This window comes from Ruditapes philippinarum, unplaced genomic scaffold (assembly GCF_026571515.1).
Source record: "Ruditapes philippinarum isolate M1 unplaced genomic scaffold, ASM2657151v2 ctg4004_1_1_1_1, whole genome shotgun sequence".
Taxonomy (NCBI): domain Eukaryota; kingdom Metazoa; phylum Mollusca; class Bivalvia; order Venerida; family Veneridae; genus Ruditapes; species Ruditapes philippinarum.
Window position 1 is genome coordinate 1,294 of NW_026859327.1, and position 144,179 is coordinate 145,472.

General features: G+C 32.9%; 4 protein-coding genes and 3 non-coding genes across 8 annotated transcripts in view; 5 read left to right on the top strand and 2 right to left on the bottom strand.

Annotated features, from left to right (window-relative positions):
* Nucleotides 1-703: 703 nt before the first annotated feature.
* Nucleotides 704-3,117, bottom strand: LOC132756092 (uncharacterized). The gene has a single exon (XM_060747083.1). The coding sequence runs from the start codon at nt 3,115-3,117 to the stop codon at nt 1,531-1,533; it is 1,587 nt and encodes a 528-aa protein (XP_060603066.1). The 3' UTR covers nt 704-1,530.
* Nucleotides 3,118-14,850: 11,733 nt separating this feature from the next.
* On the bottom strand, nt 14,851-87,650 carry LOC132756093 (ankyrin repeat domain-containing protein 11-like). The gene is made up of 14 exons (XM_060747084.1): nt 87,414-87,650; nt 74,126-74,300; nt 60,849-60,942; nt 59,701-59,859; nt 53,492-53,680; nt 49,005-49,147; nt 44,294-44,516; nt 41,818-43,463; nt 36,949-36,999; nt 28,663-28,800; nt 22,388-22,486; nt 21,559-21,708; nt 19,306-19,398; nt 14,851-17,026 (listed from the first exon to the last, which is right to left on the bottom strand). Exons 2-14 carry the CDS (start codon nt 74,192-74,194, stop codon nt 16,847-16,849), a joined length of 3,234 nt encoding a protein of 1,077 aa, XP_060603067.1. The 5' UTR covers nt 74,195-74,300; nt 87,414-87,650; the 3' UTR covers nt 14,851-16,846.
* A 4,274-nt stretch (nt 87,651-91,924) lies between these two features.
* Nucleotides 91,925-118,401, top strand: LOC132756094 (uncharacterized). Its single transcript, XM_060747085.1, has 15 exons — nt 91,925-92,054; nt 99,760-99,923; nt 100,326-100,418; nt 100,817-100,949; nt 102,315-102,423; nt 104,538-104,592; nt 105,149-105,246; nt 106,255-106,315; nt 107,205-107,292; nt 107,747-107,874; nt 108,661-108,675; nt 115,888-115,940; nt 116,225-117,086; nt 117,369-117,477; nt 118,244-118,401. Exons 2-15 carry the CDS (start codon nt 99,846-99,848, stop codon nt 118,399-118,401), a joined length of 2,040 nt encoding a protein of 679 aa, XP_060603068.1. The 5' UTR covers nt 91,925-92,054; nt 99,760-99,845.
* Nucleotides 110,209-110,325, top strand: LOC132756098 (U5 spliceosomal RNA). The gene has a single exon (XR_009629281.1). It is a non-coding gene; the product is annotated as a U5 spliceosomal RNA (small nuclear RNA).
* Nucleotides 112,537-112,654, top strand: LOC132756100 (U5 spliceosomal RNA). The gene has a single exon (XR_009629283.1). It is a non-coding gene; the product is annotated as a U5 spliceosomal RNA (small nuclear RNA).
* LOC132756099 (U5 spliceosomal RNA) lies at nt 114,677-114,793 on the top strand. Its single transcript, XR_009629282.1, has one exon. It is a non-coding gene; the product is annotated as a U5 spliceosomal RNA (small nuclear RNA).
* Nucleotides 118,402-127,428: 9,027 nt separating the features above from the next.
* LOC132756087 (regulator of microtubule dynamics protein 1-like) overlaps nt 127,429-144,179 on the top strand; it is a 23,634-nt gene continuing 6,883 nt past the window's right edge. For both annotated transcript variants that reach the window (XM_060747076.1, XM_060747075.1), the window contains exons 1-8: nt 127,429-127,582; nt 130,547-130,694; nt 132,931-133,025; nt 135,539-135,700; nt 135,993-136,082; nt 137,389-137,444; nt 138,016-138,103; nt 138,811-138,841. In XM_060747076.1, coding sequence (XP_060603059.1) covers nt 127,496-127,582; nt 130,547-130,694; nt 132,931-133,025; nt 135,539-135,700; nt 135,993-136,082; nt 137,389-137,444; nt 138,016-138,103; nt 138,811-138,841 — 757 coding nt within the window. In that variant the 5' untranslated portion in view covers nt 127,429-127,495. The remainder of the gene's footprint in view (nt 127,583-130,546; nt 130,695-132,930; nt 133,026-135,538; nt 135,701-135,992; nt 136,083-137,388; nt 137,445-138,015; nt 138,104-138,810; nt 138,842-144,179) is intronic.

A 144,179-nucleotide genomic window follows, 5' to 3' on the forward strand; every position in this document is an offset into this window, starting at 1 on the left:
ATATACGGTATTACAGATCTTTACATTATAGACCAAATTAACTTTAATGTGATTGTCGTAAAGGTTTAAAATACAACAAACACCGTAAAGGCCATATGTGGACCTTCTATCAAAACTGAGGAACAAAGTTCTTAGATGCCCCTCTGTGCATTATTTCAAACGCACCTTTGAGAGCTAGAATTGAGAACTTCGCTCGTCGTGTGAAAGTAAATCCTAAAGGTTCCATGTGGAAATCTAGTGGTGACAAGCCAGTTGAATTGAAGTCTTGGTGAACAACAGTAGATTGTAACTGATTGACCGTACAAAATTGATGGCTCCTTTCAGAAGCAGATTTATTTTGTCCCTTTTTTTACTAGCATAGGTAACGTGGGAGGAAGACCTCAGGTGTCATTCCCCTTGCATTAATTAAGGCGGCCATGGCACCCGAGTAGATCCACTGAAATTTTATATGCAATTGGATAGCTTCCTCAAATAAAGGAATCAAAAGTCCCTGGCAGGACTGAAACTTCAACAAGGGGGGGGTGCATGGGCAAGTGGTTTTGAAGTCACGATCTCAACCTCTCGGACAATGAAGTGCAGTAATTACAGATTCAACTCTTTCTGGATAAAACCTAATAAAGGTAAAAGACTATGTAAGTATAAACTCTGTGTGGTGTGGATTTCTGAAGACATTAACAACACTATTTTGGTTATTTTCATTTATTTGAACACGTTCATGTTTTGTCATCAATATTAAAACTAAGATTGAAAAATGTGAGAACATACATGTAGTCATTCAAAAATAACAGACATACACAGCACATATTGTTGATAAAAACTTTATGTTAGCAGAGATAGGGGAACAGAAATGTGACTATATCCATGTTACATATATTTTTTTTAAATCTTTGCATTTAGTTAATAGTGAAATATCTACTACAATTAAAGGAAATGAAGAAATTAATTTTTTAATACAGATCTTTTTCTTTTCCAAACAATCTATGTTGTTTGTTACTTAAAAAATTTGATCTTTTTTTAAAATAAAATTTCATTAATAAGTTTCTAATATTCTAAATAATAATTTCAAGTAAAAATTATATATATAAAAATTAGAGTATTTTTTTATTTATCTAAAATCTTTTAATTATTGATTTAAAACAGTTTTTGTTGGTTTGTCATACTTTTTGACCCTTTCATTTTCTGGGTTATTGACTTTGGTGTATTTCTCCGCATTACTTTATTCAGTGGTTTTCGCGCTTTTTCACAATTCTTAGTCGATTTGAACCCTCCCCGCCATCCCAAATATTTCTTTTGTTATAATTATTTTCTTTATTTTTAACTTAATTTACTTTGTAAGGGCGTTTTTTTTATCTCTGTTTGTATACTGTTACACAGATTTGTCAATAAACTTTGTCATAATTTGTAACTAGTCGCACTTGTTATTGAAATGTTTCGATAAATAAATGACAAAGTTAGAAAATATAAGCACAATTCAATCATCTGACCTTGACGGTCAACGTTATTTAAATGTCAAGGTCATATCTACTTTATTCAGCATGTTTGTTTGGTCACAATTGGTGTTTTATCCACGTACGAATCAAATCCAAACATAAGAAGCAAAATTATGACAATGCAACCCAAATTCAATAACATAGTCTTGACGATCAAGATCGAAGGCAGACTAAAAGTCGAACGTGGATCACTGTTCATAATCACTTCATGTTTTACGTTTATTGTACGAACAAACTTTGCAAATAAGCTTCCCATCAATGTTGACCCCTCTTCGAATTTTACATATTCTTTAGCAAGATACAAGTGCGCACCTAATGCAGTTGTACATTTGTTGTAACCAATCGCCATCGAGCTCAATACCTCTATAGATGCCATTAAGTAGCGAGAAAATTCGGAATTTGTCAGATATTCAGAGTTTAGAAGTTCAAAGTGCCTATCCCAAACAAAGTGTTTACATGCTTCCAATACTTCATTTTTTAATATTGACTCTAGTTTCCATGCAAGTAACATCTGTGTCTCATCATCCAAACAGACAAGAAGATTTCTTTCGGGAAGCATATAGCAAGGCAGATGACGTTTTTTTACAAACTTGAGCAGCATAGCAAGAGAAGTTTTCAGATGATCCAAAATACTTCCCTTTTTAAGTTTGGTCGTTTCTGACAACCAAAACACAATATTTTTCATAACATATGAAGACATTTCTTCGTAAATAGGCTTCAAAACGTTTTGAGCAATCCACCTCAAGACAACAAGAACTTTAATCTGCATATCACTAAATTGATGAACCAAATATATCTCAATCAGGATAAAACTTATACGCCATTGTAAATCTGAATCGGATGATCCTTTCTCGCCGACTGGAACGAGGAACAATTGGATAGATTTCGCATGTTTGATCATTTTTGTGGTAGGCCAGTTGTAAAATCTTTTCCTATTTGCCCATTCTTTAACAGCAGATGCGGATTTAAACTTCAAAGCTGGAGTGCAATCTTTTTTGCTGATAAATGCCTCTCCACTAAATAATTTCAAAATATGATCATACCAGTGGGCATTTTTCAGCGTTTCTGGTAAAGATGGACCACGTCTTGGAAGCCTTATAGATGAGCTTTCGATCCAACCTGTACTAGTGCGTAGATTCTTTCCATTTTGTTCAAGAAATAAGGTACTAGATAGATACAGTTTCTCGTTCTTCCTTACTACCGATTCCGTAACAAACTTTTGATTGGTAGTAATATCTTCATGGAGACATAGTAATGTATATCCAGGCGGCGTTTCTCGATTATCAGTGTAAACTAACAACTCATCCGTTCCGTTCTGAGGATGATATCTTTTCGTCTCAATACACACAATATTCTCAAATACAAACATTAAATCTGTATCACTTTCTCTAAGAAGAGAAATCCCTTCACGTTTGCTGCCAACCAGAATTTTCTTTATAAGCGTGTAACCAGAGAGTGCAATAAAAGTCCGTCTCATTGCTTCCGATATTTTGTTAAAAACTCTCACCCTGTCTGTTGATTCCTTCTTCGAATATCCCAGGAAATTAAGAAGATCGTAGGTTTTTTCGGAAATTTTCGCCTTGTCTGGATTGTTACCAAATTTTGAATGAAACTGAACATGCTGCATACGCAAGTCGTCAATCGATTTTTTTTCTTGCACGAAAGAGAGCAATGTTGATTTTTTTCTATTGCACGTTGCACATTTCTGCTTAAACGTCTATAAGAAAACAGTTCGTCCATTTTGAAATAATGAATGTTTAAAAGCGATTTATTAAAATTTCAGCACATAATCAAATAAGCGACTGGTGTAGTATCAGGTTACAGTTTGGATCTATAACTTCATAGCGATCATTTTTCAAGTTTAATCATGATTTTTAAAGCTATTATGCTCCGGTGTATTCAGTAAATTTGGAGATACCAACCAGCAAGCAAAAACTTGCATACCTCTTTGAATAGTCGGGTAAAGGGCAGTTAAAATGATCTTTCAAGATAAATATAGATCTAGTATTGATCTGGCACATTTAATCACAGAGCAATATTTAAAAACTTTAAACATACTTTAATTTGAATCTTAAATCATTTTTGACAGTGTGTGTTATGTATTTTTTTCTCTTCTCTCTGACATAAGAAATTAGAAAAAAAATATATCTCAATAATGATATCCAAAGTCCCTGCAAATTTTAACTAGATCTGCCACAAGGGAGACAAACAACCCATTCCATCTATAGCAAGTGATTTTATGTAGGCCCAGTTATTTCTTTAGACAAATAATAATTAAGAACGCTAGTTTGAAGAAAGTCCTTCAAGTGAGGACACAAAATTGTCTTACATTTGACCTAAAAGGTGACCATGACCATACAGGGTTAGAGAAAACCTACAAAAGAGTACCGAATTAATTTTGCGGCCAGAAAAGTTTTCGATCCTGCACAATGGTGGCATAGGATCTGAGCATTAATGAGGTGTAAAGTAAGTTTTAAGAAAATCATACAATAGCTAGGTATCGGGTTGATGACACAAACTCATTTGAGAACAGCGGCGGCTATGTTTTGCACATTCCCTTGCTGATGTTTACATTTGTTCACATTTTTATCAGAACTTTGACCCTTACATTAAATGTGTGACTTTGACCTTGGCCACAAGGACTAAATTTTGCACGTGACACTCCGCCTCACCATGATGAACATTTGTGCCAAGTTATATTGAAATCCCTCTATGCATGTAGAAGTTTTGCTCCGGACAAGTGTTTTTCAATGACCTCTAAGTGGGACCTAGACCTTTGACCTAGAGACCTGGCTTATGTGCATAACACTGCCTCTTATAGTGGCGAATATGTCTATGAAGTCTCATTAGTATCACTCCATATGTGTAGCTGATATGCTCTGGACAAAATCTCTATATTTTATCACCTTTAGTGACCTTGACCTTGCATATATTAACCTAAATTACATGTTTCACACCCGTAGTCATGATAATGACCATTTATGTTTCAATCCCTCAATTAATGACGACTAAATGGTCCAAATACACATTTTCATATTTCTATCTGAACTTTGACCCCTATGTATGAACTTGACTTTGGCCGCAGCTAGAGACCAAAATTTTGCATGCGACACTCTGCCTCACAATGGTGAACATTTGTGACCCGTTTTTGAAACGGGCGTATAAAAATAAAAGATATTTATAGTGGACAAGAAGTTGTGTGGCAATCGCCTTTGAACTGTTATTTTGATCTTGAGAAAACATAGGCTCTGCATATGACCTTTTTGAAAATCTTTCAAGGGGTAAACAGTTGACAGAGTGGACACACAATTGTCTGACACTAGATCTTCGCATTGAGCTTTGGCGTTAAACTCCCCAGTGGTTTAACTACCACTGACCGTTCCAAGGCGGTACCCCTCTTCACGTGTTTTTCATGTCTGTATTGTAACTGGTTTTTAAATGTTTACATGTTTTGTGATGATTGTCGTTTACGGTAAGTATTTTTTCACCCACCTCTCATATTTTTACCCCCTCCCCTTTTCACCCTTATCCCTTTAATTCCCATATGGGCCTGTTTTAGTTAATATCTTTTCACACATTACATGTCCCTCTCCTTTCGCCGCCCTTATGTCCACTCAAGGTTATTGTTTGGTGCCTTCTGGGTGCCCTTCATGGGTGTGTCGGCGGGGGGGGGGGGCTGCGTACTGTGAACGTTGCCTTTAACTTGTTGTTGATCTGTATTCCTGTTTTTTTTTCATAATGGCTGCATAGGCTCTGCACATTGTCTTGTTCAGGTGGACTTTAGAGCCAAGATTGAGTAAAACCCTCCAAAGGATAAAAATTTTAAAGGTTGGACAGACTGAAAAGCCAGCAGACAACTTACCCAGTGGATCTATCATAGCCTACCCATTATCTACGATGGATGAATTTTATTTCAGATATTGATATGAACAGTAGAAATGTATCATTTTGATAATATATCTCTGGAAAATAATATAGACTTCTATAATGATTTAGTATTGTTGTAGTTTTAGCAATGTACCTGGTTAAGGTTTGATATAATGATTAAGTTTGTATGAGAATTGAGACCTCATATGTTGTCATTATTTATTACTATGAATCTGTTGGGGTTAGACTGTGTATCAGTCTGGGAAATTTAAGTATAGTAACTCTGTCAACAGTAACCTGCATAAATTATGGACAAGAGGTCGGTCTGCAATTGTTGTGCTTAGGAAAATAAATCATTGGTTACCATCATAAATATTCCAGGAATCAGACTGTTTGTTTCTGGTACAGTTACTTGATCAACACTTGTCGTCATAAATATAGAAGGCTTAAATTTGTCAATTAACACTAAGGTAACCTCAAAATATGGAGAGAATAGGTACCGTATAAGTACTTATTTCTGCGGTCTTAAAATTCTGCGATTTTCGTTAAAATTAGGGGTCTTAAATTTCTGCGTTTCTTATTTCTGCGGTGCTATCATTCTCCCATTTTATTTCTGCGTTTAAATCATGATATTTGTACACAATTAACCAATAAAAATAAACGGCATTTCAAGATTTGTTGATATGTCATTACTTCCGGTAAAAATGCAGACGACTGGTAATGTGTTTCGTTGTAATCATCATGTATCGGTATATACACTATATACCGGTATTACGTAATTATTAAGAAAAAAGAACAACAAAATGCAATGACAACAATTTAAATACTGTATGTGTATAAATTTGAAACATTCATGTATTTTACTATCTTATAGGTTCATTATAGTCAGTATATTCATTATTTATATACTCATTATATTCCTTTCACAACAAATAAATTATGCATGTATATACATTGAAAAGAATCTATGGAAAAACTTGCAAATGTTCGTCTTTTTCAACATGAATACTTGAACTTATAGCTTGGTAAACAACGTGTTGTTTTACCAGTGAAGATCATTTGCGGCGGAAGAAATTTGCCTGTAAGAAAAAAATCAACACTATTTGAATAAAGGAATTTCGATCATTTCGCTTAAGTGGACATTTACAGGTAAGTGTGAAAAATACACAATGGCAAATTCGCACATAAAATAGTGGTGCATAAAAGCGTGTTTATTGCAGGTTTTAATGATAATTTCAAACAATGGTCAATTTAACACGTTGATATTTATTTCATCAAAAATAACAAGCAAACTAACGATTTTTTATAATCTTTAATTCATGAGAGAAAGAAAAATCTACTTATACCGTGAAAAGCGTATAACGATACATGATAATGGTTAGGTAATGTAGTTAGACATTACCGGTAGCTGAAATTCCGACACATGTAAACATAAACAAAGCCGAGAAAGGCTTAATTTTCTGCGGTTTTTAAATCTGCGGTGTCGTAACGAACCGCAGAAATAGCAGAAATAAAGTTCCCGCAGAAAAAAGTACTTATACGGTATTTCATATAAATACTGGAACAAGATTTTCTAGGGGCATTCTAGATTCAGAGTTAGGATTCTAGACTGAAGTTTGAAGGATGAGACTCAAGAGTGAGATGTTAAGAGCTAGATAGTGAATTCTCAGTGACTTATCAACCATGTGTGAGGAAGAAAAACTCTAAAAGGCCATATGTGGACCTTCAATCAAAACTGAGGAACAAAGTTCTCAGATGCCCCTCTGTACATTATTTCAAACACATTTTAAGAGCTAGTTGAGTAACTTCCTCGTGTGAAAGAAATCCAAGGTCCCAGGTGGACATTCTAGTGGTGACAAGCCAGTTGGTTGAAGTCTGTGACCAACAGACAATTGTAACTGATGTTGACCGTACAAAACTGATGGCTCTTTCAGTAGCAGATTCTTTTTTTATTTGGTTTTACAAGAAAATGTCATATAGGGACTTGGAGGAAGACTTCAGGTGCCATTCCTTGCATTAAATAAGGTGCCAATGGTCATCCAAGAAGATCCACCGACGTTTTAAATGCTAGTTGGATAGCTTCCTCAAATGAAAGAATCAAACGTCCCTGGCAGGACTGGAACGCAAGGGTGAGGGGCAAGTGATTTGAAGTCACATCTTAACAACGTCCCAGTAACAGATTCAGCCCTTTCCGGATAAAACCTAATACGGTGAAAGTCTTTATTAATTAAACTCTGTGTGTGGGATTTCTGAAGACATAAACAACATCATGTTCGTTATTTACATTTATTTGAACACGTTCATGTTTTGTCATCAATATTAAAACTAAGATTTGAAAAATGTAAGAACATACATGTAGTCTTTCAAAAATAACAGACATACACAGCACATATTGTTGATAAAACTTTATGTTAGCAGAGATAGGGGAATAGAAATGTGACTATATCCAAGTTACATATATTGCAGTAAGTTTTTTTTATAAATCTTTTCATTTAATAATAGTGAAATATCTACTTTAGTTAAAAGAAATGAAGAAATTTTAATACAGATCTTTTTCTTTCCCAAACAATCTTTGTTTTTGTTGCTAAAAAAATTTGATCTTTCTTTCTTAAAATAAAATTTCATTACTGTTACTATGGCAACAAAGTATGATATATATTTTTTTTCTCTAAATTGTTAAAGAAGTAGTATTTTCCTCACTAACATAGATCGTAAATAATATATCTACAAAAAAAGGTGATTTACTCTCCAACGAAAACAAGACATAAATAAGTTTCTAAAATTATATATATATAAAAATAAAATAGAGTATTTTTTATTTATCTAAAATGTTTTAATTATCGATATGAAACAGTTTTTGTTGGTTTGTCATACTTTTTGACCCTTCATTTTCTGAGTCATTGATTTTGGTGTATTTCTCGGACATTTTCTGTATTCAGTGGTTTTTGCGCTTTTTCACAGTTCTTAGCCGATTTAAACCCTCCCTGCCATGTATATTTCATTAATTTACTTTGTAAGGGCGTTTTTGATCTCTGTTTGTATACTGTTACACAGATTTGTCGATAAACTTTGTCATAATTTGTAACTATTGAATTATGTTAAGTCGATAGTGTCAGTCTGTTTGACCTACATTACCTATTTGTCATTGATTGTTGAGTATAAATATATTTCGTATGTGTGTCTAAGCTCTGATTAAATTTACTTAACAATTTTTTTCTGTGTTTGAGATAATTTGATGTATATTGATAAAAATGTCACATGTATCCAGAAATAATAAGACAAAGGTTACAATATCCAAATTTTGTCAGTCTGCAAGTGTTTATTCTAACTTGACCAAATTTGTAACTGAAACAACGGAACGTTTATTGTTTATTTTTGAAGATGAAAATACTTGCCAAAGGAAAAACAGACAGACTTTTTAACAGATAATTTGGTAAAGTAAAGCAAAACAAGACCCATCGTAGGGGGAGGCAACGCACCACTTTTTACTTATTCTCGAGGCAAACAAATAAACGTTTAAACAAATCTTTAAAAGGGAAATTAGTGAAAAGATAAGTTTATTCCTTTTTAATAGGTCTGTCTAGTCGCACTTTTTGTTTTGCCCAAGTATGAAATTTTTCGATAATTAATTGACAAAGTTAAGAAAATATAAGCACAATTCAATCATCTGACATTGACGGTCAACGTAATGTAAATGTCAAGGTCATATCTACTTCATTCAGCATGTTTGTTTGGTCACAATTGTTGTTTTATCCACGTATGAAACAAATCCAAACATAATTAAGAAGCAAAATTATGACAATGTAACCCAAATTCAATAACATGATCTTGACGATAAAGGTCATTTAAATCTCAAGGTCAAGGCCAGTTCAACTTTGTAAAAGGTATTGTCCAAAAGGTTATTCAAGGAACAATATAATCTATTGATGAATTATCAAGTTGCAATCAATTATAGCAATAATCAGTAAAAGGATTTAATATAACCTTCAACTGAATGTTATACATGAGATGGTCAACTTGAGGGTCATCGCCTCCTTGGAGGAATTAATAACATTGCTTTTATTCTCTGATACAAAGTCGATGGTCGACTATATTTAAGGACAGCCGAACGTCCACTCATCAGATTCAATTCATGCTTTACGCTTATTGTACGAACAAACTTTACAAATAAGCTTCCCATCAATGTTGACCCCTCTTCGAATTTTGCATATTCTTTTGCAAGATACAAGTGCGCACCTAATGCAGTGGAACATTTGTTGCAACCAATCGCCATCGAGCTCAATTCCTCTATAGAGGCCATTAAGTACCGAGACAATTCGGAATTCCAGAGGTATTCATCGTTTTGTGGTTCAAAGTGCCTATCCCAAACAAAGTGTTTACATGCTTCCACGACTTCATTTTTTAATACTGACTCTAGTTGCCATGCAAGTAACATCTGTGTCTCATCATCCATGCAGACAAGAAGATTTCTTTCGGGAAGCATATAGCAAGGCAGATGACGTTTTTTTACAAACTTGAGTAGCATAGCAAGCGAAGTTTTCAGATGATCCAAAATACTTCCCTTTTTAAGGTTGGTCGTTTCTGACAACCAAAACACAATATTTTTCATAACATATGAAGACATTTCTTCGTAAATAGGCTTCAAAACGTTTTGAGCAATCCACCTCAAGACAACAAGAACTTTAATCTGCATATCACTAAACTGCTGAACCAAGTATATCTCAATCTGGATAAAACTTATACGCCATTGTAAATCTGAATCGGATGATCCTTTCTCGCCGACTGGAACGAGGAACAATTGGATAGATTTTGCGTGATTGATCATTTTTGTGGTAGGCCAATTGTAAAATCTTTTCCTATTTGCCCATTCTTTAACAGCAGATGCGGATTTAAACTTCAAAGCTGGAGTGCAATCTTTTTTGCTGATAAATGTTTCTCCACTGAATAATTTCAAAATATCGTCATACCAGTCGGCTGTTTTCAGTGTTTCTGGTAAAGATGGACCACGCCTTGGAAGCCTTATAGATGAGCTTTTGATCCAACCTGTATTAGTGCGTAGATATTTTCCATTTTGTTCAAGAAATAAGGTACTTGATAGATACATTTTTTCGTTCTTCCTTACTACCGATTCCGTAACAAACTTTTGTTTGGTAGTAATATCTTCATTGAAACACACTAATATATATCCAGGCGGCGTTTCTCGATTATCAGTGTAAACTAACAACTCATCTGATCCTTTCTTTCGATGGTATCCTTTCTTTGTGTCAATACACAAAATATTCTCAAATACAAACATTAAATCTGTATCACTTTCTCTCAGAAGAGAAATCCCTTCACGTTTGCTGCCGACCAGAATTTTCTTTATATGCGTGTAACCAGAGAGTGCAATAAAAGTCCGTCTCATTGCTTCCGATATTTTGTTAAAAACTGTCACCCTGTCTGTTGATTCCTTCTTCGAATATCCCAGCAAATTAAGAAGATCGTAAGTTGTTTCGGAAATTTTCGCCTTGTCTGGATTGTCACCAAAAAAAAAATTAAACTTATTTTGCTGCAAACACAAGTCGTTAATCGATTTAAATTCTTGCCACGAAAGAGACCAAAGTTGATTTTTTTTCTATTGCACGTTGCACATTTCTGCTTAAACGTCTATAAGAAAACAGTCCGTCCATTTTGAAATAATGAAAGTTATAAAGCGATTTATTTAAATTCCAACACATAATCAAATAAGCGACTGGTGTAGTATCAGGTTACAGTTTGGATCTATAACTTTTACTTATATTTCATAGCGATCATTTTTTTTTCAAGTTTAATCATGATTTTTAAAGCTATTATGCTCCGGTGTATATTCAGTAAACTTGGAGAAACCAACCTGCAAGCAAAAACGTGCATACCTCTTTGAATAGTCGGGTAAAGGGCAGTTAAAATGATCTTTTAAGATAAATATAGATCCAGTATTGATCTGGCACATTTAATCACAGAGCAATATTTAAATTGCGTAATTTATCGATCCCAAAAATTAACCATACTTTAATTTGAATCTTACATCATTTTTGACAGTGTGTGTTATGTATTTTTTCTCTTCTCTCTGACAAAAGAAATTAGAAAAAAATATGTCTCAATAATGAAATCCGAAGTCCCTGCAAATTTTAACTAGATCTGCCACAAGAGAGACAAACAACCCATTCCATCTATAGCAAATGATTTTATGTAGGCCCAGTTATTTCTTAAGACAAATAATTACGAACGCTAGTTTGAAGAAAGTCCTTCAAGTGAGGACACAAAATTGTCTTACATTTGACCTAAAAGGTGACCATGACCATATAGGGTTGAAGAAAACATACAAAAGAGTATCGAATTAATTTTGCGGCCACAAAATTTTTCGATCCTGCACAATGGTGGCATAGGATCTGAGCATTAATGAGGTGTAAAGTAAGTTTTAAGAAAATCATACAATAGGTATCGGGTTGATAGAGAAGACACAAACTCATTTGATATTTGACCGTAAGAACAGCGGCACATTCCCTTGATGATGTTTACATGTGTTCACATTTTTATAAGAACTTTGACCCCTACATTAAATGTGTGACTTTAACCTTGGCCACAAGGACTAAATTTTGCACGTGACACTCCGCCTCACCATGATGAACATTTGTGCCAATTTATATTGAAATCCCTCTATGCATGTAGAAGTTTTGCTCTGGACAAGCGTTTTTCAATGACCTCTAAGTTTGACCTTGACCTTTGACCTAGAGACCTGGTTTATGTGCATTACACTGCCTCTTATAGTGGCGAATATGTCTATGAAGTTTCATTAGTATCACTTCATATGTGTAGCTGATATGCTCTGGACAAAATCTCTATATTTTATCACCTTTAGTGACCTTGACCATGCATATATAAACCTAAATTACATGTTTCACACCCGTAGTCATGATAATGGCCATTTATGTTTCAATTCCTCAATAAATGATGACTAAATGGTCCAAATACACATTTTCATATTTTTATCTGAACTTTGACCCCTATGTATGACCTTGCCCTTGGCCGCAGGGACCTAAATTTTGCACAATGGTGAACATTTGTGACCCGATTTTCAAACAGGAGTATAAAAATAAAGGATATACATAGTGAACAAGAAGTTGTGTGACAATCGCCTTTGAACTGTTATTTTGATCTTGAGAAAACATTGGCTCTGCATATGACCTTTTTGAAAATCTTTCAAGGGGTAAACAGTTGACAGGGTGGCCACAAAATTTTCTTACACTTGATCTTCACATTGAGCATTGGCGTTAAACTCCCCAGTGGTTTAACTCCAAGGCGGTACCCGCTGTGTCTCTTCACGTGTTTTTCATGTCTGTATTGTTACTGGTTTTTAAATGTTTACATGTTTTGTGATGTTCGCCTTGTTGGATTGTCGTTTACGGTAAGTATTTTTTCACCCTCCTCCCATATTTTTACCCCCTCCCCTTTTCACCCTTTAATTCCCATATGGGCCCGTTTTAGTTTATATCATTTCACACATTACATGTCCCTCTCCTTTCGCCGCCCTTATGTCCACTCCAGGTTGTTATTTGGTGCCTTCTGGGTGCCCTTTTTGGGTGTGTCGGGGGGGGGGGCTGCGTACTGTAAACGTTGCCTTTACCTTGTTGTTGATCTGTATTCTTGTTGTTTTTTTTGCATAATGGCTGCATAGGCTCTGCACATTGTCTTGTTCAAGTGGACATTAGAGCCAAGATTGAGTAAAACCCTCCAAAGGATAACAAATTTCTTAAAAACCAGCAGACAACTTACCTAGTGGATCTATCATAGCCTACCCATTATCTACGATGGATGAATTTTATTTCAGATATTGATATGAACAGTAGAAATGTATCATTTTGATAATATATCTCTGGAAAATAAATATAGACTTCTATAATGATTTAGTATTGTTGTAGTTTTAGCAATGTACCTGGTTAAGGTTTGATATTATGATTAAGTTTGTATGAGAATTGAGACCTCATATGTTGTCATTATTTATTACTATGAATCTGTTGGGGTTAGACTGTGTATCAGTCTGGGAAATTTAAGTATAGTAACTCTGTCAACAGTTACCTGCATAAATTATGGACAAGAGGTCTGCAATTGTTGTGCTTAGGAAACTCAATCATTGGTTACCATCATAAATATTCCAGGAATCAGACTGTTTGTTTCTGGTACAGTTACTTGATCAACACTTGTCGTCATAAATATAGAAGGCTTAAATTTGTCAATTAACACTAAGGTAACCTCAAAATATGGAGAGAATAGGTATTTCATATAAATACTGGAACAAGATTTTCTAGGGGCATTCTAGATTCAGAGTCAGGATTCTAGACTGAAGTTTGAAGAATGAGACTCAAGAGTGAGATGTTAAGAGCTAGATAGTGAATTCTCAGTCACTTATCAACCATGTGTGAGGAAGAAAAACTCTGTAACTTTAATTATTAATTGTAGAGTAGAAATTTAGAACATTTTCAACAAATAAACAGTGAAATGAACTTAAGAACAGTTATTGTATATTTTTTATGTGAAATTATGGAAGTAGTAGAAATTATAAATTACGGGAGAAGAGAATTTATAACAGTATGCAAATATATATCATGAATTATACTTTGTTCTAAAACACTTCTATTATCTACTATATATTGTTATGTCATACTTACGAACAACATCCACATATTCTTTTGTGGTTTGTTTTCATGTATGATAACAAGTACTATCAACATAATTATATACAGTATTACAGATCTTACATTTATAGACCAAATAAACTTTAATGTGATTGAGTGTGTTGAAGGTTTAAAATAAACAAACACCGTAAAGGCCATAGGTGGACCTTCCATCAAAACTGAGGAACAAAGTTCTCCAATGCCCCTCTGTACATTATTAGTGGTGGAGGAAGACCTCAGGTGCCATTTCTTGCATTAATTAAGGCGCCATCGGTCATCCAAGTAGATCCACTGACGTTTTATATGCAAATTAGATAGCTTCCTCAAATGAAGGAATCAAAAGTCCCTGGCAGGACTGAAACTTAAGGATGATGGGCAAGTGGTTTGAAGTCCCAGTAACAGATTAACCTCTTCCTGGATAAAACCTAATAAGGTAAAAGACTATATTAGTTAAACTATGTGTGTAGGATTACTTAAGACATAAACAACATCATTTTGGTTATTTACATTTATTTGAACACGTTCATGTTTTGTCATCAATATTGAAACTTGGATTTGAAAAATATGAGAACATACATGTAGTCATTCAAAAATAACAGACATACACAGCACATATTGTTGATAAAAACTTTATGTTAGCAGAGATAAGGGAACATAAATGTGACTATATCCATGTTACATATATTGCAAAAAGTTTTTTTTTAATCATTTAATCAATAATGAAATATCTACTATAGTGCAGAAGTAATATTTATAAAGCAGATCTTTTTCATTCCCAAACAGGCTTTTTTTGTTACTTAAAAATTTCTATGAATACTGTCAACATAAATGTCTCTGAAAATAGAATGAACAATTTTCTATGTTACTAGCGTTTGAAATTGTTGAGACAATTGGAAAATGTTTCTTTTTTTCAAAATACCGTATGTAACTACAATGATATACTAGCTTGTGTGAATGAATAAATATTACTCTAAAGTATCTTCTGATGCATGCATGTTTTGCCATTTTTAACTCCATGAAACCGACATTAAAAACTAGAACAAGCAACAATAGAAAAAGTGTCTCCTGTTTCCAAAAAGTATGCTCTTTTTTTTTTTTAAAGAATTCATTACTGTTACTATGGTAACAAAGTATGATATTCTTTTCTCTCTAAATAGTTAAAGTAGTAGTATTTTTCTCATTAACATAGATCATAACTAATATATCTAATAACAACAAAAAACAAACAAACAAACAAAAAGTGATCTACTCTCCAACAAAAACAAGACATAAATAAGTTTCTAAATCATAACTTCAACAAAAAAATAAAATATACTATAAAGAAATACGAGAAAGTGAGATAAGAAAAGTCAGCTTTTTTTCTGTCGCTAGGCAACAGAATAAAATGATGTTTATATATAAAGGAACACAGACAAAATGTCATCATATATCAAGACATAAGGCAGAGGTTACAATATCCAAATTTTGTCTGTCTGCAAGTGTTTATTTTAACTTGATCTAATTTGTAACTCAAACAAGGGAACTATCATTGTTTACTTTTGCAGATGAAAATACTTGCCAAAGGAAAAACAGACAGACCTTGTGACGGGTAATTTGCTAAAGTAAAGCAAAAAAAAATGTACAATTTAGCTAACATGATTTTCATTTTTTGTATATTGTATTGCTTCAAATAGTTGTTTCTAACCATTGGTTAGTAAACTTTCAAGCACACTGTTGTGGTTAAGTTTTAAGTGACACCAATACTTTAAACATCAAACAGTTACTTTCAAGCCTTTACTGCTGAAGAAAAACCTGTAGCAGCACACCTAAATAATTCAGGCACAAGCAGGAACCAGGAACTCACTTCCTCACATGGAAGAATCCAAATTCCCGGTCCAGATTTGAACCAACTGCAGTGAGAGTCCAGTAAAATTGAAAACAGTAACTATAACCATTAAGGTCTCACTTTCAAAGAATACTCTCATAAAATATCTTATCAAAGTAATAAATTAAAAGCCTACATCAAAACATGACTTTTTTGTAACATGATTTTGTTACAAAATATTTCATTGTTCTACAAAGAATTTACTTAGTGAACAATGAAACTTTTTTATCATTACAAATTTAATGTTATAAGAAAAACTTACAGAAATCTTAAAAAAAGTATTAAAAAAATCATATCCATTTGTTTTTTCTTTAAAAAAAAATTAGTCAAGCAGAAAAAATGGAAAATGAAAAAAACTAAAATGAGCCGTAAGAAAAAAATATTAGGAACATTCACACAAGTCACTCAAATATGAAAGCATGATTACGACAACAACTTTAACCCGTCTCAAAAGCACATATATACTCCATAGGTCCTTAATATATAATATGCATGAAGCAACATTCTGTGTACCTTTGGACCATTATCATAGTTATAAAATAATTTACTGCATGATCAAAAATTGACATGAAAAAACAAACGTGATTGGATGTCTTTGTTCAGGCAGCATTATACACATGTAATCAGTTCACTGCATATAATACTTCAGTTTTCATTAAGTTCAACACACCTTGCCCTGCCCACCTAGCACATGACCTTCGACCTTTTGACCTTGTAGGACCAGCCTAAGGTCAAACTATGCAGAATCAACAGATTTCACATCTTTCAGATTCTGATAATTTCCTCTCATCTTAACTCAGCAAAATTTACTGTCCATCTGTTATACAATCAGCTTCCTTTTTTTCCAAGTACGTACGTACATCTTTTGCCATTTTCTAAGAATCCTCATCCCAATCTACGAGGAATAAAACCAACTTCTCCAGTAAGAATGTTTGCTAAGTGGGCAACAGGTCAAAATTATCCTGTACTGTCACCAATGGGACATGTAACTCATCTATTTCTGGTATAACATTTCTATCACACATTGACAATTCTTTAAGCCGCCACTCCCATTCCAGTCTCTGGTATGCATACAATGAATCAGCTTCCTGCTTTTGCCTCAAAATTAACAGTTCCTGAAAAAAGATAGAAGAAAATAGTGTCTATTCATCTTATGATTTTCCAGCTTTATTGATGGAGGAAAAGCTTGTGTTTCCTTCAATTTAGTATAAAATCACTATAACTCCAAAATCTAGATGGATATTTACACCAACTAAAACTAGAAATGTGTCCTTAGGACATGGATGCGCAAACTTTTCAAATTATTTGTGAAAAGACACACATGGGGAACAGATGGAAAATCAAGGGCCAATCTAAACACCCCCCATATCCCTCAAGTAGTGGGCGCATAAGAAATAATGCGACTTTTATGCTACAATTACATATAACCATTAATCATGGTGCATGGCATCAAGAGGACTTTAGAAGTGAAAGAATTCTAAAGAAACAAACACACATGGCACTGAAGAATTTCATTTAAATTTCACAGTGCTGCCTTGTACATGTACTTTTATTCAATAGCAAGTAAATTGTGTTTTTCGTAAAGAAAATTGGAAAATAACGCAAGGATTTAAATATTCTTTTTTAACAGACTGTCGAGCATCCAGCGGAAATTAGTACTTGGGAAATTGGTCTGGTTTAAGAATATTGGGCAATTTCCAAGTCAAATTGTACAGTCTCCCTGATAATTCATGTCTCATTCTGTGAAATACAGTTTAGTGAAATCAATATTAAAGAAGACTGTAAAATTTTGGCTAGTCCAGCAACAATCTGTTGTTACCATAGCAACCATTTCATCTCAATATTTCAATGTCCTTGGAAATTCCTAATTTCAATGGGGGAAGATTTTCTTCAAATCTTAATCCTATTTTGCTTAGAATAATTTAAATTTGAAATGTCTTAAGTTTAACAAAATATTTTTCATCTTAATGAGACGGCTGGGAATTGAAGTTTTAACTCAGAGAGAGAGAGAGAGAGAGAGAAGAGAGAATAGAGAGAGAGAGAAAACAGGAAGTGTTCATATGTTTAGTTGGTTCAAAATAACATAAGCTCTTAAATTCAGTTCTAGTCTTAAGCCCAGGAAAAAAAATCAATTTAAATTATTTTACTTTGTAAACATTTCTATAGATCTGTCTTATTTTACTAGTGAACAGTTTTAAATCATAAGAAAATGTTAAAGCTGATGTTAATGTACGTATAAAAAGTTTTAGATTAAACTTTTTTTCAAAATTTTCTCAAAATATTCACTATGATTTTTACTAACTAAAGGACAATCAAGAATATACTAACACTCATACAACCATTTTTAAAACCAGAAAAACTTCCAGTGTGAAGAATAAACTGATAGTGAACAAATGATTTAATACTTGTTTATTTTTGGAACAATTTAATTGTCGGAAGTTGAAAGCTGTGAAATCAAAGTCTAAGAAAATATTATTGTTTTGATTTTTTTCACACAGATCTGAATTGACATCATGAACTCATGTTGACCAAATCGGACCAGACCATTTATAGTATAAACTGTTGACTGCTCTATATTAGCTATCTTACAATCACACAAATCAACAAAAAAGCATTTTCAAAAGTATTTAATTATTTTTTAGGTTGGGTTTTATGTCAAACCAACACAGTAGAGGTCATATGGCGACTTTCCACCTTTACTGGGGGAGGAGATCGGGTGCCCCTCTGTGCATTATTTCAGGCACAAATTGGCACCTGAGTATAACCATTGACACTTCGTAAGTTAACTGGATAGCTTAACAAATGAAAGAATCCTAAGGTCCATAGCCTAAGTCCATAGCAAGTTTCTAACCCTCAGCAGTATGGGGAAAGTGGTTTGATGTCAATGACCTTAACCACCCGGAAAAATATTTCAGCACATGAATGTTTTGCATAATACCCATGTGTAACATAATCATTGACTAGTTCTGCATATAAATTCACATGTGTAATACATGTATAATCGTTACCTAGTCTTGCATATTTTAAATGTGCAATACAGCAATGTTATTTTGGTGTTAAGAAGTCAGTATACAGCCTGCACAGTTTGTAGAACAAAACATTAAAACATGATCATTTATTATACTAACATTTTAAGTTGAGAGATATACTGAATCTAATGTTTACAACCATAAAACGTAGTATTACAATTAAACTGAACAAGACAATATTATAAGCTTGCAAGGGGCTTTTCCTTTGTTTAAAAAACAGTCTTTTGATCTTGTGTAAATAAAAAAAAATACAACGTATGCATTTACTTCATATGAAAACTCATGTGACATTCCATGATCCCATATAATTCAGACTTTGATGAATTAGAAAAAAAGTAAAGTAAAGAAATAAATATCAAACATACTTTGATTTTCTCATACTTGTCATCGACGTCTTGGATCCAGGACAGGAACTGTCGGCCATTATAACGTGTTCTGTTCTTCTTATCTTTTTCTTCCTGGGGAAAAAATAATAATTTTTTCTAAAATGTCACAGGTTATAATAAACATGAATGTGAAACTTTGTTGTTGGATCTGAAGACTCAAGTGTCAGGTAATTTGGTTGCTTATAAAACATAATACATTTCTATACAAAGCCAAGTTATGGAAAATGAAAATGTTTGACCACTGGTTAAACAGGTAATATTGTGCTATGACTGCTGATATTTGAATGAGTTCACAATATATGATTGCTTAAGTTATTACTTTTCAGTCAAATGAGGTATCTAGGAAAATATCCTTCATCTCACAGAAAAACAAGCTCCCTTAAACTTCAATTAATGTGCCCCTTTCAGCAGTTTTTATTGACCAATGAATATATTTCAATCTCATTTAAAACCAACTGCCTATAAATGTCTCTAATTTTACATAACCATTAATAACAGCTGCTGCAGATAGTTAAAGAAAAACAAAACTTCACAACTTGATGTGAACATGATTTAATCATCGTTCTTCTGATTGGTTGTAATTTCAAGATTTCCAAATGATAATACTCAAATGAAGAGGCTAAATCTTTAATTTATTCTTTAAAGAAAATTACCAAAAAAAACCCCCACAAACATCAACTAGGCTGTAACAGATTGGACTTTAATGATATTTATTTTTGATGCTGTATTTCCATTTTTAACCATGGAAAAATTAATCATAAACAAATGGGTTTCTTATAAAATTTATTTTCAAATCATTCACATACATGCATTCAAATTTTCTTTCAGCTACAGCTTAAAATTCAAAAAGGAGCCAGGAAAAGGGCAGAAGGGAAAATGAGTGTACACTACTGTTCAGTGAAAAGTAACATGTCTATTTGCTCAACATCATTTTTAAAGTTCAAAATTTAAGTTCAAAGCTAAAGTTGGCCAAATATGTACATAATGTTTGTTTGTTTTATGCCTTTTTCCAACAGTATTTCAGTCATATAGGCATATAGTTTCCTAACCACCGTTCCTGGAGAGTTACACCAGATGTACATAATGAAAACATCAAAACTTAATTGCTTTTTAATGAAAACATGGCTAAATTGTGCTGGCCAAAGATGTGCATAATGAAAACATCAAACTTTAAGCTTATTTTGCATTTAATGAAAAACATCAAGGCTGAAGTTGTGTTTAAATAATAATAATCAACAACATCAATTCTAATCCCATGCTTTATGAAAACACTGACGCCAACCCATTAATAAATGACAGCAAAACAAAGCAACAACAAGTATACAACAATATAGACAACAGAAGAAATCTGTCATACAGAAGTGGGTTACATATACTTCACTAAAATGATTGTTCTGAGATGATCAATATCTATATATCTTAACAGTATTTTAATTTCTGCACTTGCAGGCAGATGTTACCATAATTGAGTACTTAGGCTTTGGTCCAAACAACAATTGCCAAGTATTTCTCTTTAGTAAACAACTGAAAGTCATCAAATCTAGTTACAAATTGAAACAAAGTGCAATTTTGTGTTTATTATAGAAGACTGACATTTAATATCAATGCTCACGTTGGCAACAAGTCTTAATATCAAAGGAATGTTATTGAAATTATAAATGCTTACACAGGTAATCAATTTTAGAAACCATAACCAAAGTGAAAGAAAGAGGTAAAAGGTTGAAAATCAGTCTGTTTTGTTAGCTGTCACACCAACACTGTCAAATGGTGACACTCTAACTGAACCATTTTTTCAAGAAAATGTCAAGTGCCCCTTCGTGCATTATTTCAGGCATGAGTAGAACATAAGCTGGATAGCTTTTCATAAGACTCAGACGGGATTCAAATACACAGAAGGGAGGGGCAAGGGATTTGAAGTTTCTGACCTTCACCACTCGGCTATGGCGGCCCCTTTTAAAATCAGGTACTGGAGATTTTAAATTTCACATCAGTAGTTTACAAGCCAATTAAATATTTGGCATAACCCAGTCAATAATGAATTTTTCATTTTGTTTTTAGATTTCTCTTTCTTCTCTCTTGTAGTCTTTACTTTATATTGAATGGGAAAATGCACCAAAAAATGAGTAAATGACGAGTGAAACAAAAGCAAAACCAAAATACAACAAGTCATAGTAAGAAATCAAGCATTGAAAAAGAAAACAGAAGTGTAGGAAAAAGGCTCACAATACATACTAGACGAACCTGGTCCTCAGTAAAGTTATATATTTCTTCATCTCTCAGTATCGTGCACACGCTCAAAGGTGTGCCCTGATTGGCGATAGCACGTGCTGCGCGACCATGTTCCCGTAAAATCTCTTGTTCAATTGACAGAATCAACTTTTCCTGAAATGAAAAACAATTTATCAATTCCTTTCACACAAATTTCTATCTAGTGTAACTTGTCCTTGTTAAAGTCACCAGGACAATGTTAAACACACATGGTGACTTTCCAATTTCCTGGTTGGAGCCCCTCCAGGCATCACTTTATGCACATGTTAGCACCGGAGTAGAACCACCAATTTTCAGTAAGTTTCAAAGACCTTAACCACAAGGCCATGGAGACCTCATTGAAGCCACTTATTTTATATCTAGTTACATTTCCTACATTACAAAGGCTTGTGTAGAGATTTTTAAGTTACTTCATCTCTGTGAAAACTTGAACTATTCATGTAGCACAAGAATTCCTAATGCATAGACAACCCTTCTTTTTTAAGCCACTTATTTATTTTTGATAACTTATTTCTATATTTAGTGATATCAGTGATTTATAATTGAATTAGGGGTCATTTTAATATGTTCAACTTTACCGAGTCTTTGAGTGCCTTTCAACATTAAGTATAAGATATATCGAATCTACCACTATACTAATGATGTCACTGAAGTTATTTTTTCTTCAAAATTAATTCTCATATATAAGTTTCTTAACTATGATCCTGATTCTAATTAATTTCAGTATGTTTATAATGAAGCTGTAAGCCAACTCAAGGCAGGGTTTGTTTCATTGAATTATTTAATTTCTTACCCGTTCAATGAGGTGCTGTAGACGTAGTTTGTATCTGGCTTTCTCTTGTTGTACAAACTGATCTCTCATCTTATCTTTGACAGAGTTTGGAGGTGACAACTGAAATTATACAATTCATACAAATCATCAATAAATCAAAAATAAAACATTACACAAGTGAATAAAACCTGGCAATTTCTTGGTTGGACTATAAAAGGTCATATAGAACTAAAGTGCCAATTTGTGCATTATTTCACTATAATAGTCATAAAAGAAGAACTCGGTGCCACTTGGTGTATTATTTCAGAAATGAGCGAACTTTTGGTTAGAACCACTGACCTTCCATTTCTGGTTTCTTTCCTTCCATGAAATAATCTATAGACTTGTGTGATTTAAATAGCTTCCAGCCCTTATTCATGGAAGCTTCCATAGAATTAGGAAACATTATATGTTGAGCCATCTTTGATTTAATTAAAGCCATCAAATGTTGTCCCCCCACCCCCTTCAAACCGTCCCATTTTTTAAACATCTTTTTCTACAGAATTTACCTTTGAAAGTGAATTTCAAGACAATACAAGAGCGATCAGTGATCACATGTGTCGCCTCATGATGGCCAATTTCATGTTGGGACAAGTTTTGTGACAGACGGACAGACAGTGGTATAAGAGAAGTAGTCCGGACAAACTTTGAAAATAAATTTTTTTAAAGGGCCATAACTCTGACAAAAATCATTGAACCGGAAAATGCTGACAATATGCACAACTAGACTTGGTACTGATCATTCCTGTAAAGTTTGGATGAAATTGCACCAGTAGTTTATGAGGAGTAGTCCTGACAAGCTTTTGTGTATCTTGCAACACACAGAAAAACACACCTTTTTATCAAAGGGCCATAACTCGGCCAAAAACCATTCAACAGGAAAACCCGTGAAATATGCGCAAGGACTTGAGCTACAGATCAATCCTGTAAAGTTTCATTGAAATTGCATTAGTGGTATAAGAGAAGTAGTCTGGACAAACTTTAAAAATAACAAGAGCTGTCCGTAAGACAGCGCGCTCGACTTTTTTAGTGCTTGCCTATAATACAAAACATTGACAGTTAAGGGCCATAATTCAAATAAAATCTTTGACAGAATTACCTTCTCCTGGACATGTTTGGGAATCATGATTGTAAACAAGTATTCCAACTTTCAAATTAATATCTCAAACAGTTCAGTCAAAAAGTGGACTGGTACTAAAAACTTAACCAAGATTCTAAGTCGATAAAAGGCCTTAATTTTTAAAACAAATCCTTGACAGAGTTACCTTCTCTTGCGTACAGATGGGGGTAATGATGTGAAATAGCATTAAAAGTTTCAAAGCAATATCTCAAAGGGTTAAGGCAATAAGTGGATTTTACCCATATTCAATGTATTTTCTAAGTCAAAAAGGGGCATAATTCTGTCAAAAACCTTGACAGAGTTATGTCCTCTTGTCTGTTGATGAAGGTCGTGATGGTAAACAAGTATGGTCAGTTTCAAAGCAATACCTCCAATGGTTTTGAAATAAAGTGAGGTGGTACAAAAAACTTAACCAAGCTCAATACACTTTCTAAGTCAAAAAAGGGCCATAATTCTGTCAAAAACCTTGACAGAGTTATGTACTCTTGTCTGTAGATGGAGGTTATGATGGTGAACAAGTATGGTAAGTTTCAAAGCCATACTTGTAATACTTCTGAAATAAAGTGGGGTGGTACGAAAAACTTAACCAAGGTGTGACGCCAACGCCGACGCCGACGCCGGGGCGAGTAGGATAGCTCCCCTTTTCATAGAAAAGTCGAGCTAAAAATTATTAAAGGGCCATAACTCTGACAAAAATCATTGAACCGGAAAATGCTGACAATATGCACAACTAGACTTGGTACTGATCATTCCTGTAAAGTTTGGATGAAATTGCACCAGTAGTTTATGAGGAGTAGTCCGGACAAGTTTTGTGATGGACGGACAGACAGGCGGACGACGGAGAAGTGATCCCTATATGTCGCCACTACTCCGTAGAGGTAACACAAAAAGCTACTAGTTCTCCCATTATAAACTATCTTTTTTTTTTTTCATTCTTGTGACGCTATGGTAAAAACACCTTGCCATAACAATTCTCTCAACAGGTTTCTTTGTTTCTTTCCCAATGACTTACATTATAACTTGTCAATTCTTATCTATTCCTCAAGGTTGATCAATGCATTTTATTCAGATTAGTAAATCATAAATCACAACTTAGATGAATACACTCCTATAACATTATCAACCAAGGGGAACAACTCTGTCAGCCTTACAAAAACCTTACCACTTGCCCTTGAACTGCTTTGTTAGCAAGGTTATAACAACAAATAATTAGTCATTCATTGAGGAAACAAACCAACCAATAGAAAACCGATTTCAAGCCTTATCAGATAGAAACCCACGTTTAAAAATAACTACTTTGCAATACATATATATTCACATACTTGAGCTACCATTTTATTGAACCAAAAGTACACACCTTAAATTCTTTACTTCACTTAAAAGTGCATAACAAAAACGTGTATAAACCATAAACCAGTCTTAACCACAAGCCAAATACAGATTATATATCTTTCTCCTAAATCAAGACATATCAAGCAATATATACTGTTATAAATCGATTATAACAGAGTCATGTTATGTTCATTATAATAAAGATCCTTTTATCTTTGGAAGGTCAGGACGACTAAAACATGAACATGGTAGTTAGTAGGTCAGTATAATGCAATCTAGTCTGTACATGAAAACCAGTCTTGTTACCTTCACCTAATCTACACTTCTGTACATCATTATTAATGGAAATTTAATTTGTCTCAGTGTGCTCTGAAACTTTTTGAAAACTTTTCCAAGTGATTTTCTATTATGGTGGTTTGACAAAAGAAGCCCTTAATACCCAGGAAGTATGTCTGCTTCTAGGGCTTATAAAAAGCACTGTTGTCTCCAGCTTTTTAAAACCTAAGCAGCCATAAGACACCACATCTATGCTTTACCACTGTGGTTACAGCACAGGCACTAAGGGTGCAGTAACACCAAATGCATATAATAAAATACACATACATAGAACCACAGCATGGGAGGTGCACTACAGGCAAAGGCATAGTTACTGTAAACTTGTACAAGTAACCAGCATGGATGACAGAATATAACAGATTAATAAGAGGGCCAGATTTATAGTTTCATGTACTAAATATATCAATAACACTTAAAATCTTTCCCCAAAGGGGGGGGGGGGACAGATACTAACCCCAAAGAAAAAATTCTACTGGAGGGACTGATACTTGATGAAGCAGTTCAAAAGTTAGCAAGTTAAGCTTGTCACCATGTATATAATATTATGTACAGTCAGAGCACAGAAAGGGTCACAAAGTAATGATGTTTTCCTCTCATTGACCTTCAACTTGGTTTTCAATGTTTTAAACATATATATCTTACATGTTGATATAAAGTTTAACATTAACAATATGCATGCCATTTTGTATCAGCACATAATGAAATATATTGTGTATATAAATCAGAAATGAAAATGTGTATAATGATTTATTACTGTCCTGTAACATGACCTAGTGGTGTATAAATGTGGTGTATAAATGTAGTTCACAACCTCGGCTATTCATTCTGTATACAAAGCATATATGTTACAGTGGACTGGAGTTGAAATTAAGGTTGAAATCACATAAATCTCAAAATAATCCATCTTCTTACAAGATATATAGGTGTAGAAATTATTGGCTGAGTTATCTATTTAATTGATATTGAAAACACCTGCTGTTTGTCAGCATTGTCCTATACAAAGGGATAGGTATCTACAATGTCAGCAAATGACAATAACAACTTATTTATAGCTCAGTGTGATGAAATCTTTTACTGTTTACAAAAGTACATAGCTAACAGTATTTCACAATGGGGATTGAACCACTAAATAACTAACAATCCCTCTGGAATGGACCATGAGTTATCTTGGTAAAAACAGAATCTTCCTGTTGGTTTAGTACAGGATGTTAGTAAGCCTGGGTTGATTGTTAAACCTAGCTAAGTAACACTTGTAAGCCTAGAAACACTGAATGTCTAGGGAGACCTTTAAAGTTAGGGAGACTTGTAAGCATAGGTTGACTGTTATGTCTAGGGAGTCCTTTAAGGTTAGAGACTTGTAAGCCTAGGATGACTGTTATGTCTAGGGTGTCCTTTAAGGTTAGAGACTTGTAAGCCTAGGATGACTGTTATGTCTAGGGAGTCCTTAAAGGTTAGAGAGACTTGTAAACCTAGGATGACTGTTATGTCTAGGGAGTCCTTTAAGGTTAGAGATTTGTAAGCCTAGGATGACTGTTATGTCTAGGGAGACCTTTAAAGTTAGGGAGACTTGTAAGCATAGGTTGACTGTTATGTCTAGGGAGTCCTTTAAGGTTAGAGACTTGTAAGCCTAGGATGACTGTTATGTCTAGGGAGTCCTTTAAGGTTAGAGACTTGTAAGCCTAGGTTGACTGTTATGTCTAGGGAGTCCTTAAAGGTTAGAGACTTGTAAGCCTAGGTTGACTGTTATGTCTAGGGAGTCCTTTAAGGTTAAGAAGACTTGTAAGCCTAGGATGACTTTATGTTTATCCTTTTAGGTTAGGGAGACTTGTAAGCATAGGATGACTTTATGTCTAGGGAGTCCTTAAAGGTTAGAGACTTGTAAGCGTAGGATGACTGTTATGTCTAGGGAGTCATTTAAGGTTAGGGAGACTTGTAAACCTAGGATGAATACAAAGTCTAGGGAGTCCTTTAAGGTAAAAAAGACTTTAAGCCTAGGCTAAACACAAAGTCTAGGGAGTCCTTAAAGGTTAGAGAGACTTGTAAGCCTAGGATGACTGTTATGTCTAAGGAGTCCTTTAAGGTTAGGAAAACTTGTAAGCCTTGGATGACTGCAATATCTAGAGAGTCCTTTCAGGTTACGAAGACTTGTAAGCCTAGGATGACTGTTATGTCTAGGGAGTCCTTTAAGGTTAGGAAAACTTGTAAGCCTTGGATGACTGCAATATCTAGAGAGTCCTTTCAGGTTACGAAGACTTGTAAGCCTAGGATGACTGTTATGTCTTGGGAGTCCTTTAAGGTTAGGAAAACTTGTAAGCCTTGGATGTTTGCAATGTCTAGGGAGTCCTTTAAGGTTAGGGAGACTTGCAAGCCTAGGGAGTCCTTTAAGGTTAGGGAGACTTGTAAGCCTAGGATGACTACAAAGTCTAGGGAGACCCGAGTAAAACCAATGATGTTCCTTAAACTAGATTGCTTCCTCACAGAAAAGAATCCAAAGACCCATGTGGGATTTAAACCTACAGTGATGAGGGGCAAGTGGTTAATACAGAATCCCAGGACACTATTAATATGACTAGTCTTAAATGACAACAAAACTGTCACACAAACTGTAGCTAATCTTAAAACAAAGACAATGTTTACCTATCCATGTATGTAAGTATATACACAGACAACCAAAAAGAAAGATGTAAATTAGGAAAGAAATTCTGCTTTTCCCCAGCAATTTTTTTGCATTTTCGTTTGTGTATTCAGTATTGTAAATTTCAGCAATGTATAGAGGAGTAAAATTGATATGTCATTAAAATTCTGTAGTTTTTACATTAGAGCCTAAGGCAACATTCTTGTTGACAATGTAAATGGACTTGGTAATAATATGACTAAATGATCTAGTTAATGCATGCATGTATACAATAGATGTAGATAGATAGGTATGGTTTGTATTTCTATACAGATATACCAGTGTTTTACCATTATATGTACCAAACAAACAGCAGCTGTTGCCCCAGCATAAACATAGAGCTTTTCATATGAGTAATCTGCTTAGAGAAAAGCTGTACATATTTTCAGTGACCTTTCTAATCCTTAATTTGTTCAGATGTTCACACAATAAAAAGTCAGCAGGAGGAAAAAAAACAACATACGAAACTGATCGAAACCCACATATAAAGTCCATTTTTTAAAGGAAAACTTCCAGATTGGAAGGTAAAATTTCACTTCAATCTATACATAAATTGGATTATCATCAACAATTGGCAGTGAGTGGCTCAAAATCATCAAAGCCAAGCAATACAACTTATCACTCTAATCAGGGGTTTTAGTATAAGCAAAGTTGGTATACTGAGGAAAATTGTATAAATTTGTGCAAAACTTGGAAAGCTGACATTGAGTACATGAGGTCTTTGGAGAAAGGACCTTAATATGGCATATCATAATATCATATGGTATAATGTTAATGTTGGACACTCAAACTTACTGTTGGAACTGAGAGAGTGCTGGTGGTGTTGCCCTGAAGGACGTAGTTACATGTATTTAACAGATAGTCCTTGAAACCCTGAGGAGTCTTCGGACAAATACTCAGCATGTCCAGGTAGCCACAACGTCGACTAGCAATCTGAAATATAAATTACAAGAGTAATTATATCAACATGTATAACTTACATTATATAAAATAACCTGTTTATTTTTGTTGCATTACAGTATATAATTGACAAAACACTTTGGAATTTTGCAAAGATAGTGAGAGAATGAGCTAGGGTGATGTATCAAGTTAGACTTTGAAAAAATGCTTTTCTCTGTCCATTTGGTATTTGTCAATGCCTAATTTCTCTCAACAACATTACTGTTCTTTTCTTCCTTTTACATGATTTCAAGTTAAACCAACGTAATTTTCATGAAGAAGGAAATGCCCGACTCAACTCCCAATACTACATTTAAGTGTATATACATAGTTTAAGCACAAGCAATAAAATTATAGGTCAGATTGATAGCTTCTCTCATATATTTTTGTTTGCTTTGTTGGATTTTAAGACACACAGACACAGTACAGTTCATACAGTGACTTTCCAGCTCTACTGGTGGAGGAAGACCTCAATGCCCTTTTATGATTGTTTCAGACACCTGCGGGCACCTGAGTAGAACCAGGCACAGACCATCCTTAGGTAACACAGCTGAATAGCATCCTTTATATGAAAGAATCCACAGTCCCCACAGGGGTGAGGAGCGAGTGATTTATAGTCGATAATTCTAACCAATCAGCCAGAGGCCCCTTACTTAATAATTAAATGACCCAAACAGGAGTTAAACTGAACCCATACCAGTTAAGGTCACATGATTTAGAAGACTTTAAAACTTCCACTCAATATGTATAGACAGGCACAACTTACAGACTTAAGTAAGGTGGCAAAATGTTAAAAGGAAAAAGGCATTCAAATTTATCATTCCTTACACTATTACAGAAAACATTTTGGCTTCGTATTACATTGATTTTAGTCTTGTAAACTATAGGCCTTACTTTACAGACAAACAAATGACTAGGATCATAGTGCCACAGTTCTTAACATTAATATTTCATAAAGTAATTGGTATCCTTTGATAAAGTGGGAGAAAAAGAAATTCTGAAAATATATTCACATTTCACACTTATATTTTCTTTGGCCACTGAATTTTTTATGATATACTGGGTTTCAAAATGAACACTTTTGTATGATAGGAATATTCTATACATTTTAAGATGATTTGATGACCTATTTTTATCATTAACAGTGGGTAACCAAAGAAATTAACCTTTTATACATATCTATAGTTATAAGTTTAACCAAAAAGAAAGAAAGAAAAAAAAATGACCTAAAAGAACTAATAAGTGAACTTTTTAAACTTCAAATAAGAAACTTGGTGACATTTATTACTGACAGGGCAGTTAAAACATAAACCAAATAGTGATTTCAAGATTAAATTAAAAGTGAAAAGTGACTTGGTCATAACTCAATGAGTTTAAAAATATGACAATGTTGTGGTACAAAGTATATACATGTACATAAGAGGTTATAAATTTGGCTTAAGACTGTGTGAAATTTTAAATAAAAGATTAGCGAGGTATAAATGTAGAAATTCTTAAGAAGATGCTTTTATAAAACACAGTCATCCTAGTGCACCACTGTCCCATCCATTAACAAATTAATACAGTAAATAATCATGATGAAATATCCTAAATTTGGAAAATTGACCCTAAAGGTCAGAAATATTTTGAAATTGAGGTCAAGAACATTTTGAGGTTAAGGTCAAATTTAAAGCTATTACCCAGAGATCAGTTAGGTAACAGAATAAAGTCAAGATTTAAGATTCCAAAATGGCCATGTTAGGGCCAAGCTTTAGAATGTACATAAATGAGCATCAGCAAAATCATTATGCACCCATTATACCTACTGATTAATATTCGAGCCATAAAAAGCAAGTTAGAATTTTACATGCTTAACTTCCCTTACAAATAATTCAGAACAGGACAAAAACACTGTCTGAACAATGTTGTTTGGTAATGAACCAACAAGAAGTGTGAGAAATATTTCAGTGATTAAATAAACCGAGGAATGATTGATCAGAGGGTGAAAACAGCAGCTGAATCTACTGACAACTTCTGTATAGATGCTCCATAAATGCTATAGGGCAAAACATTGGAACTTTTATAACATCAATATGTCTCTCACACAGTCATAGAAAATACAGGAGGAAAATAACAAAACTACACCAGTCAGCTTAGTATAGAAAATTGCAAATATTTGAAGCCACCTGCTTTGCTAGATAATTAAGAGTAGGATGTTAGTTCCTACATGTTTCCTGACAGGAATTTATACAAGAAAACAACTTCAAAACAAGTATTTTGTCCTCCACTAATGGGTCATATGGTAATGCTGACTTTCACTAACAATTGTTGAGAAGTTGCCAATTACTTGTAAAGAACAGATTGGCTGGAAACTGCAAGAACCGAATAATGTCCAACCAGGGGGATTTAAAGCTATTCTTGGAAAAGGCACTGACTTAAATTGAGAAACAAGAGGGCCATGATGGCCCTGAGGTCGCTCACCTGTATATAGGCCCCCCCCCTCCCCTCCCCAACGTTGCAGGGCCAATTTAACCCAAGGGCTTTTATTTGCACAAACTTGGTAGACACCCATAAGAAGATGTTTCATGCTAAACATCTAAGCTCTAGCTCATTGGGCTTTTTAAAAGAAGATTTTTTTTAAGTTTTTACTATACACTTATAGTTAAAAACAATGACACCCCTAAGGCCGGGCCAGTTTTGACCCCAGGGCTTTTATCTAAACAAACTTTGTAGACACTTACTAGAAGATGTTTCATGCTTAATATCTAAACTCTAGCCATTTGGGTTTTTTCAAAGAAGATTTTAAGTTTTTGCTATACACATATAAAGAAAATCAATGACCCTCGGGGCGCAGGTCTTTTATTTGAACAAACTTTGTAGACACTCACTAAAAGATGTTTCATGCTTAATATCTTAACTCTAGCTATTTGGGTTTTTTCAAAGAAGATTTTTTAAGTTTTTGCTATACATATATAAGGAAAATCAATGACCCCCGGGGCTGTGCCAATTTTGACCCCAGGGCTTTTATTTGAACAAACTTGGTAGACACCTATTAGAACATGTTTGATGCTAAATATCTTAGCCATAGCTCTTTGAGTTCTTTAAAAGAAGATTTTTTAAGTTTTTACTATATGCATATAGGGAAAATCAATGACCCCCCGGGGCGGGGCCAATTTTGACCCCAGGGCTTTTATTTCAACAAACTTGGTAGACACTTATTAGAACTTGTTTCATGCTAAATATCTTAGCTCTAACTCTTTTGGTTCTTTAAAAGAAGATTTTTTAAGTTTTTACTATATGCATATAGGGAAAATCAATGACCCCCTGGGGCGGGGCCAATTTTGACCCCAGGGCTTTTATTTGAACAAACTTGGTAGACACCCATTAGAACATGTTTCATGCTAAATATCTTAGCTCTAGCTCTTTGGGTTCTTTAAAAGAAGATTTCTTAAGTTTTTACTATATGCATATAGGGAAAATCAATGACCCCCCGGGGCGGGGCCAATTTTGACCCCAGGGCTTTTATTTGAACAAACTTGGTAGACACTCACTAGAAGATGTTTCATGCCAAATATCTAAGCTCTAGCTCTTATGGTTTTTTAAAAGAAGATATTTAAAGTTTTTTCTTTCGGTTGCCATGGCAACCAGAGTTCTGCATGGAATTAAATTCTTTGAACAATTTTTAAAGGTGACCACCAAAGGAACATTCCTGTGAAGTTTGGATGAAATTGGCTTAGTGGTTTATGAGGAGATGTCATTTAAAGTAAAAGTTTACGGACGGACGCCGGACGGACGGACGCCGGACGAAAAGCGATCACAAAAGCTCACCCTGTCACTTTGTGACAGGTGAGCTAAAAAACTATGTAGGATTTTTCAGAAATTTGAGAAATCCTCAAATGAATTTGAAAGAATATGTTGAAACACTACCTTATAAAGACTTTTAAGTTCTATTTAAGAGTACAATTATATAATGGCTACCACATTGTACATTATACTATATTTGAATTTCATTAAGTCATAGACTACTGGGCAGTTTTAACTGAGCATTTATGACCATATATCTTGCCATTGTTTTTAAATGGTATTAAATATGTTTGGTTCACTGCATTGAATGTGAAAGTAGAAATAAACATTCTAAATATATGCAAGGAAGTTAGTTATACATAGTTGACATTCTTCCATCAACACAAACTTAACAGCTAATTATAAACTTGGAAAAACATAGTCAGAAATTACTAATCGTGGAAAACTGAACTGGCTATATTCAGTACATACAATAAATGAACATAACTCTTAATAAGGGAAGTTTCAGATAAAAAATCAGCACAAAATTTCCCTTTAAACTAATTATTAACAAGCTTCATTCTGAGCAAATCAATGGTTGTTTTGATATATGCCCTCTCAGGTGGTCAATTCTTGGAATTCTAAGGGAATGATGAATGGAAACTTGAGCCAGAAAAAAAAAAACGAACAAAAAAACCAGCAAAAACCAACAACAAAACAGCCACTATTGTCATCATTAGGGGTGTTCAAAGTTCATACACCTTTTTTTTTTATAAAGAAGTGAGGAATAAGGTGAGGAGTATCTGTGAATTAACAACTGGCTAACACTTTTTTTTTCTCCTGACAGATTTTTCCCCCCTCTGTAAATCATGGCAGTATATATAAAAGATACATTGGTGCATCTGGAATCAATAAATTCTCTTTACTAACTGTTTGCCCTGTCATTCCCTGATGCAAGTATTGATCCACCTTAGTAATACATACAATCCCGATTTCTATAACAGGAAGTGTGTTTTTTTTCTTCTTGTAAATAAAGATATTTAAAAAGCTAAGGCAGCATAAACACCACACCTAAATGAAGCCGCAGCTTTCGAATGGCCAGGGAGGATTTCATGGAATATAGTGAGACTATTGTGGATTTAAATGACTTTGTTTGTCCCTTTAAAATGCATTTTTAAGCATGAATTGTTGTTTTTGTGACCATGTAATATGATCATTGGCCAATTCGAAAACATGAAAATTAGATAGAATCACATGCTGGATAATTTTATTGATGTCCAAGGTCGCCATTGTTTTTTGGGTAAACACTTTGCCTTTTAAACAGCGAATGCTCGTGAAAAAACAAGTAATTTTACGGGGGGTACAAACTTTCCAAGCAATAGCAAAAAATCTACAAGGCCAAGCACCTATTTCTTTGTGATATTTTTGTTTAATGCCATAAGGGAGTTGCTAAAAAGCAGTGACAGAGTTTTTGTAGACCGCGTATATTTGCAGGTATTTTTTTGCCGGAGGGATGAAAAAATGTTGTTTTGGGTCTCGGACCACTATAGATTTTTGGCTTTTACGGAATGAATTGGAATTTTTTTTAACTGCCTGACTGTTGAACATGGGATGATTTCATTACAGATTTTGCAATGGTATGACATATATGTTCTTAACAAAATGTGTTTTTTCTTTTTTTCCAGGGGTGTGTAGTTTGGGATCAGATTTTATCAGACATATTGCCTTGTAGGAAACATTGACGGCAGAAACTTGAAATTTAGTGTGGAGTGCTACTTAAGGTAAAATGAAATTTTTCAATGCTTGTTTTTTTCTTATTAAACTTTGTGTAAATACTCCTAGAATACACACTGACTACAATGATGATGAAATTTCATAATAATATTAAACACAGTGTCAGAAAGTCAGCTTTAAAAAGGGGAGGTAACTCCAAATCCAGAAATTCTTTGTGAAATGTATTAAAGGTGCTGTGTCCCTGCTGTGTTGAATTACAGCCCTACTTATTCTAGGCGAATACAGCTTTAGAAGAATGCTATTATTTTCACTAATATAGAGCTATGGAAAGGTTAAATTATAGATGTTGTTTTTCCCCCCCCTGCTTTTTGTGACTTTAGATTTTTGGAAAAAGGCATGCACTTTTAATAAATATTTCAGCTGTATGTGTGAAACATGGCCCATCCGAAGTGTTTCGAGTGATGCCATAAATCATATTGTATGGAGGGTAAAATTTTTTGCTGGAACATCACTTTTTAAGGGCAAGTGGGATATATAATCTAGGTTTTCTGGTGAGATTGTGACCAATTATTTAAAGCTGAGCGAGCAAGCATCGACTAGTCCGTAAATTTTGGTTTTTTGCACTGTCACACTTGGTGAATTTCGATTCCCTAGGAGACCCCACATTGTTTGATGTCTATAATGCTGTGACAGGCCCCTGACAAATGCTTTGTCTCTTTGGGTTTTTTTTGACTTAAACATAAACCTATATGAAACATTTGTGCATGCCAAATAGATTTTCTAACTGTGTAGGAACTCGAAAAAAATAGCATATATTAGTGTCTGGGCAGGGAACCATAATAAATGATATATTTTGTGCCCCCCCCCCCCACAGTGTTTCACATGAAGCCAGTTTTATTTTCTTAAACTGGTATTGGCAATTTGTTGAATATTTCTTCCCATATCATATGACATAAGGAAATAATATTTGTGCAAATTTAGTTGTATAGATAGTATGGAACCCATTTTTTTTCCATACAACTCTTACCAAATTGGGCAATTCTTTTTCTTTCTTCTTCAAATCAATGCTACTAAAACAGCGTTGCGAGGGCCCTTTGAAAAAAGGGTAAACGGTAATAGTTTTCATCTAAAGCACATATAACAGAAAAAAGCAAACAATTCCTAGCAAATTAAATCATTTTTAATTTCTTGAAATATGCATAAATTTACAGAAAAAAGTCTGTATAAAGTTTCAGCAAATCAATTGTTAAAGTGCCGTCGCCTTAAAGGCCCAAAGCAACAAACCACACTAAAATGAAGCCGCAGCCTTTCGAATGGCCAGGGAGGAATTTCAATGGATTATTAGTGACTTGTTATTGTTGGATTTAAAATGCACTTGGTTGTCCTTTAAAATGCATTTTTTAGCCATGAAATTTTGTTTTTTGTGACCAATGTTAATAGATCATCTGGCAAATTCCGAAAACATTGATTAGAAAAATCAAACATTGCTGATTAAATTATTGAAAAATGTCCAAGGTTCGCCAATTGTTTGTAAACATTGCTTTTTAAAAAAACAGCAATGCTCGGTGAACACACAACCAAGTATTTTTACCAAGGGGGGTACAAAACTTTCAAGCAATAGCAAAAAATCTTGAACAAAGGCCAAGCAAAACGCCTATTTTTTCTTTGTGAATATTTGCATGCATAGGAGTTTTGCTAAAGCAGTCGACAGGAGTTTTCTTTTGTATTAGACGTATATTTGCAAGGTATTTTTTTTTGCCGGAGGGATGAATAATGGTTGTTTTGGGTCTCGGACCAACACTTATAGATTTTTGGCTTTTTTTAACGAATGAATTGGAAAAATTTTTTTAACTTGCGCTGACTGTTTGAACACTGGGATTGTTTTCATTACAGATTTGCAAATGGTATGGCAAAAACATATATGTTTCCCTTAACAAAAAATGTGTTTTTTTTTCTTTTTTCCCAGGGTGTGTAAGTTTTTGGGAAATCCAGAATTTATCAGACTCAATAATTGAAATTGTAGACATTTGACAGGCAAAAGAACTTGCCAAAATTTTAGTGTGGAAGTGCTACCGTAAAGCCAATCCTTTCCGAACAGAAAAAGGAAGTATAAAAAAAGACTTCCAATCTCAGTGTGTGTACTTGCAGTGATTCAATATTTCCCAGAAATATGAATAGGCTAAAACCTTTAAAAATAAAAATGAAGCTAAAACCAACATTTACATGTGAACACCTCATGATCCTTAAAGGTTGACCTTGTATTTAAGCCACAAAATGTTTTGGTGAGTCAAAAAGCCTTAGACTTAAGTCTTTCAAAGACCCCATTGCATCTTTAGGACATCGGAAAAAATAGTTTTGCAGCCTGTCATGGCTTGCGCTCATAGTAGCCAAGAAATTGGGGCACTTGCCTCTTTTAATGTTACTGTGAAATTGTTTCCTTGAAATGGTGCCATGTCACACCCGCCAAATTTTCCTTTAATCTGAATGACTATAAGTACTAAGAAGATTATAGTACTTAGATCAAAAACCTTTTCAATATTATAACTAATATAAAAAATAAATTTGGGCAATTCATACCCATTAAGGTACTTGTGAACCAGAAATTTTATTTACACAAATTGAATCAAAAAGTAGACAAAAACCTACCTTTTTTCTCAAACTGATACATATTTCGAAAGATTTGGCATGCTGTTTTTCCTGTCCACAAAAATTTAGATGTTTATTTTGGTTACAGGGACTGTTCTTTTCCCTTCCCTGAAGGTTAACTGGTTTTCCGTACTTTTCTTTGTTCTATTCCCTAAATTTTTCCTCCCCGTTTTCCCCCTTTCCCCGCCCTCTGGATGTTACACACATATTCCCATCCCTCTTCCTTTTGGTTCTGTTTCTTAATAGTTTGCTGCCACTTCCGTAACGCTGCGGCAAATCATCTTTTGAAAAGACAATGTGACTGTCTGAATTAACGCTACAACAGCAAACATATACGGCCCTTTAGTTTAATAAAATCTCAGTTTAAAAATTTTTCATATATATATATTTCTTCCGCGATCACCAGCAAGGATTCACAAGAAAGGGAAGGAAATTTGTTAATTCAACGCCTTTTGTAGATATTTTGAAATTTGTGGGGTGTTTCAAGGTGTTACTAAGTTTTTTTGTTTCATAAAACATGTTACAAACCTTTTAGGGACAGTGGCTTTTTTTTAAAAACAATAAGAAGAAGAATATATATGGGGCTTCTTGTGTATGAGCATAGAACTTTTGTTTGTTTTGTGAAGTTTCTCATTTTTTCACCATAAAAAAATGACAGACCTTGTTCCAGCTTAGGCAAATTTTGGACTCAGTCAACTTGTCTTGAAATTGACAATAATATGATACATATTCCTTGGGTCCAATTCTTTTTAGGACTTTTACAGTTTCACTGTTCCATAAACTAAAATAAAGTCATATTTTCGGAACTTTGTTGATATCCTCTTTCTTTAAACAGGAACATTTTAGGAAAATCTACGGTAAAAATGCATTGCATAATAAGATTTATTGATTATTAACTTTTTGTCACATGATTTTTTATTCAAACTGTTACGTAAAAATCAACAATTTACAAAACTGTGAACCCTTAATTACTGGTTTTAAATACAAAAAAAAACAATTCTTTATTTCAAGCCCTAAAAAACATTATGTAACAGTTCTGCATGAAAAAATAATTGGGCAATAATAATAAAACATTGACCATGTATAATGAATTTTATGATTAAGTTGCAAAATTGAAAATTTCAAAAATAAAACAAATGTTACAGGTAAAAACCAGATTTTGAATAAAGGCCCCAATCTAAAGGGAAAAACCATACAATATGCCCTTTTTACAAAGACAAGACTAGTGGGTCTTTAATATTTCTGGAGAATAACTCTGTTTGTTATCTTTTATCAATTGATGGGGTCTTTTGTGTCCTTTGTCAAGATTGGATGGTCCCTTTATTCAGAAGGTGATCATTAACACACGGGTTTGCCCCTGGTATGATCAAGATTTTTCCTCACTTTGCCTAAGTCCAAAAATATTCCCAGATTTTGTCTCCTGTGGGTCGTGTATGAAAACATGCTGTGAGAGACAGATTTGATAATATGCTTACATTATGAGGGCAATAATGCCTTCTGTTTTTCTAAGTTAAACAGACATAAAGAATTTTGGTCCATGGTAGCATTTTCATCTGAAAAAACAGTAATGTAAAATCTTGTTGTTTTTTATATACATGTAATATAAATATATTGTAACCGTTGAACTCGGCAGTTTATAACATACAATTTTATCAGTAATCCTGAAACATTTTGAAATATGTCTGAAGCTTTCAACTTCTGTATGTCTGAAATGGTTAAGTTTTTTTTTTATAAAGTTTATATAAATAAGCAGTTTAAAGCTTTTATCTAGGAATCTAACTTTCTATCAAAGACAGTACTTTATTCAAAATGAAAAAACCTTCAATTTCCTGTTAACAAATTTTACGAGTTAAACTTAAACAAATCAAAATTTAATTATTCAATGTTTATTAATTAATCATGAATTCAGATTTCAGCAAGCCTGCTTATATATAATAATCTATAGGTCTAACCCTACTTATTCTGATGAATTTCTTAAATTGACTTGTCCATTTCCCATTTTTGAAACTATTCGTTATCATTTTTGAGGATATCATCATTATTATGGCTGTGCAGGATGGCCTGGCTCTATACTGGTGGCAAAGTCTAATCATTTTCATTCCCAGACAGGTAAGGGCTAAATACTGCTAAATTTCTAAATTTCATATTCAATATATGAACTCTGGTCTAAGAAACTGACATAGTTTTCTGGCTGTTGATCTGTTTTTTTGTCAATTTTAACACAGTTTTGGTCGCATCTCTATGGTCCGTCTACATAATAAGCTTTCATGGTAAACAACCAGTAATTACAATATCAGTTTTTTCACTCAAAAGTGACCAACTACTAATCCCACATGATTTCTGACTCAGTGGCAAGAGACAAATGACCAGTAGACTCAGTGCTCGAGATCACACAGAAATTTCCTCTTGCCCAGATTAGTGACCCCTGGATCACAACTGATAAAAGTGTTAGCACTTTGTCAGGGTCTATCTCTGGTTTGAACATAAACATTGTATCACCAATATGTAGAATCAGGTGGCAAAATCAACTGTCCATATATTGCAGGTTGTCCCACAGCTTATATGGACAAGTGAAAATTTTCAAGAATTTATAATTATGAATATCATACAAACAAGTAAAAAGTATGTTTCAGATAAAACAAGCAAAAGTTAGTCAAAATCAGATTTTGCAAGCCCTGTTATAATATAGTAGTTACTTGTTGCTGGAGATAATCATGTAGTATTGGTTCAAATACCCGTATGGGAAATGCCCCATATATAATGCTACAAACACATGCTAAACCCTAAAATAAATGTTTTGAAAAAAACCCTTAAGGCAATAATTTTTCACATGTTAACATTGAATATCAATATTTTTACACTGTGTGTGCTTGCTGGCTACCTCAGGGCGGTCTGCTCATCACTGTGGTAAAGATACACTAACATTGTTACCACTGCATTGCAGAAAATTAAAAAAAAAAGGCTACCACTTACACATATAAATTTTTACACTGAAACACTAAAGGTTAAATTTCTTGATTTAAATCATCTAGAAAAATCTGTTCAACAGAGCAATATGGCCAGGGCTATATAAAACATTAAGATCTTCATCTATCTAACCTACTTTATAATGCATAGAGAAGTTTATGGGAATGTGACCTTACAGTGAACAGTTCAGATAATAATATAAACCCTTCACTACACATTTCAAGATATCCTCTTATATGTATGACCTAAATTACTTCTAGTTAACTTGAGATACTTACAAAAAAACAGCTCCTACTTTATGATCTTATCATAAGCATTTCCCTTTACATAACAGGGAGTTATTTATAAAACTGGTATTATGCGCTGTCATGGCATAGAATTTCAATCAAATTTGCATAGATTGAATTAAATATTTTCATAGTCAGTATTTTGTGAGGTATTTCATGGTTATGTCTTATTATTGTTTACCATGCTTATATGGCTGGACTGTAGCCAATTTCATTAAAAATACATAACCATTGATTTTTTACAATAAAAGACTTGTATATATATGTTTATGTTGACCTTCAGAGATGACCTTGAAGTACAAGTACATAGTTACTTGTATTTTTCCATGTTTTTCTACATGTGGCTTTATGTCAGGTAACATATTAACAGCAATTTAGAAATGTGATGACATTTGCTTTTTTAACAAAGACAAGAATAAGTGTAATGTTAATAAGTCTAAATAAAGCAGTACTTCTCGATTCATATAAAAATACAATTTTTTTTTATCCATTTAAGCTTAATGTGAAAAGGTTTTCTAGTTTATTAAATCAACTGTTGAGTCTGCTGTCTGGAACTAACCTGGCCTTGAGGTTTCAAAACTTTTCAGTTCAATCTCAAATCACAGGTTTTCATTGGTCAGTGTACATTCCGAGCTGGTGTCTGACCAATCAAATACTGGAGATCTGAGTTTAAGCTTAGCTTGGATATAAGTGAGAGCATGGTCTTGACCTAGTACAGCTCAACCGTACGATCCCTTGGCTGAGATGAAGAAATATTACACTAGGTCACAACTATCCACAAACTTTTCGATAGATGGTCATTTCTTCTTTCCTTTTTGGCCATCAAATTGGGAAATTTCAGAATAACTAAACAGGCAAATTTGCTAACAAAATCAGTCTTGGAAAACAAAACAAATGAACAAAAACTCTCAACAAACGAGTTTTGAATAATAATGGGACATTTTGGAAAAATATGAATTTTTGACAACTGGGAATGGAGTCCTATTAGTATTACTGTACCTTTCTTAAGGAAAACAAAACCATTGGTGATGTATTTATTACCTGAACCTCCAAATAAATGTTGATGTAATGAAAGTACATTTACTGCTTATCAGCAACTCGAAACTTAGACTTAAGAGAGACACAGACAGACAAAATTACTGAATATTTATAAATAATTCTGTCCCAAGGGCTGGTTTGAAACATTTACAAATTAAGTTTTATCTTGTTGTAAGGTTTCAACTCAATTTAGGTCACAATGTCACTGTTTAGGTAATGTTTGTTTTACCTTTGGGAGACTGGGTGGTAAAAGTGTTGACAATTTTTTGCTTTTTTTCTTTTTTCTCTCTCACATTTCAGAACTATTTTGTTATCAATCTGACAAGATGGAACTAAAAACACTTTAGCTCTGACAGACTTGTGGTTAAATAAATAAATATGGCTGACAATACACAAGTCTGCAGTTCTACAAACTTGTAAAGCCGAACATTTTTTTCTCTCATTCTTTTACTTGTTTTATAGTGTCTATTGAATCTTCTAACAAGACTGCATTTAAAATTGGAAAAAATTGGTAAACATTTCATGAGAGACAAATACAAATCATTTAACAAACTATAAAACCTATGTTGCATTATATAATAGTTATATAATTTATTATTCTTAAATACTTACTATTCCTTTCTGTTTTATCTGGCTGTTTCTGTTGTTTTGGAGGTTTACTTTCTGTCGACAGCTGTTGAGATCTGACAGCACTTCTTAACACTCGCTGTGTGGGCTCATCTTTTTTATTCTCGTCTTTTTTTAATTCACTATCACTTTTTGAATCATCATCATCTTTATCGTTCACTTCGTTATCCTGAGGTTTACTGCCACTATTCACATCACTATAATCCACTTCCATATCTACATTTTCATCACTATTTTTATCACTTTCCCGCTGATTTGTATTCATCACATATTTATTATCCCAATTACTAGTTACATCCGAATCTGTGCAATTTTGGACTGGTTGCAAATTTGTACTGGTGTTTGCAGGTACCTGCAAAACACCAGTCTCAGCACACTGGGAATCTGAATCCCTGTCCTGGTCTTGATACGGATTTATCACATAGGGTAAAGCAGACTTCGTCCCAAGCTTGAGCCTTTCATGAGTGTGTGTAGGAGTGGAAATGGCCTGTGACTTAGCAGGAATAATGATTTTTAAGGGTGGAACTTTTGGAGTACAGGGACGGGAATCTTTACTGAGACTTTCAGTTCGATTTGGTGAGCAAGGTACAAGAATATTTAATTTATCACTATCCTCATCTAAAGTTGAGGTCATTGGGCACAAACATGAATCTGCTGACTCAGCACTAGTCAATGTTGTAGATGATAATTCTGTCACCTTATTTGTAACACTTTCCGATTGGTCGACACTTTCATCACTTTGTTTTGGACAATTATCATCTGAATTACTAGTCACTACAGTGTTGTTACCAAACTGTTCAGCTCCTGAATTTGACAACTCAGACGGCTCATTTAATTCTGTACTTGATGTAACAGAGGAATGATTTACTCCACTATAACTGGGAGATTTTGCACTAGATGAACTAACAGAATTACATTCTTGTGCAAAGTCAGGAATTCCATTGTTTTTATGATAGTTTGTGGGAATGGAATCTGAAGTATCTATTTCTAAATCGGGTAATTCCATAGAATCTTCATTTTGAGACTCACTCCACTGTGAATTAGGTTTAAACGGAAAAGTTTCCATTTGTTTTAAAACAGATTTGCTCAAATTTGAATCACTAGTTGTTCCTACTGTAGAGTTATGATCATTTTGATCGACAACATCAGTATCTTTTTCTGGAAATACCTCTTTCACATCGTTTATTGCGTTACCATCGAGTCTTAACGCTGGAATCATTAAATTTGACTTTGTATCAAACCTTAATGTATCGTCTTCTGGTAATGATATTTTTAACTTGCTGCCTGAGAAGTTAGATATACTATCCAATCCCGGATTGTAAAGGTCACTATCAACACTTGAAGCAGGGCTATCAGATGGTGAAAACATTGGAGTATCTATATTAGAATCAACTGACATATTTGTTACACTATACGACTTGTATTGTGGCTCATTTGAGTCTCGAGATTTCTGATTTGTGTAACCAAAATTATCACGGTGAAATTTTAAACATAGTCTTGGGGATGACAGTTTGCCGTCGGGAGATTTTGGCATTGAGAGGCGACGGCTTCCTGATGATGATGAAAACGATTCACTCCTGTTATTCTGGTGCATATCTGTAAAATACAATATTTATTTATAAATTTGTTCATACAGTATGAAGAACAGTATCCTTTGGGAGTCAAAAATTTTGGTTGTTGTTGGTAATGCTAAAGAGATGTTAAATTTATTGTGCAGTCTTGCTTTGAGAAGAAATGATACTGTTGTTGTAAATACTTTATTGGTCTATAGAAGGTTGCTCTACAGAGGTTGCACTGTAATTATAACAAAAGAGGTTCAGGGTAGATTCAAACTTTATAGAGGACAGGAGCCCAAATATTCATGGATTTCATATAACTTTAATCACAAAAGGACACCTTTGCTGGCCAGTAACATATGAGGCACCTGATAACACATCAAGTATAAAAATTTATGATAATTTTAACAATGTTAATGAACTTTACACAAAATGCTGTCCTTTTCTCATTTTTTCAAATTAAGTGAAACATTATGTGAAGTCACATTACAGATTAACAACTATAGATGATAATACATTCAAAATGGGTTTTGCCTCTTTTACTCATACCTATTAAATTCCATTAGATCATTATCAATATAAAGGTGAATAAGTTATTTAAGGCTTCATCATAAGGTTTTATAAAAGAAAGCTGCACGAGTCTCCTACAAATAACCTCTAAATCAGAACACATATATCTCATATAATTAGAAAAGACAAAACCTCGGTTTCTAGCTTTTCATTTCTTTGAAATCCAGTCTGTGATTTCAGAAAAGTACAGACTTAATCACTGAATACACAGACATATCACTGAGTGCTAGCTTCCAGCACACCACATGTGACATTTTCTTATGTTTGGGTATATCAGATCATACAGAAATGAAAATTAACCTTCTAAATCTAAACTCTTGTCATCATCTTTCAGTGAAATGATACTGTCTGGGGACATTGGTGACCGAATGTCTTCTATACTAGATGTATCGCTCCCTGAGCAGATTGTTTCTTTCTTCAGAATTTTCACCATGTCAGGAGACGGTGCCACATCGAGCGGTGTTTTCCCCTTCGCATTCTGTTGGAGAGGGTTAGCGCCGTGTTTCAATAGTAGTTCTACCAACTGAAAGACATAAAGTAATCAAATATTACACATATGTCATTTTATCAAATCCTTTGTGTTACAGAAGAGATATAATTCCACTGGTCAAGGTAATCTATTATTTTACTAATTCTTTAGATCAACCTTCAACTATATGCTCTACAAAGTTTGGTACTCAATTAATAATTTTTTTAACTTAAATGGATTAAACTCAAATAAAAGTTCAACAATTTGCAGATCTTGATACAATCATGATTAGCTTCATGTTTTCTTTTTTAAAACCCTTAACCTGTTGAATTTGTGCAATGGGATTTGCCTTACTTGAGTTTGAACCAGTCCATTTGACTTGTTTGGTTTAATGGCACACAAACAAAATTTAGGACATACAAGGCACCAGTCCATTTGAAGATGAAAGAATTTAGCCATCAAAATACAAATACATGTAATGAGCTACCAACAGTATACAAACTGGTAAGATTGCAGACTGGCCTGGTTCTATACTGGCGGCAAAGGCTAGCCAGCCGCTAATCATATTTTCGGTTCCAGCAGGATATAGAATGTAAAGGTTTCTAGCTATAGAATACTGTACCATACAAACAGTTCAAACCATTATGACTCAATCAATATCCTATTATAGGTTTATTGATCTATCAACAATAGGCCACAAATATACTAGATAATTATATTGACAAACAAGTCCACCATTACATGATTTGTGTATGTTAGTTGTAAATTGGAGATAATGTGTTTTGACAAGTTGAAATAGTTCAATGATCTTGTATTGAGTACAGGTTTCTTTTTGTGACAGAACTTCATATGTCAAATGAGAAGAATTTTTTTCAAAAGCATACAAGTATTCAATATAAATTTCAATTCTTTTCCTGGAAAGACTTTCAATTCTTTTCGAGGAAAGACTTCAGGAAATTACTTTATACACTTTATATATTTTAGTACCCACTTTTTAGCAGTATCTTCTAAGAACTTGGTTTAAATTGTTAATTTTCATGCAAGCCACCTTCATACAGGTTATGAATAACTGACATGTCAAATATTACATTATTCAAGTCTTAAATGCCAAAACATAGGTGCAGTATTTCAAACTTGGCAAATTTATGTAAAATTATACCATTCTTTTAATGATAAGAATTACAGGAATAGACGAACTAGTCTAACCCCTCAACTTGACATTATAATAATGTACAATAAACAATGGTTAATCACAATTAATATGCACTGATTGTTCATTACTAATTTATGACTAAGTATTGAAATGTCAATACACAAGTGATTGATCTTTGCACCATTTCTCATACAGTCATGTCTGTGTGATAGATTTTCTCTATGAGAATTTAATTAAGATCATTATTTATTTAAAGCTTAATTGTGTAAGATAGTTGAATGACTCCTGTGTCTGCTAGCTGTGGCTGACAGGTACTGGTGGTGTTATATGAGGAAACATTGTAGTTATCCTAATAGGGCTTGAACCTACGATCCATGGGTTGGGAGACAGAAACATTAACCACTACTCCCCGGAAGTAAGATAAGGTTCAAGACAAAGAGTTTATAGCATATTCAAATGAGTTGGCCAGTTAAAGTGGCCTTCACTTTTTATTTTCAGTTGGATAAATAATTCTGTGTTGTTTCAAACTAAGTATTTCAGTAATTGTATCTGGGAAAAGTGCATGATATCACTGTTAAGCCTTTTTTAAGACAGTGTCCCCGAGAGCTATTTATAACACTTCAGTGTCATTCCTGTCTAAATACAGAAGATCTCCGTTTAACTAATTTAAATAGAGAAAGCGGACGGGTAGATTCTAAGGGTTTCCTTATTGTTTATGTATTTTATCGCTACAGATTTCATTTTCCACCTTAATTCTTTTGGTTTGAAAATTATCTGAAATGATTTATCTGTGTGTTTGTTTGTTTCATTTTACGCCTTTTCCCAACAGTATTTCAGTCATATAGGCTGGTAGTTTCCTAACCATCGTTCCTGAAGTGTTACACCAGTACTAAACTTCCTTCCTCCGTGCTAAACTACCAAAGCATCTCCTGGGGATTGAACCCACGCCAGAGAGGTAACTGGATTAGAAGTCATCGACTCTAACCCCTCGACCATGGAGGCCGTACAAAGAAATAATTTATCTAAATATAACATATTCAACCTTTAGAAAAGCTGAAGGACGCTTAGACACTAATACATGTACAGACTGATGTAACTAAAAAAAGGCAGAAATTCTAGAAGGAAATACGAAATAAACATAAACTGAGCATAAATTCAGAGACTGAACTGAAACTTTGCCAGTCATAAACTATATTTGGACATAAATCACTCGACACTCGGATTATTTTACAGGTGGGGGAATATGATAAATCTGTGCCTTATTATATCAACTTTAGATAAAAATTGGTATTTTATTATCTCCAACTATGATAAATTATTTCGCTTAACAGGATAAATCATCTATTTTCTTAATTTACATCAAACTAAAAATGTATTTTGTTTAAAAAAAAAAAACGCCGTCAACAGTGTCATAACGAACATTAACTAGGTCAATTATGGTACACGAGTTTCCTGCAGAATTCAATACAAGTACCATTCATCATAACACCACAATCAATACAGTGTCTCAAATTATTACAAGGAGAGCCAAATCATTGAGGAAAGAAAATCTCCAGTTTCCTAGAGAAATTTGTCGGCTTCATTAATATATTTTTTTTTTGAAACTTAAAGTGAACTGACTGAAGTACTGAAACACTGGGTGCTCCTGTGTTGATTATTTCAGGAACAAACTGGTAACCAGTCATGATCTAGCAACTTAGCTTTATGTATGAATTACAATAATGTTCCATAAGGGCAGATGGTCCATATTGAATATTGTTTTCTTAGAACCCATCCTTAATACCTTAATGATTGTGATGATATAAAAAAAAGGAAAAGAAATATCTGATAACAATCAAACAATGGAGGTCAGATTAGAAATTTGTTTTATTCTAGCGGTCTGTTCTTTACAACTGGCTCCTTAGTACCAAAAACAAGTATAACTATCATAGAATGTATTATGTAGTAACTCAAGACCTTTATGCTGACAATGTGCTCCACTTTTCACCCTGCTTTAACAAGACAGAGAATGGGGCATAACTTTGCAAAACATAATTTTTGGATTATCTGCCCTTTTGAAATGGCATCCTGATATGACAATAAACATGTATACCAAGTTTGAAGTGAGTAACTTTTATAGATCCTGAGAAAATGGACCTTAAAGAAAAGGTTAGTAGACACGCCTGGGTCAAGGCAATAGCTCCACTTTTTATCTTAGAAAAGTGGACCTAATAATGTCAAGCATTTTACTTTTTAATTTTTTTTTCTTAGAAAAGTGGAGCTAAAAATGTCAAGCATTTTACTTCTTAGAAAAGTGGAGCTAATAATGTCAAGCATTTTACTTTTTAGCTTTATGATTGCAATGTTGAGTGTTAAACTGTTTCATGTATCTACAAATTCTCAGAACGGCTAAGATGCTGGTACAATTGAATTACTAATGGTCTGACAAATACAAAATCACATATCATGTGGGACCTGCATTTCATTATCAATCAGGACCAAAATTGAATCAATACATTTGGAAGCCTTCTCCTTTTTTTCCCATTACTGTTAAACGTAACTATATACTGGTAATAAGGTAACATGTCAAAGTTTTTTCTGAATATTTTCAGTATTCAGTGAGAATAAAATAAGACCGTAAGACACTCGGAGATCTCTGTATATAGAAACAAACTGACATAAACATATTGACATTTCACCAGGAGCTCCAATGTTGACATAAATATCAAATAAATAATTTGCAAACACAACTTGAGAACATGCTTTCTTTATCCCACAGGCTATTTTTCCAATGCTAATTAAATCTATCAGTATGCAATGTATAAATTATATGTATATACAGAGCTATGCACTTATTTTCAGTCTGAAAATAACTTAGTTTCCAAACAAATCTGCAGGGAACTAAAGATTCAGGAAATTAATACAACAAAAGCATATGACTGAGTGATTTTGTGAGCTATGTTGAGTTTGAGTTACATGTAAAAAGGTTAATTAGTCAGGAAAGACACCAAATTCTCATTCCCAGCAGAAGCATTGGTTAAATGTAGTGAGATTAGAACCTTCAGAGGGTGTGGTTCCAGGGATTCGATTGTAGTCAGTGACCTCAACTGCTTAGGAAGAAAGCTTCAAGACTGATCACAAATTTCTGATTTTAAACTGCCACCAATATAATAAAGGAAATCAGTTAAAGTTGCTAGTGGCAAATGATTCTACCAATGGTAGCTGAGTAGACCAAAATCAGCCAGCACATCTGTGCCATCTGATCATGGTCTGCATTGTTCACTGATCAACTAGTAATATTTTTTTTGAATTTCTGGGAAATTCCCCAATAACGATAAATGGTTGTGTCCAGATTAAAATACAGACAAGTCCATTTAAGATATTTAGTATAGTAAGGGTTGAATATCTACCTTTCTATGGCCATTTATCGAAGCATCATGTAGTGGTGTATCATTTTCTAGTCCCTGTACATTCACATTGGCCCCAGCTTTTAGTAACTGTTTTGCAATAGAGAACCAACCTCGGTTACTGGCCTCATGTAATGGAGTCCAACCTGTAATTTATTAAAATCATATATAAATGAAAGTCATCGCATACATCAATTTCATTACAAATCTTACATTTATATTTTATCTTTTCAACTTCTGTTTTTTCACCAGGAAATACAAAAAGTCATGTAATGTAAACATATTAATATGATTGTATGACCAACTATTGGACTATATCAAAAACAACATAATACTCACTCCTTAGTATTGACCAGTTTTTGTTTTCTAAATTATAACCCACTCCCCTTTCCCCACAAATTAAAGAGTACATGTTTACCAACTATCATGTTCAGGATGTGGCTGTTGGTATAAAATGTTACAAAAAAACCCAACAAAAACAAACTTTTTTTTCATCATTAGCTAAATGTGACAGCGTAAAATGAAATATATAATTGCATTTACATTATTTTTTTTATGTGTGTCATTAAATCTCCATTCATCAGGATATGAAGACACAGATGGATTGTTCCTTTATTTTGTATAAACTATAATAAACTTAGTTATATACTCGAGGCTTTGTTCTTTCCTTAGCCAAAGAAAAACCTAACATAATTAAAAGCAGTACAAGATATTGTGTGTAAAAGGCACTATAAAATATATTTATGAGTATTCCTTCATTTATATGGCATGTTATATGGTAGATGATACGATATAAAATAAGGACATTATTGTCTTTTATGGAAATTCTTAGCAGGCTAATCTTCCAGAATAAAGTTAATGTCAACATTTTATGAAAACATTGTTTCATTCCCATATTTACAGTTTTTTTTTAAAGCTAGGCTTGTACCATGCCAAGGGGTTGGTCTAACACCATGACCACAAGATAAAAGATAGAACCTGTGTCGGTTTTAACTCCCTAATTATACTGCTGAATTTGCAAAACAGGCTTGCCCTGCTTTGAATTTGAAACAGTTCATGAATAGTTGCTCAAATTCGATACTTGAAAATATTGACAATTGCCACACAGTCTCATTGAAAATATAAAATAAACATGTTTTGACTTTAACCAAAGTAGATATGCTATATGTTTTAAACTGTACACACTGTAGGTGGACACAGCATGAATATATAGTGACGTTTTTTTTGTTTTTTTTTTTAAAGAAAAGACCAACTTTAATTGACATGTAATAGAGAATGTTTCACATGCATAATTTGTACTTTCTTTTATCCAAAAATTAGACATGTTCAAAGAGAATTTTATACATTTCAATAAATATCTGCAATTAAATAATTTTAGATTTATAAAAATTCAACTGAGAAGCCAATGAAATAGTCTGGTCAGATGGTGTCTTGTCAGACACATGGATGCACAGAATGGCCTAGCTCTATAATAGTGGCATATGTATGTTATTATTGATGATAATATATCGTTAGCCTGCTGGCGGCAACTGATTCTACCCATGCAAACAGTGCAGACCAAGACCGGCTGGCACGTCCATGCCGTCTGACTGTGGTCTGCACTGTTTGCTATTGTCAGTCAGTAGATGATTTGAACGTGATAGATGGTTTTGTCCACAGTAAAAGATGACCATTTAAAACTATTTTAGCATGGCAATAAGGTTATTAACATAAGAGAATTAATAACAAAACGACTTGGGATATTTTAAAACTGTCCTTCGTTGAAACGATTATCGATAATGCTATTTAGAACCTATTATAATACTTTTTTCATAACCTTTCAATATTGTACTTAGTGTTCCATTCAACTGAGCAAACATAGCACAAAAAATACACACTAATTAACATTATAAATGACTTGAAAAAAACTTCAAACACTGTGTAAACATTAACCCTAGCTTTACTTGGCTTTTTTATATTGTAATTTTAACTGGGACACAGTACATTAACCGCACAGCACTTGGTAAAAATATAAATTTAGAAATGTCATCATCTGTGAAGAAGTAGATGATATAACCACATGAGATCGCATTTCCTTTAATGCAACACAATAACAAGAGAGAAAAACTTCACAAATGTTAATGTCTCTGATTTCAAAATCTATGTACATGGTACAATATTTATATTTTCCAAACGCTTTTTACTGTTAATCTCCTAGATCCATAAGTGACACGCCTTTGCCACCGGTATAGAACCAAGCCAGCCTGCACATCAATACATTATGGACCTACACGTTTGAACCCAAAATGAGGCAACATTTTCTGTTTTTTGTTGATGTTTTTGTTGATGTTTTTGTTGTTGTTTTTTATACTCTCGGAACATTAAATTTTATCACTCCTATAGCTTGATTGTAAGGACATAACCATTTTAGAGTGAGTTTTCTGGGACAGACCAGTACTGGGTGTTGTATAAGGAAACATAGACCACAATCCTTCAGTCGAGTCCAGGCAGACAGATGTATCTCAATAAGCAACTAAAGTAGATACTGGCTTCTACAGACTTATCTTGAAACCTTATTTGTTTCATTTACAGTCAGAATATATATGTATAAAACAGATGTATAAATATTTGAACAGAACTTGTTTGTTAAAAGGACACAGGAAAATAAATATATACACTTTATATAATTGCTCTTTATAAATCTTACAACCAAAAGTGATTTACGCTTAAATTGTTTTCCAATAAAATTATACATGATCTATCTATGTCAGGTCAAGCAAATACATTAATTTTATATCTGGATATACATCAGCAAACTTTTACGATATATAAAGCACATTGGTATGAAGCCAGGACAGCTTGCACATATATGCAGTCTGACCTGGCTTTATTCTATAGGCTATTTTGAAAGCAAAATTTCCCTTTAACAACCAAAGCTAATTCAAAGCCCGTCAAAACAGCCAGAAGTTTAATTACTGTTGACCTATATTCACCAGTAAATACCGAGAATAGATTATATCTTAATTAACAACTACCACAGTTCCCCAGCACTAACAATGGCAACAGCTTGATTGTATAACAGCCTAGGAATGTAACTATCTATAATGTTAAAAAAGCTGCAACATACTCTATATTTTTCTTTTTATTCAAACCAGCTAAATCTAGTTTACAAGAGGCCACATTAAAAGTCTGACTGTTTTCTGACATAGTGAACAGATTTTTTTTATACCCCCCCCCCATACAAATCTTTAGGATCTCTTCAGAAACAAGTTTTCACTAGATACAGCAAATAATGTCTCTGTGACAGTAACAATTAAAAAATCAGTCATTTCAAGCAAACATCCTTATTTTCACCTAATTTGGCCTAAACTCGCAGTCAACTAATGTCAAACTAACCTGGGGATAAAAGGAACACATAATATTTAACAGTCGTAAAAACTGCTCTCAAATTAAACATGCACATCCCGGCATACTTTATTATAACCTCTCCAGTATACATCCTATTTCAGCTTATTCATTTCCCTTTAACTTGAACAAAATTTCTACATTTAAGACAACCATGTGAAATGAGATCAACCTGATAGGAAAGCTTAAAATAAAAGCAAAGCAATGAAATAAGACCTGCAGTGAAGTTTGGGATTAGATTTCATTGAAAAAGTCTTTTAAACTAGAGAAATCTCTGCCAACCACCACCTGTAGAGCTAGGCTTGCACGCCCACCTGAGCAAATTGCGAAAGCTTAATGCAGTTGGTTAAGTATTATGGTGCTAAAATTCCTTACAGTTACAAAGTACTATTCTAATTATAATGCAGAACAATGTTATTATGCAAATTCAGCAAGATTAAAGGATGGCGAGTTTGTATTTAGCTAGCAGGAACTTAATATCCCCCTCCCTCAAAATCAGAGGAAATATAGCTTGACCCTTGTCAATCCACCAGGTTTCATCCGCCCCCCTGTCCTGCTTTTCATCTTTATACTGACAAAGCAACAGAATATGAAGTGAAGGCACCCATGTTTCAAGGACATACATGTATTTCTAATTTTTACAGTATTTACAGTGTTTTTGTCATGTTTCTGTTGGCAATCGCCCATTCAAGCCTAGATTTTGAACCCATTTTCTACATGCTGTTTACATAAGCAAAACATGCCTGTCAAAAGATAACATATATTTGATGTAGTGCTAAAATTTTACTTGAAAAGAAATATATTGATCTTTCACTTTCAAGGCTTTACTTCTTTTATCAGCAAGGGTTTGTAAGATAGTTTCTAAAAGAACTGTAAACTTCAAATAACTTATTTTTGTGCCTGTTTTGCCCCAATTCAATAAACAATAAGCAATGGCCTAGACCTATTTCCTTCTTGTGCAGGTAGATTTAATTCATACACAAAGCATTACACAGAGCTTATCAATCAAGTAACCCATATGACACCATAAATAAGTTGGCAGCTTACAAGATTTGGTTCAACAAAAACTTATATAAAATGATCAGAATTTCGTTTCATAAGCTTACCAGCAAAATCTGCGACATTAACATCAGCGCCAGCTTTGATCAGTTTCTTCAGGAGCTTGATGTCACCTTTGATGGCCGCTATATGTATGGGCATCTCCCCACGCTCATTACGCTTGAACACTTTCTTGTCGAGCTGTGTTTTCTTTATCTGTAGCAAAGGAGTTGGCGACGGCGGCCTGACACTGTTATCTGAAAATATTAATAAATAAATTATTACAGGAATCATTACATAACGTTTTTAACATAACCTTTATAATTATAAAGATTTAGTTTATAAATAGTATATGTGTTTATAGCAGACACTGTCAATTACAGAAAAAGTACCTATTTACAAAACTTTTGATATTAATAAAGGTTTAGATAATTTGTTTGACTTTCTCCAGACAGACTAAAAGGTAATTCAATTGGGAAAATTGATAAAGTTTTGAATTAAGAACATGCAGGGAGCCAAAGTGTCAACCATCAAAAAGTAAAAGTCAACCATCAGGGAGTCAAGTTAACAATTAGGGAGCCAAATTTAATCATCAGAGGTAAAAAATCAACCATAAGGAAGCCAGTCAACCATCATAGAGTCTAAGTAATCTACTTCCGTGCCAACGCAAATCATCAAAGAGCCAATGTTAAAAGTTCCCCATCAGGAAGTCAAAGGCAACCATTACGGAGTCAATGTCATCCATCTTGGAGTAAAATTAACCATCTGAAAACCAATTTGATCCACCAAGAAGCCAAAATCAAACACAAGGGAGCTAAGTCAACCATCTAGAAAATGCAAGGTCAAAGGTGCAGTTCTAAAATACTGATTATTTGAAAATAGGAGCTATTTTATACCAATGTTCTTGTCTGGCAAAATTTTGTTTAAAACTTCTCAAGGCTGAACATATATTATAATAAAACTTTGTCTTTCACTGTTTAAACATTCATGAATACGTACTGCCAAGTAAAGAACAGATGCATGTATTTCTCTACTCATGTTTATATTCTAGCACCTAAAAGATTCCATTTATCTGTCTTAAGACCTAATGCTCACTGACAGTTCAGAAGCAGTTTCAAAATGCCTTTTAAACTTTAGACAGTGAATCCATTCAATTACACATAAATATTTAAAATCAGCCAGTGCAAACACAATTATTTCCCAGAAAATCTGACCTCAATAGTTTCCCAAAAGCAAGAAAGAAAGTAAAATAGTGAAAGAAAGAAAAAGAAACAAGGTGCCAAAATAAAAATTTACAGCCTTCAAAGTTCTGGCTTCAAATTCAAGGAAATTCTAAAACTGTTCTACAGGAATCTGAAGAGCTAAATGAGAAATCTTAAATTACAGCCAAGGAAGGAGTTTTTTTGTGGTTTTTTCTTTATAAAATTGTGAGATGTGAACTTTCACAAGGCTCGACATTGGTACACTATTTTGAAATCCTAGGCATGTGTTCTTTACCATGCCAAATACTGCCGATGGACTTGCCAAACTTTCAATCTGGACACAACCATTCCATCAATTTTTTGGAAAATTCTAAAATATTTTACGAACTAAATTAGTCAATGGTGCAGACCATGCTCCGATGGCATGGATGTGGTGTCTGATTTTGGTCTCCACTGTTTGCAGGGTATATTTTGTTGCAGACAGCTGGCTACAGTTTAATAAGGGATTTAACAGTAAACAATGTATGGTTGAATTACATAATATCTCAATTAGTTGACTATCCATAACCAAATAGAGAAATCGATATAATAACTCTCATAATCAAGACTCTTAGTTCATATCTGCAACTTCCTGAAATATATCAGATTGACACACTTGTTACTATAAAAACCCTTGTTATATAATGAATAATCAACCCTGTAAGACCAGTTACAAAAACAAAAGGTGAATAAATAGAACATTGATCAGCCTACATGTTTATGCAGTTTGACAAGGATTAAATTGTTCATAGTCAATGATGAAATCCCTATAAAATTCAATGTTTCTATTTTTGAAATTGGTATTCAATATAAAACAGATTAACCTACCAACCTACCTAGTCTTAACCTAGCCTACTACCATTACCTGCCTAAACTGAGGGAAATTTTTTAGCCTGCCTAAACTGACGGGAAATCTTTAGCCTGTCTAAACTGAGGAAAATTTTTACCCTGCCTGAACTGAGGGGAAATTTTTTAGCCTGTCTAAACTGAGGAAAATTTTTACCCTGCCTGAACTGAGGGGTAATTTTTTAGCCTGTCTATACTGAGGGAAATTTTTAGCCTGCCTGAACTGAGGGAAATTTTTAGCCTGCCTGAACTGAGGGAAATTTTTAGCCTGTCTAAACTATGTATGGGGAAATTTATAGCCTGTCTAAACTAAGGGAAATTTTCAGCTTGCCTGAACTGACGGGAAATTTTAGCCTGTCTTAACTGAGGGAAATTTTTTAGCCTGCCTTAACTGATAGGAACCAAAGATAATTTTAAGGCTGGCCAACTTGAAGCTATATGACAGTAGTTTAACATATTTTCCCATAAATCTTTATGATGACCTTTCCCTCTGTTTTTCTATCAGTACTTGCTATATTATCACTAAATGTCAGTATGTCAGCTAATATTATCTTTTCTCACAATATTGTCGCTAATTACACCATTATATCTTCTAAACCATGTATAACTAATATATATATATATGTGTATGTATGCTATTAATTGCCAACAACTAGCTTATCGATTAGTTATATAAGCATATTTCACAACTACATTTTTTTTAAAGTCAAGTATATTTCATCCGCTGTATTTACAGGCCTTTTTCACACAAAAAGTACCTAGCCCAGTTTGTGAAATTCTGCATGGTAAAATTGCCTTATTGAAAAAATATCGGGTACCAGATTCAAACTCTTTTTGTATTGTATTTCTAACTGTATTTTAAATTATACAACATTGTTTATTTCAAACAACACAAATATCAACCCATGCATGACATATAAACAATAAAATTTGAAAATAAAATGTGAGGAAACATCTGTCTGTTATTACAACAGAATTACCAGAAATTTCATTTTATTTGGGCCTTTTTCTAAAGATCGCGGACAAAATAAGCACACTGGGAAGAGGCATAATTTTTCTATACTTGACTTATTTTTCAAAACAAACTTTCACTTTTGCACAACTGCACATGAAATGATATTGAAAGTGTTACTAAAACAAAGCAATTTAGTGGTCTCTAAATTTAAAGTTGGACCCCTTTTTATAGTGACAGGTTTTTTATTTATGGCTTTTATACAGAGGTGGTTTTTGCTTCTTTAGTTTCCCCGCAAAAAACTATGTACAATCGCTGCACATAACTTTCCAAATTTGTTATCCATAAAAACTTTCATATAATGAACAGTATAATGTTATTACATTTTTTTCATCTACTCTAATTTGATAACCTTTATTTAGCAGCTGTGACTTGTTATGATACTTACTACCTAGAGGTCATATCTAAACTTATTGTCACGATTATCCATATCTATTTATGCAGAAAGTAGCTGGGTAATATTACATTTGTCATTTTTTTTGTTGGGTTTCAAGTTGCACTAACACAGTATAGGTCATATGGCAACTTTCCAGCTATAAATAATGGAGGAAGACCTCCTGTGCCATTCTAGGCATTATCTAAGGCACAGGCTGGCACCTGTGTAAAACCACAGAAAAGAAGCTGTAAGTTAGCTGGATACCTTCCTCCGAAGTCCCTTGTGGGATTTGAAACCACCTCTAGGGAGGGCCAAGTGGTTTGAAGTCGGAAACTTTAACCACACTGCCACAGACACCCCTTTCTCTGTGATTTAATAATTAAGAATTTTTCTACTTTATATTTTTGGGGGAAGAATGTTAAGTGCTACCATTATTTGTAATGTGTAGATAATCTATAACACCAAATAGTAAATTATATAAATCAAACATTTCTTGACACGAGAACGAAATTATAAGTTTCATACTCAATGTTTTATTTATAACAATAATAATGATTTATACATACACGTAGGAAGAAACCCCAAGTCATAATAACATTCATTAATTTTTAAAACAGGCAGTCATTAAAGCACTTTATGAGCCATTAAATGGGGGAAATGAGAATGATATATCCCCATAAATATCTTCCTTAACAAATCTGAACATTAAACTAGTAGTGTGGGAATTGATTTGATCATGTCAAGCCAGCCTGCACAATGTGCAGTCTGAGTTAACTAACTTATGTACTTCTGTTTGACCAAACTTTATACTGTTGGCTGCACATTCGTAGAGTCCGACAAGACTTTTATACTATTGGCTGCACATTTGTACAATCTGACCAGACTTTATACTATTGGCTGCACATTTGTACAGTCTGACCAGACTTTATACTATTGGCTGCACATTGGTACAGTCTGACCTGACCTTATACTATTGGCTGCACATTTGTACAATCTGACTAGACTTTATACTATTGGCTGCACATTGGTACAGTCTGACCTGACCTTATACTATTGGCTGCAAATGGATACAATCTGATCAGACTTTATACTATTGGCTGCAAATGTGTACAGTCTGACCAGACTTTATACTACTTTTGCTTAATGTAAGCCTTTAATATTGGAACCTCATACATTTACAATAGACTCAAAACAGGAAAAGTCCATTAAACAAGTTTAGCAGGGGGATAAGGTTAAGACACTTGGCAGCCTTTTATATTAGGACTTGATGACTTCTTGAAAACTTTCATGTATCATTATCTAGTCAGAAAAATTCCATATTATCTGGCAACATGTCATTTTTATCATTAGCATAACTCTGCTGAACTGATAAAAGCTAAGACACTGAAGGATTTTTGACATTGTTAGAATTTAATAAGAACATTTTAAGTGCTTTTCTTAAATTTTTATCTAGACAAAATATTGAAAATTGGCATCAACATTTTTTTTAAACCGAACTTTTTTCAATTTCTAGTTTAATTTCTGCTTTTACATCAGTCTCACAATCCCAAGTCTGACCTCAAAACAAATAGGAAAAAAAAATTTCTTCTCTTCAAATTACTGTTCTTCTCACTGATAAGGACTTATTCAGCACAAATTGCAAGTAATTTCTTGTCAATGCAAGTTTTTTAGACCAATAAGTAGGAAATTCCCCCCTTATAAATGCAAATATCTCTAAATAGAATTTGTCTAACTTCGACTTTATTTTTCTGATGCAATTTCCAATGTTTGATTCTCCTACTTTTTCACCTAGTTCAATAAAAATAGATTCTAGCTCTAAGTCCGCAATTGATTTTTCTAATGGGATTTGCCTTAAAGTGGTCAACCTCAGTTAATCCATGGTTTTGTAGTAGGATTAAATCTTAAAATTAATCCTGATATTTTTAAACCTGAAAGAGCTTAGGGACTGAGGTCAATGTATATGTAATACCAGGCATTTCAATTTAACAAGATTTGATCAGTGAGACTGGTACATAGAGGAAAATCTGGAGAAAAAAATAATGCTTTGGAATGATTAACAAAATCCTGCCTAAGGGTCAGGCTATACTTAACCCTTTCCACTCTGAATTTGTGTAATGAATTTGCCCTTCTGTAATTTTGGAGTAGCCCATTCCAAGTTTAAGGGATTTCAGTATAAAATACATAAATTACTTGAAAAACCTGAAGCTGGCCAGGCAACAGTATAGAACCTGCTCAGACTGCACTGGCCTGGTGCTGTACTAGTTTCAAAGGCTAATCACTTCCAGTTTCAACAAGTAATGACTTAATTACATAGTCATCTTCTACATTTACTAAGAAAATTGTTCAGTAAAATCAGTCAGTAAATCTTTATTTAAAAAAAGTCTCCCTAAAATCATCAACTGTTTTGTCCAGATTGTAAAATGGACAAGAGCATATAAGATATTTAGCAGGTTTACTATTAGACAGCCAACGAGATTTATACCCAAAGCTCATCAAACCAAAAATATTGGAAAGTCAAACCTTACACCTAACCAGATTACTTCACATGTTTTGAGAAGATTTATATAAGGACAGGACAGGATAAGACCTTATAAATAAAAGGAAGAACATTGCAGTAAAAGGAACCATAAAACATGTGATATCCAGTATTTCATTTCTGGCAGGCATCTGAGAATCAATACCATCATAAATCTGCATTTTTTGTAGACTTTTCATGCAATTTTATACACAAAACAAATTTTAGGGAAGATTTTTACAGCCCTCTATATAAACGGATGATTATTTTTTCTTTTTTTCGCTTACCTTGGGTAGTTTCATCCGACATGCGCATAATCATGGCTAGTTGTTGCCGTTCTGAGAGTGGTACCGAACGTGATCCTCCCCCTGGAGTTTTAGGGTTGGTCATAGGCGATGCTTCGAGGCTTAGACTACCACGTTTACGTTTATTAGGAGTTTTCTTATCTGTAAATTAATAAAGTTATTGTTAAGTTAAACGAAAAAGCAAACATACAGAATCACCCTGTTATTTATTTAGGCAATCATCTTACCATGAGAAAATATCTGAAGCTAAAACAATCTTTCATTATTTTGACATGTCAAGGCCACTGAAAGAATAAATTTTGCAGAATGCCAAATGTTTTTTCTTGGTTTTGACAATGCATGTGTTATATGTCAGCTTACACAATTATTTATGAAAAATAATCAGAAGTGTAATTAAAGGTCTGTTCCAACTTCCTTACAATCATGGTAATTTAAGACCTGTGAGAAAGTGTTGTAGTAAAATGTTAAACATAATCTTTTAATATTATTCAAGATGAAACAAAAATGGTTATTTAAATGAATCTTTCTCAACCAGTCAGTTCCTAAACTAAACCTGAAGAAACAATGTGGCTCTTTAAGCCTTAATTAAATACAGGTAAAATAATCATAAAATACGAGGGTTCAAATCCCTATAGAAGTATGAATCTTTTGTTCAGTCGAGGGTTTACTGCAAAACTGTAGTAAGTCCTTATAAGTTACTGCAGTTTTGCTATCAATCCTCGTTTAAAGAAGCTTTTGGATCATCAGTGAACATAGCAAGGTGAAAAATGCAATTATGCTACAAAGACAGGGAGGGTATCACCAGGTTTTTCTTTCTGCAGAAAAAAATGATGGGTGTAATTACCGACTAGGTCATTTGGTAAAAGTGGTGCAACATTTTACTGGTATATGGGTACCCAGCCTCAGTCGATATGCACTGTGGTATATTACATAGTTTCTTTAGTACTTGATCACAATATATGATCATGTATTTCAACTATTTCAAACATTAATTATAGTTTTAGATGTATATTCTCTTTCATAACAATCAATGTGTACTGCAATTCAAGTTTTTGACTATCATTGCCTAAATTGTTAAAATTTTATACCAGCAACCTGTCACAGAGTAAAGTAATTACACACTAACATACCATCATCATCATGTGTTGGGGAAGCTGGAGACAGTAGCTTTCTCTTCATACCCTTGTCATCTGGTTGAGGCGTTCTGACAATGAAAGGCTTCTCCTGAAAAAATAACGCCAATCACACTTAATAGATCACACTTCTACACAAAATTGTATTCTAAATAAGCACGATGTTATTTCAATTCGGAGCACAATTAGTGATAATGATTGCAAGTCCCCCTATATAGACATTCATTTGGATCACAAATTGTGATGTCTGTGAGAAATAACCATATAATTAGCTTCTGAATTTGTGAAATCATTAAGTTAAACTGAAAAGACCATTTTTGACCCATATCAATATCTATTTTTACTTTTTTTCATGACGTTTTAAACTAGTAATGCATCATACATGTATATGCATATAAGTTCTTTTTTCAGTAAGAAGGGAATAATTGGGTTATAATTTCCTCTTTTTTTTTTCTTTTTTTCATTTGGTTTTAAGTCACACAAACACTGTTAAAAGGTCATATGGCGACCTTCCAGGAAGAAGACCTCAGGTGCCCATCTGTGCATTGTTTCAGACAAAACTAGGTACCTGAGAAGAACCACTGTAAGGCCATCCTTAAACAAGAGCTGTCCGTAAGACAGCGCGCTCGACTTTTTTAGTGCTTGCCTATAATACAAAACATTGACAGTTAAGGGCCATAATTCAAATAAAATCTTTGACAGAATTACCTTCTCCTGGACATGTTTGGGAATCATGATTGTAAACAAGTATTCCAACTTTCAAATTAATATCTCAAACAGTTCAGTCAAAAAGTGGACTGGTACTAAAAACTTAACCAAGATTCTAAGTCGATAAAAGGCCTTAATTTTTAAAACAAATCCTTGACAGAGTTACCTTCTCTTGCGTACAGATGGGGGTAATGATGTGAAATAGCATTAAAAGTTTCAAAGCAATATCTCAAAGGGTTAAGGCAATAAGTGGATTTTACCCATATTCAATGTATTTTCTAAGTCAAAAAGGGGCATAATTCTGTCAAAAACCTTGACAGAGTTATGTCCTCTTGTCTGTTGATGAAGGTCGTGATGGTAAACAAGTATGGTCAGTTTCAAAGCAATACCTCCAATGGTTTTGAAATAAAGTGAGGTGGTACAAAAAACTTAACCAAGCTCAATACACTTTCTAAGTCAAAAAAGGGCCATAATTCTGTCAAAAACCTTGACAGAGTTATGTACTCTTGTCTGTAGATGGAGGTTATGATGGTGAACAAGTATGGTAAGTTTCAAAGCCATACTTGCAATACTTCTGAAATAAAGTGGGGTGGTACGAAAAACTTAACCAAGGTGTGACGCCAATGCCGACGCCGGGGCGAGTAGGATAGCTCCCCTTTTCATAGAAAAGTCGAGCTAAAAAATGTTCGTTTGCAGTAACGCGACCGACTCACAAAATTTGCCCCTACTCAAAATTTTTTTTCATGGTCTGGATAAAAAATTTTTTTTTTGAATCAGAAAAATATGCATTGTGCTTTGTTTTTGTTCTTTTAAAGGTAAATAGAAGAAATAAAATGTAGATCTTATTAAATTAGAATTCAGTTATCAATTTATTAATTGTTACCAGAATATCAAAGCATATACTGTCCAGCATTTTGAAATTCCATGTTTAGTTGGGAGTACAGTTCAATAAAAAAAAAAAAAAATCGACCTACCTACCCATCTTGAAAATTCAGGGTCGGGTTACTGCAAACAAATATTTTTTTAAGGATGGCCTAAGCTAGCTTGATAGCTTCCACAGATGAATAAATCAAATGTCCTTGACAGGATTCAAACCCACAATGTTGCATGAGGATCAAAAGGTTTAAAGTTAAAGACCTTAACCATTCAGCCACGAATGCCCCTTAGTAACTAATCAAAATGCCATTGTTTTCAATGTTAACATGTAAAGATTATGGACCCTAATGAATTGTTTAACATCAGCTAATATCATATAGTATCATGATAACCCTAAACCACTATTTTTGGTATTTTTTTTGCATGTTACATTGTAAGAGGGGGTTTTCCACTGTGACGTCATTATCGATAAAAATTTCAACATGTCTTCTTAAATGCAAGTTCATTATAAATTCATTAGGGTTTGTAATCATTAAAAAAACAAATAATACAGGAATACAGTTATCATAAAAATTATTACTGAAATAATACTATAAAATCATCATCATATCTTCTTCTAAAGTTGCACTTTTTCTATTGCCCTTTATAAGATTTCAATACAGTGATTTCTATTGCCACTATTTATCAGCTCATCAAAAGTATTTTGAAGACTGTTTGACCAGTTGGCAACCATTCAACACACTGACCTTTATGAATACAGACAGGTATACTTATTAAACTATTACCTGAACAGAAATCTAGGTCAAACCAACCTGTATGTAATTGGCAAAGTAAAAATCTATGTATAAATCCTCCACAAAAAGGGACACTTGAATTTTTTTTTTATAACAGTTGGTTTGTGAAAAGGCCACCCTTGCCATACTTTCATAAGGTTAAGTTGATCTTTTTTTCTCATATATAGAAGGGTCAGAATAAATGAGGCCTATTAATACACATGTATAATGGTCAAACCTAGTTTAATGATAAGGTCAACAACAGATTTTAATATATGTATACCTTGACATGTACAGTGTATGAGGTTTTTATGTAGCAGGGTTCTGTTTATGACATGGACACAATACACTGCTGAGAAAACAACTATTATGATCAACACAATTACACATACAGCCTTGACTTGTACATTAAACTTACAGCAAAACATGTACAACTTACATACACCTGCTAGAAAACATGGGTAAAATATCTTTACAAATTTCAGTATGTTGGATTTATTTCCTTCTATAATGCTATAATGGGTATAGAAGACTTTGTATAGAAGATTTGTTTACATCAGCCTTTAACTATTACATGTACTTTATTCATGAGTCCATGAATCAACGATCATCTTAACCTATTCTCCACAACAAACTTCCAACTTCTCCACATAATCGAAAGACAAAAAATTAATGTTTCCAGTTAGTCAATTTGTTTTTGAACAATCTACACAAAATGCTTTGTACTGCAATCACATTTAAAACTTAACATTCTGCGCTTATGTGGTACCATTCCCCACATTTAACAAGTCTGCATTTTGCCAGTGTGAAAAATCTAGGCCAACCAGACAGCTTAAAGAAATACAGACAGAAACCATAGTAAATCAACTTTGGTCAGTTATTGAATCTCCATTTTACCAATTATTGATCAAACCTAGCTATTATCTATTCCCATTTAGTTGTGATGATGGATAATTAAACCTAGAATATAAGATAATGAGTTAATATCCTCCTGCTAAATTTGACTCTTAATGATCAGTCTCCCATTTGAGAGGCAGGTGGGGATGGGGGGAGGAGGTCAAATGATTGGGATGAGGGGATAAGATATATGCAAGACATCATCAGTGACAGTAGTCCAGACAACAAGAAGAAGTTCTACTCCTACATCAAGAGCAAGGGTCAGGAAATGGTTGGTGTAGCCCCCCTGAAGAACATTGCTGGTTTCATTCGGAGTGACAGCAAGAGCAAGGCCAGTATACTGAACCAGCAGTTCAGCTCTGTCTTCACCCGAGAACCCACAGAGAACTTACCTGACAAGGGACCAAGTAGCCACCCCAGCATGTCATCTATTACAGTTAGGGAACCAGGAGTACGGAAATTACTCCAAAATCTTAACTGCCATAAAGCTGCAGGCCCTGATGAGATTCCGACCAGGTTCCTCCATTTAGCTGCTGATGAACTGGCACCAATACTTACCCGCCTTTTCCAGTTCTCCCTTGACTCTTCTGAAGTACCTCAGGACTGGAGAGATGCAAATGTAGTACCCATCTACAAAAAGGGAGATACACACATCCCGGCCAACTATAGGCCCGTCTCACTTACATCGATCACCTGCAAGATCCTGGAACACATTGTCCACAGTAATATAATGTCACACTTTGACACCAACCATATACTGAGAGACAACCAGCATGGTTTCAGGAAACGTCGCTCATGGCGAAACTCAACTTTTAACAACAGTTGACACCATCGCCAAGTATCTCTCAGCGGGTACCCAGTAGACGCCATTCTACTTGACTTCGAGAAGGCGTTCGACAAAGTCCCTCATTCCAGACTCCTCTACAAGCTAGATTTCTATGGCGTGAGAGGTCCCTTAAATCAGTGGATCAAATCCTTCCTGAGCAACCGCAAGCAACAGGTAGTCCTTGAAGGCACCAAGTCTGATCAAGATGATGTTATATCTGGCGTTCCCCAGGGAACCGTTCTAGGTCCACTTTTGTTCCTGGCCTACATAAATGACATGCCTGACTGCACATCATCTGACATCCGACTCTTTGCGGACGACAGCCTCATGTTCAGAGTCATCAAGAGTACAAATGACAAGACAAGGCTGCAACAGGATCTTGAAGCTTTGGAACAATGGGAACGAACCTGGCTTATGCGCTTCAATGCTTCCAAGTGCTATGTATTACACATATCATCAAACAGAAAGATAGATCACCAACACCAGTATATACTTCATGGCCAAGTCCTGCAATCAGTGGACCACAGCAAATACCTTGGTGTAACTGTCTCCAAACAACCTCTCATGGGACAAGCACATACAGAATGTAGCTGCCAAAGGAAACAGAACACTGGGATTTGTGAGGAGAAACTTGAAGGATTGTACACCACAACTGAAAGCAGCAAGTTACTGCACTTTTGTACGCCCAGGTCTTGAATATGCAGCAACGGTTTGGGATCCTCATCTTCAGACACACATAGATTCACTTGAGCAGATCCAGAAAAGGGCAGCCAGGTTTGTCAAAAATGACTATAAATCCAGAACACCTGGATGTATGACAGAAATGCTGAGGAGCCTGGATTGGAATACCCTCCAACAGAGAAGGAAGGAAGCAAGGTTAGGCATGCTCTACCGCATTCAACATGACCTAGTAGACATCCCCAAGGACAAGTACCTACCACTGAGTAACCAATCCAAGAAGAACACCAGTGACAGTAGAACACGTATACGTTTCTACCAAGAACGCACCACTGGCAGGATGTATACAAATACCTTCTTCCCAGGACAATTGTTGATTGGAATGGCCTGGCATCAACAGTCACCGCCGCGGAAACATTGGATGCTTTCCGCGCGCGCCTGCCGGCCTCCGTCTAAATTCACTTCACAACGTCTCTGTAAATAAAGTTTTTATCAGTTTTTACAACTTTTATCGCTGAGCGGAAGAGTGTTCCATCTCACCATGTACATAGTTTCGCAGAGCCTCATTACGTTCCTTTTGGATCCCGGCTCTTATACTGGAAGAAGAAGAAGAAGAAGAAGAAGAGCAGGAAGAGGGGCTGGTCAGCTTCATTATAAATTTCTCATTTTCTATTCTTTGTGGTAGGCAATAGGTTGAGGGTCTGATCACACTAATAAGACTTTAATTTCTTATTCTTTGTAAAAAAAAACTTGGCATGGAAAAATATAATCTTATTATTTATATGTCAAAAACAGGTTCCTGCTCATTGGCCATGAAATATTTCTAATCTCACATTTCAACAAACTTTAACTTTTTATTCAAGTTTCACCATAATTTGTTTGTTTATTCAATGCAAACGTTTGAATAAGTTGCACAATGTCCCTATTGAAATCGTATTTACATATTAACTGGAGAAGATTGCAGTATACACACCATAAATTCTTTCCCCTTAAGGTTAAACTAGGCAACATCTGGTTATTTTCTACTGAATGTCTTTTCAGCTAATGCACTTACTATCACCACCTGGGTTCAACTTCTATTTTGCATAGCCTTTCAGATCCATAAAAAGCTGAAAAGCTTGATGGGTTCTTTTTTCTCCCCACCTTTCATAGACTCAATTTATACAGGTTGGTTTTATATTAATAGTACAGAAAATGACATTTCAGTTAAAGAAAATGTTGGGATATATTAATGGTTATATATTTTATCATAATTATCATAACTATAAACTATATGTGTTTTTTTTCTCGTAAAGTAACGAAACTTGGAGAATTTTTTTTTAATGATCAAAGAGTGAACTACTGTACCCCTAAAAGTTTTATAAATGCATATTTGTTTTTAACAGCAGCAAAAGATTGTACTTGTGCAACCAGTGCAGACCAAATTCAGTCAGCACATCCATTACATCTGACCTTGGTCTGCACAGTTTGCTATTCAGTCAGTACATATTTTGAAATTTCCCCCAAAATGATGAATGGTTTATCCCATATTGAAAGATGGACAAGTTCATTTTAGATATTAAGCCTGGTAAGGGTTAAAAACAAAGTCAAGGCTGAATGTGAAACTGGTTCAACAGTATACAGTTAAACGATAAAGTTTGTTTTTAACCTTTTAACCAGATGTATGCTTTTTGAAAGCAGAGAAAATAAGTTCAAAATTTGGAACATGTGTTACGAAACAACTGTTTTAACCAACACAGCGGGTGGGGTATTGTATAATTAGTAAGTTGGTAGCTGTTGTCTTTAAATCCACAAGAATGTATGGAAAAACTTCAGTCATTGACTAAATAACAAAGATTTACTATGCTACATAATTAATTATCATGATACAGCTATCTATACTGACAAGAGCGGTGTATTATTTTTACATGTGAGAAAAAAAAAGTTTCCCATGGCATGAGTACATTTCTTCAACCTGTGTGTGTTTTTGGCAGAGGTTTAGTATATATCATCTATGAACATTCTTGATCTCCTGCCATACCCAACATGCTTTTCTAAAAACTCATCTTGAGTTCCTACATTTCACATAAATAATATCTTTATAATGCAAATATTTCAACTTGTATTCAAATGTTTTGTGAAGTGGATTGAATTACCCTTAAAGAAGCAAGGTTGAATCTTGTATAACATTATTTATCAAATAAAGCTGTAAGATTAGGCCTTTGTTAGCCAATGCCTTAAGTAATAATAATTCTGGGGCTGAAGACCAGTGAAGTATATAGAAATTCCCAACCCCTCCCCAAAATTACTAAGCCTAAATTACTTTTGTAACATATTGCCCGATATTATCAATTAAATTTTGAAATGTGAGTTTTAGGGTGAAACTGTTTGGGAATAGTGCTTCGAGACTAGTGTGGCATAAAAAATTTTTTCAGTCAATTATAAGCCGTGGTCATTTATTTGTTTTATTGAGCTTTAAGTCAAACCAGGACTGTTAAGCTTATATGACTGGACCAATGGAGCTATTTTGTACATTATTTCAGGAACCACTGGGCACTACCTAGAACTGACCTTTCATAAGCTGGCTGAATAGTTTCCTCGCATAAAAGAATCCTAAAATGTGATTTTAACCAAAAATAGGGAGTAGCAAGTTATTTGAAGTCAGAAAAGTAAGGCCCCAAAATAATAAGCTTCGAATATTGTAACTATTGATACACAATTTTGAATCAGATGATAGAGGTTACTGGTCAGAAACTGCTGACTGCCTGCTCAGTACCTAATACAACTGAAAGAAACAGCATAGAAAACTAAAGGGCTATCGAAAACAAATGCTTAAAATCCTATACTATATCAAAGAGAAAATGTTTACTTTGCATTAGATTTAATGCTTTTCCCATTTCCCATTACACAACATAAAATGGAGAAAAAAATTCCCCCTTAAAATTTCTCAAAAATATCGCAGCTGTTAATGAAAGTAGATTAGGTCTCTGCATTTCTAACAGTGACAAGGGATTGGACTGCATTAATCAATATTCACAATTGTCAGAAAAGCTGTCAACTGTCACAAACACAAAATTCAAGATAACAAGAACAGGGAGAGAGAAAAAATTCTAATCCTCCAGTACAGTAGGAGAAAGAAATGCTAGTTAATAAACAGTCAAGCCCTTTGGCTAGAAAAGAATGTGTCACCCTTGGTTCGGTGGTACAATTTTTTATGAAACTGAAATATAATTTCGTATCATTAAAAGTCGTTAGTAATTTTTTTTCATGAAACTGAAATATAATTTTGTATCATTAAAAATTTCAAATTTTGGGTAGTATTGAAGAGTATAATTATAATGACAAAAAACTTTGTATTTCATTTTTGTATCAATTAAGCTTTAAGCCGAACGTCCTAATTACCTTTAAGAGGCCAGGGGCTTTCAGGTAATTTAGCATTTTATGAAGAAAAACGGGAATTTCCTCTGTCTGATGTTGAGCATTACTTATTTTGCAAAAAAAGGAATATTTTCTAGCTCTTTTCTTGAGGTATAAAGAACTGCTGTCTGAACAATTTTCAGATGGATGACCTTATTATAAAATATGACATAAAAATATTTAATTTCCCTCAGGGGTTTAGGGAAAAGGTAAAACAATAAACAGAGCTACAGATAAGCTTTTGAGTTAATTGGGTATTTACCCCTGGACTTGACAAGCAATTGGGTAACACAGAAACAAAATTGGGTATCATTGAAAAATTTATTGGTTTGCATAGATTTGCATCGGTCAAAATATTGTCCAGGATCTCGGAAACAATATACACAAAGACTGTTAACAAACATTGTCTAAAAAGTTCATTTAACAAATTTTTTACAACATCTGGCTCGGTAAAATAACCAAATATTTTGTTAGACTGCATCGAAATAATTAATTTTTATCAGCCCCGTTTCGCCATTTTGTTGAAGCAGAAAGTAAATAAACCTCAGTCTGGACTGCTATTTAGTTATCTCTCATAAGTATATAAAGCTTTTCCGCTAAAAAATATCTTTAATATATAACCAGTCTACTCAATTGTTCCCGGTTAACAAATGGAAAATGAAAGTACAGAAAGGGAAACAGGCTATTTTCGGATTTGTTTGGCAGTTTTTGCTAGGTGAATTATGGTCCAAGATATTGAAAATACGCTAGAGTATCAAAACAAATTGGGTACTGATATTTTGATTTGCGTTTTTATTACGCAAAATTTTTATTTTATTTGGGTAAATTGGTCAAAATTATTGGGTAATTACGCAGATACGCTGCTTATCTGTAGCACTGAATAAATGCATAATAAATCACCGCAGTAACCTTTTAACATAACAATTTTTTCCTGATTGCATTACGTTCAAAATGATAGCACATATTAATGAGAAAAATATACGACACGAAATTCCAATTAAAAACCCTTTCAGCAAATAATTGTATCATCTGAACTCCATATATGTTTCCATATACGAGCGAGCCTCAGAACCAAACTACCCTATTAAAGAAAATGGTCAAAGTGTGTTAATGGTAAAATCAATAATAATGACACAAAGATCAATTAACATGAAACAGAAACAGACCTAGACTTTTAGAAATTGTTTCCTCTGGGAGAAAAATCAGATTTTTATGTACAGCATTATCCATATATAGGTGACCTTGACCTTTTTAAGCGCTGTTACCAGGCTTTGCTCGTCTAAATGCAAAACAATTACTGATGCGTTATTTGAATGCAATTTCTTTAAAATTTAGAAAAATCTGGAGAAAGAATGATCCCTCCGAAGCACTAATCACCGCGAAATAACATGAAGTCATGATAATCATATTACAAGAAAAGCATTGATGCAAAGCATCAAAGGGCGTCCAAGCAAGAAATGCAGCAAGTGAAGATGAACTAGTACACATATGATGACAAGATATTCTTATAAACTACCAGAAATGTATACCACTTATGAATGAGCGGACGAAAGACATTGTTCATTATGAACTTTGATTGGCATGCTAGAGATTAGAATATTACTTGTTATTTCTTTATGATCGTGGTTATTAATAGCAACGGATATACATGTATGCAATCATTTATAATCCATATGTGTAACGCATGATCAACACGTACCACACATTTGTCCCTTATTATGTACATGTTATCGCTATTAGCGAAGACCCCCTTAAGGTATCTGTTCACACTTTAAGTTAGTAAAAATATGACACTGGTTATACAATGTATTACCATGTTGATCATGTTGAGCATAATTGTTTATTATACAATAATTGTAATATCTATTAATTTTAATTAAAAAAAAATACAAATTTTATGAATATTGTTTTCTTTTATTCTTTTTTGTGTTTTATGTGCTATTTTAATACTGAGTTTTTACTACTCTTTTTTATTAAAATTGTAAAATTAATTTTAAGAATTCAATTGTCATATTGACCGACGATTATAAGTCAAAGCTTAACTGGAAAAAGTCAGTAAATTATGGTTTATCTTTCAATATATAATATTGTTTATTCTTAAACTATGTACATGTACATTGTATTTTTCTTTATCATTTTTTAAATTATCGATCAATTGAATAATTCATAAAATCTAATTTGTAACTTTGAATAATTCCTCGGCATCTTTACTAAACACGGATAACAAATTGAATAATTAAATAAAATGTCAAAGTTGATAATGTCATTTTAATACCATAAAAAATACCATAAATTACATATAAATCCGTGTACATATTTATTGTTTTTATCTCATATAGATAAAATGAAACATGCTATTGTTGTTTTTTTCTAATTGTAACGATATCAAACATCTACTCCAAAACCGGGAGAGACCGGACATACTATTCGCCGGTCACTAGTAAATCCTGGTCAAAATAGACCGGGAGAGACCGGCATTTACCGATAGGAGTGATAAAAAGATATATCTATAAATAGGTTTTTGGAATATTTAGGTCATCAACTGATCATTCTAGGATACATGTACAACAATAACATACCATGACATGATAACCGACTGTGTACTACAAAATGATAAATAAAAAACCCCGAAGAGCGCGATTTATTGACGGAAAAGGTTATTTCATTTGTAAATGTTTGCATTGCGAAAATTCATTGTAACATATAGCGACATTTCATTCTTATTTAATAATCAAGCACCCTCATACCGATCGGAATTTTCGGCTTTTATTATGACCGACTAAAAGGCTCGAGAAGTTGCTGTCGCCCTTTCACAAAATCTGATCTCATTCCATAAGAGCGCCGCGCTTCGGCGCGGACGCCAATAATAAGCATCAAAAAGATTTTAAGAAATAGACCAAAAAACACACTTAAAGTTGATAGAGTAAGTTGTTATTTCCCCTAATCAAGATTTTTACTGTAAACAGTAAGATTATATTGACAATCTGCCTCAGGAAAAACACAATTTGAACATTTGATAAAGCTAAAAATATGGCTCAAGTCTGAGAAAAAGTAGAAAATCTATTTTTGGCCTAAGTGACCTTGAACTTGACTCAAATGCCCAGGGCGTCTACGTCCTCATCAGGGATTTAAAAGAAAAGGAAGATAGACACTGCAAAAATTGTAGAGCTTTATGGAAGGAACCAATCATTCCAAATATCTAAATAAAATATCAGTCCATAAACATTACTAGTGGTGAAAATCTAAAATATCAGTCCATAAATGTTACTAGTGGTGAATATCTAAAATATCAGTCCATAAACGTTACTAGTGGTGAATATCTAAAATATCAGTCCATAGCGTAACTGTAATGACATACTGTAAGCAAGTGTAAAGGATGTGTACGTTAAAATGAATAGACAAACTGCCAAGAATTAAAGCTTCATCAAAACGGAAATTTCTTGTAACTTTAGAATATACTGTACACAAAATATACCTTAGTAAATGCTACCATTATTTAGGCCATTCTGTACATTTAACAACTAACCTTATCCACTAAATGAATCAATGTGACATTCATAAAACTGCATAAAAAGCATGTTCTCCTGTCATAATAAACAAAAAATTACACATGGCATACTCTTATTACACCAAGTCACGTTCTGTGCCTTATATGTGCAACATGAAACATTTTGAGAGGAAAAAAAAAAAAAAAAAAAATTGTGCTTTAAATATCTCAACTTTTACAGTTTCCAATTCCATATCAAATTTGTACACGATACATGTACATGTATTTATACCAGCTGATAAAAAAAAACAATTTTTTGTCTTCAGTTAACCACAATTCCTTAAAAAAAATGTCATTTATATTATGAAAAAAGTGGGTCAATGCACATTTTTTTCCAGGAATTAACATCTGCAGAAGCACAAGGAGGCACTAAAAGTGATTTTATAATTCCTAGGTCTTCCTAGATGTTAATGCACAAAAAAAGAGGATTGGTGTATTAATATTCTTGCATAATGGTATAATTATGTCTAATTTGGTAATCCTGCGTTTTGTTATTTGTGTTTCGTATTAAGAAATCGTTTTCATCATGCTTTACGCCTACAAGTGCAATGTCATTTGACAGTTATGCAGTAAGCTGTTTTATTATGCACCTGAGCCACGTGTTTTCAAAAAAGGTGCAACATTGAGGCAAGCCATAGTTGCATGCTCACATGTTGTTTTTTTTTCTGTTAATGTCTGGGTATACAGTTTTTATGCAAGAATTTTCTTTAAAACCATAGCTGTAGTTATTTGAAATTGAATGCATATATTATACAAGGGTGTCATTATGTTTAGAAAACAACAACTAAACCTGGGTTATTTCTGAAAGTAGGGGCGTAAAGATGTAACAGCCAGTATGACGTCATGTCCAGGAGGAGTAAAGTATAATAAGGTTATAATCATTATAAGACCCAATGTCTGTATTTCATTAAATTTTCATACATCAATGTTATGGAGATGTCAGATATTGTTCAAGTTTTAATTTTCCCATACATCACCATGCCTACCTTTTGTTAATTTTCTATTGAGAATCTATTCCATTTACAAAGAGCATTGCTTCCTTTTAACAAAACCTTTAGAGTGGGAAGTCAGACAGAGGCTATAGACCGAACATAAAGGGTGAACATTTTCCAACAGACACTTCATCTATCAGAATAAACTTTGCATTTGACTTGAAGTCATAATTGGTTTAAAAAGAAATCCGGAAATTAAAATGATAGACAACATGCATCTAAAGTCATAGAGAGCAACGAAGGCCTAATGTGGTTTGTACTGGATTTTTAATCTCATATATATCACAATTACTCAGTATATGGAACTTCCAGGAAGTATCCATTTATAATTATATATCTTCCCACGCTGCTTCTGCTAACCTTTTACTTTACCAATTTCAGAGAGAAATTTTCAGATTTTGGTGGAATCTCAACTCTTGTGGGGGTAGGGGAACATGGCTATGGGACGTTGCCAAATATCTGCCTAGTCCTATGGAAAATCCCTGTTATTATTATCATTCCTTATTATGAGTGTGGTGGCAATTCTATCAAAGCTCACTCACAAAGAAGGGGAGACAATCATGTAAAACAGACTAAATTACCTTCCTTGGAGGTGATTTCTTGTCAGACATATCCAGTAGCGAGAATCTAGGCAGTAGTAGTGAAGGCATGCAGAATGGTTGGCTTGTATCAATACAAACAGGCAAAGCTCGTCTCTAAAACTTTCTCGCTGATTTTTAAACATGATGCTCTTTCCTTGTGGAGGACTTCATGCATCTGAAACATAAAGATTTTTTTTTTCCTTTTTAAATTTCATTATGAATAGATCATACTTTGTCAAAAATCAAGAACTGAAAACATTATTTAATGTTTAACATAAAGTCACAGTGGTTGAGGTGACTCGATACAACAAGTAGGGTCGGCTTGGTTCGTTTGTACATACAGATCAGCTTATGCGGAAAAATAAAACATAAAATAATTACTTTTAGGCCTAAATTTAATTTACCTATGAATTGTAATAAATAAATTTGTTACACGGTTTCAAAACGTGATATATACAATATAATTATTATACATCTTATACTGTGACACAGCCAATACTGAATCTCACTTCCTTGAAAAAATTGATAGTTTATGGCGTATAGTGATGTCATCACAGTATAATAAAACACATTGATCACGTCCTTTATTAAGTCATCACTTAAGTTATTCCTTGTAAAACTCTTCATTTTTTTTCTTTGCCCTTATATGATCATAACTGTTAAGAAATCATTTGTTTCTGTTTCACAGACATTGTCTGGCATACTGCAGCCAAAAAGGCTTTTGGTCAGAATCAACATGATATTAAGAACACAGTAACAACAGTGCTTAGCAAGACAAAACTGGCAAGTGTTTTATCCCCCCCCCCCCACAACATCTTTTCTAGTCTAAGCAGACATCAGCCCATCCTTTATGAAATAAAAGTCATTCTTAAACATCTTGAAATGTGTAATTTGCTAAAAATCAGCATTTTTAGCCCATTATTGTACCAGAAATAGACAACGTCTAGAATGAACAGCCATACAAATGCCACTGATATAACAAGTTCGAGATACAAACATTGAGTTTTAAAATGGGATAGCTGACTGAGTGATATCAATGTAAAACTATAACAACCCTTATGAAATAAAGATTAAGATGGAACATTTTTGCATCCACTGCACCGTTTCTTTCAATTTCCTGAAACTTAAGTGCATCGTTAATGAAACTCAACTCTTAAATATTCAACAAGGGATGATGACATCAATTTATATCGTCATAAAATTGATTATAACGAGAGAAAAAGAACATGGTTAGTTATAAAACATAATACAGCACATTAAAATTCAGATTTTTCCCAGTGATACTCAATGATATATGATCAATGTATTTTTCTAAAATACAATTTTAAAGCAATTTTTTTCTGTCTTAGTAACTGAATTACACAAGTTTGAAAATAATGGATGCAATAGCTGTCCCAGCAATACAGAAGTACAAATTAAGATTTAGATAGCTTCAAAATGTCTAAAACTTAGGCCCTATCTGTCTATCCAAAATGAATGATCTGTAAAAACGAAAACATTAAATTAATTAAACAATTGAGAAAACATTTAGTTAATAAAACAATTGAAACATCTCGAAGAGACATTTTTTGCTTAGAATCATTGCTTCTCTATTTCATTATTTTTTTCCTTAATGGTCTCAGACATGTTTTTCCCATTGGAACCTATTTTTTCCCTCTTTAAAGTTTAACAGAGCCCTGTATATATATCCTTTAAATACCCTTAAAGAAAAATGAGTGCACATATATAGATCTACCAAAAGCATTTTGGTTTCCTAGAAGGCAAAATTAATCACATACAGCCACAATATCCTCTTCTCAACTGATTTAAGATACCTGACAGTGAATATAATTATCTCCGACTAATTTTGTGGTCTGAACTTATGCGACACACTGTACACTGACAAATTTATATATTTCAAAGTTCATTCTATAGTTCAGCTAGAGTATATTTATTTCACATGTTCAATTTAACCTCATTAATAAATGTGTCATTATAAAACATATAACAATTTTTTACATGTTCATTATACATGCTTTGACTGTAATCTTTCACCTTACATAAAAGCCCTATTTTGATGAAAATTTTCTTTAAAATCATGAAATTTTTCTAAAAATTTGAAGCTACACCATATTTTTTACTTCCCAAATTAGTAATTTAAGCATAATTCTTCCCAAAATCAAGAGGCTAAAGCCTCTTCCCAATTAAGTGAGAAAAACCACTGAAGCTTTAAAGTCACATCTTAAAAGGTTTGCTGAAATATAGAGGCATTATTTTGCCAGTCAGTAAAAATTATAATATACTCCTGACTCTCAGAGGAGGTGATAGTATCTATAAAGCATTTAAAGTTTCAAAGCAATTTATGTCATAGGAAAAGTGGTATAAACAAGACATTACTGCTAAAAGCTCCGCCCAAAGTTGGAGGAACATCACAAATGAGCCACGTCACCACAAAACCAACATAGTGCGTTTGCGACCAGCATGGATCCAGACCAGCCTGCACATACGCGCAGTCTGATCAGGATCCATGCTGTTCGCTTACCAACCCTTTTACAAGTAGAGAATATGATAGCGAACAGCATGGATTCTGATCAGTCTGCGCGGATGCGCAGGCTGGTATGGATCCATGCTGGTCGCAAACCCATTATGTTGGTTTTGTCATGACGCGGCTCAAATATGATATTTTGACAATAAATGAGAGAACTATCAAGGTACATGTATCACCATACTAAAATATGTTAGACATTTGTCAAGAAATGACCTTGCTAGAATAAACTGTACTAAAAGTGTGACGAAACTAAAGTAGGGACAAAATGGTAAATGACGGGAACATAAACATCCACATCCGGGCGGGCACAACAACCCACAATACATGATTTTTTTTTAAGTCCAGGTTCAGTCAAATTGGGAAAAAAAGTGTGGTGTGATACCAAATTTGGGAATGGGATTAAAAAAAAATTAACGCAATATAATATGACTTGTTTTTGAAAATTTTTTCACATAATATTTGCTATTGGGAAGGGTCTGTTCACTCGACCCAATCAAAGAAGGAAAAAAAATCGCTGCAATTTATCTTTTTCCAAAAGTCCTCTCTTTCCATATTTTCAATTTTTGACAAAGCAAAAAATCGCTGAGAATAATTCAGTTATGTGTGAATGTGAGCCATCAATATACAATATAATATAGTCTGAGTTAGATTAGGAGCAAGACTGGCAACATCGTATGATAAAACCAGTAGGTTCAAGTGTAAGTAGCTTTCTGTGCTCTGACGCAAATACAATCAAAATATTTCCTGAAAACCCCATGTCACAGATGTCATCAACAGAAAAATCTATTATTTCCATTAACAAGAATCAATGGCTGATATTGGAAAATGGCCTTATATATAAATCTTGGTTCTGTGTCAAAGCTTACTTCGGGTTTGTTAAAAAATAATGACTAAAACATTTATACAGTATCGTAAATTTTACAGTTCAACATTTGCCTAAATATAGCTAATGTCGCTGTCCTTGATAAATCAATCCCCCCTACACATTCAGTAGAACCATTAAATTTCATTCTCTAACAAAAAAGAAATTTCAAAATAGCTAATAAGCTTTAAGAATATTTTTTTGTAGAATTTTATTCATAACCAATACAGATCAATTAAAAACAACAAAAAAACAAAAGATAATCAATATCTATTGATCTCTGAAAAAAGAATACAGTCATGAAGTAATGTGTAAGAGAACAATAGGACATTGTCTGTTTGCCCTTGAACAACACATGCCACACTTAGAGAACAGAAACCAACAAAACATTAAATATGACAGCTTTTAATTATCATTAATGTACACAACCTGCCCTAGATCCCAGACCAGGTATTAAATGAATCCCCTCAAGGGATTTCTTCAGCACTCCAATCAAGTATTCCACCAGATAATAAAACAAAACTCAGATTTTAACAGAAAGCTTTCACATTGATAATGATGTAAAGTGATGATAAAGTCCCCCCCCCCTGCATTTTGACACTGTCACATATACCTACATTTACCTTTTACCTTAAGGAAGCAGTGACCATGCTTTTTCTTCAAAGTTCCAGACATGCTCAGAAAAAATTAGACAAATGGAAATTAAAACTTGATTAAAATTGCAGCCTATACACATGTGTAAATGATTAATAATCAAGCCATGAAATAAAAACAATTATACAAGAATGAATGTCTCCAGGCATAATTTACAATCTAACAAATATTTAACTATTCAAATATATACTGACATTCAACAGTAAATCGCAGGACATGTTCATATCGCCTCTACATGATTAAACAATGAACTAACGAGGACTCAATGTTAGCCCTTAACTTGCAGACTTTGTGCAATGGATTTGCCTGAATTTTTAAGTCCCAAAAACAAAACGTAATAACACAAATGCCCCCACATCCAGCCAAAGTTCAAGATAGATAACTCTGTCAAAAAATCTTCAAAAAATGACTTATATTTTCTAGCTAATTACGTGACATACTAGGGGCAATGGCAGCATAATTACCAAGAGTAAAGAGACCTTGTCAGACTGCACAGATGTCCATCTTAAGTATTATCCACTTAATGTTGAGTGCAATAGAGAAGAAGCTTAATGCTAAGACCAAACTGGTAGTCAAACCTTCAACCTCCCCCACCTATGAGACTAGCACTACCACAGCTTAACAGACTAAGTCATCATAAGATTGAACGACTGAGTATACATTAAAGTCTACAGTGTATTTCCATTATGGTTGTTAAACTAAATGAGAAACCATCAATCATTATGATTAAGATTATGGTTAAAGAAAAAATATAGTTGACAATTAGGAATGAAAGCATCTTGTTTTCAAAAGGTAAATGCCTTGATATTCACTCGAAAGCTGTCCTTTTAACACAAATATCATTTCTAGCACTTTATTATATTTATACCTATCATATGTAAATGACAGAGAATTATAGTTTACACTGTCGAGATGGTAACAAAATTAGACAGTGCACACATAACTATTAAACATTCAGCATTCAATTTAAGTAAATAATATTTTTAGATGGGAGTACCTTATCTATCAAAGTAATTGATTAGATATTTGTAATAAAACGACATTTGACAAGTATGAATTCACACAATATTTCAGTCAAAGTTCAACATGAATTAAATCAGCTATTAACACTGCTACGACTATAATTTTCATGAAGTTTAAATATAACTGGCTTAAACCTGGAAGGGCTTAACCGAATTTGCATTCAAAATAAAACATTTTAAAAACAACTATTTTATTCCCCTGAGCGAGGCCTCAAAGCAATACCCCTTAAAACACCTCCCAAAATTTTAAGTATGTTGAACAGATTAGGATCGACCTTCATTGTGTATAACCACTTGGAGTACACACCAATGCACACCTATTTACACACAATCTCATAAAGCCTTCAACTAGGGCAAGTAAACACCACTATGGATTTTCTAGTCTAGATTAAAAACTGATCCAAATTTCACAGCTCGCAGAAAGAGTGAGAGAACAAAAAAAAAACTGCTACCGGGGAAGCTTCTATGGAGAATTTATAGTTTAATATTTGCCTATATCCCTGGTTATTAAATATTGATGTCAGAGGTGGTACTCAAATGATAAACATGTGTCTGAAGAAATATCTTCTCAAATACAGAGAATAGCCGGTGGGGAATGCCCTCAAGACTATACATTTTCGTTCTTCACCAAGAACAAATTTATAACAAACTGAAATTGTAAGTTTAAGTGAAACCAATGATTGAATGATAATCAAACTACTTCATGTATAAGTGAAGCATACTGTATGTCTTCACGTTCTCTACTTATTTCTTATTCCAAACAATAAGAGCATGAGAACTACACATAATGACATTCAAAACACATATGCATGTTACACTAATCCTGCCTTTCAAGATTGACTGTGTTCATCAGTGAATGGTTTATTTTGAATGTACTCATTAATCAAATGATCAAATTAAAGATCATTGGAATGTTTACATTAAAGAAGGGAAACTACTTTTAGCAGTAATGTCTAGTCTTCTACTAACTTAGACAAGCAAGCTACATTTTTATACTCATCTTCGGAGCACACTCTACTAATATATTAGCCATCAAGTGCTGTTTTCAATCTCTCAATACCATAGCCATCATTTATGACAGTCAAAAACAAAACATATTCCAAGCTAAGCATCAAATTTGGGAAATTAAATACAGTGTATGTTAACCATCTCCGTGGTCGAGGGGTTAGAGTCGATGACTTCTAATCCAGTTACCTCTCTGGCCTGGGTTCGATCCCCGGGAGATGCTTTGGTAGTTTAGCACGGAGGAAGGTAGTCTAGTACTAATGTAACTCTCCAGGAACGATGGTTAGGAAACTACCCGCCTATATGACTGAAATACTGTTGGAAAAAGGCGTAAAATGAAACAAACAAACAAACAGTGTTGACGGGTGGTATTTCAATGTAGATAATTTTGAATTGTGGTATTTCACTGTAGATACCTTTTAATCATCTTGTATAGGTATGTTGGGAAGAGCAAGTAGTAACATTTGTGGATGTGTTCTCTATTATTAAAATGAATCATGGTATACTTTTACATGTAGTCTTCCATATATAGGTATCACTGTACAAACTATATCAACTTCATAATTAGTTTGCTGCCAGTGGCAATTGTGACTTTAACAGAACAGAACAGAACCAATGTCTTCAGTACAGTTTATTTAGGCCGCTTTGTAACACATTCTCTCTCCTAGAGTACAGTTCTAAACTCTTGACATACACTCCCATTATATTGAATTTTCAGGGCTGTCCTGAAGGAATCAAACTCTGCCGTTTGTTTGGCGCCAAATGTTACAGTAACAGGGTGAGAAAAATAAGCAGCCTGACCAAGACTTGCACCTGGGGCCCTTCAAATAACATTCAGCATCTCTACTGACTGAGCTGTATTGTATTGCAAACTCCTAAGAAACAAGAGTATCTTAAACACATGAACCTTCATTTTGACAAAGCTTTATTATCAGAAAATGTATGAATATCTATTGAAATCTTCATGACTTCTGAAGCTCAACCCTATCAATCAGAAATGCCATCAGAGACCCACTGAACTTCTGTACTACAAACACACCAAATATATGTAAGTTATCGGTCATATAAGAAACTGCAAAGGTTGAAAGGAATGATAGACCTGAAACAAGAAGTTGAACTATATTAAGTCACATTCTAAAAACAAATCTGCTCTTATTTTGAATAACTTTTATAGAAAACATGATATAATCTGAATTAAAATCTTTCTTAAATCTTTAAGTGTAATATTAAAAGAAAATAGACTTAAGGTGTGGAGACTGCACCTTTTTGTTTGGAAACATTTTATTCTCAGGGTAAGTGAATGTTATGTAATTTATGCAGACAGATGCTCTCCTGTACTCTAGTACACAATGAGTCAGATGTCGGAAAGTCAAACGATCATAAAAGCATGAACTTTTAATAACTAAATTTCTATGAAAGTCCAGAGAGTCATCATATAGCTTGTCTGCAGGCAAACCTATTAAAAATGCTTCATCTCCCATCATTTGCATTTAATTAATTACACTATTTTTCCACATATTTTCAAATATCAACCTTCTGGTACCAGTCCCTAGGCTAGATAAAAGAGATAAATGGATTAAAAAATTACAAAGTACATATGTTAAGGAATTTCAAAATGAATAAAGAATGACTTTTTAATCAATATATATGTATTATGTACATGTGTTTCAACAGGAACAGAGAAATGGATGAGGGAGTCACATAAAACTTTACATCCCTGTACTGTAGGTCTATAGAGGATACAATAGTTGGTGGTTCAATAAGTCATATTATTTAATAAGTAGTCGATTCTTTCCCAGGTTTTTGCCATCAGGTCAACCATTATTTCAAATAAAAAAAACTTTAACTAATTACTTTCCTTTGACCTCTTAGTGTGAAATTAACTTAGACCTTCATGTACCTGACACCACTATCTCTTTATGATGTTGACCATTTGTATCAAGTAATACTAAAATCCATCCATGCATATTGCTCTGGGCAAAATCTGGATACCGTAAAATTCCTAATAAACGCCCCTGGGGGCTTAACATTTTCCAAAAGGGGGGCTATTATTACAACACAGTTTTTCCTAAATAAAAAAATCACTGTTAATACTTTTAGTGTTAGCAAGTGTTGGTAATGACATTAAAAAATGTTAAGGTTTTAAAGTTCATATACATATTTGTGTTTACTATAAAATACTATGGATTCTGAATGATTTGAATAAAATGATGGCTTAAATTATTAGTTCAGTACTGATGAGTAGATTGTTTTCCCTTTCAAAAAGCCTGGGGGGGGGGGGGGGGGGGGCGTTTATTAGGAATTTTACGGTATTTCATCATCTCTAGTTATCATCACATTACAATGTACATATATTGGCCTGGATTACATGTATGCATGTACATACATGTATATTGGCCTGGATAACTGTGAACATTAAAATTTTGTGAAAAATTCACTAAATTTAAAACTACTAAATTGTTCATACATATTATTATATATATATATATATATATATATATATATATATAAAACATATTATATAAATTATGTAAACAATTTTTAATCTGACCTTTGACCTCAAGGTTCTATGCGTAACCTTGACCGTGGCCACAGATACCTGATTTTTGTGTGTGACATTCTGCCCATGTTACAATAATATATCTCAATACATGTTAAAGTTATTTTCTCTGGACAGTGGACAGGCATTTTCCTTTGACATCAGTGACTTTGACCTACAAGTACTGCAGACAAAACACTGTATAAGGGCTGTAACAAATACATTGTGTACTGTCTGAAATATTGCGATTCAGACAATGATAATAAGGTTCATGACGTATTCCTTCGTCCTAAGATCACTGGATAGCAATCCACATTCTGTATTAATAAAAAGTTCTTTTAACTCTTTATTGTACAAAACCTTAACAAAAAAACTTTCATTTTACTTTCCAACTTCATCTTGTTTACATTTCAAATGCATTTACCTTGTACTCAATTATATACAGATTTAGCATAGTGGCAATATGCAAATAGCACTCAGCGGATCTTAAATGAATATGCAAAATTTATTTTGTAAGAAGTTAAATAACCTCTGAATAATTTATTTTCAGCAGAGAGTGGGAAAGTAAAATTAAACTTTAAACTGTTGTTAAAGGAAGAAAATCTTGATACACATTTTTCTTTTACTTTGTATTTTACATGGTAATAGCTTTTAGTACTACAACAATTAGATGATTCATAGTTCAATCTATGAATTGTCAAGATCAAATCACAGCCATAATTTGTATAAAGTAGTACTTAAATCCATTGTTGCATTTAGAAGACAATTATGTCCCTAACAAAATCTGAACATTTAATAATCTCTAAGTACTGTACATGTACTTTAACCTTGCATATATGGACAAAGTCATTCTCATGACTGTTTGTGAACATTTTTTATTCAAGAATACATACCATTACTTTACATATTCATATTTTAATCTGTCCTTTGACCTTTAAGTGCAGTATTTCAGTAACAGAGCATTCATTGTGTTTTTGGCAAACTTTATTTACACTTGAAGCAGCAAATTCCAAACCTGCATTTCCTGTGACACTACTTAATTCTTAAGTGTTAGAAAAAGGTTTCACTTTCAGTAAATGTTAAAAAGAAAACATTAGTGTAAAATAGGAATGTGTGCCATGCTATAAGTTCAGTACTTCCATTTTCAATGACTCAGTTTAAGTATGGATTCCTTTCCATTGCCTTTTTTGAGTGAAGTATACATGTTCGATTTGCAACCTTCAAACTTGAGTCTTAGTAGCATGAATGAATGTAAATAAATCTCTGCTACTTAGCCCCCTATTGTATCGAATGACTAAAGAGCTAAAAGAATTCCAAAATCCACAAAAAGAAAATAAGAGTAAAAAAGTAAAATGCAAGATACTGTTCAAGGTCCGTTTACTGGCTGGTACAATTCCCATCTTAATCTTCACAGGATACTAAGGGTAATTATTTACAGATGAACTGCAGAATATATACAATTGTTATCAATTGCGCTGTCACAAAAAATCAACATAGATATCATAAAACAGCAAAACTATAATGTAACAAAATTTTATTTAATTTCTAATCTGATTCGTGATTATCAAAACAAATTGACTGCTGCCTAACTAACTTAGCTAAGCACCTTCTGAAAATATGACTTTGACCACCTGTGGCAGACTTTGACTTCCAAAATACAATGCTCAAATACATGAATAAATAAACCACCTTCCAATTCCATTACATAATCAGCCAGCCTTCATGATGAGGCTTGTTATCTTTGGACCCCCAATCGATGCATCGCGATCTGCCCTGTCCTCGATGTATGCATCGCAATGAAATTACAAATTCCAATATATTGCGATGCAATACAAATTTCATCTCCCGATGTATCGATATAGCGGGAACGTATCGCAATACACTAACAATATCTAGGAATATAAGGACAAACGTCTTTTTTGAAAGACTGAAGAAAGAAAACAGGCTTGGATGAAAACAATGAACAAGCCAATCGCAACTACTCGGCCCTTTCCGTCAGTCTTCAGATAAGGACCTCGAACACAATAGTATGAATACACAGAACGGATGCGGTATTCCGGTCTAACCTACGCTAAGAAACTAAACATGTAAACAAATAGTAATTTAATGCTGGGAGTTGTTGACACGTTTATTTCCGATATATGTAGTAAAAGTCCACCTGAAATAAGTGAATTCATAGGTACAAAAGCAAACAATACATTATTTATATATTTACTAATGTGGCTGTGAAACGGAAAGTACAAAAAAACCAACCTGTTGACATTTGGTCGGATTTATTTAAAATTGAACATCAGAGGGCATATTTAAATAACAAATTGTTGTCGGACATATTTTCAAGCATAAGACTACCGGAACAGACATTAGATGTCAAATATATACATTCGTTTTACATTATCTCTGTTTCTGTTTACATCAGTAAACCACGTGGTAGAACTACTTTCAATCTGTATTGTTTCCGAGGTTAATATTGTAGATAATAGCCGAGGCAGTTCCGAATGTGAACAAGCGCGACTATTATCATATCATCGTTGTCATCTCGTTTCCCCATGTCCGCAATCATTTAACGGTAACTAACCAAGTTTTATCAATTCCATATAAATGGGCTGGTGTTCTATGAACTTGTTTATAATTAAAAAATAATTAGATATCTATGCGTTTTCAAGAAAAAACAACCTACAAACATGAATTTGTAATTTTATTTAGTCGCACTTAATTGATGTCGGATTAAAATAGTGATGATGACAACATTCCCATGTGATATTCGTCACGTATTTATACTTTCATTTCCGTTGACATCATTTTCCCGTAAAAAAAACAACAAAACAAACAAACAGAAAACATGTAGACTGCAAAAAAAATAGAAGGGGACACTTTAGTTAATATAAATCACGAGTTTTGGGAACATTGTAGACAGTGTTGTATAATGTGGAAGACCGGACGTCGAGTGTTTGCAAAATTTGCAAACTCAAAAAAAAAATAATACTCTGGGGTTGAGCACAAATCTTTCGAGAAAACTGAGAGTGAAACGGATAAACTGTTATTTTCAAAGTTGTTGACCTATTTGTTAACCACTTGTTACTATTTTTTTTTTCACAAGAAAAATCTTTAGTGGTGTATTGTAAGACTGAAATGTTAAACTGCCATATTTACAGTAGTGGACTTTAGTGTTAGAATAGTAGATATCAGTTTGCTGTTTTGGTATAATTAACAATACCTTTAATCCTTAAGTAATCAGAAAAGTAAATTGTTAAAAGATCAAAATCGGAAACCAAGTTGTAACAACAAGATAAAGAGTTTATTTTTTTTTGTTATTGTTATAGTTTTGTATAATATTCATAATTATGCTGTAAACAAATGGCCAAATTTTTATATACTAAGTCTGAAAGTCAGTATCGGGATACTTATCGCAACATAAGAATCGCAATATGCATCGCATTTCTTCAAAGTATGCAATACATATCGTGAATCGCATCGTTTTGAAAAACAAATATCGTGATACGTATCGTGACAGAAAAAAATGGCAATGCACAGCCCTAACACACATTAAGTCAAAGCCCTGGGCCGCGAAGCCCGCCTTACACTTCACGTGTTAAACTGTTATCTAAAAAGAAAAACATAATAAAAAAATGTAGAATTCTATAATCATCAGCGAAATTTTCAGTATCATTTCTTGTTGGGCACAGTTATGCAATGATAAACAGCAGTGTATTCTAATAATAGGTCAATCGCAACTTTTCGACTTACAAGACAATGAATAAGGAATTCTGATTGAAAACTGATGCGTAGACAGGTCCCCTGCACACTTCTATGGGAACAATGATGGGAGAGGGAACCAGAATAATGGAAGCAGTGCATAAATACCATAAATACCAAACGCCACTTTTAAAATGGAAAATGTAAATAAAAATTAAAAATTATTTAAACCGACTTCCCGGTTAATAGGCTTTGCCTAATTTCATATTATTAACTATTCAAAATACAGGTCAGTTTTCAGTGTTAGTTCTAATTGGGCGCTGCCATATTCAATGTAACTAAATGATAATAGGTGGTGTATTCCGATAACGGAACAATCGCAACTTTTCCGATTAATTATAATCGTCGAGTGTTCCGAGTGAAAATGGAAGCAGTGCATAAAATACCAAATGACACCTTTAAAACGAAAAAATGAACAATTTTTTAACCGACTTCCCCATTCATAAACTTTGCCTAATTTCATATTAAATTCAAATAAATATAATTATTATAAATACAAAATGTGTAAGCATAATAGTGAATGATTACCCTGATTTTACCACTGAAAGCATCGTACTGCGAATATCTGCAGAAATATGCTGAAATTTTGTGAATATTTGCATGGGTTTGATGCGAAATTGTTTGCTTTATATCAAGACCGTGTTTGCGGCAACCATGCGGAAAGTGCAGGTTTTGTGTGTCCAGTACCATGGTACTGTACCATGCCACTTATTCAAGTGCCTACAATAATTTGCATTTATAATTTGTACCATGTATAGAAATTTACTGATATGGGAACTTTATTCAAATCAACTTATTATGGTGACATGGAAAGTGTAAATTTTCAAATGAAAACATTTTTATAAAGTATACATGAAAATTAGTTGTTTACAAATAATTAGACATGTTGAAAGGGACGCAACTCTTGAAAACTTTCAATGGCGTACCTCTAAATCTGTTGTGTTGTGCTATTTATCTAAACGTTATTCCGATGAAATTATTATGATCCTCTGCAAAGATTTGTTTGCTTATGATAAAAGAATCATTCGACAATCCAGAAACGTAAATTCCAGCAAGTTTGTGAATCACAGAGCGTTATAATCGGCGATTGATTATGATCACTCACCTTCAGGAGGACGATTGCTTTAACTTACGCGGGTTTAAACGTATTTTCAATTGGTGACTTAAGTCACATGACTGTCTTCCAATAACTTCGACATAACGAAAGTAGCGATTGGTCAATTTAGTTTTGATAAAATTTATACACCGTTATAAATCCGTATTTAAATCTGCATGTGATCCTGTTTGGAAAATCATTTCAGGATTCTATATAATATTATTCTGCAAATCATAACGCACAATGGCATGGGGTTAGATCCAATATATATCTCTGTTAATAGATTATGAAGTTAACATGGATAATTGCATTAAACTAAATTAAACTAAGTTTACTGGAATACAGTAAATATAAATTTACAAAATCCAAAAGAATTTGTTTTGTTGCGGATAATTTTAGCGAAAATTCTTTTCAATTTTAATCTTAACAGCCGATTTAAAGTAAATAATACACATACTTGTTAATAATGACTGTAAAAAATCCAATCACATCTCAAAATTTATCTTTCTTAATATTCTGCTTTTTTCCCCAAGTGACCAAAAATTTCATAGCACTATTACAAAACGTCTTTTAAGGAAGAATAATATAACAAGAAATCTTAAAACAATAATCAACTTGATGAATCTAGAATGCTTATAACGTTCAATGACGGAATTTATCCCTTTAAAACGGGAAAATTTTATGCAAGGGAGTGAAGCGCAACACGTCTGCTGTTTCTTGCATACAGCGGTCACCTCCCTTGACAATCCTGATGAATACGCCAAAATGCATATATACTCTAAAATTGTATTATCGGCGCAACTCTCTCAGTATTTTGTCATGCGCGGTCATGCATACGATGAAGTTAAACAATCTTTGACCTCATTCAATAAAAAAAATGTAATGATTAGTTGAATTTGTACTGCCTTATTATTAAATTCATCAATAAAATTCAATGCAGATATATAGGAAAAGTTAAGTACGCCGATAATACAGAGTCCCATGCTACACGATCTTGTAATTATTTCTATAAACGTTTTATGATGAGCAGTGTTATGTACCTATAAGTTATAAAAAATAAAAATAAATATATTCTTTTTAGTAATATGTAAAAAATAAATAGATACAATAATAACAATAATAAAATATATTTATTATATACTTATAAATGAAATATTGAAAAATATTGATGAAATATAATACGTGTTTTCACTGTAAAAATTTTTTTTTCACTGCAGTGAAACATATTTCCGTATTTTCATTGGTGTCTTGCCGGACTACTTTCTGCTATATACAGTCAATGTACAAAATCTAAGGGAAAGTCATTCAAATTCTAATGTCAAATAAGAGAAAAATGTATATTATAAACAGAAATTTCAAATTTTTCTACAAATACAGGATCTGTTTCATCTTATGGTACGAAAATTATCATTTTTCACTTGTGGCTACTGTCACTCATGAAATATTTACTTTCATACCACTCGATGAAAATAAATACAATATTTATATAAAAAGCTTGAATATCCTCTATATATACAACCACCTTGACCTAAAACATTAGATCTATGTAACTTCTTTTATTATTTAAACTTATTTTTTTCCATATGATATTACGGAAGTTTGATATATTGCTGACATTTGAGAATCGATGTTTTCGGAGACTTGGGCCTATAATACAGCTCTGTAATATTTTGTTACAGGAAGTCTTTTAAGTTCTCATTTTATGTGTAAGTTTGGCCAACTCAGCGGAAAAGCAATGTCATGAAAAAAAAATCTTCAATAATTCAAGGCACATACTCTTGTTGCTATATTGGCTGTGGACATGTCTACGTGGAAAATATTTAAACACGGAACTATACCTAAATAATAATTAAGTTGATTTATTTTACATAGAGTAAAGAAGAAGCTGCAAAACATAAAGACATAGATGGAGTAGGGATGAAATACAGACTCTGCACGATATTTCTCTGACGATTTTGTACGACATCCTACCGCTCAGTCACGTGCTTTTTGTGGAGAAATCAGCAAATATTTTCGGTAGTCAAGATAGAATAAGTAAAATCTAGGACCATTCGAAAAGTAAGTAAGTTTATCGTCTGGCGCTATATTTCTGAAGGAAAATATGGCGCTAAAATATTAAAGCAGACAAGCGGCTCATTGAAAACCTAAGGATAAGGCAAAGACAAGACGATATTAAAGGTTCGGTGATAACGGATCAATTTGATGAAAGCAAATCAGACTTTTTTATGATAGAATGAAATAAAGATGTAGCAATTTCGGACTACCAACTACATATACAGTGAAATGTATTGTACTTTTTTCAGTTCGCAATTTATATATCTAGAGGACTTTACTTGCAAGTTTAAATAATTCTCGATGAATTGCCTTTGCTTTACACTATAGTCTAAAATGTGAAATGACAAATGCTTTGAGGAGACTTCATCAATATTTTGGTTTCCGTTTACCAATGTAAACTCGTATGCACGCACGCACACAAGCTTGTTTTTTTTTGTCATTGTCACATTTTAATGGTCACTTATCCGAAATTAAAAGTTACTGACCATGGTTTATAATCTCAAGTGTACCGAAATCAGTTAACCGTTTAAAGCAACCGCTAAATGTCGACATGTTTATTTATTCACATATCTATATTAGATACATGCATTTTATTCATGTTAGTTACGTGTATTCAAACACTAAATTTAGAATGATTATAAGTACAAATTATATTTTTTGTTTTAATATACGCAAAGGTATTTTTTTACATTACCGTATCGAGCTACACAACAGGGTAATAATATATAACCAAATGTTATCTGGGGACCTTCCGGGTTGTAAAGTTAACGTTTAGAGAAGTGTGACAGTAGGACGGGTTTTATTTAGATCCATAAAACCTGTCAAACACTGGCCTGATAAATTATGCAGTTAAACTTAACTATCTTTATTGTTAACTGATTGATTTTGATAGATATTTATCGATTACAAATCGATTTGTGTGAATTTTTCAGAGAGAAAAAATACACCGGATATATTTCTTGGATTTAATTTCGTACATGAAGGTAAAGTTTTAATATTTTATTAATACATTTCCTTATTTTTACTTGTAAAACATTTTGTGTTTTGTTGTTTACCTTGTCAATGACATAATGTCCTCAATTTATATACGCAGAAAAATTAAATAAATTGAGGTAATGCATTATAACAACGATATCATGATGTTCAAAATTGTAAGACAGACAACCAGTCTTTTAATCACAATGACATTTGATTGGTTGATTTTAAGCACAATATTGATTTTGACCAATGGTATCTCTTCGATCTGAGACTGGAATCGAATCTCCTGTTAATGATTTTCGGCATTTAATTACCTAACCTCCAACAGACTTTATATTACGGTAAATGTAGTTTAACATAAAATGGCGCCATAACATTAACGTCAGAACTAGCCTCTTTAATTTTGTGTGCACAGAAATTCTTTTTTTTCCAGTTGTTAAAAATGATGATGTGTGTACCTATCTACATTAATATGATGATGGTGTATCACATAAATAATACCAAAACTTGCTCGGGGGTGACGTGCGGACATGCGATTTATCAATTTAACCAGATTCGACATATTTTTAATGAACTTCGGGTCATGTTCACTGCTAATTAACGATAGTCTACTACATGTATATCAATTTAAACAAAATATACATGTATATCTACCACTGAATATATCAGATCTACGTATGCGCGGTGTAACTATTCCAAAACTTAATTGAGAAACAAATAAAGAAACATTTGAATTACCGTATGTAAATTAAATCTCGGTTAATTAATAAAAATGTACTATTGGTTTTAAAGTAAACTCATATATAGATCTACGTGAAAAAAATAACCAAAATAATCGGCCTCTTCCTGGTTGTTTGACTAATTCAACCTAGTGATAAGGGGTTAATCAAATAAACAGTTCTCTTTATAAACTAAATACGCCCTATTATTGTATTATCTTATTGTAAACTGTTATTTTAAGACAATATTTTGTATATTTAAAACTACGCTGCTTTCGAGCCCTATTGTATTTAAGCTTTACGTTTCTTACATTTATAATTAAATTGCGACCACAACAGGATCTAATCCATATGTATGTATATAGCTGATAGTATAAATGAGTATACCATACGTAACGTTTTATTCACAGAAAACAAAAAAGTTTTTTCCCCCCACTGTGAATGAGAGAACTTTTAAAATACATGTAAATGAATTCGCAGCTTTCGTGTTAGATATTCGTTCGCTAGTATCTTTAACTTTTTTAGAGTATTTAAGGTGAAGTTAAATGTCACATAATTATATATGCATTTTTTCCCATGCGTGAGACCATAACATATCCCACAATGCATGACAGGAATACTTAAATATAAACATCACGATGTTTCATACCCTATATATTTATAAACTATTTACTATTTTGGCGACTTACTCGATTGAATTGGAATATATTTAAAAGTTTGTAAGTTCACTTAATATAGTTTACTTCTTTGTAACTTTTTATGCATTTACTATATACATGTACAAAGTTTTTGTATTTTTATATACTGTGTATACATTTTATGCTCTGGTTGCTAATTTCTAATTGCTAATTGTATACTAAATGCAGACGAAATATGCAAATGCACATGTTTATGATAGTGCACAAAACGATTCATTATCAAGTTTTATTTTAAATAATAAACAATATAATTTTGAAAATCAGAAGTTTGGTTGCTCTTTCGTTTTATAACAGACAAAACAATAATAAAGAAATAGACTTGCACCACGATTTTTCTTCTATATTTTAAAAGTCAAAGCTCATGTTTGAAGTAAAATCGACCCTTAGTCGAATCGGTCCCAAAAATGTTGTCTATATAATCAATTTGACTTGTTTACCAACACTTTATAGGTTGAAATATCACTTTTCGTGCAAATCTCTTTTGAATGCTAATCACCAGCATAACTAGAGTCATGCTGCCTAGTTATAATATTTTGATATCGGAACCTCTTTAACTATACATATGGACAATTTTGATATTGAAACCCCTTTAACAATACTACTGGACTATTTTGATATTGAAACCCTTTAACTACTTATGGACTATTTTGATATTGAAACCCCTTTAATACTACTAATGGACTATTTTGATATTGAAACCCTTTTTACTACTATTGGATTATTTTGATATTGAAACCCCTTTAACAATACTACTAATGGACTATTTTGATATTGAAACCATTTAACTACTTATGGACTATTTTGATATTGAAACCCCTTTAATACTACTAATGGACTATTTTTATATTGAAACCATTTTTACTACTATTGGATTATTTTGATATTGAAACCCTTTAACTACTAATGAACTATTTTTATATTGAAATCTCTTTTAAGTACAACTGGGCTATTTTGACATTGATGCCTCTTTAAATAACTACCATTGGACCATTTTGATATTGAATTCCCTTTTACTACTTAATGGGCTATTTTAATATTGAGTGTCCTTTTACTAATTATGGGCTAGTTTGATTCTAACCACAATTGCACTATAGTTTAATATGGAAACCCTTAAACTTCTAATGGATTATTTTGTCATTGAAACCCTTTTTACTTCCATTGGAATATAATACAAAATAAGTGCACTACACTAGTGTAGCATTGTAATAGTTTTACAAGTAAAAATGCCTAATAATCGTATGTATTCGGGATATTTCGGATAACACGGTGTAACTTATAGTCCTTACTGTGTGATAATGGTAATGGTGTGATTAATATATCAAGTTTCTTGTTAGCTAAACCATAAACAGATAACATTAATGGATTCTTAATTTGGTCATTTTATCTATGTATATACTAATCGAGATCCCATGACACGCGGAGATGAATCATACAAACACACATATGATATGTATTGTTAGTACAGTCAAGGTCTTTACAGTCAATGTCTTTCAAATGAAAGACCCTGGTACAGTCTAACCACAGTAAGAGACCACCACCATTATGCATATATGAGAAACCACTGGCGTTCGGCATATTTGCCATGCCAATAATGGTCAAATTATCATAAAATAATCACCCCTTGATCATCAAGAACAAAATAACAATCCAGCACCCGTTTACTATATAAAATAACTATCCAGCACCCATTTACCATATTAAATATATTTTTTATATAGTAAATGTGCAGAACGCTTGTGTAAGAAACTTACTAAATCACTAAAATGTTTATTTTCACTTGCCTATACCACGTGACATTTTAAGATCCGCACGTGGCACCTGATAAAATGTAGAACGATCACATAAGAATATTTTAGGAGAAAATCATTATTTTTTCGGAAAGTGAAAACATGTGCTTGAATTATCATATTCAAGGAAAAAAAGAATGATTTTTTTTCTCTTGAATAAACATGGGCTTCTAGCTAGAATAACCGGGATCTACACTTCATATAAATAATTATATAATTATTTTAAAGTTCTGGCTAAAAATAAACCTCGGACCGTCTTTTGTATTGGGTTTATTGCCATGCAAATCATTAACAATCACCTGTTATTGGCACCGTGTTTAACCAAATTTGTCTGTTAGCAAGGCCTGGACAGTTAAGATGAGTAATTCTTAATTTCTATAGCTGCTTTTAATACTTTTAGAATAAATTAGAATAAACTTGAAACAAAGCTATATCCATTGATGTGAAATGTTTGGACTAAAATGGATTCAACTTTTCGCGATTCTACGGTGGAAATAAAATTAGATTGTATGTACTGTCCCTAGGATATCATAGAAACAATGCAACTTTATTAAAAACGAAAATAACCTAGTTGGATACATCTCCTCTTTGAAGTGACCGCTGTTTAATGTGTAATTATGATAGAAATAAACTGTTCAATAGAAGCACGTGATGCGCGTGCCTTAAGGGTACAGTCAATATTGACATATATACTTGTGTTATGACGCAAATGTCCCCCTAGAAATGTTTACACAATATCATGTCATATTATTATAGAATATAATAATTTGGATGTTAATATGCCTGCTTTATTTTCATGTAGGTTTTATGATACTCCTATGTACATAGGCATATGAAATCCATGCAAAATTTATCAAAAAAAAAAAAAAAATTGTAAAAGTACCTAAATGCTGACAGATGTGCAGAATATAATAAACAGTAACAGTTTATTGTTAGATATTTTACAACTGTATCATATGATGCGAGTCCCTATCATATTTCATTACCTTTATATGCATTTCAACTATTTACCGAAGCGTCCTGGTGCCAATTTTTAACATGTTCTATAAAAATGATAACTCCTACGTAGGAGATAAAAAAAATCCTAATTAGGACTTAATAACTTCTACGTGGGACTTTTTAACTGTTCTCCTACGTAGGAGTTATAAAGTCCTACGTGATGGACTTCTTAAACTTCTTATTAAGCTTTTTATCTCTACGAGGATTACAATTCAAACGTAAGTCTTTTAAAAGCCTAATTATGGCATTTTACTCCTACGCAGGACATATAACCTAGTGGGACTTTTAAAGTGTTCAACCATGATTTAACTCCTAATTAGGCATTTTTTTATCTCCTACTACATAGTCCTACGTAGTAGGTATAAAGTCCTAAGTGGGAGATATAAACTCCTATTTATGTTTTTAATCTCTTACGTAGGAGTTACAAATGCCTATGTAAGACTTTTTTTTATCTCCTACGTAGGAGTTAAGGCACTAGATGCAGCTTTAACTATCGGACAACGGATATAACACCAGCCATGCCCTCAATTTCTTAATTGTGGACCATCAAGTGGAGATGATTTTATCATTTACCTCTATGTAATTTTCACGGAGTATTAGCCAAAATATGAATTTTGAGCCAAAAGTAGATCACTGTACGGCGGCCAATGAGAACCTAAATGTACAGTAATCTAAGACAATATGAAAAGAAGAAAGTAACCTCGAAAATAGTTGTTAAGCCAGCTAAGGGCCTGACTTTCAACCCGTCACTCTCAGTGCTAGGGGCTCATGCACACTAACACACTTTCCTCGTCCTCCGGCCTACTTTGTAGAGCCAATGCCCTCGGCTTTAGTTAGTACATCGGTAGCAGAGTCGTGGGTTGATATAGAAGCTTAACTAACCAGCAACTGAGGTGTGGTGTGGTCTCAAGGATCATCCCTATACATATACCGGTATACAACAACAGCGCTCGATCCATAACCAGTCAATGTGACCTTGGTGATGCATCAGCCAAGCTCCAAATCTTCTGCCGGTGCCTGCATGCGCCTTCATTGCGACGTGCCCACAGCGAGGGAAAGAGAGAAAGAGCAACTAGTGCGAAAGAAATGCCCCTTATATCCCACTGTCAAAGCACATGCTCGTTACCGAGAAGGCACAGGACACTGGGCACTGACGTGATTCTTGATTTTCTAACTTTAAAAAGGGACAATGCAATTAAAACATTCTAGTACAAGTATTGGTATGTGATTTAAGATTATGACCATGTAGACATGCTGAAAGTGAAAGCTTGCATCCAAAATATTTATTTAAATTCAAGGTCATACAAAAATTCAATTGAATAGTTGCACGGCTAATGACAAAAGTTGCGACACTAACTGAACGCAAAACTTCAGGTAAATGTTTAGGTAAGACAAACGCCTGTGTGAGTAGGATAGCCCCATCATGCTGACCACTCCCCCACTCCACCCCTAATAAACCACACAAAAACCACAAACAAACAGCAGCAGCAGCAGCAGCAACAACAACAACAACCCAAAACAACAACATCAACAACAACCCAAAAACAACAACAACCCCCCCCCCCAAAAAACAAAAACAACAACAACAATAACAACAACAACAACAACAACAGAACAACTCGAGCTCCAAAAGAGAAACGAAAAAACAAGAGAAAACAAAACACAAAAACCCACTTTGTAAATGACACATTTCTTCCACTTTTGTTTTTATGAATGTATCGATCACATTCTCTTAGCGATATGAACTTCCTAAATTGAAGGTTTTATCTTAATGTAGAATACCCAATGAGAAATATTATCTGCTGATAGCAAAGTACTTAACAATTATATATCACTGATCCCAGCCCTCGTGAATTGAATAGGTTTGAATTTTACGGATTTAACGACTTTATTGCATTTTTCGTCGTTGACAACCCAAGTTTAACACACATTTTTATACCAGGTATCTAGTAGCTTCAGTTTAGTTGACACAAAAGAACGAAATCAGTTCGCTCTTTTTAACAAATAATACTTTTTTTATAGCAATGTAGTAAAGCATAATCTTTTCTCTTGTTATGTCATATTTTATTCCATGTTGTTTTGTCGTGTACCTTCGGCGTTGTCTTGTCTTGCTATTTTGCTCCTCTTGCCGCATGAAGGGTTACAATTCATAGATCCCTACTATAAATTCTATCTAAATAACAAAATATTTAACCATAGACATCGACATGTGTTCTTTAATAAACAAATACCTGTGAAATTCTTCTTGTAATCCATTGGTGTAATAAAAGGACCTTGATAAAAAGGCAGGGAAACGCATCGAGAAATTTTGGTATATAAAAGAGGTAAATTGTTGCCCTTATTGAAATTTTGGTATAAGAGGTTAATTGTTGCCCTTAGTAAAGTATATTTGTAACTAAGAAAAATCTTTGTTTTCTATGATTATGATGTAGGTTGCGACAAGGGGAGATAATTTCACCGATTTTATTTTACCTCTTTTTAGAATATTTTTGCAAATATATACATATCTTATATTATATAAATATATGTCGTGGTTGCAGGGAATAGATAGGGTTTCTGTCGTAAACATTTAATCTAGATCATCTTAGGCATAACATCAGATGATATCAATAGAAGTTTGTCTTTATTAAATGATGTTTCTAAAAAATCGAGCTAAGATGTAAATATTGATACAATCTGATACAACCTCATCTTGTAATTTATGTTTATAGTCATAGTAAAACTGTTTATATTTGTATACATGTACTTGTTTATGTAAGTAAAAAAAATCTGTTATGTTTTGTTCAGCTATAAAGACTAAAATTACATTCACGTGATATTTGTTAGAATATACTCTTCCTTAAGATATAATGTTTTAATATATAGGTATACTAATATATATTATCTTTAAATTTTTGTCTCAATTTAAGCTCGACTAATCTAAGAATAGGTAGAGCTATTATACTCGTTTTGTTTTTCGTGCAAATTGGTACATTTTATCTCTAAAACTACTAAACACTCATTTGATAGCATAATATGAGGTCATTGTTCGATGCCCATGACTCTAACACGAATTTTGACAGAATTATGGACCCTTTTAACTTTGAAAATTAAATTCTACATTATTCCGGATCTTGTTTTAGTATAGTCAATAACGCTGTCTTGTAGATGTGAAGAAAGTGTAGTTCTATAAAACGGATAATATAATGTATCATTAGCCAGTTAGTTTGTGTTCAACAAAATTTTACAAGTGCACTATTTCGACATGTGTGTAACAAAAAATGAAGGAAGGCGTAATGGGACGTGGTTGCAGGGCATAGATAGGGTTTCTGTCGTAAACATTTAATCAAGATATGCGCAATTGTTAAAATATTAGGATCTCATTGCACTTATAGTTGAATACTAGTAAGTGAATGCATTAATGGGCGTGTGTTTGTATGTACTGTAAATAGAACTGAAATAGATCTAAAGATATTTTACTCGGATGTTTATTTTTTTGACATTTTTGTCATGCACATTTTACGTTTAACTTAATAAACAACAACGGATGCAGACAGTTGCGATTCAATTTTCGGTCAATTTTCATATTTTCCAGTTCGAAAGTCCTTTTTTGTACGTCTTATAAGGTTAATAAGACTATCAATACCTTTATGAAAAAAGTGAAAATAATAGTTCACAAATTATCAGCAGTCGTGTGTGTAACTCAAATGCAAAGTAAACTGTGTATGGGCCTTTGCAATAGAAACTGTGCATGTAATTTGACATTATTTTGTGATATCCATTATTTAAATAATTATATGCTGTTTGGAACCATGATTTCGATTATCTAATTAACCAAATTTCAAGTTTTTTCCCTTCAGAGAAATATATCTTGTTTTATGTTTTAAAAAGACACATGGTTTTTGCAGTTTCGCGCGGTAAGAGATGAAAAAAAAACAACAAACAAAACAAACAAACAACAACAGCAAAAAATAAAACAAGAAAGACTCCATACAATTTATGGTATTAACAGCGTTTTATGACTCGGGTAATAATATGACGAAACAATAATTATTGATAAATGCAAATGACGTTGACCCTCAGTTTCTACCGACCCTTGTCTTATGTTCTTATTCTGCGCATTTGGGATCAACTTGCAGCTGTTTATAGGAGCTAGAAGAAAGCTCTGCGAATAGAATGGAATAATTTTTCCCCCATGTCATACAACAATTCGTCAGTTCCAGGGGGGGCCGAGGGAAAATTGGGACACCCACAATTGACCAAAACCCACATTTTTAACAAAAAACAAATACAAAACCCTATAAAAAATTTTAAAATTAAAATTTTAAATTTTTGACCTTTATGTAAAGGTAAAAATGAAACTAAAAAATTCCATTTTTTAAAAACCTATTTAAAATAAATACATCCCCCTTTTTTGGGGAAAACATTCCCAAAAATGGTACATTTAAATTAAATTATTTCAATAGTGCAAAAAAAGAAAAATTTTCATATCCATTTTGGCCATTTTTTTTTGCTTTTGAGTACAAAAGGACTTACGTGAAGAAAAATTCATCTTTTTGGGTAAGCCAAGTTATTTACCCCGTATCGGTAAAAAACCCCTGATTTAAAACTACATGAACCCATTTGCTCAGTAAAAATTTTATTGGTCCAGTGGCACCGACTCATCAACTTTTGTACGTCTCTTGACCAAGTCTGCTAATAATTGAACAAAAATTGGGTGATTAAAACAACAAAATGTAGGCTTTTTATGTGTACAAAACGACCAAATAATCGGGTCTTTAGTGAAACATCATGTAGAAAAAAATCAATTGTATACATGTATTTTATCTTGCGCAGACGACATTGGCTCATTTTAAAAAAAATAATGCATGCAAAGAATGCACGTATTTGAATCGGTTTTATGAATATATTTATTCAAAAAAATCTTTACAATCATTAAAGGGTACCTAATTTTCTTTCAGGTTGTATGCCACTATTTAAAAGTAGGTTGCACGCCACTATAGACTAGAAGTTATGTAGAACAGAGGGAAAACCAACTGAAGTTACAATGGGGGAGATATTTACACTGAATTCCGCTCACAACTTCGGAATATACACGAAGTCGGGGAAAAGGACAATATTTCAGGTATATCACGGTTGTTTACCTGACCCTCAATGAGGACAACGTAATTTATAAGTATCTTCATTTTCGCATTTTTTTTTTAAACTTCCGTAAAGGCAGTGATTTTATATCAGTGTCTACTGTCAATATGATAAAGTTTTCTGTCTGATGTATGTTTTATTTCTGTGAAGAAACTTAAATGTAGCCCTACATGCCTCAGATTTTAATCAAATATTAGTTAACACATCCGGCTTTTATCTATCTAAGTTTATCAATAAAAGTTTATCTATTAAAGCTAAATTTGTCAGAGAGCTTTTTTGATTTCATATTAAGAATTATTATTTTAACAATACGGAAAACAAACTATCAGATTAATGCTTTATTTTAAATGCTTTACGCAGTAATCCTTTCTTTTTCGTTTTTCAGATTGACTTTTCGTGTAAAAGAATAAGCCTCATAGAAAGGGGAAAAATATCCAAGTCCTACGATTTCTCAAACTTGGACCAGTATGACTCCGAGGTATAGTTAAAGTTCTATTACGTAACGATTTCGCACAATGAAATATATGTTATATAAAATCTCATCCGTCTTTAACCGGACAATGCCGACATAAGAAACGTAACACACGTAATAAAACGGAAAACTATGGTGGCTGATTTGTGCGTCGTGTTGGCGCTAGCGACAACAGGACAAAGCGCCAAACGCCGCGTTGTCGGACGTTCGTCTTGTCGTCCTGTCGCTAACGATGTACGCCAAACGTCACGCTGTCTTACTTTTGTCGCTTTGTCACTTTTGTCTACATGTAGCTTTTGAATGTATTAGTATAAAATGCCATACAATTCATGCAATTTCACCTTTTTCAAAACTGCACAGTCACAATTTTGAAAATTATTTCAATGAACCTTTTCTTTTCCCAGGAAAATCTACACATTGTTATCCGATTTAGAAACAACAAGGTGCTCGAATTTGATGCAGACACCGCCGAGGAGAAGTATACAATATGTCGTCTGCTGGGCATTGTTCTTAATCAAGAACCTGTACAAACAAATGGTAAGTTATAGGTAGATTTATACAGTCAAACCCAAAAAGCACTTCCGGCAAACCTTTATTCAAAGACCAGCATTTTATTTCAAGTAGTTGAACAAGTAGTTCAAATAAAAATCTGGAAAAAGGTGATCCATCGGAAGCATTAATCACAACTAAATTACAGGAATAAGCCAATTTTCAAGAGAGAGGGAACAAGTGTAAACAAGACTTAGTGCCACTTCTTATATACTAGTATGCTATTAGACCACAAAGTGATAAAAAGACAACTTTGAGTGTAACCATTAAAGTATAGATCTGTACTTTTAAAGTTTTTTTGTAATATTTTTTTCATGAGTCAGACGACATATTAGGGTTTAATACACATGCTAACAACGTTTTGAAATGAGTTCAGCCTGATTATAAATGGTTCACATTGATACAGTAAGGTCGTGGCATAGTTAATACTTTTATATTGAGAAGGAAAAAACTAATTTATTTGTGGTGTATATATATTTTTTTCTCACGTTATTCTTTTGAGATATAATCTGAAGATAAATATAATTGTGTAACGTAATTACTATTCAAAATACATCAGTGAGGTAAATTATGCTAATTCTGATAATACTTAAATTGTATTTATTTATTCGTAAATTATTAGTGAATTATATGTTTAATTAATAGTATTGCTAATTTATTATGATACAAATCTAAATAGACTAAATTAAATTGTTGCGATTATCCATTATATGTGGTATCTGGGTACCACGATATTATATACATGTGTTTGATCACATATGAAGTGTCAGGTTTATAACTAAAAATAGTGTAAGTTTTATGCTGCGGTCAAAATGTTAAGGACGGACAGATGGACTGACGAACGGAAGGATTAACACGGACAACGCCAAATCTATATCCCACTGCTATATATAAAACCTATTGGGATAATAATTAAAGCTGTTGTGACGTCGTGAATGACATTACACATCATTTTAACAAATCTTAAATATTTGGAGACTTTTTGAAGAAAAAAGTATCAAAAAGGCACTCTTATTGTAGGCACATAAAAAATTTCTGCAAGCAAAATGGGAAAAATAATAGAGCAACAATGGTCATATACCTTTGGAAATAATGCATCCAAGTTGCCTTCCGCTTTGACATATTTTTCTTTATACACATTGTCTCAATTGTATGGTGGCATATTTCTGCCACCAGATAACCTGATAACTAACTAGTTAATTAAGAGGTTAACTAGTTAGTTATCAGGTTATCTGGTGGCAGAAATATGCCACCATACAATTGTTCAGGCACTTAAGTTTTACTTTTCCTGCCGGAGAGAAGGTTGTGATGTTTTTGTACACTTATCGTTATTAATTGTTTTCATCTACACAGGCATTGAAACACGTGACAATGGGGTAAAAAACCTTTGTACAAAGAAACAAGTTTTAAAGGAAGGAATTCTGGACAAGAAAGGCAATACCAAAATACCAACATGGTCAAGGTATGTTTTTACACCATGCGTTTACTTCTTCTCCGAAACACGCCCTGTAAAACGTTGATGGAATAGGAATTGTGCCCCTCTACAATTACACGTCAACGTAGCGTCAAATGACGTTGTGTTCTTTAATCTTTGACCTGTCCATTTTTCTATTGCAATGGATTTGTTCAGCTATTTTGACCTGTCCATTATCATTTTTTGAGTATATCCAGATAAAGATTTAAAGGCACATTATGCCTCAGAAATTCATATTATTTAATTCTTCAGAAATGTCAAACATATGTTTGATAATATTTTTATAATCGTTTAAGAACATGCTAGATGTTTAACTGCTGAAGAAAGTAGCGCTGAACGTGCAGAAATGTGTTATAAAGGAAGTAAAATGTAAAAAAAGTAGAATTTTGACTTCCATACAAAATACTGATTGACTATTATGTATACCAATTACCAATAGAGAAAAAATGACTATAATCATACCAATTGCGAACAGAGCAAAAGAAGCATGAGAGAGTTCATGAAAATGGCTTATAAGTATTTTTTAGAAACTTTAATAAGATACCAAAAATAAAAAAAAGTTTTTGAGAAATAAAATTTATAGCATTTCTAGGCATAATGGGCCTTTAAAGTTAGTCAGCCACCAGTAAAGAACCTGGTTAGATTGCCCGAATGTGCAAGTTAGCCTGGCTCTATACTGGTAACAAAGGCTAATCACTTCCGGTTACTGTAAGTTAAGTGTTAAGAAAAAGAGCAACACAAGTATAGTAAACTGTTAGAGTTAGGTCTCAGACTTGAGCACTAGTAGATCTCTATATCATGTGTTTATCCTAGATCAACATTAAAAATGGACTTATACATGTTACAATTTCTTGTGTTTTTCTTACGATGGACAATTTGCCTTTAATAACTCATTTGAGAAGACAAAAACGCAGATATTTGTACAAGGGACAAGCCATAAACAAACAGTCTAAAACAAACGTATAAGGTAATAGAAAAAAACACTCAATCAAACAAGAGGAAGTTTTAAATGTCCAAAAATAATGACAAATATGATTAATTGTCAAATTTATGTCTATATTTAGACATAGAAGACCAGGGTATTCCCGTATTATTAACCAAACGTATTGCCTGTTATATCTATAATTTAAGACTTGAAATTTAATAAGATGATAACAATATATTTTGTAAGGCTATACAAATCTGAGATTACAGATATCCAAGCTGAAATATAAATAAAGGGTGTCACCTTTTAATACAGGTATGCTCTAGGATATGATAAAATATTTTCTAAAGCGTTTTATTTCATAGACCAGGAAGTTATGTCACTTTGACGTTATTTGTCAACATTTTTTAAAACCTATTTTGAATGACATGTTTTAATGTGGAAAGAAAGATCAAAGTATGCCTGCCGCTGATTCCTGAATGATGAAAGAGAATACATTTGGAAGTCGCATGACGTGGGTCATCGGGACTTCTTTCTTGACAGAAGTCTGGATAAAATCATGAAACTTAAATATCTGCCCAACATACACTTGAGCCCGAACACTCGAACACATCAACTTTTGAATGACACATCAAATGTGCATGTTTCCCCGCGAAGTAGTTTGTTAAATTTATCTCAATTTATACGTACTCGTAATCAAACGCTTTTTGCAGTGTACAGTTTGAAAATAACCGAAAACATGTTTATACAAGTTCTCAATAAATTCAGTTATAGCTATATTTTTACAATATTGATAACGAATTGCTTTCATGTCTTATACTGTGCATGCTTAATCTATGTCCCAAAAACAGAAAACGTATATAAGTACATTTATATTTAGTAAATAACCCAGGGTTATTGTTCCGTAATATTAACAACGGAGTAATGACCGCGTAACGACAAAACCAAATTTAATTAGTTTTTTGACCAAAAAGCATGGATCCAGACCGCCTGCGCATCCGCGCAGTCTGATTAAAGGATCCATGCTGTTCTCAATTGTTTAGGGTTTGTAAAGCCAACAGCCAATGGATCCTGAAATCAGGACTGCGCGGATGCGCAGGCTGGTCTGGATCCATGCTGGTCGCAAACCCATTATGTCGGTTTTGTCGTGACATGGCTCATATCATTTATTTTACAGGCGTCGACTACAAGTATGTCCTGGAGAATTTTCCTACTATAAACCTGGAGATGAGGTATAGTAACTATTATCATACATAAAATAGTCAGAACATCAAATGCATTTCACAAGAACAAATACCTCAATTGACACAACATGTTTTGATGCAATTTTTATCTTGGACAAATCGTAGGAAACGCATTTTTATATCCATCATAGAAACTTAAAGTACTTTAAGCAAGGGGAGCGGTATAGTGGTTAAGGTGTCTGTCTCTCATACCTAGGATCATGGGTTCGAGCCCTAATCGGGTCACGACCATGTTTCTTCATCTGGCACCAGTACTAGTTCGTTCCAGCAGGGTCCTTCGAATAGAATATATATTTTTATTTGAAAGACCCTGGTTCCAGGAAGCGGACTCGAAAGTGACTAATATAAGTTGCTAGAACCTACATAAATATGTTTAAACCAAAATACCTCAACTGGCATTATTTCATGGAATGACTATCGAAACTGTGCCTTTAAGAGTGAAAAGGTGGTAGAAGTGAGGGATACGATTTATTCATAATTACTTGTAATGCGAATTATGAGATTTATGTATATAATATGTTCTTTCCTTCTTTCCTTTGAATAGGTTGCACTCAACCTTGTTCAATTATGGGAGAACTCTACATCAGTGAACACAAATGGACAGAGCGGCTTTGTTGTTGCTGTGAGGGATAGATCGTACTAGTAAGTTGGCGGTTTGATAAAAATAGATTATTTTCATTGTTGACCTAGAATTCAAAAAAGTAATTCCGTGTAAAGTATGGTAAGGACAACATGGTGTCATCAATTAGAAATGACAAGCAGTACGTACGTTGGTTGTCTTTTACGTCACCGGACAAAATATTAAAACATTCATGTCATTTTGCTTTTGATGGAACCCTCATAAGTTCGGTAAAATATGGCCAATGCCTGAAAAGAACACCAGAAGTTCAAGGATCCCTGTCAGAAATGATCCGGAATATATATATTTTTCAAAAATACATGCATAAGGGTCACACTACTCTTATACGCTCACTTGGCTTGTGCACGTCCGCACGAAATGTACTGTAGACCTCAATTGAATTTGTAGTTACACGCACCATACACACGACACGTTAAACTTACCATCAGCCAAGACATTTGAAACATTTGTTTGAGAGTCTAGCAAAATTATACTTAATACTATGATGGCTGATTTGGTACACTTGCGCGTTGCGTTGTCGATAGCGACAACACGACCAATATCGTTATCGCCTTTTCGTCTTATCGCTACGACACCCACGACAAACGTTTAAAGGTTTCGTTGTGGGCACTTTTCGTGTGGGGGTTTTTGGGTCGGTGTGAAGCGCCCCAAACGGCGCGTTGTCGTCCCGGCTTTTGTCGCGATATCCCCCCTGTGCTTGGGTTTAACTTTATGAATCCTTCGTTTTGAAAACAAACAAAAAAATGTGACTTTCGCGACAAACCCAAAGAACCCCCCGTTTGGCTTTGCATCCTTTAGCACATGAAGAAAAGAACGCAGTGGGGACACAACCCCTTTTGCGTTTTCGTGGCTGTCCAAAGAACAACCAAACGCACAAAAGTGTACTAAATCAGCCACCATATAATTCCCATTCTTAAATGTTTATTTACTAGTACAGTAATACATTGTAATACAAAATTACTAACAATGAATATGGTATTTAATACTATTTATGTTTGTCATATTTTTAGTTTCAGATTACCAAGTGAGAAAGGTGTAAATACTGAACAAGAGAGAGACAAATGGGTTCAGGTAATATCTTGTGATCTTCAAGATATCGCGAGATTTTATAGATAACGCGAGACCTTTAAATGGGTTTACAATATAAGATTTAAATGGTATACCAATTTATAGAATCCTGTACTGAATGGTAGATTTACATCATTATAAAGATGACAATACTGAAAAATGAACCACTATATAAATCATATTAGTGAATGGTGCACCAATATAAAAAAGTTAATCAATCAATGGTGCACCAATATAAAAAAGTTAATCAATCAATGGTGCACCAATATAAAAAAGTTAATCAATCAATGGTGCACCAATATAAAAAAGTTAATCAATCAATGGTGCACCAATATAAAAAAGTTAATCAATCAATGGTGCTCCAATATATAAAACTCTATAATGAATGGTGTACTACGAAATAAAAAAAAACAATAGTGAATGACGCGTCCAATATGTAAGTCCAATAATGAATGAAACACTAATACACAGAACCCAATGGGTTAAGATGCCATTAGTAAAATGGTACACTGATATAAAAAGTCCAATACTGCAAATCCAATACTGAACGTTACACCAATATACATATAATCCAATAACTAATACACCAATATACTGCGTATAAAATCCAAAAGTAAATGGTACACCGATATGGTGATTCCAATTGTAAATATTGCATTATTCTATAGAATTTAAATGTCCGATGTATATTTTCTTATGTGTGGTAAATTATTTACGATGTAAACTCTAATCAGCTGCAACTTTTTCGGTTAGATTTTACTTCTGTAAATGACTATATAACTGATAATATGAACAAGAAACCACACAATGTTGTTTAATACTCAACTTATACTTATAAAAATGCCTTTTCCTTATTATAAAATTCAACTTTTCGATTTTGTCTTTCACTTAGGCATTCAAGCAGGCCAGTCAAAGAAAAAGGGCAACATTCTTATTGCTTGAAATGTCAAAAAACTCGGAATATGTAAATACAAGACAAGGTATGACCAATTTGCTTTTTACCGGAATACGACAACAAATTTACATCAAGTAATACTTTTTATTATGCATCTATTTGATAGTGATTGAAATATAAAGCTAGGTAAGTAAATGTACACAACATGTAAGGAACTTAAAACACGTAAAGAACATTTAAAAAGTTGCCGCAAGTGAAATGTTTTAAAATGTTTATAATAGGACTAACACCACTTTCCTGCTTACGTGGCACTGTAACTTTAAACCCAATAATCAAATCATTATAAAGTAGGAAACTATTGTTATTACTAGCAAAATTAGTACACAATTTCAAAATTATGGTAATTATTAACTAATACTTTTGTTATGACGTCATTGCTATTCACTTGAATGTTAATAAAATTGTACATTTTGATATCCCCCCATGGAAACAATTAATAAATAACTATCTTTTTTTATTATTGTACATTATTATGTCAGATGTTCCGTTACCTAGTATACCGTCGGAAGATGAAGACGAAGTCTGCTATTACAACCAAAATACGAGCCGTTCAACCATGTCGTCCAGCGACTCCAACTCGAGCAGAGAAATACTGGAGGGTCTTGAGGTAAGCAACATATTTCACGGTGGCAGCTCTGGCGTTCCATAGTGATTCTTTACCACTTTTTAATTCCTCATATAATAATTCTTATTTGCTCGCCATTTAATTGTCAGAACACATACTTCCTAGTAGAATAAGTATGTAAATAGTAACACCCGCTGTTCATCATTAAGTTTTATTTACACGTTTTCTAACACGGGGGGGGGGGGGTGTGAACCCATATGGATCACAAAATTGAGCATCGGTAAAAAAATATATGTGAATTTCCGTTGCTTCCAGATGTTAGTTTCATTTCATATGTGAAAAAAAAAATTTCATAAACGGGGAAATTTTTTTCCCCCTTTTTAACTTTAATTTAAAAAATAAAGCGTTTTTTTGAGAAATGGGAATGTTTTCCCTCCTTTCCTGATTTTCCCTTTAAATTACCCTTTTTTGTTGGGAATTTTTATGCAGTCTACATCGAGATATTATTGCCGTCGTGGGTTCTGGTGTGCCCAAAATATGCAATGCGTATGAAGAAAATGCCGCTAAACGGACTCCTCCAAATACAAAGTTTTCAAAAGATCTTACCAAGCAATCAAACATCTAGAGCAGCGGAAATTCACATATATTTTTTACCGATGCTCAATTTTGTGATCCATATGGGGTTCCACTCCCGTGTATAAGGTTCGTAACAGTATTTAAACGGACACATATCTCATACTTTTTATTTATCTTTAAGTAAATTTATATAACAAATGTTAATTGGTACAGTTAGTGATAGGCATATTGTTCTTTACTTTTCAACGGCAGAATTCGGCGAGTAGCGTAAGTTTTAGAACTATAGCCCCTTCTTTCCCGCAGTAAATGTATTTTGCGCTTATTTTCACTACGTTACAGCTGTTTCAGAATATGTTTATGTTGTAATAAAATAAGATCACAAACAATGTTCAATATACCCGGTTTTTTACCCATTTATGCACCATTCCTGAATGAATAACCAACATATTACACGAGTTAGAATTATTTTACAGGTATTAATTTCGTAGAATTATAATAAATTTTCTAAAATTGTGTTTACGCCCCCCCCCCCCCCCCAATTCAAGTCTATATAAATTTAGATAGAAAACATATACACTTTATCAATGTATGAATATCAAATTTTTTATGCTTTTAAAGGCTTTTTGACCCCTTTGGAGTTCCTCTTATTCGGATTGGCAAGTTATTATTACATGTAATATGTTCGGTTCAAATGTTTTGACTTTTTATTGTGAAAAGTCTCTCTCTGAAGTGCCATAGAGATATTTAGGATAACTATGACAATTAGAATCTATATCGAATGTTATCATAGATCTACAATGTATATTGTTACATTTTAAAGAAATTGAGTTTTGCCGTGAGTTAAAAACAATGTATATAGAAACATGCGATTTATATGCTAGGCTTAACATATTGTGTTGCTTTTTGATACTTGCTAGAACTTTGACAGAAATGCGATAATGGTAGATTCTAATATATAGATTTTGATTTTTAGAAAAATGATGCATTATGTAAATTTTTACAAAAAAGTGTTTGAAACTATTTGTTGGCCAATAGAATTGGCAGTATTCAAATGAATCAAAACACTTTTGGTAAATCAGCGAAATTTAATACATTCTATTTAATCAACAGTTTTATAAAAAGAATTCAGACAGTTTTTGTGTTGTAGTGTTTGTAGGTAAGCAGTTTAAATGAACGACTGCGCCTTTTTTGTTCCTTGATCAGTTTAATTTTGTAAATGCCTACTCCTAAATACTTAACCTTTATACAGAATGCAACTGTTCCACATCCAGGTTCTAGGTTCTGGAACTATCATTTGCAAGACTTTACTTACAGCAAGGGGCAAAAACCGCTTTCACCTTTTTTCCTCAAAAAATTTTTTGTACAAAACCCGCTTTTATTTAAAAAAATGTTTTATGTAGTAAAAAACAAAAATTTACTTTAAAGGGAAATTTTTTCAAAATATAGAGAAAAAAATCGTAAAAAGGGAAATTTAAAAAGTTTGGTTTTTTAAAGGAACTTTATCGGGAAGTCCAAAATCTTCAAAATCATTGAAAATTTTTTTTACCAAATTGGTAAAGGGAAGGGATCTGTTTCATTTCAAAAAATAAATTTTTTTACTTCCCTTTTCTAACTAATATTTATACTTTTACCCATTTTCATCATTAAAAAGCATAAAATAATATCAAATATAATGAAAACAACTAAATGTGTAAGCTTGTTTTATTATATCAATAATTAAAGGTCAGTTTAGATAGAAAATAAACCTTGCCATTTTATAAGATAAAATTTGGTATTAAAGCATTTTCTTTCCTCTTCTTTTAACTCTGGTTTCACTACAGACACGAATAAATCTTTCGCCTTTTACTAAAGATTTCCGTGCAGTGGAACAATCAATGAGTCTATAGACTTATTTCTGTAATCCTCTGAAAAGAGGATATTAAACAAAACCATTATCTTTATCAAAATTAATTATGTATGAAATGGTGATAGAATAACATCATCATAAATCGTGTCCGTCTGATTATTTACCATTTTTTTTAAACCAAATTTCTAATAAAATCATTCCTTAATATGAATTGTTAAGGAAAATATTAGCTATACCAACTTATAATTTCTTACATTTTCGGGAAATGTAAAACAGTGGCATCCAATGATTATGTTGTTCATTCTGGTCATATCGGCGCTTTATTGATTTGTAAACAAAACGGAAAGTGGCGGAAAATGCCACTGTCATTTTAAGGTGCAGACAGTTAAAATAGGACTGTGGCTCATATTTACTCCTTATATTTGTTTTAACTACATGTATTAGCTTTTTAATGATGCATAGTTTAAGGAAAAATTGCTCTTGTTTACATTTTCTTTAAATTTAAGTTTACAATGGGAAGTTAATATAAGGCTGAAAGACATTCCAAAGATCCAACAACGTTTCTGTAATGACATTTTCGGCATCTTTATGTTTTTTCTAAGAATATATTCATTACAGTTCAGTAACATCACTTTCTGGTGGTGCACGTAATTGTTTGTTGGTTAGGCATGATTGATTACAATACGATGATTTTTCGATTGTTTGAAAGAAATTACATAAAACAAGAAATAAATCTTTAAATAAATGATACTCAATCGAATAAAAACTTGTTAAGTTGCATATATTAGTTTTTTAGTTTCAACAATGACATAATACTTCTTGTAAGGTTATTAATCTTGAAAGATATGGAACATCTATACGTTTCTAAACGAACCTTTCGTGTTTTGGTAAGTGAACTCAATTTCTAACACCATCTACTCAGTCGGTAGGGAATTTTTTTTATAAATACTTGATTAATATGCAAAAATATATGAAAATTGTAAACATTATATCAATTGAACACATCAATAATCATAAAAGATATCAGACACATATTTGAACATCATAATCTTAGGTCTGATATTATTCTCGTTATTTTGGACAAAATTTAAAACTCAGATCTTGTGTAAAAACACGCAGTAAGTTCTTACGTAAAATGAACTGTTCACAAGAAAAATGTAATGAAATCTAAACTGCAGCGTAAAATATTTTGTTGGAGAAACAGAACTTAAAATCTGAGCAATTTAAATAGAAAGTTAAAGAACTATCCTGTACATTTTGTTTAAGAACTCTCCTTTACATTTTATTTTATAATGGCAAGAACTATCCTTTATATTTTAGTTTTGAACTACCTTAGAATGACAAGAACTATATCCTTTACATTTTATTTTAGAATGGCAAGAACTATCCTTTACATTTTAGTTTAGAACTACCTTATAATGACAAGAACTATATCCTTTACATTTTATTTTAGAATGGCAAGAACTATCCTTTACATTTTAGTTTAGAACTACCTTATAATGACAAGAACTATATCCTTTCCTTTTTATTTTAGAATGGCCGACGAGATTCCAAGATTTCATTTTGTTATTCAAAATGATCAATGAAAACTCGTCTTATATGAAGTCAAACTGATTTTATTTAGACCGGATGATAAAGCTAAAACTTTTCGAAACAATGCATTTTAATGAATGACTAATTAGAAATTTTGTTAAGTGTATTTCCTTGGTCACCCTTTCAGAGATGATTTAAATTGATTTAGTTTTAAAAGTTATGAGTGTAAAAGAAAATTAAAAAAAAACTGTTTTAAATGATCAAGTAGATGATCTACTAACAAGAAAAGTTTTCAAATGAACCTTTTTTTTAAATGAACACAAATACAAATAATTTTAAATAAGGGATTGTATACAAAATGTTTGGTATTATAATGTTTGTTAAATATTCAGTTTAATTTTCATGCTATTTTCTTTTTCTCTGCAACCAATATTGAATGTATGTAACATTAGTATGTTTTTATTACTACTGCAAGGGAAATAAGCGTTAAATAGTTTAAATAAAATTACACTTTAGAGGACTATGAAATTAAAACCTATTATTTACTTCCCTTTTTAATAAACTATCTTTCTTTTTTAAAATATCCATTACAAATGCCATGTTTTTATATCTAATTTTGTAAAAACAACCCAATTTGTTGATTATTTCATAATATTTCAATATAAGGTCAGTTAAGAAAGAATAAAATTAAAGCTCAACTTTTAAGCATAAACATGTTATATAAAATAAGTGTATTAATTTGCTAAAGTTAACTCTGGTTTCACTACAGACACGAATAAATCTTTCGCCTTTTACTAAAGATTGCCGTGCAGTGGAACAATCAATGAGTCTATAGACTTATTTCTGTAATCCTCTGAAATGGGGATACTTAACAAAACCAACATATATTAAAATTAATTACGTGATGAAATGTTGGTAGAATAAAACCATCATAAATCGTGTCCGTCTGATTATTTACCATTTTTTTAAACCAAATTTCTAATAAAATCATCCCTTAATATGAATTGTTAAGGAAAATATTAGCTATACCAACTTATAATTTCTTACATTTTCGGGAAATGGAAAACAGTGGCTTCCAATGATTCTGTTGTTCATTCTGGTCATATAGGCGCTTTATTGATTTGTAAACAAAACGGAAAGTGGCGGAAAATACCACAGTCATTTTAAGGTGCAGACAGTTAAAATAGGACTGTGGCTCATATTTACCCCTTATATTTGTTTTAACTATTAGCTTTTTAATGATGCATAGTTTAAGGAAAAATTGCTCTTGTTTACATTTTCTTTAAATTTAAGTTTACAATGGGAAGTTAATATAAGGCTGAAAGACATACCAAAGATCCAACAACGTTTCTGTAATGACATTTTCGGCATATTTTATGTTTTTCTAAGAATATATTCATTCAGTAACATCACTTTCTGGTGGTACACGTAATTGTTTGTTGGTTAGGCATGATCGATTATAATACGATGATTTTTCGATTGTTTGAAAGAAATTACATAAAACAAGAAATAAATCTTTAAATAAATGATACTCAATCGAATAAAAACTTGTTAAGTTGCATATATTAGTTTTTTAGTTTCAACAATGACATAATACTTCTTGTAAGGTTATTAATCTTGAAAGATATGGAACATTTAAAGATGTAGCTCTATACGTTTCTAAACGAACCTTTCGTGTTTTGGTAAGTGAACTCAATTTCTAACACCATCTACTCAGTCGGTAGGCAATTTTTTTTTTATAAATACTTGATTAATATGCAAAAATATATGACAATTATAAACATTATACCAATTGAACACATCAATAATCATATAATATATTAGACACTTATTTGAACATCATAATCTTAAGTCTGATATTATTCTCGTTATTTTGGACAAAATTTAAACCTCAGATCTTGTGTAAAAAACTCAGTAAGTTCTTACGTAAAATGAACTGTTCACAAGAAAATGTAATGAACTCTAAATGCAGTGTAAAACATTTTGTTGGAGAAGTAGAACTTAAATATCTAAACAATTTAACTATAAAGTTAAAGAACCATCCTGTACATTTTATTTTAGAACTCTCTTTATAATGGCAAGAACTATCCTTTACATTTTAGTTTAGAACTACCTTATAATGACAAGAACTATATCCTTTCCTTTTTATTTTAGAATGGCCGATGAGATTCCAAGATTTCATTTTGTTATTCAAAATGATCAATCAAAACTTGTCTTATATGTTAATTTTACAGGAAGTCAAACTCATTTAATTTAGACCGGTTTTCAGTCGGAAAAACATAGGCTAATATAGAGCTAAGACTTTCCGAAACAATAGGCTAATATAGAGCTAAGACTTTCCGAAACAATGCATTTTAATGAATGATTATTAGAAATTTTGTTAAACTTGTATTTCCTTGGTCACCCTTTCTCAGAGATGATTTTTATTGATTTAAATTATCAAATACAAGATCAACTAACAAGCGACCCTTTTTTTTTAAATGAACACAAATAATTTCAAATGAGTTATTGTATACATTATGTTTGTATAATGTTTGTTTAATATTCAGTCTAATTTTCATGCTATATTTCTTATATTGAATGTAGCTACATTATAAATTTTACATACTACGGCAAGGGAAATAACCGTTAAATATTTTAAATAAAATTACACCTTTGAGGACTATAAAATTAAAACCTATTATTTACTTCCCTTTTTGAATAAATTATCTTTCTTTTTTCAAATATCCATTACAAATGCCATGTTTTTTATATTTAATCTTGTAAAAACAACCCCATTCGTTGATTGTTTCGTAATATTTGCAATATAAGGTCAATTTAGAATAAAATTATAGCTCAACTTTTAAACATAAACATGTTATATAAAATAAGTGTATTACTTACTAAAGTTAACTCTGGTTTCACTACAGACACGAATAAATCTTTCGCCTTTTACTAAAGATTTCCGTGCAGTGGAACAATCAATGAGTCTATAGACTTATTTCTGTAATCCTCTGAAAAGAGGATATTAAACAAAACCATTCCAAACTATTCTTGTTAAACATGGCTTATAAAGACACATGAAAATGGCAAAAAAGACATATCAAACAGTAGTAAAAGAGAGTGTATGTTTTATTGTTTGAGAGCGGAATTTGGTAATAATTATATGTATGCTAGTGTCAATTTATTCGGCACTTTATACATCATGAGCCCAGAAAAGTAATTACATCTAGATGGAAAAGATTAATTATTTTAGGTTTTAAGATTTAAGGAGAAGTGATTTTTAACGATTCTGACAATTCTGTTTTTTTTCTCAATTTCTTGCAATTTCCTAAATTTGATTCGTTACTTTGAATAGTATTGACTATTAACAAGACTTAATCCAGAATATTTCCGACATACTGAGTAAGATTGTCATTTTTCATTTTTGATCAAATTATCACGCATGTTGTCTTTTCTGTTTATTGAGTGCGCACTATTATTGCATTTGCAATATAGCTTAGCTGAAGCTCAGACTGGATACTTCTCAAACTATGATTGGCTTTGCGTAAGGTTGATTCATTTGCATACCTTTGAAAACGAAAATGCGTGCTTTTAATTTATTTGGTCCAAATACAATCTTAATTAATAGTCCAAAAATACTATTTTAGTACAAAAAAGAGCAAGAGATAGAAATAGTCTAAAAGTTATCTGTAACTAAATTGTACATTTTTGTGTATAATATGTGTATCGATATGTGATAAGCTTACGGAAGTTTTGGTTTTTAAAGAATGTCCCCTTTAACAGCAACCTAAAACGTTACTTTTAATTTTCAAAAGTGAGGAAATAAGTGGAATGTTTGTCAATATTTCAACTTAGAAACCAAACAATGAGTATAGGAAACTACCCATTTTACAAAGTCCTAGGTTGCTCACATATGATTGTCTATGAATTTAAAGGATATTGTTTTATCTAGCGTTCATTTAATTTTTTCAACTAATGTAAACGCTTAAACAAGCGGTTACTTTTCCTAAACCGTTATTTTATGGTGAAGGAGATTAAATTTGTTGGAAATGTGTTGCTTTCTGACATCATGAGAAATGATGGAAGTTGTAAAATGGTGTTTATGTTGTTCTATTCAGGTCATAAACGAGTTGGACGAAGTTCTGAACGATGAGTCGGCGTCGTCATCGAGGTAAGTATTAAAAGTTTTTTAATATTCTTTTAAGAATCTAAACAGAAAGTTTAAATTTTGAAAGTGGAGTTTGAATATGATCAAGAAAAAGAAATATATTTTTTAGAATCTAAACAGAAAGTTTAAATTTTGATAGTGGAGTTTGAATATGATCACTTTGTATTTAGTCCATGCATGTTCTTTTTGGAGTCATTTTATATCTTTCAGAACATTTAGTAAAAAGAAGCGGATTCTTAAATAAATTTTCTTTTCATTAAAACAAAAAAAAAACATTCTGGTTTCAGAAATGCACAACGTAATATATCTCTCAGTGTGGTTGAGAAAACAAGCCCTATGTTAGTTTCTCCTTCCAAAAATCGGGCACGTCCACCTGCAATATACAACATGAAGACCAGCTTTAAATCTGAGGATGATGCAGAACCACCAACTTATGACTTCATTCCAGAACCTGATTATTCACCGCCACCATCACCGACGAACCACTCGACAAGCGAGTCCTCCTCAGGTTTCGGGTCACTTGGAACAGACAAACACTCTTCAGGCGTGTATAAACAAGTTATAACTCGAAGGGACTCTGACAATGACAACCGCGTGATCAACAACCGTGTGTCTGGAAGTTATAACCAGGTGATAAAAAATGATGCTCCGAATAAACGTTCCTCGGGGGAATACACAAAAGCTATAAAACCAGGTGCAGGTGCTGTGAATGTTATGTCAAACTTTACTGAAATCCCAAAACTAAGAAGAGTTGGATCTAAAGACACAAACGAAATTCTCGACAAGGACGTAAATGTCAGTCCTAGGGAAAAAAGTCCTCGTGATTCAAATCAACCAGTGTACACAAATGAAAAGATATCTGTAAAACAGATGCAAGCAAGTATCGAAAACACTTACATTAATGAGGTAAAAGACAAACAAGAAGAGAAATCCGATAAATTACCAAGTCCTAGAGATAAAAGTAAGTTTCCTGTACCAGCACCGTCGGCACCACGACGAGCACCACCACCGCCCGTATGCAATATCCCGCCGGCTCCGCCACCTGTGTGTGCACCCGCGCCTCCCGCAATACCACCACCGCTATCTCAAGTGAAACAAATGAAAGGAAAATTGAAACAAGTGCATTGGAGTCGCACACCAAAACCACTAGTAAGAAAAGTTCTTTATCATCACGGTTATATATAAGTTGGTCACAATAAATGGGTCCTGAATATCAAGTGATAAGATTGAAAATAGTAATGTAATACACAATGTATGTAATTTTGCTTAAAGACAGAAAAAAAAACAAACAAACAAACAAAAAAGAAAAAATACGAAATGATCAAGGTCGGCAATGGTTCGATGAGTTGAAAATTAATTTAATAGTAATATTTATATTTCCTCGATATTTTCCTATGTTCATTTACAAATGTATATTTATCATTTATCTAGGTCCAGAATTCGATTTGGGAGCGTCCTCGAGATATGACCCCTAGATTGAACCTTTCTCTTCTGGAGGAACAGTTCTCTCTGAAGGAAAAAGACACACCTCCTACTCCTGGTAATTCTGAAATATTCTTTATATCTTAGTTACTAGAGGATTGTGATGATCGACTGTATATGTACAAAAATACCATAGTGAGTTTGCCTATGAGGACACTTCAGAAAAATAATTTAGTTTATGAAAACAATGCGATCTCATGTTCATCGTGATGGACATGCCCTAAAACACGACGTTTTCGGTCACTAAAATCCGATGTCGCGGACCGAATAACTTATAAGCAGAGTTTTGATACACAAGCATATTCCATTTTTGTGAAGTCAAGAAATCATGCTTTAACAATTTTCATCCTCATTGTATTCTAAACTAGGTGTAGAATAAACGCGGCATATTTAAAGAAAACATTAAATTGACGTTGGATACGATATTTTAGATAATTGATTCTGGTTTGGAAAAGTGTCATAAAAACAATATAGGCGCAATTAAGACGAGCGATTGCTAGTATATTTGTGACATATGTTTCCTCATTAAAATATTCGAATTTTACAAACTTCAATGACTATTTCGTTCAGTTTTCTCGCTGAGCCTTCGGTCTTTCTTCTCTTGATTCTCACGACACAATTTTTTTGAATGGAAAAAAAGCGAACACACATTCATGACAGCTTTATATTATATAATAAATAATCTTCACATCACTCAAATCATTCACAAGTGTTATTAATTTGTATTTTTTCACAAAATCCATGTATAAATAAACACAATATCAATGCAAATTTGCTAACACCCGGGTCAACAAATATATTTGATTACCATCAATGCATTGTAGGCCCGAAGTCTCCATCAGCCGGCAAGCAACAATTGTTAGTGGATGCTAAACGAGCACAGATTTTGGACATCTTCATGTCTGGTTTAAAGAATGAAGGTACGAGGAAACTTGTGGATGTCTTAAACTGTGTGACAGAAGATAAACAGTTTTCCCTCTAAAAAAATTTAAACCACTTTAAAGGAAAAATCCCTGTTTTATTTTTTCCCTTTTTCCCAAAATTTTACAACAACAACAACAAAAAACAACTCTAAATTTAATTTGCGGGTTTTTAAAAAACCGGGGAAAATTTTTACTAATTCAAAAATTTGGGAAACCGGGGCACTTTTCTTCTTTAAATAATGAAAATATTTTTCTCAAAATTCGATTTCAAACCAATATGCAGACGTAGTCCCCTTTGGCATGATAATGATTTCTGTTAGACACTGTAATATGTATATACATGTACTTTCAATTAAATGTTCGATGTTGAAGAAAAATAAAAAAAAACACTTTTTTCTGTATTTGGCTTTAATAATTATGATTTTTTTTTATTTTTACAATGAATACATCTGCTAAACTCAAAAATCATTTTTTTATGTTTAACTGTTGAATTCTGCTTATAAGCAGGTACTAGGGGTCGTGGACGGTAACTTGTACTTTCCAGTATCATCCACGAAACCGAGCCTACAACATTTTCAGATTTGTCGTTTTGGGCGTTCTTTATGGTTTTTCCGTTTGTTTTCTATTTCAAAAAACCCAGGAAATTATGTTTAAAATAGAAAAATTTACGGGAACCCACAATAAAAACCCCCCAAACCCGCCAAAAACTAAAAATTTGGTTTGTTTGACTCGATTTGATTTGATTTTAATCCAGGTAGGGGTTTAAATTTGCAGACTACCGCCCAGGGCCCTGCAGCATATTACACTTTTTAAATGGGGGAATTTTTTTTTATCTTTCCCTTTCGTATTTAAAACTTTTTCAATAAATTTCTATAGATCTATAGGGACCAGCAATTGATAAATTTTCATTTTTAAAAAACGTGAGGGTTTTTTTATTGTGGGGTAAAAACCAACCGAGGAGGGAGATTGACTTTGTATAAAAAATCCCGCTCACAAAAAACACAGGCTTCATCCTGTAGATCAGTTCATGCTCGAGTTATGCGAGATTCCATTTCTTAATATTAGAATAGACATTTGCCTCACACTTTGGGAATTCCCATGGCAATTCGAATCCACTTGCCAGGTAGGTTTTTAATATATAACCATCAACTTAACCTGATTAAAAACAGGGCCATAACATAAAAATATCTGATCAGATTTGACCATTAGCTACAAGGAAATTAGACCTATTGATGAGTTACGCTAAAATTAGAATAGTGTTCACAGTTATATCTAAGATTCAGTCTAAGATTAAACACTTCAAAATTGATTGGAATAAATGATATGTAATTTAGTAAAAAACAAAACAAATTAAAATGTATTATATGGACAGTTTAAAGATATATTTTACAATTATACTGGTTAATACAAGACAGTAGCTAATAAGTGTATTGACATAGTGGAATTGATAGTTTTGTTTAGTTAATGTTGATAGTAGTTAAGTACGGTTCCTGAAAAAGGACTTAAATTTTTAGAGTTTTACTCAAAAGCTTGGGTTTATAAAAGGAATTTATTTAAAGTTTCGATTTTTTAAGGAAGCTATACGCTTTATAGGACCTTTTTTCAAAATTCGTCCCTGGAACCAACCCCATTTCTAAAGGGAATAGAGTTGAAAAAATTTTCTTGCTAAAAGGTAACAAAAAGCTTTGAACAAAACAAGGTTTAATTTTTCGTGGTTAGAGATTTTTAGATTACCTTTTTAATTTTAAAAAAACTCGTGGGGTTTATTTTTATATACTGTTTTTTTTTTCCCGGGCTTTTTGACCAAGTCCCCATGCAGCATGTGATGAACTTCTAAACATTTCAGATGCTGGTTTTTTGTATTGGGAATTATTTTAACTAGCTACGGGAAAACCATCTAAAAGGGAAAACCCGGGTCAAAAATTTCATTTTGTTTTTCGGGGTTTTCAATCCCCGGTTCCCTTTTTAGAAAAGGTGTTTTTGTTTTCCTTCCTTTGAATTTTTTTTAAAAAATTATTCTTTGTCGAGCGCCTTGTTTTGGACAATTTCAAAATTGATTATATTAATTTTTCCCAAAATTTGATAAAATTTGTTATATTTGCTGGACTCACAAACCCTTTTTATTTTAAAAATTAAAAAATTAAAATGTGTATATTTTACTTTACTTTCATGTGCGGCCGTTTTTTTGGCCTGTTGGTTAAAACTGCAAAAGGACTTCCTCACAAGTTTAGTTTTATTTTTTAGATTTTAAATTTGATATTTTTAAAAAGGGTTTAACCATTTTTGAAAATTCTTGTGTAATGCTTACTGTATCATTTGAAGCGTAAATAATTTTTTTTTTTTTTTTTACATTAATTTATTCTTTAAAAAGTGGCAATGACATTTGTTATTTGAAAACTTAAAAGTGACATAGATTATATTCATTTTTCAGATATTGAAGTACTTTGTAATTCCATTAAGGTTGCTTTGTTTATAAGCAAATCCAAATTTTATTTTGAGGATACTATTAATTACCCGTTGTTCATTGAACTTGCAGATTTTAAATGCATATGTTTATCGCGTATGTTTATCTATAAATTTTCACTGCATATGTTTATTGTATATGTTTTATTTACAGATACTGAGTGTCCGCGGAAAGGATACAGGTTACACCTTAATTCATTTCCTGGTAGAACAACTGCGCATTTCCGATCCTGGTCTGTTACAATGGACGGAAACGGTGCAGATGGTGAAAAAATGTGAACAAATTTCAGTTAAGGTCCAGTAGCTGCTAGAAAGTTGGGAAGGTTTAAAAGCTGTTTTATTTTTATTCAATCCATAAATACCAGAATTACATTGATTAGGTTTAAGATGCGTTTTGCCTTTTCAATAATTTTAATTTATTTATAATAACACAACAGAAACCACATTACACAGAGATTGAGACCAAAAAACAATTAACTTATTGATAAACATAATTTTATTGGTTAACAGTGTCCCTTTTGATTCAACCCTATTGCGGGGTTGGTCTGCTTTCCTGTATTTTACTTTCTTTTTTTACCAAAAGTATTTATTAAACATGATTGTATTTAGGCAATGAAAAATGAACAATAAATCTAATATGTCAAAACATAAACAAAAGGTTTGATCAAGTTAAGGGGATACACAATCTTTAAAAGTTACTGTTTCACATCCTATCACTTTATCTAGATATATTACAAATTCTCTCATACATTCTAGCTGAAGAAAGATATTTCTTAATCCACACTCTAGCGGTTTTTTCCCCAAATTTACTTTTTTTTTCATTTTCCATTTTCCCACCCAGTTTCTTTCATCCCCAGCGGGAATTTTTAAACCCCAAAATCTAAATATATCAAAAAAAAAAAAAATTGATTTATTTTTTTTCCCGGGTTTTAAAAAGTGGTTTTGTCGAAATTTTGAAAAAGCATTTAAAAAACTTTAAAACCCAAAAACCAAAGTGTTTTTGCCCCCAGAAAAGGGCCCAAAAAAATTTTTCAAAAAAGATGAAACAGGTAAAAAAATTTCTTTTTTTGGTGTTTTTTTTAAAAAGACGTTTTACTACAGTCAAAATTGTAGACTGACGGGAAAGGGAAAAAAAAAGCTTAGTTTAAACTTTACATGATCGTAGAATCATTTAAAGCGAAAAATAGGAGTCGCCAATATAGCTTCTGAATTAGCTGCCCTTAAATCGGATGTTAGATAACTTATACATAAATCTGACAATCCCTTATTTTGCTTTGGTTTTTGATTGCACACTATCATTGATCTCATGAAATTCCATGATCCTTTTTAAGTTTAATTTAATTTACTTGATTTCTTTTACATTGTATTTAATTTGCATTAAGAAAATTGGAATTTGTTTAGATTTAAAAAATATATAAAAAAATACTCTTTATCAATTCTTGAATTTTGCATCAACAATTGAAAGGAAGTCAGCAATTTGAAAAATAAGGTATAGTTTTCCTCCGATGTGAATTATCTGTCCTTGAAAAAAGAATCCAGGAACAAGGAGACGTATAACTTAAAAACAGTTTCCATTTGTGAATGGAGTATGATGTGCATTCACATGTTTGATGTTGTGATTTGTGATTTGATTTATTGCGTACTTCTTGAGGTTTTCTGAATAATACGATTGTTCGCTTTTAAACCTTTATTTTCGTAAAAAATTTTTTTCATTAGTTTTTCTAAAATTTCATCCCACTAAAAATAAAATTGTAAAAACACAGTTTTCATTAGTTTTTTAAACTTTTTCATATATTTTTTGAAAAAAAAAACGGGTAAAAAGTGTTTAAAATGTTTTGTTGTTTAATTTTCCAAAATTTGGAAGGGGAAATTTTTGTATTTTTCTTTATAATAATATTGTGGGTTTTTGCTTTGTTTTCTTTTAAACCTTATTTTTGTAAAATTTTAAAATTCTATTACTTTTACTTTACTTTTTTGGTTAAAATTTTTGGAAATTTTTACTCTTTTAAAAGCACAGGGTTTCGGAAAAATTTTTACAATGTTTACCAAAAAAATTTTTATTATTTTTAAAATTCAACTCATTAGTTTTTTTCCATTATCAACTTTATTAAGAATTAAACATCTTACACTTAACAAGACATGAATGATTACAATTATAATCATAATTAAATAAATTTACGTTGACCTTGGCAATTTATACCATAGGGTTTTATATGCAATACTAAAGACGTATTACATTTTGTCTAAATTCCAACAAATCTCGCAGAAAAAACTCTTGCCCATATTTAACCAGTTTCGTTCATCCAGCATCTCCTTTGATTTATATGGAACAATAACAAGTACAATTATTACTTACATTTTTCGAATATATGTATTTTATTTTACATATTGCATGGTTGTTTTCAATATAGTATGTATAGTAAATTACATTTATTATACTTTCAGAATTTAACAGTTGAATACGAGATGAAACTGGAGAAATTGGACAGAAGAGGTGGGGAGTTACATCATAAATATAGAAAAATACTGGTAAGTGATCAATGGACAGAGTTCATTAATTGAAGCTTAAATCAAGATACGACTTTTGTACATTGCATCAAAGCTCTGAAAGTGAAATAGCCCTTATAATAGCCACAGCGTCCGACTATTTTCTGACTTTTTTTTATCTAAGATAAAAAATAATTGGTTACTATTGCTTCGTATTATAAGAATGTTAAAAAGCTATTTTGAAATATGTATATTTATATATTTTCATAAATTTGTCTTGTTGGATTATCTAAATGGTGAACCAAATTTAGCAGTATAAGAAAGTAATACAACGATTTAAATAAAAAATGCCACTGCAGAAATAATAAGAAATAAAACAATCTTTACAGTTTGTACGTGCATGCAACCTTTATTTAAAAAGTATAAGAAAGCATATTATGACAAATTAAATTATATATTTAAGAACTATGTATAACTTAAACAATGGTGTTCCCCAGAATCACATTATCAATACTGCATACAACTTCACCAACAATCATTTATTGTCATTTATCTTTTTTCCAGACGAAATTCGGAGAACCTCTGTACCAGAAGTCAGATCAAATGTTTTGCTGTTGTAGCAAACTTTGCTGATAAGTTTAAAGCTGCCATAAAAAAGATATAGACACTAAAACTGTAGAGAGAAAATCAACCACTTGATTTGAAAGATAGCAAAATGGTGCACAGCTAAACAACAATTACAGACGCAGCGTCCGTACATTCATGATGATCCATTAACGTTCGAAGACTGATAGTCTTTTTTCGTATTTTCTCTCTACATAATGAGAAAGATTTGAGTCTACAGATTCGGTGTATTTTTTAAGTGTACTTTGTATATGGAATACTTGCATTAGAAACAGTATTTGTTCAGTTCGTCTGTCTTTGTTTATTTTTTCAAATGGAATATAATGCATATAGCAATTTGAAATGAAATATAATACATATATTTTAATTCTTATTTTTTATTGCTGGTAAATTGTGAAAATACCACAAATCGTTCCACGGTATTTCAAAAGGTAAAGTCTTCTTTTTCAAATTATTTAAACCAAAACCTTATGTCTATTATCTTTATTATACATTATGCACTGTGTATATAGGTCATAACGACCGAATGATATAAGAAAGAAATGTAAATGAAATAAAAAAGAAGCTTACGTTGAGTGTTTTTTTTTTGTTTTAAATTTTTAACCAATGATTATGTATTTTGCAACATTTCTCAATATCTTAATTTCCTTCCTTTAAACAAAACCTGGCCTTATGTATAAGAGGCGTTGTCAAAGCAAAACAGCTTGTAATTTGTCAAAGCAAAACAGCTTGTAATCCCATGTTGAAAAGTTACTGAATAAGGACACCAAATGTGCTCTGAAAGTGTTTGAATGGGGTCATTTGAGTGTACAATGATACATTAAGAACATGGAGAATATCAGCAAATGTCATTGGCATAAAAATGTATTAATTCCAGTTCAGATAAAGCAAATGAAATACCATAATTCGCCAAAATACTTTCTGCTTGTACATTGCATATGCCTTTTAAAAATGTTTCCGTAATCGCCGTACATCTTTTTGTTTTATTTCAGTTTGACACACGTTTCATATCGAAAGTGTCTGTCTTGAAAACTTACATACTGCTGGACATTTATTTATTTTCAATACCTAATAAGGGATATTTACATATCAGGATATGAGAAACCCTCGAAAATTTGTCTTTGCTTTTGTATATTAGTTAACTAGTTGGCTAACCTGGGAATCGATCTTACAATATCGAGATTTCAAGTCTCGCGCTCTTACCGATTGAGCTATGCGGGTTGGCTATTTTTTTCAACAAAATCAACATGGTTCACTTAAATACTAGTATCAGGGATAACAGTTTTAGTAGGGAACACAGAATTCTCATAGAGAAGGCCTAAAATACCATAATAAAACAGAACAGGGTGTTTTGACTTGTGCATCCTACAGAATGAAAATACATTCTTTAAGTAAAATCGTGCACAAGACAACAGGAGAAAAGATTACTAATGTCGTTTTATTTCTATTTGTTGCGCTCAAAGTTAAATATTAAATCAAGAATATATACCCTTCATCAGAAAAAAAATCATCCTACCAATCTATCAGTATTCAGATAATTTAGCAAACCGACACAAAAATACAATTTGCCAATTAAATAACTAACTAGGCAACAGATAAATGATATGGCCAAGAGAATTAAAACTTATACATATGTACATATATAAAAATATGTAAAGAATCTCGAAATTAAAAATCTGACAAATCCTGAATTCTACTTTAGAAGAATGTTAATTACACAACTCTGGAGAATGAATCTAACAAACGTTTCTGCTATTAAGTGTATACATGTATGTTTGCATAACAAGACCAACAATACTACTTCATTACGTCATGGTTAGGATCGTTAACAATAAAGATGTTTTTAGAAGCAATGTTTACATCGAAAATAAGTTCCTTTCTTTGAAATGCTGCAAACAAATATGATATTGTTTTAAATAATTCATTTTGTTTAGCATGATTTATATAGTAACCGATTAATGTAATGACATTGACCCAATATATTTTGCCTCTTGTGGCTGAATGTTGAAGCATGCACCAGAAATACTGTCACTAGTTGTTTATCGAGAGGCAACTAAATGGGTTTAAATAACTGGAGTCTAAAGATGCAACTCTGAGCTCCAGGAAGTAAAATGGTTTTCACCCTAGGTGTTGCTTTGAATGTTTTTATCACCCGATGTTAGCCCAAATCATCCTTCCTGTTTTGACGCCATTTAACCTAGAAAACTGATAGATGATAACAAAAGAAATCACGATTCGAATTTTCATTTTTCCTAATTATGTTTACTATCGGATTTACACTAGGACGAGTTGTAGGCTAATTAAGCGTATACGTATGTGTTGGATTTCTTATTTGCATAGATTTTCAGGACTAAAAGCACTTTTAGTCTGTGTGCGTTCATTAAACTTTACCGACTGTAAGGGCAATCTAAACCCCATAGACTTGATAATGCCATTTCTGAAAAAAAAATCAGGACATTTTGCGTAGAACCTTTTCAAATGGAACCTTTTAAAAAACCATCCTGTTGGCGGTAAAGAGTTTGGTTGTTGTTGAGAACTGTTGCTACATAGAGATGTTTATTGTATATTTTGCTGCACGAGCATTTAGTATTATAATCTTTTATTCAGGCAAGAATATCTAATACATAACGTTTATACTTACAAATGCTGATAAAAGTCGTTTAACTTGAAAATGACTGTCAGAAATGACAAACCCCAGCCAATAAGCATGCTCTTGACAGTGATCAACTGGTTTGTACAGTTTCATGACAGAAATTCGTAAACACTCGGTCATATAGGGGAAAGGTGCCATACATGAATTAAAATCGTTTAACTGTATGAATCTACTTATGTCTATTAAACATGTTAGTGTGTAAATGTTTTCCTGTAGTTCTGGGACTGTTAAGGCAGTGTCTTAAGAGGCTTATTATTTGCAGTGTACGGATACAGTTAAAATGCTAGGCATACATGTTCGCAATTTCAAAAGTAGTTTTCAAAAGGAACACTTTACACGTCTGGAATTTTGGCAATGAACGTCCTCAAACACCTGTGGTCTCAACCCGGTCAACCTATTGTAGTCTAGAAAGTAGTTCTTTAAAATTTTGAAATGGCCCAGTTTAAGTCATCTAGTTAGATTGGTCATAATTAAAGTGTATTAATTGCATGGGTGTAGTTTTTGTGTGTTATATGATGACTTTAAAAGTTATTTTTTGTTGTATTTCTCCAGGAACTCATTTGTTGGTGAAGGATTAAAGATGTACTACCCACCAGCTGTCAGGAGTTTTTAAAGAGGTGAATTTAAACAGTGTTTACAAAACAGAATTGAAGATTTCTGAAAAAAGTAGATGGCTAACCTTTTATATTTTGGGCCTCATTGGACTTAGATAGTGTTAATGTTTAAAGTTGAAGACAGTATTTAATTCATCAAGAACAGTGGAATCCAGAATTAAGCCTCAAATTTGACTAATTTACAAATAGTACGAAAATTCACCGGTCCGAGTCCCTGTGGTTCTTTCCAAACCGTATCATATTTTACGGGTTTTATCCATAACATAAAAGCTCTTCATTTTAGAGTCGATACGGAGATAAATCGTCCGCAAAATGTCATCTAGTCGGTTGAATTACTTTCTAAGGTTGACACAGCTTAGAGTAGGATGTGTACGAAGCATTCGACAACAGACAAAAAGGGTACACAATGATATGTTTGTTCAAACTGATTTGATCTTTACGCTTTCATGTTGATTTTAGCGACTCACTTTATAATTTTGACTGTTCGTGCACAAATTATCTTGTACTAGAATTTCTTAAGATTTATGAAAGTTATTAAATCATGTATATTAAAAAGTTGATCCCATATGACACTGACTCGAATTAATATGAAATTAGGCAAAGCCTATGAACGGGGAAGTCGTTAAAAATTCCTTTCATTCTTTCCGTTTTAAAGGTGTCATTCGGTATTACATGCACCGCTTCCGTTTTCACTCGGAACACTCGGCGTTTTTTATTTATCCGAAAAGTTGAGATTTGTTCCGTTACCGGAATACCCCGCCTATTATCATTGAGTTACATTGTAAATGGCGTCGCCCGACTAGAACTGACACTGAAAATTTCATTGGTAGGTATAGAATTCTATATATTTTTTAATTCTTTTTTATTTGAATTTCTTTTAAATATACACGTGTAGTCTATAGCCGGGCAAGCCAAAGCCCGGACCCGCTTCGCGGGCCCGGTCTTTGACTTCCCCGTATTAATTACATAAGATTTAGCCTTTACTTATTTACCAATAACTCATCAGGAAATTCACAAAGTAGCATTTTTAAACAATTTATTTCTATTTATCTTCAATAAAATTAAATAAAAAAATTATATAGCATCACATCCTGTATGTCTTATGCCTGTGCACATCAATGCAGAGATTTTAAGAGAAATGATATAGAATCTCAATGAGTGCATAAAGTTTTTTTGTGAGAAATTGAAACCAAGTAAATTTTGTTATTTTAATACAGGCTTGAAACCATCTCTCAAACTTTACCATCTAGCACACAAAATTCTATATGATGTTTGTCACATACAATTAATTTTGCTCAACAATTTTTCTTAGTAATTAAGCCCCTGAGTAAGTTCATGACAGCAATGATTAATAAGTAACATAGGATATATGTCATGTTGACAAATTTAAGTAGATTGAAATGGACACCATACATATCTGTAAAATCAAGGAAAAGGATTTTGACAATAAATATCACCATAAATTGAAAATATTGTTCAAGAGATGGTCCAGTGAGGCTGATTTTAAATATAAAAAAATAACTAAGTTTGAAATTAGGTAAAGCCTATGAACTGGGAAGTCCGTTAAAAAAACCCATTCATTTTTCCGTTTTAAAGATGTCATTCGATATTTTATGCACCGCTTCTGTTTTCACTCGGAACATTGGACAATTAATAAAATGAATTATTATTAATCCAAAAAGTTGCAATTGTTCCGTTATTGGAATAGTTTCTAGTTCTACATCATACTGCTTTAAAATCGTTTACGATCACTCTAAGCAGGTATAAATTGGATACAGTTTTAAGAGACATCTATGAGATACAAGGGAGCTAGGGAACCAATCCCTAGCTCTTATTGAATAGACCCCTTGGTTCTTTTACATGCCCAGTGTATAGCACTGATACATGCGAGGATTACCTGGATTTCTTACCAGTACACCTCTAGGTAGGTGGGAAACACTGAAAATGTCTCTGAAAAATCCCAAGGTTATAACCCAGGAGTGATAATCAGTGGTCTAACCAACTGAGCTATCGCACCACCACACCATACCCTGCCTTTTATCATTGAGTTACATTGAAAATGACTGCACGCAACTAGAACTGACACTCAAATTTTCATTGATAGGTATAGTATTCTATATATTCTAGTGAGTGTCTACAGCGTTTATTCAAATAAAAGCCCTGGGGTCAAAATTGGCCCCACCCCGGGGGTCATTGATTTTCCTTATATGTGTATAGCAAAAACTTAAAAAATCTTCTTTGAAAAAATCCAAAGAGCTAGAGTTTAGATATTAAGCATGAAACATCTTCTAGTGAGTGTCTACAGCGTTCATTCAAATAAAAGTCCTGGGGTCAAAATTTGCCCGCCCCAGGGTCATTGATTTTCCTTATATATGTATCGTAAAAACTTAAAAAATCTTCTTTGAAAAAACCTAAAGAGCTAGAGTTTAGATATTAAGCATGAAACATCTTCTAGTGAGTGTCTACAACGTTCATTCAAATAAAAGTCCTGGGGTCAAAACTGGCCCCGCCCCAGGGGTGTCATTTTTTTTAACTATACGTGTATGGTAAAAACTTAATCTTTTTTTAAAAAACCCAATGAGCTAGAGCTTAGATGTTTAGCATGAAACATCTTTCTTATGGGTGTTCTACCAAGTGTTTGTTCAAATAAAAGCCCTTGGGTTTGAAATTCTTATTGGCCCTGACGGGGGGGGGGGGGGGAGGTCAATGTTTTTATTATATGTGTTGTAGTTTAAACTTAACATCATGAAAACATCTTCTAATTGGTGTCTTCCAAGTTTGTTCAAATAAAAGCCCTGGGGTTTAAACTGGCCCTGCTCGGGGGGCCTATATACAGGTGAGCGACCTCAGGGCCATCATGGCCCTCTTGTATTTGATTCTGTTTTGAATATACACATGTAGTCTATAGCCAGGCCATGATTTCGAAATATGTGCAAACTTGTATATTTAACTGCCTATTAAACCTGTCACTTTTTATCAGCAAGTTTAGATTGGCTTTGAATCAGGCTTTATAATATTTGGCAGTTGGTAGTACAGTACATGCAACTTTTCAAGGTTTGAAATTAACATTTTGAGACAAGAGTTGTAATGAGTTTTATGAATGCATTGTATTTGGAAGGGAATTGTGTAAACAGTAACTGGAGAATACCCAGAGCTAATTTTCTTGCCAAAATTTAATGCATTATATATGGAGTCATTTAACAGGGGTATACAGGAAGTATAATTTTAGCTAGACTTTCAAAACTACAGTACTGAATAATACATGATTTTTTTCTTTAACTTCAGGTTGTCAGGTATTTAGTATAATAAACCATGCTTTTTTTAAGTACATGTAATTTGTTATATAAATTTCTCTTATTTTAGGTAACAAACAAGATGAATGGTCAAAGGAGTTGCTATAGAAAGTTGCTGGTTCCCCTTGTGACAGGAAACACCATGTATGCTCTCTTTGGAATCAACTGGGGTGGAAATGAGGAAAAGGCTGATGTTATAAAAACTGATAATACTACAGGCTAGTATAGACTAAACGAATCTGATTTTGGCCTTAGATTTGAACCCCATATATGTTGAAAATGCATTGTAATACACTTGTTACTATATATAGTTGCATAATTATTATATTGCCTATTATTTCAACTGATTATCAGTGTTACATGATTGATTTATTGATTTATATTTGATTTATGACTTTGCGGACCTGAGGTTGAAAATTCATAACCATAATTGTCCGGCTGAAGCTTTTTCATTTGATTTGTTTTTCAGGTCGATTATCATCTTTCGGCCTGTCTTTTGTTTAACATCTTGATGTTTAGTACTATAGTAATATCACTACAAACTCTTCAGTAATCTGTGACAACCACTAGATACATAATCATTTTATACACATATCAAATGAAAGTGATAATTTTCTCATCAAACTCTAAGCTCTATAATGTTAATAATTAAGTGTTTTCATAATGGCCTTGTTATTGGGCTTTAGACTGTCAGAGCCTTCGGCCAAAGAAAGTTAATTTTATTTTAGCTCACATCTGATAAAAATGTCAAAATAAGTTTATTTAAATGTGTTCCCGTTCCGTCTTGTGATAAAGATAATATGTTATTTGTTGTCATTTAGAATACAGAATTAAACTCATTTGAAGAATGTTATAAAACTAGCTTTATTAGTCCCCTACCGGTTTAACCGGAGGGGACTTTAGGTTTACCCTCCATCCGTCTGTCTGTCAGCCCGTCAGTCCGTCTGTCCACAAAACTGGATCCCGTGATAACGCAAAAAGTACTGAAAATATTTTATGAAACTTGATATATGGATAAATGGCAGTATGGAGATTATGCACGTCATTTTCTTTTCTTTCTATATTGAAAACTCTGGTTGCTATGGCAACAAATAGACTGAAAATATGGCAAATTTAACACATAAACTGGATCCAGTGATTACTCAAAAAGTACTGAAAATATTTTTATGAAACTTGAAATATGGGTAGATGGCAGTCTGGAGATTATGCACATCTTTTTATTTTCTTCCTTTGTTGAAAATTCTGGTTGCTATGGCAACAAATAGGCTGAATTTCAAGATTCTGATTTGAATTTTTACGCTTTTTCACTATAAGTTCTTTATTTCTTTAGGTGTTTACTTCAAACTTTAAATATAACATAAGTTTCTGGTCATCAACCACATTATATGTGACAAGGTTTACAACTCTAGCACAAAAATTATCAGAATTACCCCCCTTGAACTTAGAATTTTTATGAAAAAACTGTTGTCTTTTTAAAATAACTTCTTTATTTCTTAATGTATCTACTTCAAACTTCATATATATGTTTCTTATTATCACTCAACATTTGTGAGGAGGTTAAATACTCAAGCGAGACTATTTCCAGAATTATGTCCCCCTTGAACCTTGATTTCTTTCGAGAAATTGGTATTTTTTACTCCCAACTTCTTCATTCCTTATAGGATTTACTTTAAAATCCCACATAGTAATAATATGACAAGGTTCATAAATCTAGAATCCATATTTTTAGAAGTATCTCCTCCTTACACTTTGAATTTTTCTTATTCATTCTTTAACTTTCTAATTTTTTCTTCATGGATTTTCTTCAAATTAAAAAAAAAACAACATTCATTACCAACACCTACATTATCTATTTTTTTTAATTTTCATCTTTGTTACTTACTATACATTATAGTTAATGCTGTAATTGAAAATTGTTATTTTTTTACTTATCTTCTTTGTGACTATAAATGGTATCTTCAAACTTAAAGTAAAATTCACATCATATATGACAATGTTCATAAATCTAGCATCCTTATTTCAAGAGTTATCTCCTCTTTAAGAATTTTGCATAAGAATATGTTATATTTTGGTAACAGGGATGTTTAAAAAAAACAACTATAGAGTCTCCTTCAGTCTGTCTGTATGTCTGTCTGTTCATAAAAACTGTTGGACCTTTTGATTATCTGTTGTAGAAACATAATTTCCTTACTAGGCAGGGAAACTTAACACATTACTCTGATAAAGACAAACTTAGAACTCAAAAGATTTAAGTTCATTCATGTCATTCATTCACTGGTAACATTGAATGGCCAATCAGAATGTTGCTGGGGTTCTAACCGGTAGGGGACTTATGGATTGCTTGCAATACTGTTAACAATCTCTTGAACTTGTTTAATAAAGTTTATATTATATCAAGTAATTCATATGCGGTCCCTTTTATTTCTATTAATAAGCATTTGTTTTTTTCTATAGTTGAAGACGTGAGACAACAAATACTAAATAAAGCTGACTACTTATACTCAGAAAATAAAGTTGTTGCCTTGTATGATTTTCTAAGAATGCATCAGGTAAGACCATTATTAGAACCTGTTATTGAATAATATATTGAATTCCTGCTGATTGCTTATATCCATGGGGGCATTACAGTTAAAGAAATCTAGTTAAATAATATATTTGATCCAATGGACATGTAACAGTTTACCATGAAATTCCCAGTGAACACCCACAGGGGCATAACATTTTCCAAAGGGGGGGGGGGGGAGTTTATTAAAACACAGTTTGAGTTAAATGTTAAATAATTTTTCGTAATGACATTAAAAATTGTTAAAATTTTAAAGTTTATATGATACATTTTGTATTAACAATAAAATTAAATGGATTCTAATGGATTTGAATAAAATAATGGATTAACTTGCAAGTTCAACACTGGTGAGTAAATTTTTTCCTTGTCAAAAAATCTGGGCGGAGGGGATGGCTTTATTAAGGGAGGGGCATTTAATAGGAATTTTAGAGTATATCTGATTCATAGGTGTTTGCAAATAAAAATAGCGAATCTTAATGATCATTTTCTTTCAAGTCTCAGCTTGTTTGTCAAACTACATGTTTTATAGATATAAATGCTATTTTTTTAATGTAATGATGGATACCATTCAAAAGTGACAAATAGTGATAAAAAGTTACAAATTCAACCATGAATATAGCTTAATAAGACTCAATCATCTACGGTCCAAATTTTTACCAAGTTAATTCTTTACTCAAACATATACTCTCCCTTTTTCCCTTATAATACATGTAAATATCTTTTTTTTTTCCCACAACTTTCACAATCTATAATATTTGGTGTGATGCATACAAAATGTGTTATTTTGTCAGCTCCTAAGTATTATTGACCATTATTGATTTGGTTTAGACTATGAGGTCAAAAAAGAGCCTGGCCATTTCCTGATTTCCTGTCTTGGAAAAAAGAATACTTTTGAGTTGTTAAGTTTATGTCTCACAAATCTTTACAAACTACATTGTAGGACAGTCAGTGTGAAATTAAAAATCTTGCTTATACATGACTATTTAGTTTTTTAACATGTATGTGATCCTAATATTATAACCTTTCACTTCTTTTTAAAAACAAGTCAAAACACTTAAATTTTCGCAAAAGTTTAAACAGTTTGATTTTTGGGCCTGCTGTTGGGATTATTTTTTAATTGTGAAAAAAGTGGAAAAAGATACAATTTTTTTTTAAATTGGGAATGGGTCTTATTTGTGCTCCTGGTTCAGTGTTGGAAGCTCAATTTGTGAAATATTTTTATGTTAAAATGGTAAATAAAATCCCTTAAACTTTAAATGGACTTTTTCAAATTAAAGCTGGAAAAATTAATTACTCAAACACAGAATGTTAAAGGAAAGTAGATCTAGTAACCAAAAATGTTTTTTTTCCTTCAAAATGACAATAAACATACATTCTAAAAAAATTAAGTACTTTTTATATATAATAAAATGATTGCATTTAAATTTATAAAAAAAGAAAAGTGCGGGAAATAAACATTAAATTTCTTTGGCCTTTCATTTTAATCATCATTATAATAATTGTAATATGGATGCACATGTATAATTGAAATAAGACCAGTTCTGTCATCATTTCCTTGTTACTATATTTAAGATATCTGTCAGGTTTAACGTCTCCGCAGTAGGTATTGATAAAGAGATAATATTTCTGTAAGTGAAGAGAGCAGGTGCTGTATTTAGATAACCCTATAACACATTATATGCACACTTTCAGGCGTTATATTTAACTGCACACTAGGTATAGAACTTTTCACACAATAACTAAGAAGCTTTATTTGGATTCTCTTAGAGGCTTAGGTGATATTAATGCAGCAGGAACCTTAGAAAGTATTAGAAAATGTTTTAAAAAAAAAGAAAGAAAAAAAAATAGGTGGATGCATCTTAACAAAGTTATGTCTACCACAATAATTTTCAGGTCAAAAGGTTACAGTCAATGATGTGACCTTTTATCTAAGTTATCTTTTCATTGAAAAATTATGCAGTTTACTATACAGTTTAGCGAAAAAAATTGAAGCATGCTGTTCCCAGGACAGCTCTTGTTGTATTTTGCTATTGAAATCCTTACATATTTTAATTGACTGTTCATAATAAATGCAAAACATGGCATATTCAGCAAGTTTTAGCAGCAAGCTTCCAGAATCATGGTAATTTTCATGAAAATTTTGAAATGTACAATATTGTGAAGTAACCAAAAGAAAGCAATTTACACATTATTAACGGCACTTACAAGTCAACCCATGTAAATTATCCCCCCCCCCCCAAAAAAAAAAAAATACAAGATATGCAAAAATAGCCCTTACTGTGTTAGTAACGAAGAAGAAATATATTCATTAATACTGTAAAATTATTTATTAATCACACATAATGTGTAAATTATTACTTGTATCGTTTTACCCAAACTAAAATATTAGTACATTTTGTTTTACATTGATTTTATTGAAATATTTTGGCTCATCTAGAGGCATGCAGCTTTAATTGTTAGTTTTTTAAAAAAAAAAATTTTTTGAATATTTTTAACCAGCATTCAGAAGATGATGAAATACTATGGAGACTGGCCAGGGCAGCTGTAGATAAAGGCAAACTACCTGAGTTTACAGACATGAAGAGAGATCTGTATTACGAGGCATATGATTATATAAAAAAAGCTCTAGAGCTGAACCCCAGGAATTTTGCTGTACATAAGGTAAGATACGTGTAACATGAAACAATGAAATTTTTTTGTAGATAATTTGATTAAATATATTCATATACATTGTATCAGTAATGGGGGGCATTCATATATACTATATCAGTAATGGGGGCATTCTTATACACTGTATCAGTAATGTAGGAGAGAAGCAGCATGATATTTGGAAATATTTTAAAAACTCAATCCAACATCTATTTCAGCTCTTCACATTATTACTAAGATATGTTAAGAGTTTTGAGTAAAGACAGCTGTATTTAACTGATTAAATATTGTTTTTGTTTGACAGTGGTATGCTATTTTACTTGACTACACTGGTGAACTGGAAGGAAATAAACAGAGGCTTATAAATGCTGTACAAGTTAAAGAACATTTTCAGGTTAGTCAGTGATAATTTCTTACATCATTTGGAAGGAGAGTCTGTGGTTAAGGTTGTTTCCATCAAAACACTTTATCTCTCTGATATGGGTTTGAATCCAAATCTTGGACTTTGGATTCTTTCATGTAAGGAAGCTATTCATCTAGCTTAAAGAATGTTGGTGGTTCTTCTCTGATGCCTGCTTGTGCCTGAAATAATGCACAAAGGGGCACCTGTCAGTCTTCGAAATTAGCACTCGCCCGATCGTCCAGGCGAGTAAATATTAAATTAGGGCGACTAAAAAATCCGATTTTGCTCGCCCGTATGGCGAGAAAAATTTCCGCTCGCCAAATTCATTATAGTGGTGTTCAACTGCGCACTTTTTGCCATGTCACTACTTGTTTCTAGGCTTACTTCCGTTAGCCAATTAAAGGGAGTAATTTATTGGGAACCAACTTTGTTTATGTTCCGTTTTCCATTGTCAAGTATCGTATCGTAGTAACCATGAAAAATGATTTTCATGTACAGCAGGGAATAACAATAAAATAAATTATGACACAAGACTTGTATTGGATTTCCTTTTGTTTCTTTTATTTACCTTCAGCATTAAAGATAAGGAAAAAAACATCAAAATTTGAACAATTTATTTGGGCTTATAAAGTTGGTTTTGGGCGAGTAACTTCTCAAATGTTAATTTCGAAGACTGACCTGAGGTCTTCCTCCACCAGTAAAGCTGGAAATTTGCCATTGATCTGGGACATTGAGTTAAATGGTCAGTTGTGTATCACCTCTGATTAAAAAAACATGTGGGTGTATAGTTAATATGTTACACATTCTAAGCCAATCAGAGTGTGTGTTTTTTCCCCAATTATCTCTAGTTGATTGCAGCAGAGGTTAAGTGTAAAGTGGTGATATGACTGTGTAAACAGTATGTAGCAGTTTCATGTCTTAATAAGTGTGTATTTAGGTAATTTTGATTAATTGAAGGATGTTTTTTTTTGACTTGTGTACACCTTTATTCACAGTTGCTTCTCTTATAGTACCTACTAATGCTATCATTTACCAATTGCTGTTTATTATTTCAACAAATGAGTCAGATATTTATATAACAAGCTTCAGCCATTAACCAATATATTATCAGAAAAGAACACACTTGAGAGATTAATAGGTCACTGATCAAGGCCAAAACTCTTAATATGGATTTTGACAGAATTATGGCCATTTTCGAACTTATAAAATTCTGCATTAACCAGGCTCTTGTTTCACGATCATGAACTGTAATAGTCCAGCATGTTGTCTTTCTGACAGCTCTTATTTTATATTTCAGAAAGCTATTGAGTTGAACCCTAAAGATGCTACATCTATACATTCCTTAGGACAGTGGTAAGTGCATACACAGTATTATATAATGTTCTGTCAGTATTTCACTGTTTAGTAATGTAGGTGCCTTGCAGGGCTCTTTTTATGTGATGGAGATCCAGGTTTATTATAACCCCACCACATTTATATTGAGACTGTACTGTCAACATGGGTCGGTATGTTAGTAAATCTGTCTCCACTCTATAAATCCCTTACACCTGTAATGATTTTATTCAAACTTTGCTGAAATAGCGACCTTAACAAAGTGATTTGCTGAAATAATAATATCTTTATGCTTGCTCAAGTTAAGGGTCACTTTTAAAGATTTAATGTCAGACAGTTTGTGTCTGCTGTAAAGATACTTCTATAAATACTTTGACTCTTCAGACTAGCTCTGAATGTTTTCTCCACCAAGGCCATGTGCAGAGCCTATGCCAGCCTTTTAATGGGTAAAGGTCACACACTTCAAGGATAGCTGTGTTGAAGAGGCGTTTTTGATGGTCCATAGGTGTCACTGATTTGTTGTCTTGTATGTTTATTCATTGGCAGAGAAAGTTCTTTGTATTTATATGTAATAAATATATAATTAATACAGGTGTTTTACATTTGCGGCAATGCCCTGGTACCAGAGAAAATTAGCAGCTGTGATTTATGCTTCTCCACCATCGTCCACTTTTGAAGAGGTAAGATTTATTTTCTGTAATAAAAATTTGGTCTTTGATGAGGTTATAGGCTTTAAATCACTTATCTCCATTATTGTAGGTTAAAAATCATGCCAAGGACACAACATTATTTCATGTTAGGATTGGAGCTAGCTTATGAAGGGTCGTATGATTATTTTAATTTCCCATACAACCTTGTCATATGAGTAGAATGTAGAAATCTGTCAGCCCTGAGGTTGATAGGATTGTATTAGTTTTTTGGATTGAATATATGGTTAGGTGAAAGAATTATCACAATTTTGAATAAAGCACTGCATGACTTAAGTCCATCTGTCCAAATTTTGCATGATGCGTTAATGGATGAATGCTCTTCCATTTGCATTTTTGGTCAATAAGAGATGACAGAAGTCTTCCTATCATTATTACATGGCGCGAACAAAAGTGCTTTCATCAAATCAACAGGAAGATCTACAGGCTCGTTACAATTCGTTTGAATTAGAACACTTTTGCCTTCAAAAAATTTCTTTGCTGGAATATTTGTGTTTGAGTCTTATGACGATTCTTTTGTAAAGAAAATTTGTCTTAAGTCATTCTTACTGTAGCCTTTATTGAATTGATTCATTAAGAGAGATCAGCAATGTGCTGGTACCAAGGACTGCTAAGTCCTATAGATAAATTACTAAATATCATCATTAGTTTTGATGTGTTTTTTTTTGTTTTTTTTACAGGCTTTAACATATTTTCTACAGGCTGAAGAAAGTAAGTGATATTTTTATAGTTTTTTCACTATATTTTTATGTTCTTTTTCCACTACCATAATTATACTCACACTAGCTTATAAGTTTTCACTGCTTATACTTACCTACTTTCATTTGACATTATGTTACAATTTATAGTGACTTCTTTACAAAGGTTTTGCAATTTAAAGCTTAGTTCTGTCTCTAATTGCTTCTGTAATGCGCTGTCAAGTTTTAATCTTCATTTTTACTTAGTACAGTAGAACCTTGGTAGATTGAAGTTAAAGGGACTTTTATAAAAACTTTGAGGTATTGGGACTTAGACTCATGTTTTGGCCGAATTTACAGACAAAATATTGAGCTGTTGATGCTTTCAAGTGGTTAACAAAAGGCATTACTAAAGAAAAAGGCTGTAACTTAATCCAGTTACTATTAAAACAAGACATTGGGCTTTGCTAGATCAGTACTGGCATGCGAGCAGTTCCCGTACAGAAGCAGTACCCGTATTTTTCATTTAAACGCTTGATTTTTACTTGCATTCTTCAAAAATTCATTTCAAATCAAGCAGATACATAAACGAGACAAAATCTAATTCTCAGTTTGGCAGTACGTATATAAAGTCTCATTTTAAATCACTTTCACCTGTGCGTCGTCAAAACGTGACCTTGTTTTCTCTGGGGGATTCCGTCCTTGCGCGCATGCGCAAAAATACTTACACATGAGGCTTGTTAAAGGGTTTTCCACTTATACCACCTGTTTACAAATAAGTAGGCAATGAGATGAAATTGTTTAATTATCAGAATGTTGACCAATATTACTATATATAATAATTTTATGGCTTTGATGCGTAAAATACCATGCATACAAGCATGTTACTGCCTATGAATGCGTTGGGGTAACGGTACCGGGTAATAGATACCCGCGTTTAGTCTACGCTCTAATTCCTGAATTACATCTATTTATCTCTTAGATAATGGTCTGTTCAACAATTGTAAATGAAAAATAGGTCCGATATAATAAAATTATATAATTATAATGGGTTAGATTTTATGTACGGGAACTACTTCTCTTCATACAAAATAATGGATAATTTCGGTACCCCATATGAGGCCTCATAAGTAAGGGTTATTCTATGTTTAGAACATGATGTCATTTCCATGATTTGTGTGATGAGCCGAATATTGATGTGTAACATTCAAATATTGGTGAGTGAGCGTAATAAAAAATAATTATTAAGTAACTATGATTTTTGTACGGGAACTGCTCGCATGCCAGTAGTATCTGTAATGAAACTAACTTTAGAACTTTGTATTGAAATTCTACCACAACAATTAGAGTAATTATGGAAACGCATACAACAACAATGTTAGAAATTATTTTTAGGCCATTAAAATAAGATACTTCAGTGCATTCACTGCATTGTTCTAGATCTCACATAACTACAAAGTAAGTCAGCATAAATGCAAGTACTAGATAAATTGAAACAAGGTAAAAATATACTTGGAGCAATAAGTTTCTGTATTTCACCTTATACTTTTAAAGACTTGTTCATAATTTAATAGAATGAAGGGTTAATGCACTTGTTTTTGTGCATTTACATCTGCAGAAATGCAGGCAAGGGATTTGATTAGTCTGAGGGCCATGTTTATCTTCAGTAACAATACTTGGTTAACTTAAAAATAATCCTTGGTTTTCCTTATTTCCTTATTAACTTATAGTTATTGATTAACTGAAAAACAATCTTTGATTTCTAAATGAACAATGCTAATGTATGTTATGGGTTAACTTAGAAATACTCCTTGGTTTTCCTTATTTTCCTAAATATTATCTAAATGGTTAAGTTTAAAACTTAGGTAACTTAATACATTTTCTTGCTTTTGATCTGTTTCCTTGCTTGTAACATTTCCATTAGTTTATGAATGTTTTCTTATATCCTCTATTATCTAATAGTTAAAGTAGCAGGTAATTTCTATTTACCTCCCCTTCCCCTACCCCAATCCTTTGATATTTCACAGGCTGTCCAGCATCCCTAAAATTCCTAAAAATTCCTATTTTTACAGTTTGGCTGAAATTCTTTAAAAAAATGAGAAAAAAAAATCAAAGGGAATTCCTTAAAATGCCCTATTTTTTCACTTGAATTCCTATTTTTTTGAGCTTTTGTTATAAACATACTTATAACTTTGAAAATGTTTTCATTCTATTTAGGTTTTAATGTAGTTTTTCAGCTATTCTTTTAATCAAGAGTAGGCAGTAAAAGGCAGTTGACCAGTGAATGTATTTATTCGGATTCTGGTATACACCTTTGCTATGTGTAAACTAGAGCATTATTTGTGAGTTATTATAGGTACGGCTAGTTTAGTTATAAAATTACAAATATTAGCCCTAAAATTTCTTAAATATTGCCCTAAAATTTGCCCTAATTTTTGTCAGAAGGTGCTGGACGGTCTGATTTCAGTAATGTCCGAAAGTCCTCTTTCAATATGTTAAGTAATGATTTAGAAATGGTTGTTTCCCCTTGTTTGTTTGCTGTTGTATCAAAGTAACGGTAATGTGGACTTGAAATTTGGACTTGAAATTTTTTCAATACTTGCATGAATAAGAGAAAGAAATATTTAGTTTACACAGGCAGTTAGTTTAACACATCTAGAACTTCAAATATTTGTTTAATTCATCACAAAACTGATGTTGTAGAAAGAACTTTCATTTTATACATTAGGCACTTGCTACTTGACAGCCTTTCTTAAATACTTGATTTAATAAATCTTGTAGCCTGAACATTAATCTTACATTCAGAAAAAAAATGGGAGTCAATTTTTGTGAACATTAGCATAAAAGCATGATTATACATGTATTTCTTTTTGTTATCATCAATAAGGTCTAATCATTGCATGTATTGTATCAAGCCTCAGTAAATGGCTAATTACTAATAGTAATTGTGTGACAAATAAAATCTGTGATCAGGTTTTAAAAAAGATCATTTAATTGCTGTTATATTATGATACTTGTAAAAGGTCAGGTTATGATATCTGTCTTTCTCTAGGTTATAACCTTAAACCATACCTCTTGGCACTTATAAATGATTATTTCTGCTATTAAAAAAGGAGCCAGTCCAGACTGCAGAAATACTAGCATGTGCAGTCTGACCAGGCTCTATGTTATTGACTGACCATCTTCAAATATTCTTCTTGATATTCCTAAAATAATTGGTAATTGACAGTGAAAAAAATGGAAGCTGGTCAAGTCCATTTAAAAAGTTCAGCAAGTTGATTTTCTGTAAACCATTTCAATGTAGTAATGTATTCCTATTGTTGCTTTCATCATTTTTAGTTCGACTATTAAAAGAATAGGGTGAGCTATTGTACTCAACCTGGTGTCAGTGTTGGTGTCACACTTAGGTTATGTTTTTGCATGCAAGTTGGTATCTGGAAATTTACTGAAGGAAATGAGTTGAAACTTTACACACTCATTTGAGAGCATTTGCTGTTCAAGACCACCCATAACTTTAACAAGGATTTTGACAGATTTATGGCCCTTTTTGAACTGTGAAAATTAAACATTATCTAGGTTCTTGTTTTACTATAGAGCACTGTGAGTAGTCGAGCATGCTATCTGACTGATAGCTCTTGTTTGTAGTAAAGTAACTCAAACAACACTTCAATTAGAAACTCTACAAGGTGATAGAATATATTTATTTCCAATAATCTTGAAGTCTCTTTTTCCAAATTTAATATTATTTTATTGAATTGATATTGAATTTTGAAAATCAATATTTCTAGATTACTGGGTATTTCACTAGAAGTTTGTTTTGGCAAAAAATGTTTGTGAAAAGAAGTCATATTAAATAGAATGATTAAATTTTTGCTTTTGGAAATTTTTGTCAATAACATTTTATATGATTTGAAGCTATGGACAACTATTCTGTCTTTTGTACCAGTAATTCTGCAGTTCGAGAAAGGTCATAAGAGTTCAATTATGGTTCTTTTTACCTTCTCTTTTTTTAACTGCCAAACCTAGACCTTTTTTTAGCTCACCTGTCACCAAGTTGCAGGGTGAGCTTTTGTGATCGCTTTTCGTCCGGTGTCCGTCCAGCGTCCGTCGTCCGTCCGTCGTCCGTCCGTCCGTAAACTTTTACTTTAAATGACATCTCCTCATATACCACTAAGCCAATTTCATCCAAACTTCACAGGAATGTTCCTTTGGTGGTCACCTTTAAAATTGTTCAAATAATTTAATTCCATGCAGAACTCTGGTTGCCATGGCAACCAAAAGAAAAAAACTTTAAATATATTCTTCAAAAAAACCTAAGAGCTAGAGCTTGGATATTTGGCATGAAACATCTTCTAGTGAGTGTCTACCAAGTTTGTTAAAAAAAAAGCCCTGGGGTCAAAATTGGCCCCGCCCCAGGGGGTCATTAATTTTCCCTATATGCACATAGTAAAAACTTAAAAAATCTTCTTTTAAAGAACTCAAAGAGCTAGAGCTAAGATATTAAGCATGAAACATGTTCTAATGGGTGTTTACCAAGTTTGTTCAAATAAAAGCCCTGGGGTCAAAATTGGCCCAGCACCAGGGGGTCATTGATTTTCCTTATATGTATATAGCAAAAACTTAAAAATCTTCTTTGAAAAAACCCAAATAGCTACAGTTTAGATATTAAGCATGAAACATCTTCTAGTGAGTGTCTACAAAGTTTGTTCAAATAAAAGCCCTGGGGTCAAAATTGGCCCCGCCCCGGGGGTCACTGATTTTCCTTATATGTGTATAGCAAAAACTTAAAACTCTTCTGTGAAAAAACCGAAATAGCTAGAGTTTACATATTATGCATGAAACATCTTGTAGTTACTGTCTACAAAGTTTGTTCAAATAAAAGCCCTGGGGTCAAAACTGGCATCGCCCTAGTGGTGTCATTGTTTTTAACTATATGTGTATAGTAAAAACTTTAAAAATCTTCTTTGAAAAAACCCAATGAGCTCAGAGCTTAGATGTTTAGCATGAAACATCTTCTTATGAGTGTCTACCAAGTTTGTTCAAATAAAAGCCCTTGGACTAAAATTGGCCCTACCAGGGGGGGGGGGGGAGGCCTATATACAGGTGAGCGACCTCAGGGCCATCATGGCCCTCTTGTTTACAATTGCATTTTCTTTTCAAAATCTTTTTTTTTATTGTATATAGAACATTTTATAAAAGATAAAAAATACAACCTTCCTACCACTTTTTTTAAAGGTAGAAGACCAGAAATAAAACTTTTTTTAGAACATTTTTCTAATGTTTTCTTTTTCTTGAAATATTATGGCTCAAATGGAGGCATGCACCTTGAAAGTTTATGCTGATTGTTTCTTTATTCATTTGTAAAAGGGCTA

What these genes read in the sequence shown, in the direction of transcription:
- LOC132756092 (XM_060747083.1), bottom strand. Translation starts at nt 3,117, where the DNA reads ATGCAGCATGTTCAGTTTCATTCAAAATTTGGTAACAATCCAGACAAG.
- LOC132756094 (XM_060747085.1), top strand. Translation starts at nt 99,846, where the DNA reads ATGGGGGAGATATTTACACTGAATTCCGCTCACAACTTCGGAATATAC. An exon ending in GGAAAAGGACAATATTTCAG is followed by an intron (nt 99,924 to 100,325) that starts GTATATCACGGT and finishes TTCGTTTTTCAG; the next exon opens with ATTGACTTTTCGTGTAAAAG. An exon ending in AGAGAGACAAATGGGTTCAG is followed by an intron (nt 106,316 to 107,204) that starts GTAATATCTTGT and finishes TCTTTCACTTAG; the next exon opens with GCATTCAAGCAGGCCAGTCA.
- LOC132756093 (XM_060747084.1), bottom strand. Translation starts at nt 74,194, where the DNA reads ATGCCTTCACTACTACTGCCTAGATTCTCGCTACTGGATATGTCTGAC. An exon ending in GTCGGATGAAACTACCCAAG is followed by an intron (nt 53,681 to 59,700) that starts GTAAGCGAAAAA and finishes TAATATTTTCAG; the next exon opens with ATAACAGTGTCAGGCCGCCG. An exon ending in TACAGCACCTCATTGAACGG is followed by an intron (nt 21,709 to 22,387) that starts GTAAGAAATTAA and finishes TTTTCATTTCAG; the next exon opens with GAAAAGTTGATTCTGTCAAT.